The 144,179-nt window shown below is 33.5% G+C and overlaps 6 protein-coding genes and 1 pseudogene across 7 annotated transcripts; 2 read left to right on the top strand and 5 right to left on the bottom strand.

The window, feature by feature from the left end:
- Window positions 1-19,278: 19,278 nt before the first annotated feature.
- On the bottom strand, window positions 19,279-27,041 carry LOC132546821 (calmodulin-A-like). The gene is made up of 7 exons (XM_060210537.1): window positions 27,006-27,041; window positions 22,321-22,366; window positions 21,564-21,707; window positions 20,624-20,733; window positions 20,161-20,251; window positions 19,782-19,838; window positions 19,279-19,358 (listed from the first exon to the last, which is right to left on the bottom strand). Exons 1-7 carry the CDS (start codon window positions 27,039-27,041, stop codon window positions 19,279-19,281), a joined length of 564 nt encoding a protein of 187 aa, XP_060066520.1.
- Window positions 27,042-57,574: 30,533 nt separating this feature from the next.
- LOC132546845 (integrator complex subunit 8-like) lies at window positions 57,575-88,978 on the bottom strand. Of its 2 annotated transcripts, XM_060210572.1 has the most exons (26): window positions 88,754-88,978; window positions 87,096-87,260; window positions 80,511-80,616; window positions 79,404-79,613; window positions 78,437-78,497; window positions 77,863-78,036; window positions 77,295-77,387; window positions 76,655-76,807; window positions 76,042-76,139; window positions 75,031-75,163; window positions 74,528-74,592; window positions 74,053-74,246; window positions 72,234-72,260; window positions 67,854-68,101; window positions 67,446-67,653; window positions 66,852-66,961; window positions 65,437-65,521; window positions 64,858-64,991; window positions 64,200-64,259; window positions 63,590-63,651; window positions 62,689-62,807; window positions 61,999-62,102; window positions 61,741-61,791; window positions 60,860-60,998; window positions 60,290-60,333; window positions 57,575-59,947 (listed from the first exon to the last, which is right to left on the bottom strand). In XM_060210572.1, the coding sequence occupies exons 1-26, from the start codon at window positions 88,875-88,877 to the stop codon at window positions 59,831-59,833; spliced, it is 3,084 nt and encodes a 1,027-aa protein (XP_060066555.1). In that variant the 5' UTR covers window positions 88,878-88,978; the 3' UTR covers window positions 57,575-59,830. The 2 variants fall into 2 exon arrangements, with proteins under 2 accessions (XP_060066555.1, XP_060066556.1); XM_060210573.1 differs by lacking the exon at window positions 72,234-72,260.
- A 1,729-nt stretch (window positions 88,979-90,707) lies between these two features.
- LOC132546849 (uncharacterized) lies at window positions 90,708-96,736 on the top strand. Its single transcript, XM_060210575.1, has 7 exons — window positions 90,708-90,773; window positions 91,077-91,208; window positions 91,450-91,663; window positions 92,718-92,907; window positions 93,787-93,835; window positions 94,060-94,262; window positions 94,823-96,736. Exons 1-7 carry the CDS (start codon window positions 90,708-90,710, stop codon window positions 95,130-95,132), a joined length of 1,164 nt encoding a protein of 387 aa, XP_060066558.1. The 3' UTR covers window positions 95,133-96,736.
- A 4,207-nt stretch (window positions 96,737-100,943) lies between these two features.
- On the bottom strand, window positions 100,944-101,622 carry LOC132546782 (uncharacterized; annotated as a pseudogene).
- A 5,761-nt stretch (window positions 101,623-107,383) lies between these two features.
- On the bottom strand, window positions 107,384-108,874 carry LOC132546820 (uncharacterized). Its single transcript, XM_060210536.1, has one exon. It carries the CDS (start codon window positions 108,872-108,874, stop codon window positions 107,384-107,386), a length of 1,491 nt encoding a protein of 496 aa, XP_060066519.1.
- Window positions 108,875-112,013: 3,139 nt separating this feature from the next.
- Window positions 112,014-118,458, top strand: LOC132546866 (monomeric sarcosine oxidase-like). The gene is made up of 9 exons (XM_060210593.1): window positions 112,014-112,110; window positions 113,962-114,031; window positions 114,232-114,288; window positions 114,807-114,938; window positions 115,204-115,417; window positions 116,236-116,402; window positions 116,677-116,863; window positions 117,520-117,653; window positions 118,275-118,458. The coding sequence occupies exons 1-9, from the start codon at window positions 112,014-112,016 to the stop codon at window positions 118,456-118,458; spliced, it is 1,242 nt and encodes a 413-aa protein (XP_060066576.1).
- Window positions 118,459-124,469: 6,011 nt separating this feature from the next.
- Window positions 124,470-142,057, bottom strand: LOC132546819 (uncharacterized). The gene is made up of 3 exons (XM_060210535.1): window positions 141,634-142,057; window positions 129,210-130,026; window positions 124,470-125,848 (listed from the first exon to the last, which is right to left on the bottom strand). Exons 1-3 carry the CDS (start codon window positions 142,055-142,057, stop codon window positions 125,065-125,067), a joined length of 2,025 nt encoding a protein of 674 aa, XP_060066518.1. The 3' UTR covers window positions 124,470-125,064.
- Between the last annotated feature and the right edge of the window lie 2,122 nt (window positions 142,058-144,179).

The raw sequence follows: 144,179 nt of genomic DNA, 5'->3' as shown, positions 1-144,179 counted from the left end.
AGCCATTCTGAAACCCAAACTTTCCTTAGAATTGGAATTTTTACAAATTTTATCTAAAATTGACAAAGTAAAACAATCTAGATCATAGAATGCTTAGAAATCAATTGAATTTGAGACAAAACACTTTCACTTAAATTTCTTCTGTTTGAAGTTTTATTATCATATAAGTTTTACATTAACAGATACATTTACTGCCGACTACAGCAAATATAGAATTACCTTTCATGTTACACGTAATTCAAACAATATCCATGGTAAATACATGTGTTCCGTACCAAATGAACTCACTGAATTGTATACTGTTTTGATAATCAAGATACATCGGTGGTCAGGATACTTTATCATATAGAAGTAAACACGACAACGACAATGTTTAATCAGTCTTCTCATTACATGTACCACAATGGCTAATTAAACCAAGGGAAGTAACTCTTGTAATAAAATCAGATTGAGCATTCAGTACGTACCTGTCTACCAGGTGGTGTTAATGAGGTCTCTCGTGTTATTATTTACATATTTGGGGTTCATTTTAATTGTGTATAAAAATGTCGTAATTTTTTTTCAATACTTAGAAGTACATTTCTATTGTTCTTGTGAATTGTCCATTAATAACTGTCTCATCACAGCCGGTATGTGAAAGATGAAGTTTATCTCCGACGTATTTTCTGTTTTAAAAACTTCTTGAATATGAGTATGATTCCGGTTTCTTGAAATTGTACAGCTAAAATATTTACCTTTCTTACATATTAGTTTTACTTTCCACATTATTTCCTTATACGGACATACCTCTAACATAACTGCTTTCGGAATATCTTATATTCTAAATCAAACTATTTTCTTGCATGTTTTAATGTTTTGTTTCTCTTTTCATCCTATATTATTTTCAGTGCATGAAAGGAATATGAATGTCTGTTAAGACACTGTCACAATGATGGTATGTATTTATTGAGAGGAGAGATATAAGTTGACATAAATTTGTGTCCACTCTTATACAATATGTTTAAACGTGTTAGAAAGCACTTAAGATAATAAAAATAAAGTTGAATATTTATTTAGCTATTTGTTGGCAGATTTACACAGACTAATTTTCCGGAATATGATATACATAGTAAAAAGACGACGTCCAGTAATTAGCCTCGTCCATGTTTACACAATACTGTGAAACAGCATCATCATTACTTTGTATCATATGAGTTTGGCAACTTCAAACAGAAATAAAAAAAATCTCTGGAAACAGAAATATGCCAATCCCATCTATTTCTATTTCATCGGAAGTTATCGAACCTTTTGTCAATGGTGGCGCTATTCAAAAAGGACAACTTCCTGTTACCTGCACAGGTGATAATCACACAGGTGAGATTGGGTTTAAGTTTGGAAACATGTGAGTAAGGTGTATTTCTGTAAGGAAAGAAATGTACAGATTGAAAATCGAAAGTTAGTGAATTTATTCCTATTTCACCATCACGGGCGAAGAACGTGATCATAAAAAAATACTGAACAGTAAAGTTAACGTTGTCCGAAAACACATGTTCAGCACAAGTGTACTATGTATTCTGTAGACATACATTGTTTTCTAGTGCAATTTCGATGACCAATAATGCGTCATAACCTACCCATATATCAGGATTTCTTGGTAATACAAAGTTGTGGTTGATCGTAGCAGTAGGCGGTAATCCTAGGTCGCGATCAGCGAGCGACTCGTGAGACAAGATCCCGACAGCGATGGTGAGAACCGGCTTTCTTCAGCTCACCTCAAGTCGCTTACAGCTCACGGGAACAAGATATGAGGTGGCTCAACTCATACGATGCAAAGTTAATTAGGATGCTTAGTTAATGATGATGCTCTGAGTAGAACTTGAATGAGGTAAATCACTCGAAACCTATCAGCACCATATTAATTTCAGAAACCAAGCATAGATCTGTTGAATGTCATTTAAGAAATATGCTAGGTTTAGCACAACCTCACATATGATTGATATTTTTGCATTTGAGTGATAAATCTTTTACCCAAAGGCAGGATCATTTGAAAGGTGCAGATTTTGAGAGTACAGCTCAACTTCTAGTATATATATATGCTAGTGGAGTTTTCCAATTAGTCGAGCGGTATAGTGTGTCCGTCTACAGACAACTAGTTCCAATTCTGCCGAGGATATTTTTTTTTAACTCCGTCAAACACAAAAGAAATACATTAAGTTCTTTGAAACATTTACAACAACAGGGTGTCATCTTTTTAACAATAACATATGACCCAATATTGAACCATCGTCAAATGCACAATGTATTGGACCATGTTAAATATAACCATTTTTTTTTTGTTTCAAATGTTTGGATTCAGGATCATTACCCTGTTGTGATGTTGCCCAACCTGAATAGATGTATGTGTCAATTTCTAATATCACAATTCAAATATAATTCTATCATTATATATTTACCTAATTAAGATGTTGTGAATTAATTCCAGAAAATGCACATCTGCCTTGAACACCATGTGATTATGGGAAAATACCCACATAATTTGTAATTACACAAATAAAAACTTGTTATTTGAAAGGAAAGATTGCTGGTCATGTTTATTTTTGAATTTTTTAGTATTTTTCTCTCTATTCCTTTGCAATCAGATATCCTTCATAAAACTTTGTTTCATTTATACATTAATTTTACAAAATTTTGAAATTAATTCTTTATTCATCTTTTTATGCAGATCTTGGATTTTGATAATATTTACCGATTGTTGAAGGAGAGAACATCTTGTTTGATACAGCATTTTGTGGTATAAATACTGAATAATGACGTTTGATGCAGATTTCCAGGACAAAGTTATAACTCAGATAAGCTATTGTACAGATAAATACAATTTGCCATTTCATCATAAATGAGGCAACAACGAGATGTTATTGACCCAAGCTCAAATCAAGGGCAACCGGGTTCAAACTCTGAGACAACGCACAGTCCCTCCGACACCACCACCCCTCCTATTGATAATGGACCTCCAAGGAATTACTACCCTCCCCAATCAGCAGGAGATAGCTCAACAGACACTATAGCAGCTATTACAGTAGCTCTACTTGCCGTTTTGATAATATTTAGTGTTTTGTTGATTTTCCGTGCCATAAGGAAACGACGACGTGCAATGAGAGGAACAGAAATAAACGCCATTCCTACTATTTCCACTGGAGTAATGGGTACAGGTAAGCTACAACAGTTATATATACTGAATAGTATTTATTTCATTTGTGCTATTCTTAGGTATTGGTCTTTATTTTAATTATTATTTAGTTTTCTTTTTTTTCATGTAGTTGTTATTTTTTTGACCAACTGAAATTTAGATAACTCTAACATGATTAGGGATTATCTCCCTTTTTTCTATTGTTTTTCTTTCCTACATGTATATTATACACTTTGCCAAGTTTGTGATTAGATATGATTGTTAATCACTTATACAGTATTTTTGAAGGATTTTTTCCAGTGAGTCCTCATCACACTTTGAAAAATGCGTAATATCTAGTCACAAAGAGATAGTGGTATATGAGTCCAGGGCTAAGATATTTGTATCCAAAAAATCACTGCCTATGGGAAAAAAAATGGTTTTCACCTAAGATATTGATAAGAATACAAAGTACAAAGTATTGTTTTTGTGTCAAAATTGAGCAATGCAAAAACTCTATAGTATATTACTTTGAAACTAAATCTAATTAATGTCCTTGACATTTTATAAAGTTCAAATAGTGTGACCCTTGTCCATCCATCTGTCATTCTGTTATCTCTCAACACTTATGTTAACTACAGTAGTAACCATATTCCTCCTTGTGGCTTTACCAGTTACTCCTAATTATATATATTTAATACTGTATAGAAAAAATAGGATTTCAAACACAAGGGTTTAGCATTAGTACTTTTATTCCTGATCTTCAAATGTTTAACCTTAATAACAATGTATTGATGATGTCAAAGGGGCCACAACATCATAATACATACAGTATTTAGTAACGGAAGTAAGTCTCATGTTAGGCTATGTAGTTTTGGTTTAATTTTACAAAGTATTACTCTTTTAATTTCCAAGCAATTGTCTCTATTTGCATTGTGTACAATATATAATATTTATATATACACAAGTATATTTTGCAATGTTTTTTCTATGCATGTTTCAGGAGTATCAGCGTATGGTAACGTCGCTGTATCAGGGCCGATCAGTTGGGAGTCGATAGATAATGGAGGCAACAACAGAGATGGAAGTGAAGTTCAGGGTGCCATGGCGATGGCATCACCTAGTCACTACGACAACGCTGGATTTACATAGCAGAAGTACATAACAGGTTAGTGAAAAAAATGTTTACACGACTTTCAAGTCAACGTAATATTACATAGTGTCTGTATTTAATACATTATAGTATATTTCAGAATTGAAAAAGATTTAAAAAATTGTCATGTTTATTTTTTTTATTGGAAATAAAAGATTTTCTGGCAGTATGCTTTTAAAATTCTCAGTCAGGTCAGAGAACTTAATATTCTTAACTTCTACATTGTACAATTTGTTTAATTGTTTTGAAAATAGAAACAATAGCAAATTAGTTTCAATGCAATAAACAAAGTATTTAGTACATAGATCCATTTTCTTTTTGTGGCCATTTCAGAAAAAGGTTTACCTCTAATTTGAGCTACTTATATCAGACCCCTAAGATGCCTTCCTAACTAAAGTAACAGTGATACAGTTGGATTAGTAGATATGCACAGCTCCTTGTACTATGGTAATCAGGGACTGTGAAAGAGTTAATGTCATTTTGTAGATGTGCAGTATATATTTTTTATTCTCTCCGAAAATTTTCGGGGGAGCATATAGTCACAGCCTTGTCCATCTGTCTGTCTTTCAGTAGGTCTTTTGTTGTCTGGAGCATAACTTTGTCCACAATTATGCAAGAATCATGAAACTTGGTATATACATTGGTCAGATTCAGGGCCCTCGACCCCTCAGTTACAGAGTTATTGCTTCTTGTGAAAATTTCTTGTTCAGAGCATAACATTGCTTGCATTTAAACTAGGGTAATGAAAACAAATTGATCATACTAAGACGATATGCAATGTACCAGATACAGGGCCCTTGACCCCTCAATTACAGAGGTATTGCCCTTTGTTAAAATGTTTTGTCTTGAGCATAATATTGTTTGCATTTAAGGTAGGATAATGAAGCTTGGTGTATACAATGATCATACAAAGAAAATGTGCAATGTACTGATGTTAGGGCCCGCAACCTCTTAATTACAGAATTCTTGCTCTTTGTTAAAATCACTTTGCCTGCATTTAAACTAGGATATTGAAATGTGATGTATACATCAGTCATACAGGAGCAAGGTGCTGTGGTGCAAAATCTGATCCCTTGTCTAATTTATTTATTGTTATAATTTTGTATTAACTTTGCATAAAATCTTCATAATGTGTCTGTAAATTGTGGATTTTATTTACGACAAAAATGATGCAAAATAAAAAGAATTGGCACGATTAGCCTTGAAAATAAAAGCGACAGTTTGATTTCAATCTTATTATTTATTTTTTCAGATAAATCTTTGTTACAGTCGACTCGACAGTCACCAGATCTGAAACTATATGTACATGTATGTGAAAATTCTGATGCATAGCCAAAGTTAAAAAGGACACTTTGTTAAGATTCTTAAAAATTAGATAGTTTTGTTAATTTATCAGCATTTTTATGCTTACTTATTATACTACCCAGGTAAAAACAATATCTTGAGTTCCTTTAATTGAAATGTAGAAGAAATTTTGTGGAATGTCACAGTTGATTAAATTGATGGTGACATACTGTATTTAGATTCTATGTTAATAAATTTAAATTCAAAATTTAAACACTTGAGAAATTGCCTGCTTGTACTGAAACTATTTGGTATCTGATTAATCAGTACTAGTTTGTAACAATTAAACCTGGTGCCTTTAAAACTCATGATGCCGTATGTAAAAACAAATAAAATTCTTGTTAAGATCATGTTTCTTTAATGTTGAAGGAAAACGTGACTTTAGAAAGAAAGTGTTATATTAACAGGAAAGCTGTTATTTTTCAGAATATAGATGATTGAAAATGCAAAATATTATTTCTTATCTAGCATGCAACATCTTTAGAGTAAGATGAAGAATTTATAATCTTTTTTAATGTGACCGGTGTGTTTGGACCAAGTTGTCTCCCATTACGTTGTGTCCATTCCAAAATCAGAGGCTATCCTCAAAACATTTGTAATTACCATGCTAAAATTCCAGTAAAATCACACGTTTTGTTCATTTCCTTACTTGCATAGTTTTGACTTTTGGTTACCTTGGTAACAGGTTTTAAGAACAAAAAGATTTTTGTCAAGGTCCTATGATATACAAGAATTGTCACAATTTTCAAAACATATGTGATCAGTATTTATTTTACTAAAAAAGAATAAGTGTAAGATCCCATTAGGAAGAAAAGGGGCCAATTGAACTATGCCCAATATTCTTCAGAATTTTAAAAAATCATGGAATATAACACTTCAGAATAATGGTGTCAATCTAAGCTATTGCTATTTGCTCAAATGTTTATTAATATTGCATATCATTGTTAATTGTATGTGTTGGTACGTTTGACCTTTGCATTATAAGCATCAATTTTTTACTTGAATTTTCCATTTTTTCCTGCCAAAGTGTTTGATAGATCTTGAAGTGCTACCCTATTAGTAATTGAGATGATAACATTTTTTAGCTTTCAAAGAGATATTCAGCACAAAATTTCATTGATGTTTTGGTATAAAAAAGAATATGAAACAAGGATCTACTAAGGTTCCTTCAGAAATGGTGCACATCTATTCATCATATAAACAAACAAGTGATATTCAGTTTGTGGAAACTCTCCATAGATCTAGATTGATTGACTTAGAAGCATTTAGCTCCTCTATTGTTTAGCCAAAACAGGTTTGATTTTATCAGCCAAATCGTGGGATGTATTTGTGTATATTTTTAGTTGACAAAAAATGAACCAAACAAAGAAATGTAATTCTGATCCAAGCAAAAGTTATTAGTGAAGGGTGTACACACCTGTGTATTTACCCACTATCTAGCATAAAGTCTTTGATCCAGTAACTGTGTTTGGAGGTAGGTAGTGGGAAGGGGGAATTTCCACCAATTATGTTTGTTAAAACTGACCTTATGAAAGATATTTCAATGCTGACAATAGTTTGAAAACTGATTTTACGAGAAAACGTTCTAAAAAGACAACAGACAGAAATCTGCCAACTTGTGCTGAATATCCTTTCAAAAAGAATTTGAAATGAAAACATTTACAGAAAGTGTGAAAAAAATTGTACAAAATATTGAACTGACCTGATTTAAGTGACATAGATTTTGATCTATGTTATCTTTCAGTGTGAAAGGTTTACATTTAAAGGCATATGGTTTCATTATAAGTGCTATAAATCATTGTGTGAAAGGTTTACATTTAAAGGCATATGGTTTCATTATAAGTTCTATAAATCATTGTGTGAAAGGTTTACATTTAAAGGCATATGGTTTCATTATAAGTGCTATAAATCATTATTTTAAATTGAATCTGTCTAGTCTGATGAGATGTGTCAATACACTGATCATAGTCCTGACAAATTGCCAATACCTGCCATATGTGTTCACCACATCCTGTACATGTACATAGTTTGGTATACCCTGGTTTTGATTCATTACCTATGAGATGTTTTAACTGATTAGGGGAAAAATTAATTGGTGCACAAAGAGATACATGAACTTGTTCATGTATTATATAGAAATAGATATAGAAGAAGCACATACACATAATTAGTTTAATAATGATATAGAACAGTATATACGCAGAGATGTACAGAGTTATATACAGATACATGTAAATATACATCTGGGTTAAGATTCAAAATTACTTACATAAAATAACCAATAAAGTAGGTATGCATACAGTACATTTACTTATATCTACTTACATCTAAGGTGAATGTATTTGTATCTTTTTTTGACAATTGTATGACATCCAATGTGTTAACAATATCATACAGGTATACATACAGGAAAATTAGATAATTTTCATATGTGCAGAGCATACATGTATGTTTACATATTTTCAGGTTTCTTTATAGAAATAACCCAGCGACATACATCTTTTAATTGAACAAGCTTGTATGTTACATGTATTTGTAAGTAATACAATTTCAGTACAATTTGATAATGAAAACATGTATGTGCTTGTAAGTATTACAATTTTAGTACAATTTCACAATAAAGAAGAAATTGTAGACTGAAATAATAATTTCTAATGAATATATATGTAAATAATACCTGTTGTTGCCTAAAAATTGAAAATATGTTTCTCAGGTTTGATGTACACAAATCTATCTCAATAAGGATTTTGTAGCCTGCACACAAGATAAAGGCATGGAAATGTTTCCATACAGGATAATTATTCAGTTTGTTCTAGAAGACGTGATTGAAGATAGTGATGTGTTTATTATTCTTTGAAATAATAGTTCTCTTGTTTCTATGGTAAGAAGCATACAAACTTACATATTTTACTGTAAAATCATTGAGGGAGGGTTTATTTTTCTCTTAATTCAGAAATTCATATATCCATGAATCATTTATAAACTAGTGAACATTTGGAACATTATGAATTGAATTGGATAATTAAGTACTATTATCCAACAAAATGGAGTGCCCACAAGATTTTTCCTGAAACCCACGAAATTAGAGTTCTTCGGAAGATTTTACAGTAAGCGTGTGTTGTATGATGACTTACATGTAAACTGTGTTTCTGTGCAAATAATTTGTTACTTATCTCGCTGATGATCTTATGCCATCAGGCAGTAACAAGATTTCCATACTCTTTTCAACCTTTCCTTAAATAACACTATTAATCTTGAAATTCTTAAGGGACTACAACATGAAAAAGGGTGAATGGAATGTTCAATGAGATAAGAAGCAGTTACTTTAAAGCCAGTTAATGAATTGAACTGCATAATATAGTTGTTTGTCCTTCTAAGATTTGTCAGTGATTCTGTATCATGTAGCTGTTTCATCCTTCTAGGATTTGTCAGTAATTCTGCATCATGTAGCTGTTTCATCCTTCTAGGATTTGTCAGTAATTCTGCATCATGTAGCTGTTTCATCCTTCTAGGATTTGTCAGTAATTCTGCATCATGTAGCTGTTTCATCCTTCTAGGATTTGTCAGTAATTCTGCATCATGTAGCTGTTTTCATCCTTCTAGGATTTGTCAGTAATTCTGCATCATGTAGATGTTTTCATCCTTCTAGGATTTGTCAGTAATTCTGCATCATGTAGCTGTTTCATCCTTCTAGGATTTGTCAGTAATTCTGCATCATGTAGCTGTTTCATCCTTCTAGGATTTGTCAGTAATTCTGCATCAAGTATCTGTTTCATCCTTCTAGGATTTGTCAGTAATTCTGCATCATGTAGCTGTTTCATCCTTCTAGGATTTGTCAGTAATTCTGCAACAAGTATCTGTTTCATCCTTCTAGGATTTGTCAGTAATTCTGCATCATGTAGCTGTTTCATCCTTCTATGATTTGTCAGTAATTCTGCATCATGTAGCTGTTTCATCCTTCTAGGATTTGTCAGTAATTCTGCATCATGTAGCTGTTTCATCCTTCTGGGATTTGTCTTTGATTCTGTATCATGTAGATGTTTTCATCCTTCTATGACTTGTCTTTGATACTGCATCATGTAGCTGTTTCATCCTTCTAGGACTCGTCATTGATTCTGCATCATGTAGCTGTTTCATCCTTCTAGGACTCGTCATTGATTCTGCATCATGTAGCTGTTTCATCCTTGGACTTTTCAGTGATGCTAAAGACCTAAAAATTGCAATATGGATTCCTTGAAAGATTTGAATAAAAAAAACAAAAGGATTCATAATTTGCAACATTGGAAGTAAGGATTTACATCTTATTTATTTTAATTTTTCTCTGCCTCTCCCCAACTATCTCATTCCATTGCACATATGTTTCTTTATACCAAATCTGATACCAAATCTGAAATATCTACATAGTGCTTGACTTTTAAAAAGTTATGTCCGGTTCTATTAAGTATAATTTTAAAGTGTTTCACTTAATTATTGCCATAGTAGATTTTTTAAATTGTTGTTTCATCTCTTCTAATAATTGGCAAAATGTGAATTGATGAGCAGAATTGTATATGATATATAAAAACACAGAAACAGATTTATCTGTATTGATGATCATCGATTGTGAAGTACATATTCGTTGACTGTAAAAGTAGTTTTCATCATTTTATCTTCTATTATGTAGAAAAAGATTGTGGTAGCAATTAACTTTAGAGGTACTATTATATTACCCATGTTGATGTCATTGTTGGTTATCTCTGGAAATCTAATCCTCTCGTATTGTGGTGAAATTTTCTTTTCCTTTCATGTGATTTCCTTTCATGTGATTTCCTCTCATGTGATTTCCTTTCATGTGATTTCCTCTCATGTGATTTCCTTTCCTGTAATTTCCTCTTGAATATGTTTCTCTGAATTTCATATAGATTTCTATCTGATAATGTCATATTTTCTTTCTTAATAACGATACATATTTATCTTCGTTTTATGTGGTACATTATTGTCTGATCTATGTGGGATATTGAATGTGATATGAATATAGTTGAAGTTGTTACAATATTGTTGATGCATTTTCAATACCAATGCACCTGTTAACTAATCTTATACTTTATGTATCATACTTGATCTATTTGATCTTTCCTTATGTATTTTCTTTTTTCCCATCTTCAATTTATTGCTCTTGTTTATTCATAGTTCTATCATTCTATCACTACGCTTCATCTTTTCTCTGCCTCTGATGTTCTTTAATGTCCTCCATGAAAAGTTACACAAAGATCAGAAAGTACTTAAGTGGTAAAATTTTGTATATCTTCTGAGATCCGGGAGAGAACATCCCAAATCAGGGGGAAAAAATCAGATTTCAATTCCTATGGTTCATTTAAGAGTGCAAACAAAAGATAAGTAGGTTTAAGAATAGGCAAGACCTCTTTCATGAAATTTTTTACAAATTTTCAATAAACAATGATATGTAACAGATAATGGGACTTGGACTTATTCAGCTGGATTTTGGTGATTTGAAGTTGGTTGGTGAAATGTTTCCCAGGAAATTTCTTGTCAGGTTATATGAATGCAGTAAATACTGCTAAGTTATGTATTTATTTGTTTATAGAAGTAAATAATAAACAACGCCATGAGATGGCTTATTCTACTTAAGCCTTTTAAACAGTGATTTTATTTCAGTTCAAGTAAAACTGTAAAAATGAAATCATAAATGTTATTAAATTTTAATGTTATTTCCTTGCCTTTCTCAGATTTTTGTTTAATTTTTGAAAAGAAATCTTTCTGTTAAATGACACAGGCTGATCACAAGACATTTGGTATACATGTAGCAGAATGAGATATATGTATCTTGAAATGAACAACTAACACCGCTGACTTAATTTGATGGATTTTGCTTGTATGATCGTTCTATGGTTTATCTTATTTACCAATAGCATGTATGTACTGATCGTATGTGAAGAATGAGGTGTACAATGTATATATATTTTTTTCTTAATTAAGACCAGTCAACGTTATCAATGCAGTTTGAGTGCTGTCAATCGATGGCACATATATATTCATTTATACTAAAACAAAATTCATCTATGATAAACTATGCATACTCTGTACATATTTGTTATAACGGATTGTTTTTCTGTGTTATTTTTATTAAATATTTCAAAGAATGAAACTAAAGAAGTGATTATGATTGAGAATGATTGTTAATTTGAAAAAATAAACACTTTTGTATGTTGACACCTATAAAGCTATTCATAGATTGTATTGGACAGTTATTTTTATGGACAAATTGCATGTTAATTTGTAAATATACAATATGTAAATATAGTTGTTATATATTATGTAGTAAAGTTATTATATAGTCTAACACTAACTTTGTATGACATTGTTGTAGCACTGATTATATCAATATTCTTAATGTTATAGACTAAGTGATAATTATGTTTCACAGTGTTCTGAACAGTATAACAAAAACAGACGTTTAATGGACAAATCTTTATGCCATCGTTAAGTTACAAGGAACAAAACATTTTTGAAAATTTCTTCAGGACACATGCTGTATTATGGAACTTGGTGTCTGTGGTGTTTCGATTGAAAGTTGTTGCCTGCCTGTATGTTTTATTAACTGTAAGACAGTCTACTCATGTTCAGTTATTGTGAACTGTTTACCTAGGTGTTGATATTAAGGTGATTATCAGTTGTTTCAAAGGAGAAATATGTTCAAATTAACTGGAAAATATGTTTGTCACGCTTAATATATTTCCATCTAATTAATGATTAAATGGTATTCCAACTTTGATTCCTATAAATTATGTGTTTACTATTGCCGATGTGTGGTTGCGAGATTTCCATTGTGGTTATCAGGTAATTTAGCGAATAGAGATGAGTGTTTAATTGGATAATGTATCGAGTAATATGTTTAGTGTTTGCACAATTACAACATGATAAGCCAGTGATACTATGACACATTTTGTACAGCACGAAAGTTTAAATGTTGTGAAAGAGTTTTACGTTACTGTAGAAGTTGCTATTTTGGAGAGGTTTTTATCTTTCTTATTTTCCAAACTCAAGAAAAAAAAATATGTTGAAAGTATGTTAAATAAAGTCAAAGGCCTTTTAATGTTTTTTTTTTCTCAAAAAATTCAAATATCGCAAAAAACAGTTTTTGCAGTGTGTGAACTTTGTGTTACTGAAGAATCCTTGAAGCCCTATTATACGCATCATTTTACGTGATTTAGAAAGTTTCTTCGAAAACCTCCACTGAGTGATATCTACTAGGAAACACTTGGTGGGTTTGTTGAAGTGGGTCCAACTGAAAATACAACTTGATATTGTATTAAGTTCAGAACACCGCCACGGAAGTGCAGCGCGCGTTTGTTGAAGTCACAATTAGAACATTAGTTTATAGTCTCTCTAGAGCTCACAGTATGTTCATATCCGTCTGGCAACAGTTGTAAATGGAGGCAATTTTTACATCGATATTATTTTTTTCTGTTCTATTTGTCGTGATATTTTGTACAGTTTAAAGAAAGAATGAACATTGACAAGAATGGAAAGAATCGATTGTCAGTTAGGAAATGTGGTATTTCTCTAATACACATTTATGGTACTGATATTTTTGTAATTATCACATGTGTTCCTATATACTAACCTGTTAAGTTTAATACTATTGAGTAAATGGACAGTTTTCATACGTGTATAGCAAGTATCAATAGACTTGTAATATGAGTTTGTGCAATGTATATTTTGAATCTCATTATCCTTGAGGATAAATCAGTGTAGAAATTGATAGCTCAGATGGCTCTATCAAACTTCTTTGATTGAAATTTTCAGACATTAAATAGAAATTGAAAAAAATTCCATTTGTGTGTTAAAAAATCCTTAATTTGACCCAATACACTGAGCTTGAACTTAAGAAAGTATGAAAATTTCAAATCAAAATATTGATAATTGATAAGCTACACATCAATGTTTTCAATCACTGATGCATTGATGTGTGCTTATATAAAATTAGTAGCTGGAAATAGAAATGTAACCTTACTGAGTATCAATATTTTCTATTAAAGCAATATTCTTACATAAATTAATCGAGTTGTGAAAATTATTTTTGTTATGAATATGTTTTGTTAAAAAGATCAAATGCACAGTTTTAATCGGATATAATTGAGCCCAGATATATGGCCGAATTATTCAGGGTTTGGAATGCACAGTTAGATTAGATAAGAACATTTTGAATGAAAGTGTATGTATTAGTACAATATGTTAATTATATTACTTTGTAGAAATGAATCAAAAATGGAAAATAAAAATAAAATAAAGTTGAATGTTGAAAAAACCTTATTATTTGCAAAAATGACCAATGACGTGATTTCTTTCATATTCCTGTTTGTTATCCATGAAAAACACCTTTGGTTGGGTTACCTTATAACTACATGAGTGCTTTAATAATGCTGAAATTACTCGTATAGGTAAGTCAGTGTCTGTGTCCGAATGGATCGGATTAAGCAGAATTGACATACTCTTAAACAAAGCAAGTAGCGAGATCACCTAGAATCTCAATTTAACCTTGTATGAAACTATGGCAAAATGCAAACAAACGAAAAATACGAGGAGACAACTGAAACAGTACAATGGAAATAGACATGGGTGTTTCGGAAGAGTCTTCTGGTTTATCGACGAAGGTCGCCATGTTAATCTTTGTCAATCCACGTAAAGAATGTCACATCATGGCGTATAAAGTCACATATGGACTCGGTTCCTTCTTGTCACAGGTAGCCGCATATAGACACAAATAGTAACACTTTAAAACAGGTAGTGACACAATAAGTCCCATGACACAGTCGCATATGGACAGAAATATTCCCACAATGATAAGGTATATAACGAGATAGTCACATATGAACACAATAAGTCCCAAGACAAAGGAAGTCGCTTATCACCACATGGACGCAATAAGCCCCATTATGAGAGGTATTCACATATTTGCTCAGTTATAAGTCAGTAATTAAAAGGTGCTATTCACTTGTGAGTCTTTTGAACAATCTTTCATTGTGACACAGGTAGTCAGACATTGACAAAATTAGTTTCAATATGACACATTAAGACACATATTGACACAATTGGTCTCACCTTAAAACTAGTAGTCAATGACACAATCCCATTATGACAAGATATTCACATATTAACACAATAAGTTCCATGACACAGTCGCATATTATTTATCTTATTTAGCCACACATGGACAAGATTAGCCCCACAATGACAATAATAGCCATATATTGAGGTAATTAGTCCCACTTTGAAAGGTGGCAAATATTAACAGAGTAAGTGCCATGATACACAGCCACATATCAACACTATTAGTTACATCAAGGCTTATTTAGCCTCACGTGGACAAAATTAGTCCCATGCAATGTCACCTATGGAAACGATTCATCCCAACGTAAAACAGATAGTCATACATTGGCACGTTTAGGACCACAATGACACCCCCATGTATGACCACAATTAGTCCCACAGTGACCCAGGTAATCACTAATTAACACAGGTAGTCACAAATGAAGTCAGTCCCATCGTGACACATAGTCACCTACTGACTCAACGGATAGTCACGAATAACTTCATGAGTCATACTATAGGTTATCACACAATTAGTCAAATAATGCCACCGTTAGTCAGTTAACTACAATAAGTCACACCATGACACATTGACATAATAAATTACATCATGACACATGGAGGCATATAATGAGACAACGGAGTACGCAATGACACATGTAGTCACTTAATTTATGACACCGTGACACAGGTGGTCACATATGAGCACAATTAGTCCCATAATGACACAGGAAGCAACAAGCGAACACAATCAATCACACCATATAACAGATATTCGCATATTAACGTTGCACTTATTTACATTAAGACAAGTTAATTACATATTAACATAGTTAGTTACACAATGATTAGTGGTTTCATATTGGCACGATTGGTCACACATTGATACATAAAGTCACGATTTGACACAGAACGTACCAACCCTAAAAGCTGCCAAATAAAGTCAAAATCGACCCGTCATTCACTGACACCAGTTGTTGAGCATTGACACAGGTAATCTTTAACATCCAGAAAATGTTTTGAGAGAGAAAAAAAAACTTCGTTAGAAATTAATAATCGAATTAGAAAAGAAGTAGAAGAGCGTTACAGGTTTGATGGGTTTTTCATTAATATGATGTGCATTGTTAATTGAGAGAAATTCCAGGGAGAAAATCGATGTACTAATGATGAACTGAGATAGCCACGAGTGTATTTCTCTGTATATTATTTACCAATCTTTTCCTTTATTTGCTATGTGTAATAGGATTTTATTAGTCATGACTTGTGGATTGAATATAAAGTATCTTCTCAGGGATGCAAGCAAATGTGCTACATTTCGGGAATAATGCCTGTTTTTCATGTTTCCTGACTGAAATTATATTGTATGTCATTGTATGATGGGCCTTAAATAACCTGCGTACACCTAGGTAGAACATATATCGATATTTTCTAATATCTGTTGCATGAAAGGCATTATAAGCAGAAATACAAATAACATAATATAATTATATATGTGCTTTAAAAGAGTATTTAAAAGAGGACTTTCATCTCCAGTAGAAAATAACAGCAATAACTGTTCTCATAAAGTAAAGGGTGCTTTCTTCGACGGTACAATTTTTCGTGGTTTCAATAAAAGCTAAATGAAAAAATGAATGGCATATTCATGGAATATCACAAAATGGATGTCCGTTTTCTTTACTAATCTTATAAATTCAGCAGTAACTGCATTGTTTTCGTGGATTTCTAAAAAAAATCATAAAAAGGCGCAGAAGCTTGATATTCGTTTCAGAAAAGAAGTGACGTTGACCCTTTTTTATATCACCTCAGTTGAATTTCTGGAAACCACTTACACTATTTCTTGTGATAAACCAAAAGGCACCGAAGCATATTTGGTTGAAAAGTTCGTGCGCAAAAATTTACCTTGATCAATGTGTTAAAAATCTGAAAACTAATAGTTATTTGAAAGGCCCAGAAACACGGTGTTTGGCTGACTGAGTTTTATCATGGAACCTGGCGAAGGTTGTGAAACGATTGACCGTTATTCAAGGTCAATGTTACAACATTGAAACAATTTCTTCTGACTTACAAAAAGCTCATGAGCATGGTATTTGGATATAAGGATGAAACCAACAGTTTGCAAAAAGAAATATGAAGCCATATTCAAGGTCACAGGGGTCAATTTTTCGAAACCTTGAAGCTTTGTCTACTGATTAACCAGAAGGCTCTGAAGCATGCGATTTAGCAAGTTGGTTACTGGGGTAAAGGTCGATAAAATTTGCGAAAAGAAATGATCTTGACCCACATTCAAGATCAAAGTTGATTGGAGGTGCCCTCTGTAAATGGTGTACGTCTTAATGTGATGCAGGCCCTTTGGCCTCTTGTTTAACATTGTACAGAAGACATTCGAGTGCATATCAATTTACAATACTTCAGAATAAGTTACAGTAGAGCCAAATTATGAAGTAGGCAGCATAATACAGCTGTTTCGTCCTTGTAAGGCCCGTCAGTGATGGTTAACTATACTCTCTCTAAAAAAAACTGACATGACTAGAGAAAACCAAATTTGATTGAAATCAAAATCTAAATGGAGAGGCACACTAGCAGCATGATTCCATAAGATATTTGTCTTATAATTACAGAGACCATCATGTTCACATGTATAAACTGAACCATGCTATCATTGTAATCAATTTAAATGTGGCATGCAGTTTGTACAAACGACACGGACTATAAAAGAATATGTCAGTATTTATCTGTTGTTTTTGTTGTCACCAATTTTTTTCGACCATTTTGACCATTTCTATCATGAAAATGTCTTGTGACTCAAATTGACATAGAACTAAGATACATTATACTCCCTTTAGTTTTTTTGTAACTCCGAGAAAGATTTTTCAAATTTCTGTAAATTCACATTTCCTATAAGGTAAACGTAATTTTTCTTTGAATTTTAGACCCTATATTGCTATATTCAGTTCGATGACGCTCATACAACAATTTCTTTTTGTGCAAACATTGGACATAACACGAACACGGGTAAAGTAGGTTTAAATAGTGTTTAATTGCATGAATAAAAATCCACATAGCATCAACAGCTTACCGCGTCGCACCAACTGAACGCAAATTAGAACTGTAGCTTAAATTTACTTTGAAATAGTTTTTGATAAAAACACTTTTACTTTTTTACTCTGTGGACCCGATAAGCTGTACATGCTTTGTTCAAATAGACTTGGACATATATTACACTTATCCCAAAGATTATAGTGATTGCATCCGACATGAAACTGTTAATCAACTATCATCTAGAAATATATTGAGACCTGACGAATATATCATTAGACTTTGTTAAGATACATTCTATGTTAAGAAAAACTAACTAATGACAGTTTTTAGATATTTAGCCATGCGTTTTCATGAAATATGACATTATACAATTTTGTATATTTATAGCGCTTAATAATATGGATGACTTATATAATGAAAGTTTCCAAAATGATAACAATAAACTATTTTATTTCAGCTTCAACTGTTAATATTACAATGCTACTGCTTGTAAACAAACTTTAACTGACAAGCCAGCAATTCAAGGATTCATTTTGTGATACTATATATGTGAGAAGAGTTTTGTCGTGAAAGATTTTGCATTACGGTATATAACAAAATTTATATTCACTTTCTTGTCCTGTGAAATCTCACAATTACTATACCAGATGTTTTTTGATGACTTAAAGTTTTGCTATTTTACAGAAAGCTTGAAGCAAAAGGCAAAGTTTATCTGAAGTCTTCAAATGGGCTTGCCTATTTCTCTATTCGTATGCTGATTTTATGTATCTATATTTAGCAGTTTTTTGAAAAATCAATAATACACAGTGAAATCATGTTTACGGTTCACTAAGATACTAAAAGTAAATTTAAAAGGCAACTATAATATGAGCTAAGAAAAAAAATTATAATCAATTATAACAAGTGTACTATACAAAACTGTTAGTAGCATACAACAAATATTAACAAAACAAGTCAAAAATTGGAGCAGAAAACAGATCAGTATGGAATGAAAACAAAGGATTTGCTCTTGTATATAATACACATACTGTCCAAGAAGTAGTCATTATTGATATAGCTAAATTTCTTGTGTTTGTTATACAACGGAATCACCGAAAATGTTCTCCGATTCAAAACCTGTTTCTCTTACACAAATTGTATTCTATAAAATATGCATACATCTAAAACAATCTAATTAACATGAATGATTTCCCCGAACCACAAAGACAGATAAACAGTGACAATACCTTCATTAAAGCTATTTTCCTAGATTAAAACAAATCATATGAGAGTATTGTATATCAAATACAAATTGTGCTTAACTGTTACCAAAGATAGTCCCAATCTCGGTTAAATGGATGGAGTTGTTATATTAAATATGCTGGTGATGTCCTCATTTTCCTTTTATCGATTTCCGAGGTTCAACCGCCTTTGTCGACATATAGGTATACGATAAGTATGGTTTTGATATAGTCTTCACTTTACATGTTGTTATGAATTTGATATGAAATATTGTCTTCCTTGAAGATTAAGCACTTGTTTCATCAGAGGAATTTTTTTGTCCTTTTTTGTTATCGTCTCCGTCCTCACACATACAGGCGATAAACTCTGTAGACACAAAATTCAAAACATCAGATGCCCAATTGTTAAACTAAAGATCGCTTTATTGTTATATATACGTTTGAAAATTTAGTTATAAAAACAAGACTACATCAAACATGCTGAATCACTTCTCTAATTGCATGTTACAATATCAAACCTTTTTCATCAGTCAAGAGATTCTCAAGATAATCTTATCACATGTATTCCTTGTTATTTTATGAATATATACATGTAATATCGTTTAGCGTTTCACTTCTGTGTTATGAAACCTTTTGTGACGCCAGGTTTAGATAATGAGATGTTGTCTTATAATCTCAAATTACACTGTGAATAAAGCTTGACGCCGAAATGTAAGTTTTTGACAAAATGTGCCTTACTCATCGGTCGTGCGATAAAAAAAAATTCTAGTTCATTTTTCTTTCTGTTTACCTTCGAAATCGATCCTTCCATCACCGTCAATATCTACCTCTGCTATCATCTCATCAACTACAATTCAAGGACGATAATAATTTAATAAGGGTGAACTACATATTTTATATATAAATCACATTGGCGTTGTTCTTGAAGACATATCAAAAACATGTGGGCTTGTGAACTCATTCTACCACCGATTCTTTACCTTTTATTTCCTGGATATTAAGCCAGGAGAAAATATTTCGGGAATATTCAGTCTATAATTACTGTTGAAATAAATCTTAACGGTAATAAAATTCTTTTATCCCGACCTTGTAAACAATGGGTGCTTGGCCCTAAATATAAATGTCCAGATGACTCATGGTATACCAGTTATTTAGTATGGTTGACCTACTTTCGTCCTCCGTGAGATCTTCGCCCATACATTGTAGGACAGCTCGAAGGTCTGAGGCACTGATGTAGCCGCACCCTGTTTTGTCGAATACCTGTACAAGACAGAATTGGCATTCTTTTTACTTTTAATAGTCACTCAACATTACTCGTTTTTGCGTTTGAAATTATAACGTTTTTATTGTGGAATATTTGATAATTGTGTTCTTGGACATTTGTTTTTCTCTCTACCAAATTTGATATTCATTTTCAAGATTTCACGATTTTATACCCTACGCAAATACAGTTGTTTGATGCAGTATGCTAATAATGTGACGGTTCTGTATCTTATTACAAATTTTGATTGAAAGGTGCGTTTCTCTTGTGTATTTTTGTACAGTCACCTAGCTATCATAACTATTAATATGGAAAATATCAATTGTCTGTGAATGTTGCCCTGATATTTCATATATTGACCATAGTCTTACCCTGAATGCTTGACGTAACTCTTCCTCCTCGTCCTCCTCTGACTGTTCACTGATACCACCCATGTTGGCCATCACTTGGACGAATTCCTCGAAGCTGAATGTTCCATCACCTACGATAAATAAACGATAAAGGTCTGTGTTCACAATTTTACGTTTCTACCACACACAAAAACACACTAATTTGTATACTGGACAGATGTTTGACGTTTCTATTGCTTCGAGAGATTGATGATGATTGAGACTGTAGGTAGGCCGTGGTCTACAAGCAATATGAATGTGTTATTCACTGGAGGAGTGTCTTTTGTTCAGTTCTCTAGTAAAGCATGACATCGAGCAACCGTCTGTATTCAAAAAAATAACTTTAGAATTGAGAAGCTGTTTACATACAGATTCAGATTACGATTCGTATGTGTCGAAACATTCCATCATCACAAATACGCATTACTAAAGTATATTAGGGGATATCAAGTTTTATTCATGCCTGTTACTTTTTTATTTTGGGGTTTAAGGGTAAAATTGAAGCAAAATGGGTGTATTTGTTCGCCGAAGTCTTCAAGAGGCCTATACTTTTACATGCACCTATTAATCGGGATTTCATTTCATCCTCGAAAATTGCGGAACACGGAAGCCCTCGAAAATCAAACCCTTACAGTAAGCGCTTCACTTTTGGTGAAATACTCTTAGTCTTCGTAAATTGATATTAATGCCATTGATAAGAACATCATATATGTATTGGGGTTTTGCTGTTTGAGACCAAGTTGATATTGGAGGAATAAAAACATGAAATGTTATATTACTGACAGTATATATAAATAGGAATAAAATAATCAAAACAGAGGAATTTCGGTGATGCCTTGTTGTAGCCGTAGCCTAGTCAGTATAGCAGACTTAATGAAAAAATACTGGAATTTCATTTTCACAACTTAAAACAGTTACCAACCGTCTATATCGATTTCCTTTAGCATCATGTTTAGCTCATCGGTGTTTGGGTATTGACCAAGATTCCGCATCACCGTCCCCAACTCGTCAGTTGTTATCGACCCATCACCATCTTTGTCAAACAGCCGAAATGCCTCTTTGAGATCTTATTAAACAGAAATAATACAGCATATACATATGTTTCAACGGCAATCTGATGGAAATAGAAATATTGATATGTAAAATTAATAGCAATTAAAACAAGAATAAACAATACTAAAAAGATAAATAATATTCTGACACTAATAAAGATCATTGTCTAATTTATGTCTAATACTATAATACGAAATATCAACATTTGTTGATTTCTGACTTTTACAAACAATCAATTCACATTGGGTCTTCGTGCATATTTCGTTTTGGTCAGAGTTGTTTATCTTCGAAATCCAAATATCATTCCTTCATTATATCACAGCTAAACTTTTATAATATCTTCACTTTCAGTCTAAACAATTTGAATTAGTTATATCATTGAACGAAATTGATGTTTCTGAAAACGTCACACCAAATATATCAACCAATGATTTCTAGCTAAACTGATGTTGATAACTATGGACGATTAATGCAAACACGCTCAACATTGTATTGATATCTGCTAATTGACAGTTTGCTATGATTGCATATTCACGGGAAATGTGAAAAGGACCGATAATGTGATTTTTAACATTAACAATCAAGCAAATTTACAATACAATTTGGATTGTGATGTCAAATCTTACCTTGCACCTGATTGGATGAATACCTCTGTAGGATGCTTTCATTTTCCTACACAAACAATAAAAGTTCGTTAGTCATGTTAGATTAAGCTATCTATACTTAGAAATCGATACAAAATATCACATGAATGGAATTTTAAAAGAACCATTTCTTCCCCTGTCGACTATATCAATAACAAGAGAATATCAACAGAATCATAATCCAAACTCACAATCAACCAAACTAAAGCAAAGTAGACTCCTGGAAATATAAAAAAAAAATAGTCAGACCAAGTGTTTCGGAAGAGCCAACGTAACTTGCTTCATCAACGACACTCGCCGTCTAAATCTTTGCCAATGGTTAAATTTACTCTATAACAATAATCACGTGAACATGATAAAGGTGATATATGTGCAATATCATGTAAATGAAAATTTCAAAAACAATTGGTCAAGGTATACTGGAATTTTTGTTAAAACATTTTCAAAGACTGTATTCCGGTATTAAATAGTATTTCGTTGTAACACAGGACAAATGATGTTGAAAAATCAGAGCAAAACACGCTTTCTGAGACGATCTTTAAACAGGTCTCAATCTCGTGAACCTAGAGAGGAAACATCAATATCTTTATATAACTGACATTAATGATGACCTTTCTAAAAGAGAACTGGGTCAGTGGCAAGGAAGTCAGAAAACATATGTACACGTTTATATGGATTGTGACCCTTTAAGGAACAAATTGACATTTCGTAAAGGTTAGGTGATGTAGATGTAAATATATTTGGTAGGCGCTGGGCCGATTTCATCTTGAATGCAATGAGGTATTGTAATAACTATTTTAGAATCACCTTCGAGTTAAAGGATATAAATTATTCATATACAGCGTTATGCCGCTAAATGTTTTCCCACGATGCTGATGAAGAATCAGTTTCACAGTTGTTTCGCAAAATATTCGATAGTACATAATTCTGTTTACATTATTTTAGAATAATAAATCCACTATATTGTCGGTGTTTCTTGTCCTCTGTCCAGTTTTCACTTGTTCTATGATACCAGTTTGTCACATGTTCTAATCACTTTTTATTTTCATTCACGACGATGGGCATACTATGTGTTTAACACATACTTCCATCTAACATTCATCATTGCTGATCAGTTCCAATTATCTTAATTTTTCTTTATAAAATCTGTGTTGTCTGACGATATCGCCTGAAAAACATTTTCGATTTGATGCAGTAACTCTTCCTCTTCATGAATATTTTAAAGTTCCTTGATATCAATTACCTGTCATCATTGAAAGTGATCTAATTCCATTACTTTTATCAGATGTCCTCATCAGAAATAGACATAAAACGTGTTTGAACGATCTCAGATAATTTGTTAATGTTCCAACCTAGCTTTTGCTTACATGCAAACACGACAAGATGAAATCTTGTAGCTAATGTTTTATTTTTGTAGGGTTCCTAGAAAACAATTCGATTGTAGCGTGAAGAATTGGTTTAATAGCTATCTTTAGACCTCACATGCCAAACTGACATGTTACAGCTAGTATGTATTTATAGTTCTTTTAGAATCAGTCAATAATGCATATTCTGAAATTTACCGACACTTAAATTGGATTCTTGGAATAATGCACCGTCTCCATATAAAGATAAATCTAACCCCATCCCTTTTCCATATATTCCATATTTTAGAATCCAACAATCAGTGATGAGTCGTCTAAATAAAATCCATTTGTAGGTATGAAATAATAGAATGCTGAAGCTGTATTGAAGGTAATAAAACGCAATGTTCACCTGTGATTTATCTTATAAACAATGAACGAAAAAAAAAAGAGAAGAAAATAAGCATTACATATGATGCAATTTTCAAAACAGCATACCATGTTACAGATTTTGTTCGAGTCAGAATGCGAACATTCTTGTTCATGTATTTATTGTACTTGTACATCTTATAGATTTATACATACATGAGGCAAAGCACCAATGAAAATCAAATGTAATGAAAACTCATTAGGGGCCGCGATAGATCAATTGGTAAGAGCGGTTGTATTTTTCCGCGAGCTGAGAAACAGAGCTGCCTATTCTAACGTGGGTGTGCGTCCATGGGAAAGACACTAGACGGCATGCGACGGGCTTCCCGTATGTTGATCATTGAGGTTGCCACTAATTCCTTCAGAGATGACGCCCACCTCAAAATTACCCTGGCAGTACGATAACAAACAATATAAAGAAAAAAATATTGATCAGACATCACTGATGTCATAGAGCTTCGTAAATGAAAGAACATTCACATTGCTTTACAGATTTCGACCAGAGGACTGCGAATGATGGAAATCTCGAAATTACACCTTTAAATTATCATACCAAATCGCGGTGTCGCGGAAATGACCTATTATACGAAAATCGTTTGTGGAAATATCGGAGAAAGTATGTGCTAATTTTCTATTTAGGAACACTTAGCTATAGTGTATGGAAATGAAAGCTGGCAAATTTGAGTTGTATCAACAACATTTACTCAAAAGATTGCATGGCTAGGGTATAACTTATTTCAACTAGTATAGCATTTTGAAGCTAGACTGTATAGTCGCAAAAATGATAGGATAATATAGATATCCTGATGGTTGCTTATGTAATCGAGCATCCAGTATCCTATCTGAAATCTGTCCCACAGATTGGAACTGTCCTTCGTCTTCAATAAAAAGAAGTTTACACCTCTTTATTGTACAGTGTAATAAGAAAGTCGTGTTGCTGTCTACGGAGTTAAGTATATTTTTACAAAAGAAGTTCTTCTGTGCATACTTACTAAAAAAACCTATATATGATTTGACATTTGCATGTGAAATGTAATCAAACACAAGATATGTTATAGTAGCGATGTCATGAACATGTCTGTATCAATCAATAGTTATGTAACATATCATCAGTTTTGGCTTCAGGCAAATAAGATCAATTTGTCAAGGTGTAAGATAATATCTAAATGCATATTTTTACGAAATCGATACAGTTCTATATCAAGAAATATAACGGTGTTGGTAAACTAAAACCCGAAAAAAAAAAAAAAACAAAAAACAAAAAAAAAAAAAAAAAAAATGGAAAGTCTGTGAGCCTATTTCGGTGTCCTTGGTGGTGATCTATTTATGTCCAGCGTCCAGATTTCATAAAGAGGACATGTAATCGATTTCAATATGTCTTAAAGGAGAAAATGAAGCTTCTATTTGTGTCATATATATTTTGTTGCTAAGCAATGAAAATCCAGAAATACTTACTTCCTACAACAAGCTCGCAGTTTGTTTTGATACTAGACATACGTTTGTTCCGAGAAAGTATATATGCTAGTGTTACAATCATTACAGATGGGATCAAAGAAAAAGCCCTGTACTGGAGTTATCTTTATCTTGGAGTGATTTAAGTTATCTTTCTCTTTCTTTCCTGTATTTCATTTGAATACTGGGCTTCAATACAAAGCATCTACGTCCGGTTCAGGGAAGTCTTTAACGAGAACTCAAGCGATGCTGAAGATATGCAATCCCATCGTAAAGAGCAAATATGTGTACCTGATGGTGGGAAGCATTTCTTTCTACCATTATTACGTAAGTGGAGAAAAGGGGAGTTTACAATCGGCTAGTTGTGGCTGGAAATAATTTAGAATTGAGAAAAGGCTGAACAATATCGATGTAAAGAAGATATACACCACATGAGGTTTGTTTATTGTCAGTATACTGTGCACCTTAAATCTACGGCTACAAAATACGGTTACTAAGAATTAAGAGTCAGCCACATTTATCTCGAAATTTCCCTGAAATTTATCAGTTATGACAGACACTGCATATCTATTTTCATCAAAGCATGACATTACCATAGCTTAACTACACCAAACAAAATCTCAGTCCCTTTCAAATAAATGTTTTTAAGACCATACAAAAGAATATTCATTAAATCAATTTTCGTTTTTTACTTGAAAAATATTTACACACCTGATCTTCAAGTTTCTGTTATTTTATTTTTGTTATTTAGTGATAACAACACTTTTTGTTTTCCCATTCTGCTTACTAAGTTTTGCTCAGTCGCCTCCAAGGTGTTTCAAAATTTAGGCTCTCAACATCACTTTCGAATCCTATAAAAAGCCGTGTTTTGCATTAAATTCTTTGTTTGATTCTGCTGTATCTAATTCCAAATATGTATTGAAAGATGTCTTATGTACTCTCCTTTTTCAAAGTATAAATGTATATGCAAATTAGAATGACAAAATGTGAAGAACATTAACAGGGGAGAAGTTCCCATTGCCAGAATTAGTCCTAACATATAATTCTTCCGATAAAAATCACGTGACATCATGAGGAAAAACACATCAAAATGTTTATTACATAAACCCATGCTGCATTTAATGTATTAACAATTATACATACTTAGCCTTGCGACTATTTTTCCTTAAAAATGAACTACGTATTCATCGTCAAGAGAGAAATTTAAAAGGAACAAATGTAACATCGCAGAGATAAAACATACATCTGGATGTTCTGTTTGATAAGTGCAATAACGCACAAGTATCTATTTAATTTGCTTAAATTGTTTAAGTCGCGCTTTGCTTTGATATAAGCACGAAAATGTATCATAGAAAAAAGTTGCCAGTATCTAAAATTATTATCTCATTTCGGCACTAAATAAAATAGAAATATTACTATTGATAACACAAAGTAAGTACATACCCTCTCGAGTGTAAGTTGTTTCATAAGGCGTTCCATCTTGTTAAATTCATGAATTTAAACTATATACAATATTCCTTAAAAACAGGTTGATGCTGAATGGAGGACCCGGATGTTGATATAAAGTTGGATTCGGTAGTTACATGTGAGTGTTGATGGTGCACTGGAACATCTCTTACTAACGAGATGGTGGTAGTGTACAGCATAGCTAACACATGACTACATCGTTCTCCCAACTCGATAATTGTCCAATAAGGCCTCAATACCGTCAACACTGGTTCTCTGTATACACAATGTGTGATGGAAGGTTTAGATCGAATGTATCGATCTGCAGGTGAAAAGAATATACTGGCATTTTCTTTGATACTTTGCTACAATCCAATCTAATGGTCTGCAGCGTTTACACAACATACAAAACACCAAATTACTTTTTCTTAAAGGAAACATTCAACAAGTTGGATCTTCCTGTTTTTTATTATATACGTCTGTGGTGAATGTTATTCGCCTGCGGGTCTGGCTTTAATCAATGTGAAACTTCTTTCATGAGGTGATCAATTACAGTAATTTGAAGAAATACAGCTCAGTGATTTGGAGAACTACAGCCTATGGGCGTAATGTCAGATGGCACAAAATTGGTCACCAATCATGTCAATATTTTCTTAATTATGTTTACTTGTGGTTATAAAGTAAATAACTTGTAACTTGTTGAATTATTTCAGACTAATGAGATTTATGTTTGTTGTTTCAGGGCCGAGGTATTGATTTTCTATGATTTGATTGTTATCGATTTGTTGAGAGGCGATTGCACCCGATGGTCTTCCGCTAAATACAACACATTGTCTAGAAACGTTAAGGAATATTCTCCGTGTAGCTAGTATCTTAAGTATCTAATTACATCTACAGCATCTAAACTACTCTTACAGGAAATTAAAGAAAGATGAAAAACAGAAAAAAAAACCACACAAAACAAAAAAACAGTCCAAAACGATGTCTGTAGTATTTTCGTAGCTTTAACAAGTGATTTTTTTACTACCACCTTCATTGAAAGCAGCCCTGGTCACATATTCATTCCTTAAAATCATTTCAGTCTCGTATTCTTCACACTTAAGTCCTCCAAGATAGATTATTTCAAAACTTTTTTCAACAAAACAATTACTTTGTGTAATAGCAAAATACATTGTAAACTCAGAAAGAAAATTAAATTCTGAATGTTACGAGTCACCCATAGTACAACAATCATGATAACACCACCATTGCAATATCATCATAATTCAAACTCATATTCCATAAAACTATGGCAAAATATGAACAAAAGAAAAATGTACACGGAGACTCCTGAATAAGTACAAGGAGAATAAGACGGGAAGAGTAAGTGTCTTCTGCTTCATTCACGACACCCACCATTTAAATCTTGGTCAATCACACTAAGTAATGCCACGTTCTTAAATAAGAGCAATGTATACAACAACGGAACCAACAGACAAACTAACGAGCTTCAAATACGTCCAGCTTCATGTCACACAAAGAAATAGAATATTTCTAAATGAGATATCAATGGCTACCATAATTTTCATCAACGTGCACCTTTGGAACGCAGTGATACGCGTTTGTCTGTCAGTTGACAACTTCTAGCATGAAAATTGTGGTACTTGGAACATGACCTTGAATATCTAATCAACTGTGACATTTAAATGCCATAGGTCGGAAATGAAGGGATATTGCTTTCTAGAAATGGTGAATTCACAACAGGGAAACTGAAATCATCACATTTATCATACAACTTGTTGTAAAGCTGTTCATGTTGGTTTCGTTGTAGGAAAAAATCGAGATAAGCAGCTGATGTAGAAGAGTCTGTCGTATCTTTGATTTCCAGTTCTGGTGGATATATACGATGGACGTAGTCAATAAATTTCTTGTTATTTAAAGACAAGACGTCATTAATATATCTGAGGGTGAAATTAAACGACTTGACAAGGTCTTTGTGACCTGATTTGATAAGCTCTTCAGTAAATTTAGCCTCGTATGGAAACAAAAACAGGCAGCCAACAGAGGGGCGCAGTTGGTTCCGCGAGGAATGCCAATAGCCTGTTGGAAGATCTTACCACCAAACGCGATGAAGATGTAGGTAATATTGTGGTATTAAATTGGGAGGTCACTTATGACTTTACAAGTTAATCAGCCTCGATATTAATCACTAACTCGTAAATCAGACCCGTAGGCGTCAAGAGGCGTATTGTAAATTTCTGGTACCATTCAATTCGCTTTTAAAATCGGAAAATGTAAAAAAAAAAAAAAAAAAGAAGTGCCATGTTCCCTTTAAGCCTTTTAAATGCTTATTTCTCTCTCCTAACCACCCTTATTTCGGGAGCTAAGTTCTGGGTACATGTACTTAATTTTTCATCAAGTACATCTGCAAGTAGATCGCAAATAGTGTATATGTTGCCCCATTGTTTGGTAGTGTGCTGCGACTTACCTAAAGATCTCTTTTCTCTTTCTTATATTTTTTTTCTTCAAAACTTCATGTTTAGCCTTGGTTTAGCATTGGTTCCGTCCCCAAGCCGCGGACCAAGATATGGCATACACAAGGCCACGTCAGTACCCCTTTTCAGCAAAATATGATCGGGGAAGGTGCTATGTGACAACGCTATAACATTTCAGTATGATATCACTATAAAAGCATCGGTCCGTGAACATTTGAAGACACCGTCTTCATATGACAAAGGAAGCTGAGAAGAGGTAAAACTCAAAACACTGATCGAACAAAAACGTTACACATCAATGTGATACTTAATTAGTTCCCATTTAATAAAACCATCTTTGCTTGACTGTAGTTATATCGAGAGTTAAATTCAAAACTTAACATATTGAATTCGATTTGTGATTGATTCTTTTCCCCACATGTTTAAAAAGGACCAGTCAGTTAATAGTATATAATACCGGTTTCCAGAAACACAGAAATATTCGTAATTTAGGTTGCATTTTTATAGGGTAAATGAAAGTGTGTTACTGCAAGGAATTAATGCTGTAAAGCGTATTGACGTTGAAATTGTTGTATTGTTCTCTTGATGAACAATACGTCAATCACTGCAAACCCTAACCAATAAAATATGTTTTGGAGTAGTGGGCATTAATACAGACAACAAAACAATGTACTCGTTTACCGCACTATATCATCATCCCATTTCTTTTCGCTTAGTTCGTTTAGAGCTAGAAAAGAAGATAAAAGTGATTCAACTAAATTCTAATATCGGCTACATACATTTGTTATCCTTTGCGGTAAATCCATCTTGTTAGGTGTGTAGCGTGTTGGAAGAGACCAGGGATCATTTCAGTGCATGCTATAAGTATTATTCTGAATGGAACAACACGTCTTGCTTTTGCTTGTGTATATTTTGTATCATTAGTGATTAAATTGTAAATATTACTAATTGCACATAAAATTTGAAGTGAAGTGGTTCATAGGACCTAGCCAGGTAATGATCTGCATTATACAACTGTTCCATCCTTCTTTCTCATTAGTGAGGCTAGGAGTGTGAACTATCAACTAGTCTTGTATATCGCTTTCATCAATAAATTAAGTATTCCCGAATGGTACGTAATTCTGTATAGGGTATCGTGGCTATATCATCTCAAATTCAAACAAGTTTATACGGTTTAAAACAATCAGATTTTCCGTGTCTTTATAATGTTCTGTAATGTTATAATGTATCTTCTCATTCAGCAATCATTTACCAACCTGATACACAAACGAAATTTGAAGCAGTAAAATACTTCAAATGTGAAAATGTTACATAACTCCACGACATCCCTCATTGCAAACAATAAACATCAACAAACTATAGGTAAAGGGCGACAACTCTGTATTGATTGAGCATCAATCTATCTAATGAAAAAAGTAATCCAGTACTATTTGACGTTGCCGGGTAACAGTTACGGTTTCCATTCGGCTTGTTGCAAAATGATTTGCAATTGAACAACATTTTTTTAGGAAATTTTATTGTAGACTTAAACAATATTATGGAGGTAATGTGCTATGAGAAGAATGTATTTCCAAATTAGACAGGACAGTATATGTCATACTGTCCCGTTACTGTCACACATTTACAAAAATCCAGATAAATTAATTTGTGTTACTGACGCTCAAATAAAGGAATGTTCAAGGAGTTCATGGATCTACATGTACAACATTCACTGACAAATTTTCAAATAGTTTCATCGAGATTGATTGTGATTTATGATACTGTTGTCGGCACTTTGTTGTTTTCTATTTGCTATGCTCTCTCTCTCCCTGCCTCCCTCTCTCTCTTTCTCTCCCTCTCTCTGTCTCTCTCTCTGTGTCTCTCTCTGTCTCTGTCTCTGTCTCTCTCTCTCTCTCTCTCTCTCTCTCTCTCTCTCTCTCTCTGTCTCTCTCTCTCTGTCTCTGTCTCTCTCTCTCTCTCTCTCTCTCTCTCTCTCTGTCTCTGTCTCTCTGTCTCTCTCTCTCTCTCTCTCTCTCTCTCTCTCTCTCTCTCTCTCTCTCTCTCTCTCTCTCTCTCTCTCTCTCTCTCTCTCTCTCTCTCTCTTTTCTCTCTCTCTCTCTCTCTCTCTCTCTCTCTCTCTCTCTCTCTCTCTCTCTCTCTCTCTCTCTCTCTCTCTCTCTCTCTCTCTCTCTCTCTCCCCCCCCTCTCTCTCTATCAATAAGTTGCGTAAATTGTCCTATCGATTTATTGCTTGTATTTATGATGTATTTTGAAGAAAAATACTGTGATAAGTTGTGAATACTTATGTCCAATTATTTTGTAACTATTCATTTGGAATTAAATATGTGTAAATCAAACGGATGTTTTAAAACCATTATAACGTTTTATTCGAAACTAGATCTATAATGATTTTCTTCAACTGTCCCAGAAATCTACCTATGTTAGCCAAACAAATACCTGTCACGATCGCCATTTTCTCGACGTTACGTTATATATGTCTATATAAACCAGTCTGAATCACCAAACCCTGGCATTCGTAAAAAGGGTCCCTGGATCATACAGCATATTGACTGTTTGCAATTTACGATAGTTGATTAAAAAATAATAAACGTGTTAAAAGATTGGCAATTATGTAATTGCATATTTCCTGTAGATCCCCAGGAGTGTACATAAATTCAGCAGACCGTAACGGACATGCTATGGCCACATTCATAAAAGCGACTAGGAAAGGGTATAAGTAGAACACTAATTTCGGGAGCTTTGCTCACGTGACAGCCCACGCTTGCCAGCAAAGTCACACTTGACTTCTTCAGGAAGACGTGTTCTAATCTCGCTTTTGTATTCTACATATACAAAAGGAAAAAAACTTAAACGCGGTATTTCAAATCTATTCACTTCAAAGCACACTAATTTAAGAATACCAACGAAATCAGACATTGAATTAATGTCGGGTATTACATTTTGTAAATTGTGAAATTAAATTTCGGTCCTCACCTCCGTTTAAATAATCTTATTTAATATTTTTACCTGATGCCCTTTGTGTATCACGGTATAGGTAACGTATATTGAACGTTTGTAAAACAGATCCGCTACACCAGTACCCAATAGCTTCAAAAACTCACCGTATTTCAGTTTTTTCTTAAAAATATTGCTAAGTAAAGTAACCAAATGGTTATTATAAACAAAAAATACCTCAAGGTAGGTTTGGTTTTATTAGTTGCATTGAATTTTAAGTGAAACAGCACCATGTATGCAAATGAGTGTTTACCAACACAGACGGCTTTACAGAACATATATAAGAAATACACAAAAGGGTGGATGGTGGGGTTTGTCACTTCCCAAAAGGAAGCCATCAAACGTTAGATACAGTAACGCCAAGTAATGAATTAAACTGCACCTTACAACAGTTTCGCCCTTATTCCTCTCATCAGTGATATTAAGGGACTAAAATTCTGAATGCCAAGAGGCGACTAAGGCAAATCCAATCTGCTCGAAAGACAATGGACGTTTCTCCATTGTGTTAAACTGTCAGTGTACATTCTATTAGTAATAACTTTAACAGACAAACAGGATTCAATTTTCTTTTTTGAAAGAAGCATTGACATTTCAAACTTTACAATTAATAAGTCTAGTATCAATAACGTAACGGTAGCACAGTGATAAGATCCCTGCTCTCAGATGCAAAGCTCTTGGATCGAATACTCATATCATATCTTGAGGGAGATTACATGGTGTTTTTCTATTTTCTATTTTGTTTCGAAAGGAAACATTTAAATATGAAACAATTATATTGTTGGTTGTTTCAGATGTGAAATGATGTGTAAAATATCAATCTAATAATTTTTACATCGTCTCCAATCCCAAAAACGTCTGTGTATCTCTCTCTGCCTCTCTCTCTCTGCCTCTACTCTCCCCTTCTTGTTTTCTGTTTTCTCTCTTTCCTTCTCTCCTCCCCCTCTATCTTGTTTTTTTTTCTCTCTCTCTCTCTCTCTGTCTCTCTCTGTGTCTCCCTGTCTCTCTGTCTCTCTGTCTCTCTCTGTCTGTCTCTCTGTCTCTCTCTCTCTCTCTCTCTCTCTCTCTCTCTCTCTCTCTCGGTCTTCCTTGTGTTAGATTTAAACGTTGTTTGTTAAGAACACATTGTTGAGTCACTGATGAAGTTAAGTCTTCCACATGGATCAATATGTACTATTCACTAAGCTAAGCAATATTAATTAATCATATCACACGTTTCTAACTAAATAAAGTGTGGAAATTTGCTTTGATTTTACTTGTTATCATATACAACATTTATCCGACATTTATCCATTAAATTCATCTTGTCATAATATGGACAACGATGTTACGTCATGAATTGAAAATAGCGTAACAAAATGGCTACCTATGCTTGGTTTTGTCATCAACACATTTCATTTCAAAATAATGTTACGTTATAAAGGCATCCTAACTGTTTTCATTTCATATAAGAAGCTTTTCTCGAAATCGTATTCATTACTCCACAAGACATAAAAACTTCCAAGACTCGTTTGATTTAATCTCGTATAAAATAAACGCATGATCACGTATATTTTATTATTATCATCGAAGAAGCGGACAATGCTACTATCATCTAATATTTCATTATGGCTCAAAGCAAAATATTTCCTCTAGTCGTGTATGGTACTGGTTCAAGCTTTATGGTGAACTGGTGTTACTTTTAAACATGGCCTTTATTGTATTTGAAACGATATTGTGTTCATTATTCCATATCAAACTACGTTTTTGGTTATTGTAAGTAAATTGTAATAAATTTTCCTTTCCCGATCCTGTCATTCAATGTCTGTCACCATTAAACCTAGAATTGTGACACCCGAGGGACAGCATTGTGTATTGGTTGTCTATCATTGACTTTATAACAGTAGTACAAATCGTTACTTACCGTCATGATGCCTGTTTAAGTCTCGGATGTTTGATTTTTTAACTCTTCTTCCAGTTTGATCAGCACCTGTGTATGCAGTCCTGAAAACAAATATTCCACATAGTACTTCTAAAGAATATTTCAGTAATTATGTCCTCAAGTGTTTACTCTTTGTGTTGTATACATTTAATTATGTAGAATCATACTTCAATAAATATGCTTTATATGTTGCCATATACTGGTAACCAGAATATATCTAAACCTGGATACTTAATATACACCGTTTTCACCTATCCTTCCTCCGTTTCCAGCTTGTCTATTAAACACGAATATATCAATTCATACCATAGCTATAAATCTATGAATAGGTATGCCCTGTATGAGTTATATTCATTGGGACAGGAAGAAGTATTGATTTTTACATCTCCGAGTCTAGTCAAGCGTGCATACATTAATAATGAAAAGTAAATATTGCATGATTGTAGACGTTGTAAATATGTATTTCCTTTAGTCATTAACGGCCAAAACTCTCATTGAATATTAAAGGGACAGCCATCTTCGTTATTTTACGCTCGATTGCATTTTCTAATGGAAATCATTATTTTGGCCATGATTTCAATATACCTGTCAAGTCTTTTTCTCTCTTTCTACAAAGTCGGACATCAAATTTCGTCTCAAATGTCGTTTATATGAATTATTAATAATAAGCTGACTTTATTCAATAAATCTGTCCATTGACTCCAGTCTTGTTTAGTGAAAAAACTTTGGTAGCACTTTTCTGCAAAATGTAAGTCGCATTACCGTAGTACATTTCTTTGAGATAATTACTGCGACTAATCGGCTATTTTGTAACTTTTGCCTTGTTGAGATAATTATCCCAGATATTGACCAAATAATTCGACTTGGCTTGTCTTGATTATTGTCTTTACAAGTACCCATAATTTGTGGAAAGATCGAATAACATGTACAAAATAACCCGATAAGACGTAATCATTTTCTCACCATTATATATAACGTACGACAGAATTCGCTGTATAGGAGTTAATTCCCTTATGTCAGACCATAAAACAAGTCTGGCTGTTGTCGATAATTAGTGTTTATACTTCATACGCCTTCGTATCTTTTGTACGACATATCAATATCAAAATATTTCGGTAAAAATAATCCTTGTACAATGGTCTACTATACACTTTAAAGTTAAACAATGAATGCATGTACCAATATAAGTTCAGTCAAAATAAATACCAACAGAAGATATAGATGTCTCTATACCTTGGTGTCACATACAAAATAGGCTAAAGTTATGAATTATCAATATGAAAATTATTTAATTTGCATAAATTTAATTCATACCATATAAAGACATCAATAATGTAAATGTACAACAGACAGAACTATTTTTGCTAGATGTTCGTCAGGTTCTCATCTAGTGCATCTGGTGTGTAGAGTTTTTTTTTTATGTTGGTTCGCATATCAATTACTTATTTATCTATTTGTTTATTCATTAATGCATTTGCTTAATTTTCTTGATCTTGTTTCGGTATTTTCACTCAAAACTTGGCTAAAGTACATTTTAAAACACAAATTAGTTCTCAGATTTTTAACCTAAAAAAACAAACAAAAACACCAAAACAAAAAACAACAAATTCAAAAATTACATCCTAATACAACAGGGGGTGGGTGGGTGTTGGGCACTCATTTAACACAAATGATCTTAATTTAATTAAATTCTTGCCTTATCTCTGATACTGTCTATAGTTCTATAGAGTATACTTGATAATGTCATCCTTTCCCATACAGATATGCCTAAATCATTCGTTTCTCTTTATTCTGTTATCATGTAGTACATTTTGATACGCGTATGAACTTTCCCCACGGTTACTTCTAACCAGAATTGGTTGAAATGCTTCATCCAGACAGAAGGAGGGTTTAAAGTACTTCCTATCATTGCCCCCTTTTTGATTTTTGCTCTTTTGCCTCTATTGTACAAAACGGCAGTAGAGTCGTTTCTTCAATCGTGACAGTCCTGACAAATTCTTCGGTATTTCGAACCAAATAATTGATTCCATACTTCGGTGAAATGGTAAATATTGTACGTAGAATCAATTGCAATGTGCTAATGACCTCTAATTTCTAATCTATGATAATATGATGTTGCTCGACAGCGACTGTTTTGTCTCTGGAACTATCACATATTCTCTCGAAACATTGCAATAAGTGTTGACCTGCTCTTTGATACATGTTTTGTTACGTTGAATTAAACACGGGACAAAACTGATATTGATTTTAAGTTATGTTCGCCTACGTGCAAAATATCAATTTTCCAACCACTCAAACAACACAGTCAAGTTGTCCCTGGGGATCGCTCTTGGTTTTGTATCATTGGCATGAGTAATGTAATTTCTCTCCACGAAGTAATGAAATAGATCTATCAAAAACAGATGTCTGATTAATATAGAAAATCCCACTGAAACGTTCTCACGTTCAGGAAATGATTTTCATTGGAAGAAAAAAAAAAAAAAAAAAAACAAATCAAACAACGTCTTAATGAATACAAAAGAAAGAAAACAGACAAAATTGGTTAACCATCCTAGTTGACTTAATTTATCCAGTTTGCACTGTATTGTAAATAGATATATATTATTGTAGATAGAGGTACTGAAATATCACATACTTTCCTGGGGCTCAGTTTATATAGTTTTACAATGGCTAAATATAACTCATAGTTATTCTAACAATTCAAGGACACGCGATTTAATTGATTATGAGTACTTACGAAATAAAGGGAAATAAATTCCTTGAGAATATTAATCATTTTACAGTAGGTGAAAAATTGCCTTTGGCACCGTGAAGAGATTATGATACCACTGTTAAAAAACATCTCGTCACAATGACACATAAACCCTTCACTGTTTTATTGAAACTTGGAATACATCAACAAATGCATTGAACGAGATTATGTTATTCTATACTGTCTACCCATAGTATAAAGAATTCATAAAGAATGTGAAAATTTGAGAAAAAGTCAAAACTGTGTTCAGAATCGATATTTCAAAAAATGGAGAAAAGTAGTTAAGCAAACAATACAATATAATACACTTCCCAAGTGTTTATTGTAAAATAAAAAACAAACTACGGAAAACTAAAGTTACTATAGTTCAGGGATTTTTGCCATCAAATTAAGACCAATATGGACACTTTTAGTTGCGTTTTTGAGCTCTATTTCAAGCATTCCGTCTTGGAACGCGAGAATGTGAAATGCTGAATATGATTACTTAATACCTCTAACACTTTTAACAGTAGAGGAAAACATCAGGGTTTACACACGATTCAATACAACCCGCATTAACTCCCTTAACAAAGCATTATAACTCTCCGACACTAAAATCTACAACATTGTTGGTATGTTACCGAGGGAACTTGGTTCTAATTGATTAGATTTCAGAAAAGGCTGCTACTGGCTGTCGGCAAACAGTCGAGCTAATGAAGATTAACAGGACTAATTTGTAAGACAAATAAATGGCGTTTGGTTTATTGCAGCTTGCAAATGATGTTCCACTCGTAACATCAGCAGAATAGCATTTTATCATCTAGATTCTTTTTGATATTTCAAATGCATCGTCCAAAATTGAAGGTTACTGAACATCTGCTAGAGAATTGTGTAAAATACAAGCTTTGTTAACTTTTGGAAGTAAGCATATTGGTTAAAACAAACATTCATTTTCATGGTAACCAGGCTTTTCCAAGACCTTTCTCTGTTGAGAGAGTCATATTACGCTAAGCAAAGATAAACTTGTTTGCCAAGCTTGTATAAGCCTGTTTGAACAGCCTGACGTAGTAAGCCAGTTTGTGCACACAGACAGATTTCCCCTGAAGCCTGCAAGTTCTGAAAGGTTAGCTTAGGAAGCACAGAGAACGTGTCAAGTTTAGAGAATTATGTTCACACCGACTGTTTCGGGCAATAAAGAGAGCTAGTTTGGTAGTGTTACGTGATATAGGACATACATAGATACAGTGAATTAACGGTAATAGTACATTCTTGTCTATACAGTATAAATATAGGTTTATCGCGGCGGTTGGTCTGATTTCTCATTCTGTTACCTATTTGTAACCTACATTACTATTTTAAGTGAGTGTGTATATCAAATATTGTGTAAAGAATTTCGTTCATAAGTGCTGGTTGTTGTGATTTGCGTCCTCAAAATAGCTGTCAATTCAAAACAACATCAGTTGGGTCTATCGTGACGCTTTCATGGTTTTTTTTTTTTTTTATATATATATATAAATTTCGGATTATCAAAAGCTAGGCAGATGTAAAGTGTAAAGTTTATACTGAATAAATCAATATCAGTATTCACCTATAAACGTTTTTACTGTTAAACAGACATGGGTGAGGACATGCATTATTTGCAGTTTGTGGACGAAAAACCAATGGTCTTACGGCGATGTGGAAAAATATTTGTATGGTAAAGCAATCGTAACTAAGCGAATTATGTACATATAGATACACGTGCATTATAATTTAAAGCTGAATGTACCAAACATCTACTTTCGACTTAACAGAAAAAAACATGGCGCTGTTATAAAACCACCGACTTATGTTATCAATTTCACTGTAGAAGTAAAATATCGATAATTAGGATCGTTATGTAAAGTCCTAAGTGACCACGTGAGGTGAAGTCATATTGGGATTTGTTTATGTGTGTAATTAAAACAAGGCTTTTGTTACTGGGGCTCTGGTTTACGTTTTGACCTCTAGAATTAACTCCATGTTGCACATAATTTGCTTTGGCACCACTATACTTGATATTTTTAGAAACAAGAAGAAATGTCGTTCCTAAAACATCTCAATGAAATTGCACTGATAATTTTCAGACAATCATATATGCAAGTAATTGGTTTTATTTTTACAATTCAGTTTCAGGTTTGGAAAATAATTTTTCAGAATGAAACAGCATACTTCGTGTTCTTGACATTCAGTTTCAAACAACGTTATAACACTTTCCTTATCGCCATATATAATGTTACTAGATTAATGATGTTTTACTTGATGTAGCCTAATTAATCTTTTCATTTTCTTTACGTTGATAAGGGAAATAGTAATTTACTAGATTTAATACCGTTTCAGAAACTCCTTAATGAAAATATTAATTTAAACGTGTAATCCTTGTAATTCTACTCGTAAAATATTTGGGTGAATCAAGTAAACCATACATCAGCTTATTGTTATAACTTAGCCTTTGTTCCGTGTTGCATAATGGATGATGGATCCTGTCAGTCACTCGGTATACCTATCCACAGTAATTATCTATCAAATTAAATATGCATTACTGTAAATGATGCTAAAATATTGGAAAGTTTAGCACGTAATTACGAGATGATGAGTCACATTTAACATAATTACGAGATAATGATGCAGAACCTGTTCGAAAACTCGGTTAACAGCCAAACTCCAAAACCGGTACGAGAACATAATTTAGATAATGTTCGATTTCCACTTGACAATACTTGTTCCATAAAAAAAATCTTCATTTTCTTTTCGAAAGAATTAAGTAAAAACTTTTGACATTTTAGTAAAAATTAAATTTAGATATATAGGTATAACTACCTAAACAGTAACCTAATCCTATTATACCCTGGTATTCCTACCATCATATCTTCTTGATGTCGTTTAAGTCCCTTGTCAGTTTATGACCGTTCGTTAGCATAGGGTTGTCTTGGATAGAATGCGTATCTATGAGATTACTCTAGAGTATCGTGTATGTCTTATCGACGAGTCCTGTCAAACAATAAACTACTTAAACAGAATGTTCCACCTGACAGGATGTAATCTTATTTTGAAGATGTGTTTACGACAGTTACTGTGACCCGATTTCTAAATATACACACAGGATCTACAATGAGGATGTGTTTGTTTTTTTTTTATCCTAGACCGGGTTAGTCCTTCTTCTTAAAATTGACGGGAGACTAATGACGAATGTCACGTGGTGACAGAGACAATAATGACTGATGTCACGTGTGATGATGTATCACAATGGTGAATGAAAGTGTCCATTTCCTGTCTTTTCTATCGATTCTGAGATAAAGTTCTGCTCATGATTATTGGTGGTATATCAAATCACTTTTTCTATGTAAGCTCTATAGTTCCACAGTAATCATAAACTACATCTCTTCGATTTTTTACGGTTTCGTATATTTTATGTTTTCATGTGAAAATACCAACATAATCATCATCCGAACTCAAATTCAATAACACTGAGGCAAAATATATATATATATAAAAAAAGATTTACACGGAGACTTGAAAAAAGTATAAGGAGAATAAAACGAGACGTTCCGGAAGAGTAAGCGTCTGCTGATTCACCGACGACATCCGCCAGGTAAATCTAAGTTAAGAATTAACTGTATAACATGGCATTTATAGTTATGGCAGAAAACAACGGATGACAAGTAAAATTAACACATTACGGTCTGTCATCCAAATGTTATAGAAATAATCATCGGAAAACAAAACGTTATATCTTTACGATAACGGAAAAAAAAAATTGCCAGTTTTTTTCTAATCCCCCTTGTTGGCCCGGATAGAAGCGCGCGAGGGATATTAAAGTGGCAGAAAACCGGAGTATCCTAGGAAAAACAAAGTGGTCGAGCAGGTGACCCCCTTTTTTACGTCCTTTCATCCTTACATAAAACTCTCACTAAAAAAAGACTAACCCAAGATAAAACCTATTAAGGTTACCACACACTAGGCTTGACTAAGTTGGAATCTTTCATTCGTCTATATGGGGAAGACAGGTTTCCTCTAATATCCGGTTTTCTTTTATAAACGCAGGGGCGTTAATCATTGTATGACGTAACTGACATGTTAAAGTGACGTTATACTGTCATATGTCATTTATAGTCCTTGATGTTTTGTGATCCTATCGTCTTCACTCTAAGACAAGACAAGGAGTATCTACAGATAAAAGAGGATACACGTATTAGCGTCACATGACCTCATAATCTCTCTCACTCAATTTTGTTCCCATGATAATCGTGAATAACAAAATGGGCCACGCTAATAGTTCGTCGGGTATTTGTGTTTGCGGAATTAACAATTCTGTATATTGTAATGAATTTGTCTACCGACCATTTTACATCAATAAATAGTGTTTATATGGAACATTGACTCGTTTGTGTAATAGAACACCATAAAAGCTTCTATAATTAACTTCGAGCACGTGACTCTCGCGTTACTTCTCGGACTTAAATCGTTTTACGTATTTAAAAAATACATACTGTAAAATCGTTCATTTTCGTGAAGGCTTTGTTTTCGTTCAATTCATACGTACTCATAATCCTTATTCGTGAAATCAAGTGTCGAACAAAAATGTACTTTTTAACCACGAATTTTGAGCCCCTCAAAATATGTAATTATACAGTATTAACAGTTTATACATCCACGTAAGTTCAATTGCTTTTTCATTTGATATTTGAGTCAATCTTATCTATGTGATTAACAATAAGTCATCATCATAATCCTACATAATTCAACCTTGTAATATTAGTTTACACATATTTTATCGCTTAAACATTCATGTTATCATTAATAAAAATAAAAATTCCTTTGTTTTTGTAAATCTATCATTTATAACCCATGTCTTAATTCTGAACATTGGATTATATTATCAAGAGAATGAAACTTTAATAATGGAATTTATGAACTAAAAAAGAAAAGAAAAAACACACTCAGAAAAGAAATAAAATGCAGGAACTATATGTATATAGCTGTATTCACACTATAGAAATCAACACAACAGAATACCATTGTATATTTGTAATATAGTTGGCACACGTGCTAATTTTTCCCCTCGAGTTTGTTTTTCTTTATTGTAATAATGAAATCGTTCTTTTGCCCAATTGTTGCACAGAGATATAGGTCATATAGCCCCAAGAGTCCAGATATATAGGTCATATAGCCCCAAGAGTCCAGATATATAAAAAGAAAAAGATAGCAACACGTGACTGGACACACGTGACAATTTACTGAGTTTATTCACAGCAGGAGGCACTCGCTAAAATTCTGTGACCCTTTGGTGGCAGGAAGACACTGAATGAGAACATGAAATTTATTTGCCAGTCCAATACGAATGAAAAAGGACACAGAAAGGTAAATTCCCCTTCAACACGCAACGCATCAGCAACCCCAGCGAGCTGAAGTTGTTCAAAAAAGTACATGGAAACACCTTTCACCTAAGAATTATCAGTATCTATATATAAGTCAGGATTATTTATAAATAGAAGTAGAAATCGTGTGATAGATTAAAACTCCGAAAATATACAAAGTAAAAATTGGTCAGGCCAAAATCTGACTGAGGTTATGAAATGTTTATTTAGAAAGCAATATTAGCCAATAACGAGAGAAAATGTTTCGGTTGCAATGATGAAAGCAGTAGTGTCGGAATGATGCATCCTTCAAAGCGTTCATACACAATGAGAAAACTCTCTTTTGATCTCCCAAGAGGAATTCGGATGTTTTAAAGGAACGAGGGGGTGGGATCAAACTAAGGTCACTATTTTTATATCATCTTAACACAATTCTGTATACATTGTATTTGTAGTGAAATGCCGTTACATGTAGAACTACCGTCGTGTAATGTTGTTATCAAATCGCAAAGGATTCAGGAGAATTCTTAGATGGGTTTCATTACCTTAAAAATGAAATGCACTTTGGTTATTTTTACAAAATATTTTGTTTATAGATAGTAGTGGTAAATGCAAATCTAAGAAAACATCTCAAAATGGCGACCAAAAATTCCTAGTTAATTTCTATTCATACTAGCAGCTATCTTAATGAGCATATTAATTTGAAACGAATATATTTGCCTTGTTCATTTACAAACTGAAATATTGTAAAATCAGAAGTTTACATGAAGCTCAATTTTCGTGGTTTTCCAAAAGAATGCTTTTTCGCGGAGGTTTAATTTTGTTGATAAATTTAGCTCACTAAATCCGCTTACACCAAATTTTAACGGTTTGTAGACACACGAATTAAAGAAAATGAAAGCAACACGGCAATTAATTTATTCACAGTATATGTGTTGTATGGATTTTAGCATTGACCGGGAAAAGGAGCACCAGAAGTATTGATGTCCGGGAGAGTCCAACAAAAGACCCCTGGAACATCCCTACTGAATGTACAAGATAATACATCCGTTTGGCTACACTGTTGTGGCACCACAAAAGCTCATGTGCCAATATTCTTGCACTTATCAGAAATAAAGAAAAACTACGGTGCAAACTTCTTCTGTACCCATTCTAAGAGCACACATAGAATGTATCTATTGTGTGCTTAGGAACTTGTCTTTCACTTGTTTCTGATAGGGCCACTCAGGTCACAGTCTGGTGCCTATTGAATAATTGTCAAAATTGTATGTCACTGCCTCAGACCGAACAGCAATATCCGTAACTCAGTTAAACTTGCAAAGATGTAGCTATTTCTCAAGATCATTTAAAGCTCTGATTGTCCTTAAAAACACTTTCATATAGTATTGTGTACTGTTTGCAGTGCTTTTAAAAATGTGTTTGTTTTCAAAGCGAAACTATTCCAGATTCACTTTTGTTGATGTGATGGACTTTATATGTGTTTATCAACTTATGGCGTAATATAACAACAATAAGAAAATGCCAAAATGAGAACATAATCATAAAAACCTGGTTTTTTTGCTGAAATGTAATGACCCTTGTGTCTGAGTGCTAACCGCCGTACTGGTATTGTATTATCTTGTGTCTGAGTGCTAACCACCGTACTGGTATTGTATTATTTTGTGTCTGAGTGCTAACCACCGTACTGGTATTGTATTATCTTGTGTCTGAGTGCTAACCACCGTATTGGTATTGTATTATCTTGTGTCTGAGTGCTAACCACTGTACTGGTATTGTATTATCTTGTGTCTGAGTGCTAACCACTGTACTGGTATTGTATTATCTTGTGTCTGAGTGCTATGTATTATCTTGTGTCTGAGTGCTAACCACCGTACTGGTATTGTATTATCTTGTGTCTGAGTGCTAACCACCCTACTGGTATTGTATTATCTTGTGTCTGAGTGCTAACCGCCCTACTGGTATTGTATTATCTTGTGTCTGAGTGCTAACCACTTACTGGTATTGTATTATCTTGTGTCTGAGTGCTAACCACTTACTGGTATTGTATTATCTTGTGTCTGAGTGCTAACCACTTACTGGTATTGTATTATCTTGTGTCTGAGTGCTAACCACCGTACTGGTATTGTATTATCTTGTGTTGGAGTGCTAATCACTGTACTGGTATTGTATTATCTTGTGTCTGAGTGCTAACCGCCCTACTGGTATTGTATTATCTTGTGTCTGAGTGCTAACCGCCCTACTGGTATTGTATTATCTTGTGTCTGAGTGCTAACCACCGTACTGGTATTGTATTATCTTGTGTCTGAGTGCTAACCACTTACTGGTATTGTATTATCTTGTGTCTGAGTGCTAACCGCCGTACTAGTATTGTATTATCTTGTGTCTGAGTGCTAACCGCCCTACTGGTATTGTATTATCTTGTGTCTGAGTGCTAACCGCCCTACTGGTATTGTATTATCTTGTGTCTGAGTGCTGACCGCCGTACTGGTATTGTATTATCTTGTGTCTGAGTGCTAACCACCGTACTGGTATTGTATTATCTTGTGTCTGAGTGCTAACCGCCCTACTGGTATTGTATTATCTTGTGTCTGAGTGCTAACCGCCCTACTGGTATTGTATTATCTTGTGTCACAGTGCTAACCGCCCTACTGGTATTGTATTATCTTGTGTCTGAGTGCTAACCACCGTACTGGTATTGTATTATCTTGTGTCTGAGTGCTAACCACTTACTGGTATTGTATTATCTTGTGTCTGAGTGCTAACCACCGTACTGGTATTGTATTATCTTGTGTTGGAGTGCTAACCACTGTACTGGTATTGTATTATCTTGTGTTGGAGTGCTAACCACCGTACTGGTATTGTATTATCTTGTGTCCGAGTGCTAACCACTGTAGTGGTATTGCATTATATTGTGTTGGAGTGCTAACCACCGTACTGGTATTGTATTATCTTGTGTCTGAGTGCTAACCACCGTACTGGTATTGTATTATCTTGTGTCCGAGTGCTAACCACCGTACTGGTATTGTATTATCTTGTGTCACAGTGCTAACCACCGTACTGGTATTGTATTATCTTGTGTCTGAGTGTTAACCACCGTTCTGTTATTGGATTATAAAGACATCTAAACAGGATGCGTCTCCGTGTGAAAAAATATTGCTGTAATTTGCCCGACTACGAATGTGTGTGGTTGCAATATAAAACTCAGCTTGACTGTCGTGGTAGTGGTAAATCTCTCTAAGCGAGGAAGAAAGTGTTCATAATACACCAGCGGCTATTTATTTATAAGGATCAATGAAAGTGTGACAAGTATCGGGGCGCTACTACCACGAGGAAGGCTTGGAGAGCGGCTATCGGTGTTACGATACTTCGAGATTCTCCTTCATTGTTACACAATATCTCAAAGATAAAGGTTTTTATCCAGTAACGTGCGGTATATGACGATGTAGTCTTGTTCATAATAAAGCATGGGATGGTGTAGTTGTTGGTACATTAACAGACTGGCGTAGAGGTTCCTGGATCGATCTGTGGAATCTGTGGTAAAAGCCAAATTAATATGACAGAGTTGAGTGTCACTGTTTGAAGTGCTCTAAATTTGCGAAATCCATTCCGTATGAATCTATACGTTTTGTGTATGCAAAAATATTACAACACAGCCACCAACAACATAAAAAGCAATGTTTATCGAGATGCGAGATATACTGAAACGTTCACACCAGTCTAGTATTCTATACAAACATTCCATGTCCTCTAATATCAGCTTACTAACACATCGCTACTTGATAAAAAGTAAAATCCTATTTTATCAGAGCTTGATTTTAAGGATGCCATGTATGATATAGTGTATAAAACCGCGTTACTATTACTCTTCCTTTTAATGGTTAATCTAATTAAAACACAATACTCTGTTGTTATTGGTATAGACAACTTTTAGGGAACTCATTACAAAACCGCTATCCCATATCTCGACTTCGAACATCTGTAATCACTTCTCTCTTGAACTAGCCTCAACATGAGAACGAAATAATGTATATAATAAAAACGAACAACAATAAGTATTTCTTTATTATTTCTACTGGTGTCCTTGGTGACAATTTTGGTTTATGTGTTTGAGAAATGATGGAAGATCTTAAATAAAGTATTATGAATATAAAGCCGCATTGCAAGATTTTTTATAAACTTTATATACATTTGAGTTCATTTGCAAAAAGTTAAAACCAACGAAAATTGTTAAAATCTTTGCGTATACATGTACAATAGAGTTGTATGTTGTTATCATACGGGAGCATAGCTTTAAAACTTATTACTATGGTATCAATTCAAACACAATTTTGAAAAAAGGAATTCAGATACGCTAACAAGTTGTGATGTTTGGCGCTTATCGAAGCATCATCAATACCATAAGAGAAACAACGGTTCTTTGAACGTGAATTAAAAGGAAATCATAGCTCCCTAGGGCCATTTTAGGTTATCTTGAAGGTGATATTTGGCAGTTGTTTGATTTGGGTCACTGTAAATATCAATTTTCATCAAAGATTGTTCTCCTATTTTCTGTCGATAGCCACATGTAAAACACAAACCAGTCATAAATTAAACGAGATTTGATATGTAGAGTGTACTGACGGTATAGGTTACAAACTAAATACTTGTATATCTTTTTTTTTAAATCGTCTTTTAAATTCGCAATATTATGAAATCTTTTGAAACACCACTGATTTACAAAAAATGTCTTATACGATACCAGACTACACATTGTATCAATTCGAACATAAGACCACTGAGGAAGTAGGAACAATCAATGCAAAAAGGATTGGAACAAGCAGTGGAACGAGTGTAAAGGACTTTTCTGCTTCATTGATGCCGTGTACAATGTACACCTAGCACCAAAATAATGTCACACCCTCAAAGTAAGAAACACGTTAATACAAATTAACAAAAGGATTATTACTCCTAGTGATAGCATAAAATCCAGAAATTCAAATCGTGTATTGTTTGACATTCAACAGTCGATATCCATCACGAAATCGTAATATTCAAAGCAAGCCATATCACGTCGAATCCACTGCGACTTGTAAATTATAGATGGAGGAGCAAGAATACTTCATTCTATACAGCAAGATATCACTTCTATTTTACATAAATGGTTATATGGTAGCACAGCTATCACACAATACATAGAAATGTCGATATCACGCTCAGCTGACTTTTTAAAAACAAATACAGTACAGATATAGAGCTAAAGCAAATCAGCTCTAAAACTCAGCCTATTTGACATAAGAAATTCATTCCTCACTGGCTGATTTTACAGACTTTCGCTGGTGAAAACATTCATCGACTCAGACATAAATATATTACTATATACAAAGCAAGTCTGTAGTACACGTTTCACGTTTGTTTATAACGGTATATAACGTCCATAACAAGGAAAATAAATCCTTGTGGCTCTTTTACATTACTTTGTATCATTTTGTCAAGAGATGTTGAACAACAACACATATATTTCATTAAGAATATGTAATAAACACGATCAGAAATTAGATTTCCTAATACCGTAGTAGTCCCATTATTAAACATTAAAACAATGACATGCGTGTTATAGTGGACATAATAAAATTAAACATCTAATATGGACATGAATATGTAAGCATTGTTAAGTAAATAACAAACTTACAAACCATTAAATTATAAAAGTTATTTATGTGTTTTACAAAGGTCATCTACTTACCTCAACGTGAGATACCTAAGTCCTAACAGACAGTCTGAAACACCCTGGTGTTAGAGAGTCGATTATTTCTAGGAGATCTTGAAATAGACAACTGCTCCCAAGAATCAATTTCTGACAAACCCAACAATTTGATGAACAGCCCACGACGTAGGAATACAAACTTGATAAATGATCTTAATTGACGATAAATTGATCCCCCGCTACCTGTTTCAACATCCAATTAATACGACGTGTAGTCCGCTATTTGACGGTCCTCTGCTCTCGAGAGCTCCCGATAGAAAAGTCCCGCGCTTCAACGAACACAACCAGCTTCATCAACCAGACGAGAATTAGCTGTACACGCTACAAACACTGGTGTGAGGTCCTCGATCGATGTAACCACTTCACCAGATGGTTGGATATGGTGTGGCTTGCTCACTTGAGACCTTCGACAGTTAATACCCTGCTAGTATTATTTCTGTGAACTGTATGAGATTATTGGTGAACTTTTATGAATCTACAAACAAACGCAATTCATTTGTTTATTCAGGATCGGCAGGTACATATTGTGTGCTGTTACATGGATTATTCTCTAAATCTTCTACGACTAAATCTATATATCGTATAGTCAAATCAAAAGAATAAAGATAATTAATTCAAGAAAGATCACAAGGCAATGATTGAATTCATTTCATTGGTTTTTTGAATCCGAGTAAATCCCCCCACGATTGTATACTAATGCAAACTTAACAGAATAACGTAGAATATCTACACACACCGATACCTCCTTCCAAATTGATTCCTATTTAAGATAAATAAATGAAAAGAGAAGCCGTAATTCACCTGGTAATGTTGTTGGAAAGATCTAAATACTTTCAGATCAGTAATACAAACAGACGTTCACTGCGGAATTTTTGCCCACGCACGGGAACCGTTGTTTATGTGTATATGCATTTGTGAACAGACCAGCCGTATCCCCAGAGATTTAATCCACGTTAGATAAAACCGTCTATATATGTAGACTGTCGAAAGGTCAGATAAAGTATGACCCCTGTTTAGGTCACATGAATAATTAGGTTTGCTAGACAACAACGACATTTCTCGGATTTGTTAGGGAAATTTGAACAGATTATGTGTATAGTACAAATAGGCATTTAATATTTGCAAACACACTACAAAGCTTTAATAAATGATGTTTTGAGCAAATATATGATTGGATCAACGTACAGTTCCACAAATATATAGATAAAGCGAGTCAACAAGAGGTACAAGATTTAAAATCTAATTTTAAAACGCCAGAGTATATATATATATGTGAGATATTTATCTAAATTTTACCATTTAGTTAGATACGTAATCAAGAATAAATGTTAAATCTAAAGAAAAAAAAAGGCAAAAACAAAACAAAACACAAAGCAAACAAGAAAATACCTAAATCGTCATAAAATTGCCATTCAAACTCGAAACAGATTAATATAAAGTTATTTAAGACCAAAAGAAAGATCCACAGGGAGGCCTGATCAGACCATGTGTTCCAGAGGGGTAAGCGTCTTGTGCTTTATCGACGATACCTGCCAGAATATATTGCAATATGTGAACGCCGTAAGTTGGGGATTTGGGGACAGAAACACAAATGGAAAGAGAAGGTGTAACAAAAAGAAAGAAAAATGTACTAATGATTTCGTCGGATATTTTCAACTGCTGTTTTTCAATTGCCGGCTCAGGCAATGGCATTCAGGTCCTGATCGGTCGCCTAATACAGTTAGATATTGAAGATTGTATATAAAGATGCACAAGCCAATGGCGAATTATTATACTAATTTAGAGAAAGATACAGTAGAGGCAATCAATTAATTTATCTACATCACACAGCTGGTACGCCCTTCTAAGACTCGTCAGTAATGCTAAGGGTCTATCTATTTTAAACTATGAGACATGTGAGAAAAGGCAATGGCAATCGAAAGACATATTAAAATTTAGATGGGAAGACACACTGGCCTCAAAATTTGATAATTTAATAATGTATAAACTAAACCGTGACATTATTTTTAGGATTTAAATTGTGAATGTAGGATACAGAAAAACCCGGGGACTAAAAATCACACCAGCAACGTCGACCACCTGAAACCTCTGATATATACAAACGACACACAAGTGAATAGTCCCTTTAATACTAATTTAGATATTATGTACATCAGAGTCAAATCATGAATAAATCTTCATCATTAATCAAAATGATCGGCAGGTCATTGTCTATGTCTACACAGTATGACGTTTATAATGTCGATTTTCAAACCACTTCAATAATCCACTACTGAATATTGTTCATCAAGAATTTATAACACTTGATTCGATTTAAATCAAACAACCTTGTAAATGATGTGATCAGCTTTACAATAGCAACTGATCTGTATTACTAGATAACAGGAATACTTACATAACACATACACATTACTGTCAATATCTTTAAGTTCTTAGGAACAAATTTTCAGTTTGCTCTTCTGGTGAGTTATTAATCTTGGTTATTTGTTCTCGTTTCTCTCTGTGTAATTACTGCTCTGTCAAGTACACCCAGGTTCACTGTTCTTCTATTATACACCAACCCATGCAATACAAGCACGCGCTCGTTCAGTGTGACGTGTCTCTTCCCAATTGACGTCATCCCCTGATACAATGTATACACGAGTGTGTACAAATAGTCATTTGCAGTGACTGTTTATATTTGAAGTTTCCAGCACAAATTTTGTTTGGGAAACCCAGGAACGGAAAATTAATTTTCTATGTAAACTTGTCAATCAATTGCATAAGGAAAAGTTCTATTTTCATGTAATATGGCGTCCATGGCAGTGCATTGTCAACGTCTGAAGCTAACATTTTTTCAATATTTTTGATTGAGAAATGAGAGAAAAATGCTCTTTCATCTGTGGTGAGGGATGAGTTATTTCGTCCTGGAGGTCACAAAATGAACTGAAACCCGCGGCAAAACCTTGAGTTTTATGACATTTTGTGACCTTTCGGATGAAATAGAAAGAGTCTTGTTATAATAGACAATGGACATGGTGAGGTTCCAGAGCCGTTTTGGTCAGTGCAATATACAAACTAGCTAGATCATGAGATTCAAACTTTGGTGAGTTACTGATTTTGGTTTATTTAATAAACGGTCACCGTCATGCGGTTTGAAATTTGTACACAGTACTTGTATGCTCGTATCATAGAGATGATAAACGCTAGTATTATCAGTTAAGGTTGTGTGGTGATGTTCACACATGATAAACAACTCCAGGAACACTTTAAAAAAGCATCCCTTTTAGAATAACACGACCTTGATAATGTTACCATAACGGATCCCATCCAGTCTATCAGTGTGGTGAAAAACAAACAGTTCAAAAAACAAGAGGACGAAGCATAAACAGTGGCCCTGTCTCAGGTGAGAAATCAACAGGTGGGGAAAAAGACAGAATACTGAAAGGTTTCCCCGTCATTTCCCCATCAGAAAGTTAAATTAATGTATATACGCCATTTTTAGCGGATCACCGTGTGACAAGGCCTATTGTGATGTCATAAAATTGATAAATGGTTAATAAAATGACGTCATATAGAGGTTAATTACGTTACAGTGTTAACAATGGAGACAACTGATTTCTACATTTATCTATTTCCTTTCCATTTTTATCATTTTTCTTCTGTTGTTGATGGATATGATCTTCAACTTTAAAACAGAAGGGGTAACGACAATCAAATATTGCATCTGAAGTGAGGCTGACTTTAAGACTATGCTGGCCACGAAAAAAAAACATGGTTCGCTAAAAATAATAACTCTTCGGGATCACTGGAAGCCTTGTCAGGTAAAGACTTTTCCATCCTAACCTCAAATCCCAACATAGATAGAAATCTTTATCATTATGAAGCTCTTGTCGTGGTAACAACTTTGAACAACTTAGGAAATTAAGCAGGAAAAAAGTTCCGTCTAAAAAAATAAAAATAAATAAATAAATAAGACGAGTTTTAAAAAATCTTATTTGAAATGAAAAGAAATTTAAGATACTTTTTACCACATCAATAAGAAAAGTTAGGTTTTAAAATGTTTGAAATAAAATGGTTGTCCATATTATGTCAGCGCAGTAGATTTCTGACTGATACAGCCAATGAAAATCGCCCTACGGTATATTACACCAGTGACATGTGCAAGATGAAATACACGGGCGAATTCACTGAATTGGAAACGAGTAAATTTTAAAAACACTGTTACCACCAACACAATTTTCACCACCATAAATAGAATGATAAGATTCATACAGGCCCATAGATAGAATAAGTCTGTACATTTTCTATACTAAACTTCCGTCCGGAAACCGACAAATTTTATACATAACAATGAAATAAAATGCTTTACATTAACGCAGTAATCGATTACGCGCTGCATTGCTCAGGCAGGTACACTGAAACAATTCACTAATTAAGTTTACATTGTGTCACACGGTAATCGATTTCAGCAAAGGAAACTGACAGCCCAGCTGTTGCAAATATAGGTTAAACTAGTATTTATTATTTACCTATAGCATTGTTAGTTTTATTGCTGATAGAACGGTTACAATTAGTTTATTATTTATAAAGTTTCGTCATTTCTATTTATCGCTGATTTACTCTGTCATGTTTTTTAAAATTTTAGATTAAAAATTACATTCACGTGATTGACAAAAGAGAGATTTTAGACTGAATAAATTGGGTTACTTTTTCTTTCCTTTCTTGTGTTGACCTCTGCGTGACCAGGATGTTGATTTTAACCTGTTTTATATGTATCCTGAGAAAAACATAAGTCACAATGATTTATAAACTTAATCCGAATACACCAGTCACAAAACGCAACCCACATTGATTGTTACTGCATATAACTGTAATTTGAAATTGATCTTTAGGAAATATGACAAAACTGCAGATGACTGGCTTTGTTTGTATGTCTGTTTATCTCAATATCAGACACAACCTGCTGACAATTATGAATAAAAGCAAAAATGCAGAAAATCAATTTTACAAGGAAAGACATATGAGAAGCAGCTAAATATATATACATATATATATATATGATTAAATTATAACAAGGCTTTATCTTATTTCAAAGTTATCAATATATTTATAGAATCCCGGCTGTGACATAAATACCGTATTTAATTTCAATGATTATCAACCTTTTTAAATGGTCGTAGACAATGCCTTCAGAATCAGATTCCAGACGAATGGTATTCATAAATCTTTGTCAAGTAAACAAATACCAATCAATACATTAATTGTCCTTTAGAGTTACGGTAGATATTCTTTAGAGAGAGGTAAATATAGTTTAGAGTGCAGTAGATATTCTTTAGAGTGCGGTAGATATTCTTTAGAGAGAGGTAAATATAGTTTAGAGTGCGGTAGATATTCTTTAGAGAGAGGTAAATATAGTTTAGAGTGCGGTAGATATTCTTTAGAGAGAGGTAAATATTGTTTAGAGAGCGGTAGATATTCTTTGGAGAGAGGTAAATATTGTTTAGAATGCGGTAGATATTCTTTAGAGAGAGGTAAATATTGTTAAGAGAGCGGTAGATATTCTTTAGAGAGAGGTAAATATTGTTTAGAGAGAGGTAAATATTGTTTAGAGAGCGGTAGATATTCTTTGGAGAGAGGTAAATATTGTTTAGAGAGCGGTAGATATTCTTTAGAGTGCGGTAGATATTCTTTAGAGTGCGGTAGATATTCTTTAGAGAGAGGTAAATATTGTTTAGAGAGCGGTAGATATTCTTTAGAGTGCGGTAGATATTCTTTAGAGAGCGGTAGATATTCTTTAGAGTGCGGTAGATATTCTTTAGAGAGAGGTAAATATTCTTTAGAGTGCGGTTGATATTCTTTAAAATGCGGTAGATATTCTTTAGAGTGCTGTAAATATTCGTAAGGGTGCGGTATTTTTCCTTAAGAGTGCAACAGAAATGATTTAGTGTTCGGTATTTGTCCTATAGAGTGCGCTAGATATTTTCAGGGTGCGGTAAATGTTCTTTATGGTTTCGGTAAATGTATCACAAGAACAAATGGTCTTTACGTATTGTTTTACGCTACCTAAAAGACTTGTTTAGAAATCATCACATGCTTCCCTTATCTAGGGTGAAAATTATTTCAAGTTTTAAATTAGTGACAAAAATGAGCGAAATAGTTTTATATATGAAAAGCAAACAAAACAAAAAGCAAAGCATGCGACTGTAGACATTTAAAACTCGCATTTGCTAGAATTCTGGTCTTTGGAAACTTTGAAGATTAGAAAAATGCAATGCACCATTACTTCGTCAGATTGGACTAAGGACAAGTGGATAGCACCTTTTAATACAAATTTGAACTAGATGATATAGAAGCACGTCTGTAAACTGCATTATACAACTGTTTCGGTTTTCTAGGACAAGTGATAAGGACTTAATCTGATAAATCCTAGGAAATGACCGAGGAAAGTAAAATCAACAAAGAAAATATCAACACGTTAACAGAATAACAACACAAACTCACATTCAATAAAATTAGGGTAAATTGTGAACACAAGAAAGATTTACACGGAAATTCCTGAAAAGTACAAGGAGAATAAGACCAGATGTTCATCAAAGTAAAAGACACTCCCACAAGTAAATCTTGGTCATTCCAAGAAAATAGAGTCAAGTTCCCATATCAGAACACGGTAAACCAAAAACAGAAAAACCAGGCATTCTAAAGCACTTCTAACATCGAACAGAGGAACAGAATATTTTGTACTGAGATCACCATGACGACCGTAAAACTTCTCCGTCATTTAGACGAAATAAATATCAAAACTCACAGGGAACGTTATTTTAAAACAATGAGCACATTTGAACCTCTTTTCTGTATCCGCTGTTGCTGTGTATTTGATTGATTTCGCAAGCTATCATGGAAAAAACTTTTACTTCAAAATGCTGACGTCACAATTCTTCCACAATGACATTGAAAACACATTGCTTATTTTTTTGCACCTGATACTCTTACTGGCAATCACGAAGTGTGTAATCAAATAAAGGGAAACAATTGGAGATGAGATAAGTACATTTACATCGCTAGAGGCGATAACTATAACGAGAAATCACTATCAATCACTACACATTACGACTTGACCTGATCTCACCTTCAATCAATCCCGTAATAGGAGTTTAAGCAACCTTCAAAAACTCACACTGTTTTATTTTTCTTTTGTTAGAAAATTTAAGAAAATGATATAATGATTGCGTTAATAGTTTCACTCGGAAAAAGTATTTTTACAAATCAAGGTATTGAAAATACATATATTTGTAAGTCTAAATACGAGATATAATCCATGACATATATGCCGCCCGGGTTGTATAATTTCTGGCTGTTCTGCACCTTTTAAAAATGCATTCTAATGGCCTTTTAAAACTACTGTTAGGATCAAAATATCTCTCCTGTGGTCAGTTTTGACAGCCAGAATTTGTGTTATGCTCCTAGCCAATGTTAAGTATAACACATCAGGGAATTCGGAACTGAAGGATCACTGTGTACATTTTATATAGAGTATTGGTTCAATATACAGGTATGTATGCTATTCACTAAAATTTCTGCCGATGTTGTAATTCTATTACGCCATATTACGCTTATTTTTTATGTTGATTTATAATAATATTTTAAAAATTATGACACAAAAATAGTGTTTTAGATTTTAGTGAAAATAGGATTCATCTCACAAATTGAAAATCTCACTTTTATCAGAGACCTAGACCATATTACTGTGTCTTCCGAAATCTTTTGTTTATAGATTTTGATAAATTATACAAAGCTTGTATATTCAGTGAGGAAACCTAAGCTACGTGGCATAACTCATCACCACAGAAACATGGACGGCGATGAACTGTATCAGACAGTACAAATCTTAGGCTAAGATGAAATTTACTGAGAATGAATCACAAGAATGGTGTAGTTTAATTATCTCTCCGGAATAAGTGCTCCTAATCCCTTTGTACATTTTTAAAGGGTTACATTTGTTTTGATTTTGCCGTTACATCGATTATTGAGATACAAGTACTTTTGTTGTTTTGGGAAACATGTACAAATGCAGGCATACTTTCGCTTTTAAGAAGTCTTGTTCCTTCAGAATGCATTGGCGAATCTGTTACACGGCGCCTGTCAAAGTTACAATCAATCGATCAATCAATCAATCAGTCAGTCAGTCAACCAATCAATCAATCAATCAGCCAGCCAGCCAGTCAGCCAGCCAACCAATCAATCAATCAATTAATCAATCAATCAATCAAGCAATTATTTTCCATTTGCGTAGATAGATATTACAATGAAACATATCGCCACACAAGTTGTTTGAACTTAAAGCATTCTTTCGTGGTTTAAGAGACCGGAAGTGTGAATATTCAGAAGCGGCGTCAAACTATGCAAATCTGCCAAAACGTGTGTATAAAGTGGCCACTTACCCTAACAATCATTTTTGTTGAACACTACTTCTTTATTTCCATGATTCAAGGCTTCGTTACTGATTTCAAAGTTGAGAAATGTTGAGAGAAAGTCTTATCTCTTTTCCGTAAAAACAAACACTGAATTCGAAGGTTAACATATGCTTGCTTATGGCATGGCGTGGCGCCCGTCGTCTGTCAATTTTTTATTTCATTTTTATGATTTGGAGATAAATCGTTTAAAAACCACTTTTGATGATGGTTTTAAATTGGTGGTGTTGTAGTGATTTTTTAGGATGATGTGCTGGTTCATACATTTACTAAATCTCGTAGGTCAATACATGTCTGTCAATTCTCTCCACATTATGTAAAAAAAAATAATATGTGAAACTTAAGTTATTATTATTACTGAATAGATTTTGACCAAATTTGGTCGGAAGCATCCTCGAGGAAAGAGAAACCAACTTACTATAAACAATGGTCTAAAGTATTGTTGGGAGAAAGGGTATCAATCCTGTAAAAACTGCAGGTCTCCTATGACGGAGGGGTGGGGCCCAATATAAGAAAGACAGTAAATTCTTTAAAATCATACTCCTATGTGGGTCTTGGCATGCTTAGGAGGGAGGGGGCTAGTTGGGGGAAATGTTTGTTCTTGAAAATCCTTCTTCCTTATAAGGATATTGTCAAAGTTTGGCCTGAAGCAATTTTTTACCAATAGTGAATCTGACTTCTATTTGACCACAAAACCGGGACCTAGTATGGATATTATTTGAGAAATTATTTGTCATATTTAAAATTCTTTGTTAAATGACTGAATAGCTGAACTACCCAGGTGAGCAATACAGGCCCATTGGGCCTCTTGTATCATAGCAAATAATTTGTGATAAGCAACATTGATGAACATGACAAAGACGTTTGAAACAAATGTTTATTTTCTATTGTGAAAAATATACAAAATAATATACATACACAAACACCATTCACATTTTCAATATTTGATTTTCCTTCCAAGAAAATATCAAAAATAACAAATGATGATTCTTTTAAACTTAACAATCGGCTCCCTACTGGTAATAATGTGATGATTATCACAACCTGTACACAGTAAAGTATGAACACTATTTAGTATGATGTTGTACAAATTAATGTATATATGATACCTAGTAATATCTAGAGAAAAAAAGGAAGAAAAAGGATATTCTGAATTTTGAATTGTTGTTTTAGCAAGAGACATTGCAGTTCAAGATATTCGATACTCCAGAGGTTACAATCACTTTCCCTCCCTGTACCCTGGATACTCCAGGGGTTAAGATCACTTCCCCTCTCTGTACCCTCAATACTCCAGGGTTTACAATCACTATTGTTCTCCGCCCACCTAGATACTCGAGAGATTACAATCACTTTCCCTCTCTGTACCCTCCAAACTCCAGGTTTTACAATCACTTTCGCTCTCTGACCCTCTGTATTAACCATAATTGAAATAATTATGATAACTGATTCATTTTTACTTTACTATCATGGTATTTTCATTTCTAGTGTTATAAATGTGCTCAATGTACAACATATTCAACACACAGAAGATAGACATTTTACTCCCACAAAACCGTGACAAAATATTTCCAGAAATCTAAGATTTTTGAATAAATCTACAGTATGACTGAAATAGAGCTTAGGAAAATAAATATTACATGTACAACAGCACTTTGCAAATATGTTCCATTTGCACCAGAAAACAATAATTGTATATAAAAAACAAAAAGGCCTTCACCTGTTGGTTGGAGTCAGCAGTTTCAATAATTTTAGTTACAGCACGATAACTGACAAGTATTTGTTATGTATATGGTATGAAGCAAGACATTGCGTACAACAGATAAAATGTCCATAAAACCTAGAAATTACAATATTTCTCACACAGTACTCATGATCAGACTGGAGTGTTGTTGATACGAACATGGATTAGTGACTGACACAAGCAAGCTGTGGCAATTATAATATTGACAAAAACAAACAAAAAAACCCTGGGATTTGGTATTTTGACATAAGCAAACCATATGATTTGGGAGTGAACAAACCCTACAAAACTACAAAACAAAAGCAAAAAGAAAAAAAAATTGATAAAATTTAATGAATTGTGTTTTCACAAGTGTTACCTGAATTATACAATGTTTGATAACAGAACTTGAAAATTATTGCAGGAGTTATAGTAAAAAACATCTTTTTTTTCCCCCGAAAAAAAAAAAAAAAAATGGAACAAAGCGATTCAAATCCTTTTGTTATGGTTTATGTTGTAAACCCCATGATGTAACTGTACATCAACATTCATACTTTTAAGTCTTTTAATACTTACACTCCACGAATCTCATTTAAAATGTTGATGCTGATAAAAATGTAGACTCTGTTCTCGTCCTACATCATTGTGAGACAATAACTTATTTTGATTATTGAGTTTGGATGTTGGTAGGTTTGGTAAGTGATTGACAATACTAAAATATGTTTGAAGTCAACTATTAGAGAATTGTGAATACAAATTGAAACTTAATATTATCCAAACTTACATGTTAAATGTCACCTGTAAAATTTTGACAGAAATGGTACAGAGCCTCCTAACTTGAGTTGAATAAGAATAAGTGTTAAAAATACACCAGGCCATAAATTCACCACTTTTGATGAATAAAGAACATATAGCATTACAGAAGAATAGGCAAAGACCAATCAGAGGCCTGTTCATTTATACAGAAAAACTGGTTCTTCTTTTTTCACACATAACTATCCCAGAATAAATGCTGGCGAGCCTGCAGATGCAAATGCAGGCAATGCATCAGAGGAACAGTGTTAAACATAGAGGTTTATCAAGTGTTACAGACAGCCGGAAAGACATTGCATCAGAGGAACAGTGTTAAACGTAAAGGTTTATCAAGTGTTACAGACAGCCGGAAGGACATTGCAGACAATCAATGCTGTCACTTTACAAGAAAATCAATCATTTGGAGAGCTCTGTATAGGTTAGAAATATCAATAAATTTCTTCTTTGAATTGGCAGACAGCAAATATGAATATTGATATAAGTAAACTGTTTCTTATATATAGAGTTCGGACATCCGCTTCCTAAAATGTATTGTTTTTGTCTTTAAATCAGAAGAGCTGGTAGTGTGTATGGTGAATATTAGTGTCTCTAGCCAAGACATACATCAGAGGTATTGTTTGGCTAGGGAGCGAAGGAACTTCCGTTTCCTCATCTGTACAGCTCTCTGTACAATATCCTCGGGGTTGTTACTGTTCAGGTCAATCTGGCTGAGTGCCTTCATCTAAAATATAGAAAGGACCACTTAAAATGAGGGGAAAGAAAACTTACTGCAATGAACATTCTAACATCTAAAAAAATAAACATTTTCACACTCAAAGAATTTAAGTTTCTATTTCTCAGATTTCACCGCTGTTCTATATCCATGACTTTTGAAAGAATTTTAAGTAAATCTATTGAACTATCATAATTCACCACACCATGTGTCTATGAAATATATTTTCTGAACTGCCACGAGAATTGAGCCCAATGAGAATATATGATTCTACAATATCTCATCAATATTGAAATGATGAAATGAAAATTCTTGATTAATAATTGAAGATGATTTTGTTACTCTACTTACTGCTGCCTGTCTTTTCTCCACCTCTCCCCTTCTTGTGTGCAGATCTTGACTGAGTTAAGGTTAAAAGGTCATTGAAATGCTTATCTGAAGGTCGTAGAAAGGTCACATTATTTCACAAGAGATAAAATATTTGGATAGTTCTATTTCCTCATCTGAAAAATATCTAAAATATGAATAAAAATATTCTCAGAATAAGATATCAACTTTGTGACAGGCAGACATGGGTACCAATACAACACATAAAATGATGACAGTAAAAATAGCAGTTACAGCAACATCCAACAAGTCAAGAGCAATGTTCATCATATCTCACTAGTGGTAGATTGAGATACTGATTTTAAAAGATTTTAAAATTTTCTTGGGGTAGGTGACATTCAAAATAGCAAGAGTGATAAAATACATGGAGAGTTTCTTTAAGAAAATTTAGTTGCTAAGTATAAGAACGGGATTGGGGATGTAGTCCAGAAGTCTGTTTGTTGGTTGATCTACTAAGGTGACAAGATTGCATTTTTTTCAAAATTTTTTTAGAACAAAAGTCGGTTTGTATTACAAATATCAATGTAAGGATACGGACAAGGAATTCCAGTATGCTGACGTCCCAGACACATGGATAGTAGGAGTCCATCGCATCGTAAACATTCTTCTCCTGAAGGCCCTTAAAGGCCGTAGTGTAGTCAACCTCATCTAAGAACTGACACAGCACCGCAACCTATAAAATACACACAATACACTTCAGGGTGTATGGTACATTATGTAAACTTGTTTAGAGACAGTATTAACAATGCCTTGTCAGAGGTATTCAGTTAACAAAAGGTCTTTTACTAATTACATGTGTGACTTGCCTAAAAATAAGACATGTAAAAAAGTTGTGGAGCATGCATGATTCAAATAGTGGGCAAGAAAAAGTCAAGGAGATGGAAAACCTGTAACCAAGCAACAGATTTACCATGAATGGAGAAATATGTGTCAGTCCTAAGTAACTTAAATCAAATATGCATTTAATGAAATATTTTGTGTAACAGAAAGGCTAACTTTGAGGTTAAAATTTACTCTGGGGATTTGTAAATGTTGCAAATGAAAATATAGAAATTATCATGATTAGAGAACACAAGGAAATGCCTACAAGACATGAATGTACCCACTCCTATGCATTAAGTATCGTTTGATGAATTTGCAAAAAATTGTCACATGTGACATTTGACCCCTTAACCCTGACCAATGACAATCTTAATATGATTAGGTAGGCATAGAACTTGATGTTATGGGGTAAATACAAACCAAATCTATAGGGACATTCTCAAGATAACATAGCTTAGAAATTGGATGGGATGGGACAGACATGGGTAACATCACATGGCCCATCATAACAACGAAGGGGCTTTGAAAGCTGAGAGCTGCTAATCTACAGGAGATTATGACTTTTGATCAGTCAGATTGGACATGAACATTACCTGGGTATGACACTGAAGGTAAGAACAGCACTTGACCATCCTCCTGTATACCTTTAATTCAAGAAAAAAACTTCTCATTTAAACATACATCGTAACAAATTTATCATAAATATCCATCAAGATAAAATACACATTAACAGAGTTGATAAGGGGAGGTAAGCTCGTGTTCCTATCAAAACTATTCATTTTAGAAAAATGAATTGGCATCACAATACAAGGAGAGATAACTCTGTATTTCTCTATAACTTGTAATGATACCTGGTCATCGTAGATACTTTTGGGTACAGCACTGGAGAAGAAGTCAGAGGCTACCACTCCAGCCTCCATATAGTACTTCATAGCAGGAGAGAACTGGTTGTTAGCTGGAACAAAGTAAAAAAAAACCATCTAGTATATTTTATCCATTATGTTTTGCTAGGTTAAACTCCCAGACAATAGTCAAGGTCATTTTGTAGCAGGGTCCCCTTCAAGTAAGTGGTAGAAACCTCACTGAACAACATACTGAAGGCCTCATGCACGCCATCTAGATCAATTGGTGCCATGAGTCTTGTGCAAGGTCCATTTCTCAGCTTCCTCAGAAACATGAACTGTCACAGATGGCATGCATTGATCCACATACCTTGCCACATACTGTCCTACCAAATGAGCTATCATGGCCCATTTAACTACTTTAAGTCCAGTTTAAGCATCTAATCTTTTTATTATAGACCTCTTCTTCCTTAATGATAACTTAGATGTTTACAAGTTGAACATGTATATCTTCATATGGTAGCAAAAAGAAAACTATACAATATGCTCTGACACAGCTTAGAAATTTGAAACATTCCCCCCCACCCAAAAATAACCAAATCAGATGCTTGCCTTATGCTATCAGCACATTAGTACAATGTACCAATGAAATTGACTCAAAATTTATAACAATTAGAATCAGTAGTCTACTGTACGTACCGAAGTGTATGTCTGCCTGTGTACGGAGCCAGGAAGGTTGAGCAGGGTTGACTCTTAGGACATGCTGCATCAGCACTGATAGGGCCTCTTCTACAGCGTCACCGTTCACCAACGATGAACTGATTCATGAAAAAAGATTAATTCAAAGCCTGACTTTTTAAACATTTTGTTTCCTAAAATAATGACATAAGATTTATCTAATTATAGTCCCCCCCCTCTCCACCCCATTTTTACAGTTGTGTGGCCATCAAATCCGAACTGCAACAAATCCATTTTGTCAGTAAATCACTTTTCCATCAGTTCTAACAGGCAATTATCTCCAATTCCTGACAATTTTTCACAATTTTACAGTACTATAATGTTAATGAATTAATGTTTTAGTTGAGGAGGAAAGAATACAATGGAACAGCCCACTAATGGGTAACAATGAACCTATGTTGATACCATTCTTTTCCTGTCACCATTTGGGATAAAACCAAACTTTCGTAAAATTTTAGCTACAAGAATATATGTGTGACAGGGTGAGGGTATGGAGGAAGAGATAAGAAGGCCGAGTGGTCCCCACACACAGTGCTCGGCACAATGACAGACAAGTCTAAAGATACAGCAGGATGAACAAAGTGGTTGTGAAAATATCTCACACATCAGGCTGCGAAAACAACACACAGCAGTCAAAGCTAACCAGTTCTTGGTTGGGCCACTTCTGAGGTGGAACGACCTACTAATGATGGGACTGACCAGTATTAATTATTTCAATGTATTTAAGGTAAGTATTATAAAGTGTATATATGTTAGGAATCAACCCAATAATCCAAAAAGAATTTCTTTTACCAATTTATGGGTCTTTACTGGTACTAATTGTTCAAAATGAAAACGTGACATATGTTATTCATCAACTTACTTGCTAAGTGTAGTAGGCCATAGGGCTATGTAGTCACTGGAAATTTCACAGGATATATCATCCTGTAACAAAAACATCTTTTTTCTGGAAAAGTCAAATTAAATGAAAAAAAAAAAAAAAAAAAGGATGAAAAAAAGAAAATCTAAAAAAAAAGACAAAAAAAACTGAACAAAAAATATATTAATATTTAAAACAATGTCAGAAATTGTTTGCTGTTAAGCACATATGAATACATGCACCAATATCTTGTTCCCAAATCTGAGGACATCTTCAACTATGGAAATGGAGAGTGATCAAACTTGATACTGAAGGATATGATAACAATAGAAACCATCACCTGTAACTTAAGTTGAACATTTCTAGTTTCAATATACGTATATCCTTAATTTGTCAAAGTTTCTGCACCCGATATTATGTTTGTTCTGGTATTGATGAAATCTTTTGATATAGACAATATTTCTTTAAAAAATTGTGAACTAATATTCAGTTATTCAATAAGAAGTATAAACTAGACTTACATCGAGGAAAGGCCTACCTATAAGCTATCATACAAGTTATTTTGATGTGGGACCCTAAAACTCCCCAAAAAGTAACCAACATCATGACTTACCCTCAAAATATTGTAGTACTTGGTAATCACAGATATCAGTACAGACAGAATGCTTGTTTCCTGTGGAGAAATACAAGATTATCATCTGTAATCATGATTATAATGTTGCTAATTCTGGCATCATTAACATTAATATTTCTCTGTCAGAAACAGCATGTTTTACAAACAATGTCAAATTATTTCTAAAAGAGTTTTACATATCAACAAAATTGAGGACTTGCAATGATTTTATCAATGTTTGAAATGTGGCGAAAACCCTTCAACATAATTCCATTTCTAAATATCCAATAGCCATGAAAGACGGCTTACTGCACAAACATTAATTCTTGTGAGTTTTTATTTTCACTCATTATGTGGGCTTTCTTTCTCCTAAAGTCCAAATGTCCACCAATTAATAAACTTGACATAATTTTTCAGACATCAGAGGATTTCACAGGTCCTATTTATCAACAAAGTTAAGTGCCAGAAAAATGATTAATTGTTTGAAAAGTCGAGAAATTTGAGTCCCATGAAAATATGATTCACAGTATTTATGAGAGCACCACCTATAACTTTGTCATTTTCATGTTTGCAAATATGCATTTGATTTAATAGTACAAGGTATATTTTAAATTTTATCCTAATGAACCTGAAAAATCATCACAAATTTTTGCTGCACCTTGACTTTTTTGAGGAACTCTATGAAGGCGTCCTTTGTAACACAGGCATAATTAGGCTCTCTATGAATAGCACTGTTCCTTGCGGCACTGTTCCCTCGGTTTTGTTGGGTACTTGTTGTAAATATATGTCTCACTGCAACAGATATAGACCATTTCTCATTTTACCGAGATGGCAAACAATCATGGAAACAGTACTTGGTTAGACTGATATAAAAGATAAAATGGAGACATTCTCATGGCATATTTCTTTTTTGGGTAATGTCAAATGCATATAAACAATGAGGAATCTTCAGTCAATCAAAGTTCTGTTATATCATAATACAAATGGGTCTGCAATAAATGTTTGATTAGCCTTATCATACTGCTGATAACAGGGTAGCTAAGTAATGAATATCAAGTCCGCCTAAACCTATTATCTCATTGAAACATTCTCAGAACCAATTCAAATACAGGTATCTGTACAATTTAGGCCAAACAAAACAAAATATCTTGATTATGTATGTCAAGTAAATCTAATATGTAATGAATGCTTACCATTCTATTTAACACAGGAATTGGACACTTTAAACTGTACTTACGAGCTTCCCACAAATCTCGGCCTGGCTTTCTGGCATTCTTAATGGAAGGTAGTTCTTTACATACACAGGAAAACAGACGACACAGCTGGAAACAGTCATTTAAAACCAATATCAGACATTTTAAGATCAAACAGATGTTCTTATAATTTTCAAAATTGAGTACATTTTACATTCAAGTCCTGTCATTGACAAATGTACTGTATCAGTATTTTGCAAAAGTTATACATTTTGAATAATATTAAAAGGAAACAAGTTCCTATCTTTTGCTTGAGAATAGTGAGCGATCCACTTTAAAAACTAATGATTTTACAGAAAAAGACATGACCATGACCAACCTGAATCTGATTCAGATGTCGTACTTGTTGTTATGATAACTATAGTGTAAATATATATCTGTTCTGAGATTTCTGACAATGACTTGGAACAGGTTGTGATGGGATATGACATGAATCAACAGATGGATAGTGGTAACAATCTGAGAACTCAATATGGCCAATGCCAGAGGACTGAGAACTCAATATGACTAATGCCAGAGGACTGAGAACTCAATATGACTAATGCCAGATGACTGAGAACTCAATATGACTAATGCCAGAGGACTGAGAATTAAATATGACTAATGCCAGAGGACTGAGAACTCAATATGACTAATGCCAGATGACTGAGAACTCAATATGACTAATGCCAGAGGATTGAGAACTCAATATGACTAATGTCAGAGGATTAAGAACTCAATATGACCAATGACAGAGGACTGAGAACTCAATATGACCAATGACAGAAGATTGAGAACTCAATATGACCAATGACAGAAGATTGAGAACTCAATATGACCAATGACAGAAGATTGAGAACTCAATATGACCAATGACAGAAGATTGAGAACTCAATATGACTAATGCCAGAGGACTGAGAACTCAATATGACCAATGACAGAAGATTGAGAACTCAACATGACCAATGTCAGGGGATTAAGAACTCAATATGACCAATGTCAGAGGACTGAGAACTCAATTTGACCACTGCCTGAGTACTGACCTCAATATGACCACTGCCTGAGTACTGACATCAATGTGCCCACTGCCTGAGTACTGAGCTCAATATGACCACTGCCTGAGTACTGACCTCAATGTGACCACTGCCTGAGTACTGACCTCAATGTGACCACTGCCTGAGTACTGACATCAATGTGCCCACTGCCTGAGTACTGAGCTCAATTTGACCACTGCCTGAGTACTGACCTCAATGTGACCACTGCCTGAGTACTGACCTCAATTTGACCACTGCCTGAGTACTGACCTCAATGTGACCACTGCCTGAGTACTGACATCAATGTGCCCACTGCCTGAGTACTGAGCCCAATATGACCACTGCCTGAGTTCTGATCTAAATTTGACAACTGCCTGAGTACTGACCTCAATGTGACCACTGCCTGAGTTGTCCATGTTGGCTAAGTAATTCCAGTCCCTGATGTTCATTAGGAAGGCAGCACAGTGCTCCAGCACTAAGCGACTTGGTTGTACATCTGTAAAGTATGAATAGATCTAATGCAAAATATAATAAATATTGTGTCTCCACATCCTCTGTACATTATGCTCTGTCCATCTAATAAAACATCTCAATAATAGTGATCAATGCCATAACTATTAGTTATGCCATTCATCCTCTCTTCATGTTTTCACTTTCACTATATATACTGTAAACTCTCAGTGGATAATACAAACAAAAGATTTCCAACGAACAAAATCAAAGCTGCAATTTCTCAAAGATCCTGTTCCATAAAATTATTCAAAAACATAATCATATTAAGTATTAACCCATTTGTCAATATCCCGAACAGAGTTTTCTTTAGTGATTGGTAGTTTCAGCTTTTTAAACACTTTGCATAATTTGGAGTGAATGACTGAAAGTTCAAACTCAAATTTATTTTCACAAGCATAATTTGGAATAATTCAAAGAGGTTTCAAGGATATTCACTTTTGATTGCACAGCCTGAAATTTGCCCTTACCTTGGCCAAGTCGTACACAGGTGATACAAGTCTTGGTTTTCTTGACCAGATCTTGTAGTGAGGTTTGGTCTGCTAGAGTCTCAGACAGGAAGTATTGTTGAAGATCAGCCAGCAGGATGTGCCATCGCACATGCTTGGACAGTGTATAGGACATTTCTGCTACCACATTGTCGGCCACATACAGCAGCTGTCGTGCTCGCTCATAAATCTGAAAGTGATGGGAACATTAGTGTGTTAAAACATCGACCTTTATCTATATGCAGTAAACCTGCATAAAAAGGTCAGTATAAATATGTACTGTAGTTTAAAAGTTTTGCTTAAACCAATGTCGAAACTGTATGGCGTGAAAATGTGCTGACAAATTTGAAGGAAAGTTGCTGTTTTATTTCCTCCAGCGACAAGACCTACCCTGACATCCATGCAGTGATTGGCCTTGCCAATAAGGAGATAAACATATGCCTGGTCTTCACTTTGCTGGAGGTTCATAATGATGTGGTGCATGTCTCGAGGCACCTTCCACTTCTCATTTAGAGACATGATGTATGCAGGCGATCGGTTATACTTCTGACAGAGTTCCGCTATGAGGCGTCGCATCACATCTGGGTCATACATATACATCAACTGGTGTTCCGCATTACCTAAGTTTACCGACGTATCTACAAAGATGGTGCCAGACAAACAAACAATATAAATACATGTTTTACAATATATATTAAATTCATAATACAACAAGAAATGGTTTGCCACACTAAGTCCTACAGCTATTTTTCAATGTTCTAAATAGGCACTAATATTAGAGCTCTATATCTACTCATAGGTATGTTTGTTTGCAGGGTTCATTGCCCTGTCAACAGCAAGGGTTATTTCGAGACTGAGTGTTCTTGTAGCTGTTGGGTGTTTCATTGAACGTACTGCAGGAGGCATGCCGCAAGCCAACCATGCATTGAATTTTAGCTTCCAGTGAGTCTTTTCATCAGATTGTCTCCAAAATACAAAATTTAAACTAATACAGTGAACAGATTAAGTATTGAGCATAGTGCTTATGGTTTCAATGTTTCGTTAAACAATGTTATCTAGTCATTTAAAAATAAATGGTAGTAAAATATATATAAAATATTCTGATAATAGTACCGTTGTGTGCTCTAAATCGCTTAGATTTAATACATACAATTCCTTACCCACTGTTATGATAAATACATCATTCTTGTTAAGTTAGATCTTGTACATAATTGATACAGAGGTTCCAACACCATGTAGACTATATCATATACATGTACGGGATTGAGAAGTGAAGAAAAAAGTGCTGTTGTGTGAAAGTGAAATATGTATCCAACATTCTACATTTGTTTAATTACATTATTTATTTTCCGTGATGCAGCTTTCATTTTGATTGTCAGGTTTTGTCCTCCAATAGGCTATGATTACTTATCAAAATTTTGTTTTATATTCATCCCTAAGATGTAATTTGGGTCAACGTTGTAGTATCTACATTAAGATCTTTGTGTCTCTATCATATACACTGGAGAACTACATCTCTGCATGGGGAATAAAAACCTGCCAATAACAGATAGATAACAGGGGAAGTAACTCTGTGTAAAACTGTATACACAGAATTAATGGCATTTATTAGGTCCACATTCACTAGCTAACAATCAAGGAGGCAATTATCACTCAGATGTGTAGGCAAAGATCTAGAAACCAAAGTTTTATACAAAATAAATATGGATAGAAGCTAAAAGTTGTTCTTCATAATTTTGACTACCATATTATATTGAATATGGTATGTCTGCCTGCAAAACTCTTGTCATTTATAACCACCGTAAATGCAATTATAACAAGAGGGTCCAATGCTTATATTATATTTCTATGTACACATATTACACTGAAATAAGTAATTTATCACCAAAATCATTATCCATCGAAGGAAAGACATTTTGATTGTATACCATTGCTGTTTCTATGCTGATAATAATGATGTAAAAAGAGTGACCAGTTGGACGTCATTTATGGTACTATAAATTAAAACTTCTCTCTGGTAAGTTAATATAGTAGCACTGTCACACGTATGTAAATGTATTCTGATGAATATTCATTAAGCAACTGCAAATCAAAAAGCAGATCTAGAAGACAGTAGTCCCCAACACTGCCACCACTTGAAGCTGCTTGAAGAAAATTAACAGCACTAAATTTCCTACTGAAGTATACTGTTAATGGCAGGTAAAAACTGGACTTTCGGAAGCAGGCTTAAAATGTTGGTCATGATTTTAATGTCAGTTCCGTACTGCTGCTGTAAAAATATTCAAAATTCAATGGCTCCGATCTAGATTTACACCTGTGTCATCTCTGCACATTGGAGTATGGTCATCACAATGAGGATTCCTTACACACAATCTTGATACAATCTGGAAATGGTTTCAGAAATTTCCATCTTGATAAATCTTTGATAAAGACAAAGAGCACCAAGGCAGCTCTGAGTTTAAATTTATCATCTTTATACAGCATGGGTGTCAGTGTCTTTATAATCATGAAAATATCAGCAAATTCCAAGGGATTTGGTTTTTTTTCAAAAGGACATCAACAGAATGTCAAATCTTATAATGACATACTCCATAGGTGCAGAAATGATATACTTAGATCTTTGATTTCAAAGATTTCTAAAAACTATATATAGCTAGAGCCTTCTACTTTGACAAACTGAACACTTTCTAAGTAGTTTTTTAATTTATCATGAATCCACTACTTGAACAAACAGCCCATCTTTTAACAGACAGAACATATTCTAAATAGTCATCTTTTTATCTGTCAATATGACCACAGGATCACTATTCAGACAAACAGAAAATACTAAATCCTTCTCTGATTAATTAACAAGGAAACATTGATTATAATGAAATAGAAGCATCACCAATCAAGCCCTCAACCAGGGTTCCATGAAGCTTGTCATTATAGCTATTGTATATACCAGCAGAATGACAGAAATGTATTATTACAAGAAAAAAAATTGCATTCATGTTATATACATGTAGTAGATGTGTTTCCATTTCATATATAAACAAACTTAAAGAAACAAATCAGAGTACATTGGTTTATCTTTTCCTTTTCTGCATTTTTTCCAGCATTTGGTCATACTTTATTAACACTAAAATTTAGCATTAAATATAACCTAAGTACATCAAACATTTACTGCAGAGTCTTTTAAAAGTGTTTTAAATGTAGCTCAGATCTGACATGAACATTTTCAGTGAGGTTGATTTATTACCACTATACCCCAATTCCATTAGAAAATTGTACTCTAATACTCGAAAGGAACAATTTATGTCAACAACTCAATTATGCTCAACTTCATCACATCAACTTTTGCGAACTCAACTTCATCATACCAACTCCTGTATACCCATCTTCATTACGTCAACTCCTGTATACTCAACTTCATCATACCAACTCCTGTATACTCAACTTCATCATACCAACTCATGTATACTCAACTTCCCCACACTAACTCCTGTATACTCAACTTCATCATACCAACTCCTGTATACTCAACTTCCTTACATCAACTCCTGTATACTCAACTTCATCATACCAACTCCTGTATACTCAACTTCATCATACCAACTCCTGTATACTCAACTTCATCATACCAACTCCTGTATACTCAATTTCATCATACCAACTCCTGTATACTCAACTTCATCATACCAACTCCTGTATACTCAACTTCATCATACCAACTCCTGTATACTCAACTTCATCATACCAACTCCTGTATACTCAACTTCATCATACCAAATCATGTATACTCAACTTCATCATACCAACTCCTGTATACTCAACTTCATCATACCAACTCCTGTATACTCAACTTCATCATACCAACTCATGTATAAAAACTTCCCCACACCAACTCCTGTATACTCAACTTCATCATACCAACTCCTGTATACTCAACTTCATCACATCAACTCCTGTATACTCAACTTCATCACATCAACTCCTGTATACTCAACTTCATCATACCAACTCCTGTATACTCAACTTCCTCTCGACAACTCCTGTATACTCAACTTCATCATACCAACTCCTGTATACTCAACTTCCTCTCGACAACTCCTGTATACTCAACTTCATCATACCAACTCCTGTATACTCAACTTCCTCTCGACAACTCCTGTATACTCAACTTCATCATACCAACTCCTGTATACTCAACTTCCTCTCGACAACTCCTGTATACTCAACATCTTCAAAACATGTAAAACCTGAATACTTCACTTCCTCAACACACTAAACTGATTATTGGTTAGCTACAAGGTAATCACATCATAAATATATTTCAATCAGTCAAACCTTCCACTTCCCTACCTTTTTATGTTTAATCAATATCAAAAAGACTTTTTTAAACATACTCTCTGCAATGTAACATTCTATTTTTAACTCTTGTTTTTAAATGGTGAAAATATCACATACCTAATATGGATACAAACTAAAAACAAATCTCATATGTGTAGTGGTTCATCTCATCTTAAATGAGATATTGCAGTTTTGACAACAAATAGAAAAATTTGTGTATGACAAAATAAACCTGTTATGTATATGCTATTTATAATTATGCTTGTAAGTAAGACAAGTTATTACAATAATAATTATCCGATTAAATATGGAATCCCTGTAATATTAGTGACAATGACACTGTGATGTGATTTCCACGTCATGCTAATATTCCAGTTAGGAGGGTTAAGGCTGTTAGCGACTAGGACAGCATGTTGAACGTAACAATGGCACACTTACCGGTCCCCTCTGACAAGAAAGAAACACCTGCATAGGCACAAAGTGTTAAGAACAGTTAGAATCTGAGGTCCTGTTTGTGCTTAATTGGCACATGATTACTAAAGGTTACTGTGGGGATCAAGATTAACACAAAATTGTACAACATCAGAAAAATAAAACCTGTTTGTTTAACAGTAATAACTAATGAAATGAAATAGTAGAATGTCTGAAATATATTTGCATTTCTGTACAAATAAGAAATAATATACAGTGTACATAATGATGAAATAGTTCATGACTGCTATATGTAATATATACTTATGAATAAGTTATGATTGATGAAAAATAAAAATTCATTTTCTTTTGCATCAAACAATTAATTGAAATAAGGATTAAAGTATTATAATTATCATAATTGAATTGTATTATTTAGCATGTTAATTACAAAAATGAATTCATTTTAGAAAATAATTTCCTTTTCCGAAAAAATTCTTTTCAAAGGCTTCTCCAACACTTTAAGAATCCACCATATTGGTTTTAAGACAATGAATATGATCACCATCACGACTAACCCACATATCCGATGACAGATTTTATCATAATTTATATCAAGTCGATTGAAAACCAACATAGAACAATTAAAGAATTAGGGTATTTAAATATCATTATGGAAGACTGGAAGGCAATTTTTCCTGATAGTTTTTTTAGATCATGAAAAATATGCTTCACATAAAAAAAATCATCAATTTAAATTGCCTTCCATTCCGATTGTTTAATCATGTCCTAGGTCTGTATTCATATGTGAAACCATTTATTTACTATTCAGTATTATCTCATTAGTCTCAGCAATGTTGATTCAACTTTCTAAAATCCAATATACATTTTTTTTTGTGCACAGACAGGTCTTGGAGCTTAAAAATGAACTTGACCTTAAATCTATTGAAAATCACTGAAATACATAATTACAATAATGATCACCAAAGGAAGAACTTCCTCTTCAAACCTGAGCATTATTTTTAAAATCAGAAATGTATCCTGAATACAGATCTAGGGTGCAACATTTAAACTTTTAAGTAAATGTAAAAACAAATTCCCATCACCTCATTTAATCTTTAGTAAAATCAGATATTTTTGTGGAATTTAAACTTCATGATCTATTTTTTATTATTATTTTCAAATTTCTGTTTAATTGGCTCTTAAATTTGTGGATAAAAAGAACTATCAAAATCCACTAAATTCTAATAATAATGTTATCTACCATGAAAATAAAACCTCCACAAAAATTCATTATTTACAGTAAAGTCTAACAACAAACTATGATCAAACATTATATATCAAAATCAATGAGTAACACATCCATACTGATACTATAGAAATACTAATATTTTTTATTAGTGAACATATTTTGATACCCTTGCAGATAAAACTGCATCTTATGTGCTAAATGAAGGTTTTAAGTATATCTACTGAGAATGAAAGAGCTGGTGTGTGAAATTCTTACTCTGTTTAAACCATAAATGTTAACAAAGAATCACACTAAGCTCAAATTATTTAGAATTTAAGAAAAAGAGAGTGGAATTTAATGATTGATATTATATATATTGATATGTTTTCCAACATAAAATCATTGCACTTCACTGCCATGGCCTGAATACTTTATAAAATATCTCACTAATTCTTGCAGTGACAAGTTTGGTTTGATTTTATACATGTTTAAGTCCATTTAATTGCCATGCATATTTAATGGGAAAGAAAACATGTCCAATACCCCAACCAATAATAAAAAATCTTAAAAAACATCAACGTTTCAGTGACAGCTCAAATGTTTCTGCTGACTTACCTCGACTTCCCGGATAACTAGAACAGGTGGTTGTGACATCATCGTCAATCATTTGACTGTAACCATTGCTGTTGTCTTCATCGGCCAATAGAGCCATCTCCGACAACTCTTGTTTAGTGAAGTTGTCTGATAAAGGTGCAGTCATTACCATTGTGTTGAACTTTGACCCTGCAGGTGACAGATCCATAAGATGCCTACAAAATACAACAGAAAGTGTGTGAGTGAGAATTAATGTCCTGGAAAATACAAGAGTGTGTGAGAGAGAATTTAATTCATGGAAAATACAAGAGTGTGTGCGAGAGAATTTAATTCATGGAAAATACAACAGAGGTGAGGTGGGGGAAAGGAGAGGATATTCTATATCTGTATTATATGAAGAAGTAGGAAATAAATCCAATTTATTTACTGAAGAGTCAGATACATAAAAGCTCAGCATAGACCCAATCAATATTGTTCTGTAATAAATGTTTATTACCAGATAAAGCACTTGAGATTATTCTTCTGTGCATAGGAAGCACCCATCAAGGCCTTGGTTATCACCTGTGAAAAGGAAAACAATAACTTTGAACCCAAACATCTCAAAAAAACCTTCTTTGAATTTTTTAAATAATGATTACAATATTCCTATCATACCTTTATTGAAAACATCTAAATCTTTTAACTTGGAATCAATATTTGAAAGTAATCTTCCATGACTTTGGACAAATTATTAAAACATAAATTTTTTCAGCAGTGATATTGATTTAATGTTATTCACAGTTAGCCTTTGAAGTGACAAAACCTAGATTGTGTCCATATTTACATAGTATGACATTTATCTTCTGTAAGAATTTCTAAATAGTGTAATAGTTGTTTGTCTGCCAAAAAGAAACATTTATTAGGTTTACAAACCAGAATCCAAGAGTACTGAACATTATTGAACCATTAACTTTTAGCTAGACTTTGTTTCTATCTTCAAATAAGTAAAATGTGTCCCACCATAAGTAGAAAATCGACCGTGTTTTCCTCGGCTTCCTCCAGAACATCAGCCAGTAGAGAGACGAGAGCTTTTCCCTCCATTACACCCCGCACCACATTACAAATCCCAACCTGGACATAAAGGCCGTTGAAGCTGAGGATATAAAGATAAGGAATCTAAAACATTAAATTTTACAAAATTTATTTCATAAACTTGTTAAATGTTTCACAATTTTCTTCAATTAGAGTTAAGTATTTGCTCTGCAACAGGACATTAAAAAGAGTTAGTGTAATCAATATTCTAACAGGCTAAATTTGGTGAATGGTCAAAACCAGAATATCTAATTTCAGCCAGGTGATATATTTCCTATTTAGAGCAGAACTAAAAAAATCATGAAATTATTCCTCAATTTTAATTTGGTTGTTCAAAATTAGCAATGCAATTTTAAATCAAACAAGCAAAAAATTGTACACTGGCTAAAATACCTTGATGTACAGTAGATTAGTAAAAAAGGAATTTTTTCACTAAAATCCTTTTGGTGGTTGATCTGCTTTAACTACAGAAGGCAAAAATGATAACATCTATTTACTACAACAAATATTTCTCAGTTTAAAAACCAGCTGGTGAATTGTAAAATACCATGACAGAAAGAAATCAAAATACTGTAAGATCTTAAATTTCAGTGGAGCACAAATTTTGGATTTAAATGAAAAAAAAACTGGGGAGAATTAGGTTTCATTTGTTATCAAGATCCTTTTAAATAACCTAATATTGAAAATTCACATCATTTTCACATTCAGTCTCCATATTCATGGCCATATTCAAGGATAAAAAATATGTACAAATCAAGGTAAATAAAAAAAAAATAGACAATTTTACAGTGTATGAGCATTTTTACCTGTACAAATTTCAATTTTGAAGAAGTGTTCTGTATAAAAATACAACTATAAATTGAATACTACCTATATTATATTTTTTTTTCTTTACTTATTTTTGTGGCTGAAGATCTGAAAACTAAGACTGAATTGTACCTGTCACCCTTGTCTGCGATGTCTGCCTCCACATCACTGCGATAAGATGTGCTTAGTTCTTGTTTCATGTTGTCTGCCAGAAGTACCTCCACTATGTCCTGTAAGAAATTGAATACTGTAAGTTATATCATACTAACTAAATATTAAGAAAAAATGGTTAAGGCTGTAATGGTTTTTCATTCACATGTTTTGAATATTCAGAGTCCTAGAAAAAATAATGGCTATATATTTTGATGAAATCTGGAAAGGGATTAAAGTTTCCTTAATATAATTAACATTTCAGCTTATAAATTTTTCACAATTTTATCAAATTCTTGAAAAATCTCTAAAAAATTAAAGCTTTTGAAATAAAAGAAATAGTGCTTTTTTATATTTCACCTTTACTGCATACGCTTCAATTTTAATTTTAGTTTCTAGTATATGACAATTTTGTATTTTGTTACTTCAACTAATAACAAAACGGAAGATACCAGAACCAAAACATCTTTACAGCAGAATAGTAATGGTCATTGAAAGAAAAATTTCAGATTTGTAGCATTCTTCATTTAATGTTTTTCAAGTTTTTTCTGGTGGAACACATATTTCCATCATGCCAGACTTTTTTTTCGCTTACTGTGTATTGGTTTTTCTTGCTATTTTCGGCCTGTTCATACAGACTGTCTGGCTTAACTTCCTGGTTTTCTGTCACACTTCTGAGACTGTGACACCCTGTCATGTAACCTCTTAGTCTTGTCTCGTCTATATTACAGTAAACTGGTGATGTTAACTGTAATTATAGGAGAAAATTAGCATAAACAATGAAATTTACACCTGGGGATTTACAATCTGGGGAAGATTTAAATTAAATATGAGGAAGCCATTTGCATGCATAAATCTCAACCATGTGTATGAAATTGTGATATATTTCTTAAATAGATATTGAAAAATAAATCAAAATATGCAAAGGTATATTGGCTATGAAAATAATTCCTGTTTGTACAGTTTTCCTGCTGAAATCCTAACAAACCCCTTTTTTCAAATATAACAACATTTACAGTAAGTAATTGTTTCATGTCAAGATAAAACATCTTTAAATGAAATAAGACTTCAAATGACTGATTTTACTTAATATATTTGCAAAATGATAAATAACAGAAAGTCAGACACGTCTTCATACACAAAAAACAAATTATAACAGATATGGCTAAACGTATGTAAATGCTGTTTTTCATTTTATTATATCATTAGTTTTGATTAAGTACCAGTTTACTTACATGGTCAAATAATTCTGTACATCTCTTGAACATAACATATGCATGACTATAACCCTTTTCATAAAAGTAGAAGTTCCCTATATCATAAAATATCTGCAACAAACAAAATGAAGACATTGTCATATTTCATTAACAATTCATCAATAAAAAATACCTGAAAAATAATTGAACATTCCAATTATCAAGAAAATAATCAGTTTTTCCATTCAAAACCTGTTAATCCAAAGTTGTATTGACAGAATTGTATAAAATAGTTGGTTTACAAAACACAAATTTTCCATTAAAAAAAAAAAGAAAAAAAAAAACAGTAATTCTTAAATTTCAACCAAAGCACTTCACATATTATTTTCAATATTGCTAGAAAATACTCTTTTTGAAACTGAAATCCTGAAATTCTGAAGAAAAAAAAAACAAAATTGTTTTCATTGTTTTTTCTTATTTTCTCAAAGTCCTTTACTTGTAAGTAATAAAATATGATCAAAAGAAAATATCAAATACCTCCACTCTTCTGCTGCAAACAGGAGACTGAAATATCTAATAAACTACTACTAACAGCAGAGAAACCCACCTGACAATTATACTCGTCTGGCGTGATGGAGAGAGATGTGTCCCAGTCATACTGCGGCTCGTCTGTGTGTTCATCAGGAATTCGGAAGCTATTGGCTGTTGGCATCTTGATGGTCTTTCCACAGTGGACACACTTTTCTAGGTTAGCCACTGACGTAGCTGTCCTCTCTTTTAGCTACAATAGAAAGTAGTTAGAGAGTCTCGCCATACATAATACTTTTTAACATACACATTCTTCACTGTATTCTTTTCCTTTATAACATTAATCTAATTCTGAAATGTTTTTGATGTTGTTGAAAAAGAAACTAGCTAAAGATATTAATACAAGAGATTCTAACACCTACATAAGTAACATCTTGATCTTAAATTCACATCAAAGGTAAAATGATTAAGTGACAATATACAGCTGTGACTGTATGAATTACATATGATTATGTAAATGTGTGATTTGTCTGTTCTCTGTTCTAATTGAAGTTTTATTTTGTGTGACTAACTTTAAGCCAAATTAAAGCACACAAATATGTCCATCCCCTCCTTCTATAGATATGCTATAATGAGGCTTTAATGATACTTACTGTCCTAATCAGGTTTTCATTGGCTGCTGCTAAAGCCATTGTAGGATCAGGCTGACCTTGTCTGTAAAGTAGGAAAACAGGTGGATATTATCATCAAATTATAAGTCCCACCTTGATCCCATGGTATCAAATGGGAATGTAATATTAACTGTAATTGTCTTCTAAAATTCTGAATTTGATTGCAGAAAAAAAACACATGTAAAAGTGGAAAATTAGCAAAGCTTCTTGGATTGAAATTCAACATTGATATTTCATGAAATTTTAACGACAAGTTTATATACAATTTTGTGTCATCTTTGGTTATTTTCGTATCTATGTTTGATTTTCAATAAACATTTCAGCCAGTTTCATAACGGTATCCTTAACATTATACAAGACTCATCAGACCTCGAGAGAGTTATCTACTAGTCATAGAAAAAGACATTATAGATATTATAAACATTATTGTATAATGTATCACAGACATGTCAATTCTCATGTAAGCAAATTCATTTGAGAGACGACAATAAACTTTGTTCAAACAGTGCTGTTTCTAGGGGCTCTGTGGAGCTGAATATGGGCCCCATTCCCAACTGGATTTATTTGAGTCATTATATGGCCAAATTCTCAAAATATTACCATATTTTCAGGATTGTAAGCCAAAACATTTTTTCCCGTGGGTCAGGCATGAAGATTATACATTAGTGTGGTAATTTACTCTTTAAAAATTTAAGTGCACCAGGGGTCATTCTATGTGAGAAAGTAGCGGTAACTGGGGAAAACCCATCTGGTTGTGCGGGTGGCCCCAATACCTTATCAGGTTCATTCCGGGAATCGAACCCCAGATGCCCAGGTGAAAGCTGTTACACTTGTACCAAACGACCACTCAAGATGATATAAAACGACAGTTTTCCAAATGAGTAGAAGCCCTGTTAAGTAATATAAACACTTGCTTTGGAAGCTGTATTAGGAAGGGGAGATAACTTACACTTGTAGAAACGACCTGACAGGACGTGCAGGAAAACTGTCCTTGACAACGGCAAGAAGACACCAGCGATAATAGAGCTGTAGTGCAAAAACTGCCTGATCAGAAATCTCCTCATACTCCATCACAGACCCACTGACTGTGTCCACATCCTGGTGTAGTGTGATCTTCAACAACTCATTCAGAAGTGCATGCAGCATCACCAGGGGCACGCTTTGTAAGGAAAAAAATATTACCAAAAATATAGGATACAATATTGAACTTCTCTTCAATGATAGGATTTACGTTAGAGAATATTTGCACTAATTAAGGTAGTTAATAAATTATCTTTTATTTTTCTAGCATTATTGCCCTGTCAACAGCCAGGGTTATTTTGAAATAGGTTTCCTTGTAGTAGCTGGTGGCTAACTAAATGATTGGACATGACCATATTAACACAGATTATTTTATTTCTCAGCTTCATAAGAAACACAAACTGCCATGGCTATGGGTAGAGAGTGTTGAACCACACACATCAGGCGTTTTACTAAGCAGTCTCAGACCTCCGTCCAATGCTCTTGTAACAGAGCTATCACAGCTTCCTTTAATTCATTCAAACTATCACAATTGTATAATTTCATATATTAGTTAGAAATGTCAAATTGTGACTATCATACTGTTTATATATAATTTTAGATATATTTTTGCAAATTTCTGTACCTCTTAAACCGTTTCAAAATTTACTTTTTTTAATGCCAATGTACAGGGTCATTGGGTAATTAAGAACAATAATTTGATTGGTATTTACTCAAATTATTTTACTGGCATCATATCTAGTTATTGATTGGTTTGTTGAAACTGTTTTGTCTCCACAACTCCTCCCATGTCCAGGTATCATATCCTGGACAATTGCATTGTTCTGACGACGTGGGCAGACAACCTGCATTCCCCTCTTAGTGGGATGAAACCGTTTGTAGCAGTGGTCATTTCATTATGCTAGTTTTAGAAGATGGCTCCCAGGTCTAACAGTGCCTTATTCTAACTCTAGCATTTGAAATAATTAAATTTAATAATTTAGTTATCAAATATTTTTTCCACTTAAAATATTCTGTCCTCTGTGAACTGACAAACCTTTTCAGGAGCAATGTGAGATTCCAGTTGAGGTAGGCTGTAACTTTCAGTGCTAACAACTTGAGAGCTGTGACCTTCTTCAATTCTTTTATTTGTGGTTTTGTTTCTGAAATAGAGTATCAAAATCATAAAGCCTAGAATAACATCAATAATATGATAAACAGACAGTAACATGTAATACATTGTGGATAATGCATGAGTTTCCATTTATATGAGATTTATAAAAACTCATTGCAAATTTTTTACTTTATTTCACCAGAGGCTTGTTAAAATGAAAAATTCTGAGAGTTGCATTTTATTCCTTAATCTCAAATGCAAAACATGTAAGAATATCAAATTTGATGCAATTTGTTAGCTGATGTTATTGACATTAATGAGGAAAAATAAATGTTGTAAAAACTACAATTTTCGGCATGATTTTAAATTGATTCCAGATTTTAGATGGATTCCAAACATTACTCAGACCTCTAATGTGTTTCAATATTCAAACTAACAGCAGAATTCTATCAACAACAATTCAAAGAAAGGTAAAAATAAAAGGATTTTCAAAATAAAAAATGCTGTGTTTATCAACCAATATGCACAAAGGGTTAACACATTTCCTCAAACTCGAGTTTCTGGACGGGCTTATTAAAAGTATTGTGTATCCAATAAGATGCTTTTTGTTATAATTCAAGAAGCTAATTGTCCTAATTGTCCTGTAGATGCCCTGTTCGAGCAAAATCAATTGACACTACTATTAAATAAATACCAACTTGTTGCAATTCAACTACCCTTAGCTTGTCCCTATTCTTAAATGCCCTATATAAGAAAGTATCAAAAACAATCAACATCACGATGTTACTCTACATCTGGATCTATAAAATTATATAATTTGTATCTAACAATATTGATCTCATAATGCTTGCTTAATTCTCTTAGGAAGTGTATATTTCATTTCAACTTATCTTTTATCAATAACAGCTACCAGGTACTTAATGGTGAATTACATACACAGCAAAACTTCATACTAACATCGTGTAAAATTCTATCAAAAGAAGATGAAAGAAAACAAGATACTTTGAACAATTCTAAATTTCAGGTTGCATGTATTAGTTTGATGCTATTAACAGCTGTTTACTACACTTATATAGGAACTCTCCTGTTTCTTCAGCCTATGGTCTATACCAACTTAACTACTTAAATCCAGTTAACAACTGCATACATTTCTTGTTATGAATAGAACCACATGGTATATGAATGGTAAATGTTTGTCATGGGAAACGATTACAGGGTGATCACCAGGAGAGAAAAATGTCCATTATACTAGACTCAATAAATCACGATTGTGAATAAATACAATGAATAAATTTGTCTGTTGAATTTTAACTGTTCATATTGTATAGTATATTTATACACATTCAGTTAGGGAAATGGTCCCTAGATTTACAGATCATCAAAGATGTCTCTAGATCAATGTATAACATTATGTAGGTATATTTGCAGAGGACAAACACATTTTATTCCCTTTCATTTATCATTTTTTGAGGGATTACTCAAAAGAAAGGAGATTCAAATTCCTCTAGGTCTAAGTTCTTTATATTGTTATACTGTTTTCTAGCTCAATTCTAATCAACATTTTCTATCACATGTATGAGAGAAATTTCCTCTTCCACTAAATGTGGAATGTGTTGGGACACCCTGAGACCAAATACATTCTTTGTTACCTGTTCCACTAACCCTTTATCTTTTTTGCCTATACCCTAGCGTTTTCCTAGGTAACTTGCAAGGAAGAAATGAAGGACTACTAGGTATAAGTAACACATATAGCACATTTTTTCTTTGCTTTTTAAACTTTCACCTACTAATCTATCCTACACGTAATTGCTTCAGACATGTAACAGGAAACACCTGTAATTATTTTTACCTTAGAGTCCATAATTACTTCATCTCATTACACAAATCACATATTTTGGTCCTTTCTATCTTCAGACATTTTATTAATCAAGCCATTTAATGTACTCATACAGTGATTTTGGGATTCTTTTATTTGAGTCATGGACTCATGATTTTCTTGTGGATCTTGCTTAAATTTTTATATTCCACAACATTTCTTAGTATTGGGACATCACAATTTCAGAATTGATGTTCTAAACTCACCCCACCCCCCCCCCCAAAAAAAAAAAAAAAATTACTACCTACAGTGAAATTGAATCTAGGTAGAAAATGAAGTACTGTTTGTATTGCTAAACTTGTGTCTGTAATTTTTTTACACATAATGCTGAATGTTATGGACGCATCTGATCATACAAGATAAATATGGTAACTGATCAATCCCTTTTAACCACCTTCAAGGTTGTTGTAAAATATAATACCCTTTATTGTCTCCAGATTTGTTGTGGACTGTTTTTTGATCAGCACAAAAATCATAACACAAAGCCATACAAGTGTTCAATAACAGTGATATAAATAGCATGTGCCTATGTCAGACAGCAAGCAATCCTTGAGACCTGAACTAGAACCAAAAGGTTAAATTAGCACTGACAGATCTGATAACATTTGTGACCGACCAGACACAGAGGTATATATGCTGACCTCCCTCAAAACAACACTTTGGTACTCATGAAGTGTTATACAACAAAAGACTTGATGAGAATCTACTGGTAGGAATTCTTCATTATAACAAATGTTTTTAAAAATTCTGATGATCATCATAATTTCTGTAGGATTTGATTACTGTTGTTTTAACAATAATTAATTTAAAGTCCTTAGAAATTATTTATAGAACAAAATATTCAATGTCTATTGACATCACTATTTAACAGATTGTAACAAATTTATCAAGTGTGAAGGCTCATCATTATTTACTTAACAATGGCAAAGTGGGTCTCTAGACTAGGTTTTCAACTTAAACACAAATTTTTTTCAAGGCAAAGGATGAAAATCCTTTCTACAACAGGAAGCACTACATATGTGAACTTTGGCGATGAAATTTGAATTTTGTTTGCAATTGCAATCAAATGATATAATTTTTTGTCCTTAACCAAGTCAATAAAGATTCCCTGATTACAAAGTTTTCTAGCCAGGACTTTCAATTCATGAATTCAATTCAATTTTATTCTGTAAGTAACTTATTGGATACATAAGATTTTTTACAAATGTTATATAACAAAGGAAACATTCAACGGTCATGCCTATACCATCATCATCAGCTTGTTGAAAACATATATTTAACAAAGGATATTACATAATATGCATTCAAGAATAGTTGTGCATATATCACCATAGTCAACTAATGTATACATCAACAACAACAAATACAGTGTTATTAATGTAACAAGAAATGACTACAATATATATTGGACATAATCTTATAATTTACACACTGACTAGTTAATATAGATATGAGGTAAGATAAGTATTATCTCAATTATGGTCGTACTTTATTGGCCTCAAATATATATTTAGCTAGTTTATGAAGATCATTTATATCATCGACAATTAGCAATTGTATATGATTATAGATTCACCAATAAAATGGTGTTAAATATTTCATTCTAAATTTTGTTAATTCCTTCATATAAAAGAAAAATGATATTCATCTTCTGTGTCTAAATTACAACTCAGGCAAAGGATTTTGGTATATTATTATATCTGACAATTTTTCTGTTCTATCTGTTTTAATGGCCAAATTATGTGCAAAGAGCAAAGTTTCGATAATCAAATTTTATATCTTATAGGAATGAACTTTGCCAAATAATATTGCAGAGTAAAATTATTTGTAATATGCTTATATAGAGTACATTTAGATGAGGACTCCAGTAATCCTCTCAGGTGTTGCTGACTTTGGTCAGAAACTCTTTGCTTGATCAAATATGAAATACTTTTATAATCATAAGCTTAGTGATTTGTCCATACATCTCCGAAGCTGAGAGAAAAAATACAATGTTTAACATGATTTACCCAGTTAAAACAATTACCTATATTACTACTACTTCAAAAGGAATATGCAGTGTATAAAATACAGTGTTTTTATTATATTAGTTTTAACCAGTATTTGATAAATCTATACTTTCTTATGCATTGTAATGGGTATCAACCTAATTCAAAATAAATCATTGCATTACATATGGACCTCTTAACTTTTAAAATTTTGTAACAAATCTTTTCTTTATTAATACACTTTGAATAACCCCAAACTTCACATGCATAATGCAATATACTGCAAACATATGTATCAAATGAATGCAACAAGGTTTTGCAATTTTAAGTTAGAACAATGTGATGAAAGTGCAAACATAGCTTTACGTTCCTGGTCAGACAACTGTTGTTGTATCTGATGGAATTTATCATTGTATTTAAGTTTCACACCCAGGTAAAAAAAACCATCAACAACTTCTACTTTTTTCTCTATCATGTATACGACCTCCATTTCTACAGGCAACAATTTTTGTTTTCTATGTATTAACAAGAGTGGTGATTATAGACATGTGACAGAAATACAGGGGTGGTGACTATAGACAGGTAATAGGAATGCCAGAGGTTAATATAGACTGGTGATAGGAATACAGGAATTGTGACTATTGACAGGTACTAGGAATACAGGGTGATAATTATAGACAGGTGATAGGTATATATGAGTAAGAATACATGGGTGGTGACTATAGACAGGTGATAAGTATACACGAGTTACTAAGCATGTAAACAGTTGATGGGAGTACAGGGATAGTCAGGTTAGTCAGGTAGTGGAAATGTGAAGGTGGTCATTACAGACAGGTGATGGGAATGCAGGAGTGGTCACTAAACATGTGATGAACATGCACAGGTGGTCACTAAAGACAGGTAATTAAGGGTGATCACTGTAGACAGGTAAAGGGATGCAGAGGTTGTCACTATAGAGTGATGATGGGAACACAGGAAGAGTCAAAATAGACAGGAGAATGGGAATACAAGGTTGGTTACTTCAGATAGGTGATAGGAATGCAAGGGTGGTCACTATGGACAGGTAAAAGAAATACACAGGTGGCCACTATAGAAAAGTAATTAAGGTTGACAATTTTATAATTGTTAACAAACGATAGGAATACATGTAGAGGTAAGAACAACAGACAGATAATGGGAACACAGGGGTGATCACTCAACAGTTGATAGGAACATAGATGTCCATTACCAACAGGTGATTGTAACGCAGGGGTGGTCACTACAGTCAGGTGATTGTAATGCAGCCGCGATCACTACAGATAGGTGATGGAAATGCAATGGTGGTCACTACAGATAAGCGATTTGAAGACAGGAGTGGTCACAATAGACAGGAAAACAGGAACGTATGGGTGATCAATATAGGTAGATGATCGGAAGACAAGGGTGATAACTATAGACAGGTGATGGGAATATAAGGATGGTCCCTATTGATAGGTGTTTGGAAAACAATGGTGATCACCATAGACAGGAGCATTGGGGTGGCTACTATAGACAGGTAATGATTCACTTGTTGAGTTCTGAAAATATTTCAAAATAGTGATCATCTGATTTGAAGATTTCATCTAAATTCTATTTCAACATGTACATATAAGTAAACCTTGATGTTCCTGAATAAATCTCCTTCCCTATATATATAGAGGTTCTACAGTCTATACCAGATATTGATCTTGACTATAAAGTGGTCGGTGAGGTGTAACACTGTATTGTAGGTACTGGGAAAGATATCTGTCAATGTTGACTTAAGCTGGTCAAACAATTATAAACAGCCAATACTGATTAATTACACACCTAACACAATACCAAATATTAAGTGATATGTTTACCCACTGTCTTTCACACAGATAAAATCTTAAAACACAAAATGTGGTCTGAGGTATTCCCCACTCCAGTTTATCAATTTTTCTCTAAAATAATAACCTGGCACTCTTCACCCCTCAACAATCATCAATCGTTTTAAGTAAGTATGTTTGAAATATCTGATTCAGTATGTTGACATATAAACACTTGCAAAAGGAAGATATCTATAGCTATTAGAATCACATAAATGTCCATAAAATGTTTTTGATCCTAGGTATGCCAATGCTTTGATACTGAATACCTGGTGTTGACTCAAATGATGTTCCCTATGATTATAGTCGATTGGAATGGGGCAATGGGTGGTTACACCAAAGGGTATCAGAGAAATTGTAAATACTCCCTCAAAACAACTTTATTGGACACAAAGGTTTTACAAAGGGCAATAACTCTGTACTGAAGGGTCATGGGCCCTGACTTTGCTACACTGCGTCTTGATTTGTATGACTGATGTATACATCACATTTCAATTTCCCATTTTAAATGTAGGCTCTGGACCAAAAATCTTAACAAATGGAAATAACACTGTAATTAAGAGGTTGCAGACCTTAACATTAATAGGCAAAATTATGCTCTGGACAATAAAGGGACAGGCTGTCTCGATTTTCCCTTGCCCCATCCATTAATGTTGAAAAGGACTGTGAGGTATGGTTGATATAGACAGGTAGTACATTGTCTAGTTTTTCTGTTTAAATATGGTTTGTACTTTGACAATTGTTGGTGAAGAGGGGTGGGAGGGATGGTTGAACATATAGAAAGGTAATAAACTACCTGGTTCCTCTGTCTTGATTTGGTCTGGCCCCTGTCCATTGCTGGTTGGGATGGATGGCAGTGGTGAAGGTGCCTCCCTGGGTATAATCTGTTGTACATTGTTGGTGGCCTGATGTGCCTCTGCCTGCTGTAGAAACTGGATAATCAGTTGGACAGGTGTAGGATCTGAATGATAGAATAATGAAGTCACCTATTAATAAATCTGGCATGTGTCATTTCTTCTTGAAAATTACTGCTTTAAGGTGACCTAAACTTCATTTTTATGTATGTTTCAGATGATTACAGAACAACCTTTTGTGTCATGAAGTCTTAAACATCATCTCTATATAACAAAACTATTAGTATATTTACACACTACAAAATACATCAACCATTCCTCCTGCTTACTGAATAACCATCTAATTAGCTATTTGTTAAATCAATCTCAGTTTCTTTTACTGTGCATTTTCAACCGAAACATGCAAATACCTTGATTAGTTTTGTAATGTAAAGAATGTAGCCATGCTGACAAAAAACTTTCTTAATTTGACTACCAAATGGTATGTGTGTAAAAGTAACAAGACAGTAAACAAATTTAAATCACAGCAAATGACCTCTGACCTTTACTTAAAGGTTCCACAGGTATACACAAGTACACTGATATATAAATTCTATGAAGACAGGTTATGTTTAAATAACATGTAAGTCCTACATTTAACTTAGATTTACAGCTTCAATAACATGGTTCATCTGATAAGATGACCTACTAATTAATGAATGGCTTAAAACAAAAGAGTTTTAATTATATCTTCAGTTTGATCTCGTTAGTGATGCTTCAGTGACTGTGATACACATGCGACACATGTGTCTCACTACACATGTGAATTACTTGTGAAACCTGATATATATATTTATGGTCACTGCAGGTACTTCCCTTGGTAGATAGATGTATATCATTTAAATGTACAGAACAATTGTGTTTTAGACCCTGACTGGTGTCAGATTATCTTTCAAAATTTGGAATCTTTTGTAACACAGTGTAACACTAACAAGTACTTGATAATTATATTAATTATCTAGACCTGCTAAATTGTTCAGGGTTGTAAATATAAAAGATTCAATGACAAACTGAATCATAAATAACTAATATAAGTAAATTATGTCTATTGCATGTTTAGGACTGAAGTAAATTCAAGTCAAACCTGGCTTTAAAGTGTTGATAATTTCAGTATTACCATACTGCAGACCCAATATCAACACACAGGGCATTTTGGTTATTGATATTGTTTTAGAAATATTTATATATCTGACCTCTGTGACCTTAAATGTAAGTCAAGGTCCCTTATTTCAGCAAACTTGAAAGTCTTTCATCCTCGCATACAACATGCCCAATATCAGCATGCTGTAGACCTTTTGGTTACTGATACATAGATTGTTTGAAGATTTCAAAACATTTGACTCTTGCGACCTTTAATGTGGGTCAAGACCATTTATTTGAACAATCTTGGTAATTTTTTTATCCCAATAGGATACATACTCAATATCAGTTCTCTCTGCTTTTTGGTTGTTGAGAAGTAGTCAAAAGAAACAGAAAAGTTGAGGCCAGATGGGCCATGGATACACTATGCCACAGCCAAAGCTCACTTTGAGAAAAAGAGATTAAAATCTCAAAGCCATACCTGGGTTTTCTAGCTGTAGATGATTTTCCAGCAGTTTATCATTCAGCAGAAATTCAAACCAGGAAATGACTGGTAGAGTAGTGGGTCCTGGTCCAAAATTTCCTCTTGGCAAAGCTTCTGTCATTGTGTTGGTTTATTGTTGATGACAAGGCGTCTTTATTGATATCACATAACAATATCATTAATACAAATCAAGCAAAATTGATAATTGGTACTTCATAGTAAAATCCAAATTATCAAAAGGTGAAGAAATTCAACATCCTCATAGACAACAACTAATAGGCTTTTCCATATAACTCCAGTATTAGTCGGACCATCTTCATAATTTAAATCTGCAAAAAAAAATAAAAAAACATGGATCATAATATAAAGCAAAATGTAATATAGTATAGAAATATAGAAACTGTGAATATTAAACCAAATATTTTTTTACGATTACAGATCTAAAATGTGACATTAGATAATTTTGGAATAGATTGTAATATATAGAATCAACAAACACTACATATGGGTTCTACTAGCCAAGTTTTAAACTTGTTTTCCAATTTAAGTATGTGAAATATTATTGTGTTTTGAATAAAATTGTTTAAGCTGTAAACCACTGAAGTTCATCTCGTCTCAGACATTAGTGTTAAAAGCTTACAACTATACAATATCTAAGAACTTGATATTACCTCCCTTGATCTAACAACATGCTTTAAAATCATACTTAATTCTTGTACAACTGGTCACAATAAATAGAAACAATATACATCTGACTGGGACTTTTACTTATTTCACATTCAAAATTAAAATAATATCAGGATAAAAGAAACAACACTTCGTGAGCACAAATGTTTCACAGATAATATAGACTGTTCATAACATCAATATATCCAAAATTTTACTTATTTCCACACATCATCACATGTGTGTGTTGCTATGATTGTCATTGGGCAAGGCACATTACTCTAGCTATTATCTCTTGATGTCATTGACGGGTCTCCCATGTGTTGTTCAGTGAGGTGATCACCTAGCACAAAAGTGACACCTAAAACTTAATATTTATGGTGTTTATAAATATCATCCAACAATCAGTTTTGAAAGAAATAATTTCAGTTAATTATCTAAATAGTTACTGATTACTGTGATATATTCAATTAAAAGTAATTGCAGTATGATTGAATATTGTTCATTAACATCCAAAGTTAGTTTCAACTGTCACTTTTAAGTGCATGCATTTTACCCCCCACCCCCCCCCCCCCCAAAAAAAAACAAAAAAATAAAAATGTTTTTCATAAGGTATAAACTGAGATATATATATAATACACAAATATGTCTCTGGTTAGCTTGATTGCTATTATATTTCGTTACAATTAATTCCGTGTTCCTCATTACTCCCGAATAAGGTTACAAACCTCCATCCACAAATTCATGAAATACAGGATTTTTATTCCCAGTTTTTAAGCACTCTCCTAACTGAAGACATTGTTAATGTTAGGGGTACACTATAAAGGTGGGACACTGTATGAATTTTACTAGAGAACTGAGATTAAGAATTACGTCGAACAGAAAGCACAGGTAGAGTATAAAGGTACTGAATAATTGCTTGAAATTGCCACACTACATTAAGCTTAATCCAGTCAAAAATACAGGAATCATATAGAATGAGGGGACCCCCATTCGTCAACTCTGGAGCCTACTCAACAAATGAACGATCAACTCGCACCAAAAGAAACATGACTTGATAGACAAGCTCTTTCACATTTCAGCATGCTATAGGCATTCTAATTGGTAAACACAGTAAATGTCTTGTAAATTTCGGAACTATAACAGCAGTTACAATGCAAAGTTATCTGAACTACCAGGCGAGTTCTTACTTACCGACTCGCTGTCGCTGTTTGGCATGCACCGGTGGTTCCGGAAGTAATCCTCAGTTTGACGCATGCGCCCAAATAGGTAATTCCCAAACAATATGGCTGACACCAAGACCGGAAGCAGTTGTTCCAAGTCAAACATTTCTGAATTTCTTAAAATAGAGGTATCAGAGCTATTCATCGACTTACATTTCGTGGCATTTATTTGTATTCTACCATATCCTCAACTTGTAACTTTCAGCGTTCAATGAAGGTCCATTTGACCATCAAAATTGAATTCAATTGAAACCAGTTCCTTCTATTTTCCTGTTTCCAAATAATTTCAGAATGTGTGGTCCATCTTACTTTTTTGCCGAAATAAACCCATATATTCCCGTTCTTGTGATAGTCTTTGACATCAGAATTAGTCTTCAAATTTGGATTCTTTTTGTACAAACATGATAAGGTTTTTCTTTATGTATTTCCAGTATTCAAGATGTATGATATGCGATGGATTTTATGGATCCAACTTCGGTCAGCCTGTGTGTAGTACCTGTCATCTCTTCCTATTTACATCAGACATCAACTCAGAAGATGGAGAACCGGAAATTTATAATGAGGTGAACAAAATCTAAATTAAATTTTTCAGTTACATAGCTTGTACCTTTCTTTACAGATCATCACATCCAAGTTATTTTTAAATGTTTTAATTTTGCTGTTTTGTTGTTAATAGAATTTTATTCAATTGATGTTGGAAAGTTAACATAATCTGTTTGTTAACATAAACTGAATATCTGGCCTAATTTATATGATATGAACATATGCATGTTCAATCTTTTGATTTTAATTTTCTATTATCAGAAGGCTGATTCAGATGCTGACTCGGGGAATGAGGAACCAGGAGCTGCATTTGACTTCTACACAAATGGAAGTCAGGATGCTCAGGAGACAAGGAGGGTGAAATCTGGTGTCACCCATAAAATGGACAAACTTGCAGAACGTATATCTTCACTTACAATGCCTAGAGAAAAAGACCTTGTGCCAGAAGGTTTAGTGGATTCTATGCCCCCAGAAGGTCTCTTACATAAATTATAATAAATCAATATTTTACACATCAATAACCTGAGAGAAATTCTTAAGTGTAAATACCCTAGATTATCTTTCTAAAGAGTTCATTTTGATAATTACCCAAAAAAGTGTGAAAATGGATCATATTCATTCTTATGATAAATGTCTTTGAGTTCCAATTCAAACAAATTACTTGCATGCATTTTGAAATCAGTTTGCAAAAATAAATGTTAATAATTGCAGAATGATAATTCTCCTAATTCCTTCAAATTTGAATTAGCGAAATTGTTCATAAAGCAGGTCTTATTGAGAAATTTTCATCCATTATCCATTAAAGGTAATGCAAAATTTCATAAAAGTCACTATCTGTTTTAAAAACATTAAAACATCTCTTTGAAAAATTATCACTTAAAGATGATAAGAAAAATCATTCAGTCTTATTTATAGTTTGTTGAGTTGAAGTGTTAATGTTTGTCAAAGTGGACATAGGGCAAAGAGGAATCTAAACATAAAAGCTACATGTAGATTGAATAAATCACCCCCAAGTCCATCAAAAAAATATGTTATTAATGTAAGAGTATCAGAGGGAGATCTATATATATATATAAACAAAACATTAACATGGCAGCTAAAAATCCAAATCACAATCGCTAACATTTTCAAGCCTTGCAGCCATCTTCGGGTGATTGTATTGATGCCATAGGTACATTACATAGTAACTTACATTATGATGTTAGAGGTTGTGATTAGGATTTTTAGTTGTCACGTTAATGTTTTGTTTTTATATGTATGATACATAAAGCATTTCTCTTATTTCAATTATATATACAGTGTATGTAGATATATATTATATATGAGTGTGTGGTAATGATTTTATTGATCAAGGAAATCCACATGTATAACTTTTAACACTCTGCAAGTAGTATATGTGAAAATGGGACTGCAAAATCAGTTGTCAGTGTATTGATAAACCTTTTAAATATTCATATACATCATATAATTTTCCAAGATCAGTGAATTCCCTTTGACTTACGTATTTTTTCATTATTTTGGTTTTTCAGTGCTTTTAGTGGTATTTAAATACCTTGATGATATTTCACTGTGGACAGCCGGACGTGTATGTTCAAGGTGGAGACAGATCTTGGAAGGTGAAACTACTGACTCTCAGTGGAAAGAGTTTTGTAAACTGCGATGGCCATTATTTTACCCACAGTACAGAGTAAAGACATGGAAAACAATTTACACAAAGCTGTAAGTGTTTTATACAAGCTGAAAAGTTAACTAAGATAATAACAGAATTTTACAAAGGTCTGTTCTGTAGACAGGGATATCTTGGCCCGATATAAAATGATGATAAAACTAAATTGTCAGAAGTACCATAGCATAAGCTAGCTGTCTTTTCCAACCGCATACAAGATAGAGTAATCTTATTCCCGAGCTAAAGCAAAAACAGAATCACTTTGTGAAGTATTTTAGAAATTGTATTCACATTGAGATTACATTCAAATTTATTTATGATGTAATGTACAGTGTTATGATTTTTGGGTGATTAATTCACAATTAATTATGAGATTATAAAGGTCTTTGGGTCAAAACTGTCTTCTTTGGCTTTGTTTTTTCTGTTCACTATTGTCTATAATTTAAATACCTTGTCAATAGAAAAAGGATTTGATAGTTTATCATAATGATAAATGTTTATATGATATTTGATATATATACAAATGTGTGACCATAATAGCTCAATTGTAGAGAGTTAGCCTATATAACCCCAGGGAAAGACCCAAGATGAATGGTTTGGTGCTCCCTACATGTTTTTTGTTTCTTAGGGAGCTGAGAAAAAAACCAGTTTCAGCTGTCATTTTACCTTATTTGCTCTGGATTGCATGTGACAGGCCTTCTGTATGTTGCTCACTGAGGCAATTCACCAACGAGACTCAACCTCAAAATGACTGGCTGTTGACAGGGCAATAAACCAACAAACATTGACTACAGAGACATTTCATCTGATGAATATGATGTTTTTATATGTTATCAATACAATTACATACTGGATAAATGCATCTGGTAACTCTCAAAGGATTCATTCTCTGTGATTTTTTAAAATCTTTGTTCTTTTCCATTTGTTTTCAGATTAGAGAGCTCTCCCTGTAAATATTGTTTAGAGAGCATGATGTTACAGGTAACCCAATTATCTCCCTTGTATTGATATTCAATAAAATTTGGAAACGTTTTAAAGATTAATTTTTTGTTTTTAATTTCCAATGGATAATATATATTCTAGTCATAATCATGATTACTATACCATATACAATGTAGACATATTGAAAGAACTCAGGAGAAACAATACTAAATGAAAGAACTATATTACCTGGTCAAATTTACACTCTCCATTATGCCTTTCAGAGTACACCTCCAATAGAGGAGAACTCGTGGCGACATCGTCGACTGAGGAGTGAGCTAAAGACTCTAAAGTCAGACCCTCCGGAGGGGATTAAAGCTACTCCTCTAGATCGGCACTGCTGTCACTGGCAAGCCTCCATCACTGGTCCCCAAGGAAGTCCATATGAGGGAGGACTATTTCTCTTATACTTACAGATACCACAAAGGTAAATATTGTGTGATTTTCCACTTTTACAATTCAAATTTCAGATGATTGGGCTTGACTTTTTCAGTTTACCTGCCCATAAGTTGTATTTAAGGGGATGTAACTTGTCATTTATTACAATATATAAGATACCAGTTCGTGTTGCAGTGAATGTGTGATAGATATGTACTAAGCATTGTTTGTATCCATTTGCCCACCCAAAGGAGAAAGCTTATATAGGCTTTAACCTGTTACCAAATACCTATTAAAGTTTTTGATGGTAAAATGAAGAGAAATGTATTTACTAAAGTTGTCTATAACAGCATTTATCAGTTGTATACAAATATTTACCGTGCAATGTAAGCATGCTAGTTCCAAAGTTTATTTAGATGGATTTGGAATAGACACCTTTCAAATGTAAATGATATATGATGTTAATGTATTTGTGCAAAAAAAAATACCTTTGATTTCTGCTGAATCCTTGCTTCTTTTTTTACAGAGTTAGTTTTTTCATGTTGCAATGATTGTGACATGTATTCTTCATTTGATGTTATGTCACATGATTGAATTGTTATATTACAGTTATCCGATGAGACCTCCAAAAGTACGATTTATTACAAAGATATTTCATCCGAATATTAGTCGCCATGGTGATGTAGGGTTGGACTCAATACATCATAATTGGAGTTTAGCACTGACAATATCAAAAGTATTGATAAGTATCCAATCGTTACTAACAGATCCCTACTGTCATGTTTGTATGGAGCCAACAGTGGGTCAACTATATGCGGGAAACAGGAAAGAATTCAACCGGATAGCGCGATTATGGACATGGAAATACGCTATGCATGATTTCCTCATGCCCATGAACATTGATCTGAATGGCATATAGGAATAAACCTATGCCTTAGATATAGACTTGTAATATCTTCGGTCCAGAAGCAACTTCCAGCTGTAGAGAAGAGTAGGTACTTTAAAGGGATGTTCCTTTAAAGTAAAACAAAAAATTCCAACATTTGGAATCCAATAGGTGATTTTTATACACTAAATCAGGATGCTGTGTTTTGTGTCAATGAAACTTTCATCTGTGAAGGATGTGAAAGACAATCTTCGATAGAAATACCAGTACCTTAAGTATCAGAAACCAGAATCAACAATTTTCTTCTTTCAAGGAGTAAAGACCAAACACCGGTGATATGTATAGCTTCTGTTGTGATGCATTTATACGTAGATTTACAGATTCCAGATATCCATGTTCTTTTACCACCTGTAAATCATTTAGGTCCATTTTTTTTATATGTCCTTTTTATACAAACAGCTTTTAATTTCAAGTACAACATATGTTTATGAATAACCATATAGATATTGCACATTGCCAAAACACTAGCTGCCCTTTGTCACTAAACACATGGAGTCATATTAACAACCAACTAGGATCATTACCAAAGTAGTTAATTATGCAGGCCCAAGCCCCCAGGGACCTGAGGGGTGGGGCCAAAAGCAGTCAAATTGACTCAAATTTCAAGAATTGCCCTCTCAACACCCAGATATGGTAGAATAAAATACTCTTCATGGATGGAAGGGTCATAAGATGCTTTACTAAATCCATGAATTTCATTGACCTAAGATTTTCACATTTTCCCCTGGGGTGCGGAATGAATTTTTCCAATTTTTTTTAGGAAAATTGAATTTTTCAGAATAAAGTTATTTATTTTAAATTGGAAATAACTTGGTAAGAACTTCTTTTTTGAAACACTTGAAAGCTACTTATACTTTAACCTTTCTTAAAATATTGCCTACCTGAGGTGACCTTAAAGGCCGCTAGGCATCTTGTTTATGCTTAATGCACATATAAGATAAATGAAGTACATCCCTCTAAAAATAAATTACATAATTGTTTCATTGCATTACCTTTTATGTTCAAATAAGAAAATCAGAACAATAGAATGGACTATTCCATTATAACTTCAGAGGGATTGATGGGGCAGGTTTCCCAAGTACACATACCAGTATCTATGATCAAAGGGATGTTAGGGTCTAGATTTCTTATAGTGGTATATTTACCATTGTATGGCCAATGGAATGCATGTAATGTGAACAATTTTAGGTATCCTCTTCTAAAAGAGTTGACATTCATATTGCCTGTGAATGCCATCTGAAAGCAGTTCGATATTTAGATATTCTTAATTCTAGCTTTTATTAGAGCTTTTGATCATGTTATTCTTCTTCAACAGATTAGTGCATTTACGGATTGGCTGATAAACAATACACATTTTATACTATCAAAAACATTATCAAGGAATTTTAACTTGTAAATATAATCCAGCACATCTTTTTGTGCAAAAAGTGTTTAAGATGTCACTATAACTGAAATATTACTACAAAGATTTGTAGATTTAAATACTTTGTGGGGAAATTCTCTGCCATCTTGTTTTTAATTGATTAAAGTGTTACTGCAACTGAAATTTTAATGTTTCAGAAACAATGTGCAATATTTTGTTGACTCTCTTCTTCGAATTATGATAACGTTCGAAAATTTCGAAAGTTTATCTCATTCTATAAAAGAAACACTTCTTAAAGACAAAAGATTTATTTCTTGTTTGTAATATTGTTGATGTAAGTTGAGTGTATAAGGTAGTCATTAAGTTGGAGAGTCTGGGCCTGGTGTTTCAGAGCTTTGTTTAATAACTTAGTTAACTCAAATCTTTGCCTAATTCTTACCACTAGTTGTACAGAATGTTTGCCCTCCATCTTTTCATTATTATATTTTTTCATATCATTTGTAAAATTAAGGAGATGGAGATGTGAATTTTAGTGCCAAGACTTTCAATAGCATGTATCTTGAATGATTTCCATGAATTTAGTTCTAGTCTATGAAATATAACTAGATTAATAAGCAGTAATGAATAAGATACATGTATATATTTTCATTTACCTCATGATATTGACATACATGTACATAAGTTATCTATACAGTTTTATAACACAGACACTTGATTAGGTCTAGCTTTCCAGTAGCCAAGATGCTCGAGGAAGAGGTTTCCTTAATGTTCATGTAAAAGACCATACAGATATTTCCTCAGGTGTACCATGCAAATAAATGACAATTGCAGGTAAGTTTAAGGTAGTTAACATGGCAGTCTGCTGGTTCTTATTGAGAGAAAATCTGTTTCGGTTGGGATGCAGTGTCAGTGGAATAGATGGAAATGTTTTGAAAGTGAAAATACTAAAGTTATTGCATGGCTACACTCACTTATAAATTACATTCATTAGAGGTTGGGACTGTATTTCCCTGTGGAACAATTATTTGGTCTTGTGTCTTCTGGTGTTTCAGTCATTTGGCATAACTCACTAGTATCACAAAATACTGGAATTTTGATTGTCTGTTAAACAAAGAAAAACAAAATGCTGCAGGATAGATTTGAATACATGATCAGTGTCTTAAAAAATGTACTGTATTTTGGCTTAGGACAGAAAGAAAAAGTAGTCTACTGAAGGCTTGCTACTGCTGTCTTTATGTTTTGCCAAAGTAAAGCTTAAGGACATTGACAATGTATTTTCTATATCTAATAGATGCCAACCAAAATTGAATATCACAGATGTCAGATATCTGTCATTAGTATTTATTAGACCTTTTCATTGTTATGTATATCTCTAAGTATTCAGGTATGAGTCAAATAATAAACAAAACTTACAGTTAGGTGATGTTATGATATTTAATGCTGTGTGATGGGATTTAAATTTCTGACATGGATTTTAAGATGATAACATCAAAAAAAGAAGATAAGTAAAATCCGACATGGATCTGTTCCTGGAACAGGGTTATCTCAATCTGAGTACAAGAGTTTAGCTGGTCAGCATGAAGTGTTGACCAGCCAAACTCTTTCTTACAAGAAGGTTGAGATATCCATGTCTATGGAACAGACCCATATTGGAATACTTAAGAAATAACTTTTTGTTTGTTTTCAAACCATTCCCATACAAAAGCAATCAAGAATTTTTCTCACTTCTCCATGCTAATATACATTTAAAGTTTCAAATTTCAGTGTGTCTGTAGTATTTTGTCAGCGTGGCAGTGTCTTAATGTGACTGTAGCAAATCATTTTACACATTACAAATTTATTATGCAAAATTTGACCAGATGTGTAAACATTAGCATATTTTCTAATCTTGATGTGTACTGATGAACTTTTTAAAAAAAATTGATATGTAATTTCCCTTGCTTGGAAAATTTTCCTTGCTTGAAATGGTTTCTTCATCTGAAAAATGATACCACAGCTTATTTCTGCCATTCTAGTGAAAGATAGTTCTTTTAAGTAATATATACAATTTCTTATGAACTGCTGTAAATTATTACTGTTATATGAACACCTCATCAGTCAATGCTGGCTTTTTAACAACCATCACTGTTTCATTTTGTACCTGTAAATTGGAAAAAAAAAGACTGCAGGAGATTTGTCATTCAGTTAGTTGTGAGATTTTTTTTCCATTTTAATTTTGAAAATGGTGTAAAATAGGAGGCCTTCTTTACAATAATATGCCAAACTGAATTGTAGGTTTAGAGGTAAATTTGGTTTGTAAATCATTTTGTATTACTTACAAAATATGTAATAAATTATTGATAGATGAAAAGAGAGCTTGTGTCATGTGTATTTGTAGCAGTATTTGTGTGTTTAAATTTCGAGCTCACAGTTAAGTCATATTGTTATTGCTAACAATATTTAATGATTTATTGTGAATTTGGTTATTATAAAAATTAAGAAAATTCATGAAAAACCTTATGAAAATATTTCACCAGTACAAACATTTGCATTCTTTTTACTGTAACTTTTCTTCTGAAATAAGACTTGAATCTGCTGAAAAGAATATAAAGTGTGTTGTGTTGAAATAATGTGCAATTTCATACATACTACTTTTAAACTACAGGTTCTGAATCATATTCACCTCTCCCTCTCTTTCCAACTTTACTTCTAAGAAGTAAAAATGTCACATTTCAACATATCTTGCAGATTTTATGCTGGACATATTTCACATTTAAGATTACGTTAAGAATGCACTGCAGGATCAAACACATGACTGGATAGTATTCAACGATCTTTTCGTCTTGCATGTTTTAAGTTCAAACTCAAGTTTCAAAAACAACTTCTTATCGCGCAGTTATGGTTAATACCTAAATAATCATGTTTAAGTCTCTGATAACTCCAGCATGGTCTTTGAACAAAACAATTTATGTAGCCCTGTGTCAAGGAGACCCAGTGCTGCAACATGTCCAGTGACAAAGTGCAGTGGTAGATTTAAAAGTAGATAATGATTTAGATTAAAGAGATAAAATTCTTCCTTGGCCTTGTAATTTTATCCTGTAGCAGAGCAACAGAATCCAATTAGATGTATGTGACAGAATATTGCTTCTTTCATAAATATTATGTTTTGTTACCTAGCTTTTTCTGCTTTGTCAATGCACCAGAATTCTCTTATTCCTATGGAACACCTGGTCGTATTCCTCTTGCACTGTTTAAGGGTCTCTGTGTAAGTCTTTCTTTTTGTTCACACTTAAACCTCGTTTCATTTATTTTGAGTTTGAATTAAGACTCGGTATTCATCAGTATAAGCTTGTTTTGTTAGGGTTAAGATTATTAATTTCATGTTTCCAAGTTCAAGTGACAAAAAACTGAAAATGCATCAAAACTTTGAATTGTTCTGGTAAGTTCAGGGTCAATACTAGAAATACAATTAGTAAACAAGTGGTTCTGTTTTTGGCTGAGGGATGACATGGTACGTTTCTGTTAGGTTGATAAAGTTGACTTAATCAGAATGTTCTATCTACCCTGATTGTCACCTATATTTGTTTTATGACAATATAATCTGGTACATTTATAGGAGTCATATCCATTGTATGTTATCTAATGCAGTTTTTATATTTTTTCTCAATCCTAATACAATACATATTGTTGTTTCTCTTTATATAATGTTAGTGTTTCACATAAAGGTAGTGCAATACTAGCATAGTTATAAACCGTTTTGCTTCATTGCGGCAAAAATTAATGAAATCATCAACTTAAATGTTGAGATTTAAGTGCTATATACTTGATTATACATGTATATCTTGTTTTGTCTTGTTCTTGAACTCAATTCACATCTGTCAAGAACCAGTTTTAGAAGTATGATAAAGATATATTACAGTGTTTTGGGAGTTGATAATAATAATAAATAAAACAGGATTAGTCTGAATCAAGTATTGGCCATTCTCAAAATCATCAGATCACAGATCTATGTATATGTATATGTAGATAACTTATATCTATGTAGGTCTCTGCTCAGATAAATGCTGACTGTAGACTAATATTTAAACTAGATCAAGTATTAAATTTAACCAGATAAACAAAACTAAGTAAATAACTGGATCTGGACAAGATAGATCCATATTTTCATTCAATGGATAAAAAATAACATTTAAGAAAAAAAAAACGTTTACAAAAGAAAAAACGAAAAAAAAACAAATGTAAATTTGAATTGCTTTATTATCATATTGTGTATATCCTAAAAAGCAAGCTGAACATGAATGTATGCTGAGTGTTCACAATAAATATTTGGAGACAAATAAATCATACACGAGAAGCTTAACAAGACATTTTCGGACTGATGTGAAATGTGCGGCGATAAAATAAAGTGTCAATGTATTTTGCTAAATGTAAATTTATGGGGCTCCTAATACATCTGATAATACAGTATCATGTCTATTGAATTCAGGCAGAAACACAATCAAAATTAGTCCTTGTAATATTGCAGTAGCTGTATTATCCACTCTGTCGAATCTGTCTCCAGCTCCGTCCACAACACATTCCCTACACTAACGCCAATAGCTCCCTGCTCACGATTGTTTCTGTGTAAAGTCCTAACGAACTGTCCGGAACCATTGATTAATTCCACCGTATACGTTTTGTAATCTGCAATTGCTAAGTTCCCAAAAGAGTCATATGAAATTGAATTGGGACCAAATAAATGTGTTGGTGCTGGCTCCTTGTCTTGAATCCCTTCTCCTCGATATTGAAACTTCACGTCAAGTGTTTTATCAAACACTATGATGTGACTTCTCCAGCTACTAATATTATCAGTATCACTGCCAGTGGGTTCTCCATTTACAACAGCTATGTTGCCAGTTAGCGGACATTGGGCGATGGAAGCAGGCGACACTACCCCTGAAGCATCTCGTGTAGATTGATGTAGTGTCACGCCATTTCCATCGTAAACTGTCACTTTACACTCCGACCCTACAACAACGTTGCCTTCCTTCGTCACACACAGATAGAAAGGTTCATCATCAGTATTAAACCTTTTAACAGGCACATCTGACGTTGTAGGAACTTCATATACTGCCTTTTCATTTAAACAACAAAACCAGAGATGTTTAGTATGAAGTGCTATACTGATATCGGCTATGTTGGTTTGATGACTCACCCTCCGTTCCACGGATCCTTTGTTATCCACAAGGACAACCGTCCGGGACTGACTGTCCGATATCCACGCATGTCCATCTTCAGTTGGATGGATGGACGTAATGTTACTTGAGTAGTTGAACTGTGAAATCACAGTTGGATTGTCCAGAAATTCAAACGGATTCCTTGTTCCCGACATGTCCTTCTGTGCGAATCGATTTTTACCAGCTTAATACTCACAGCACAGCGCACTAGACCGACTCACTTACTACTTTCATTCATCCAGACTGCCTCTCTGTACAACATCAAATGTGGCGATCAATACTTTTGTCTCGTTATGTAATTTTGTTAAAGTCGACGTGTGTAAATTACCCGCCATTTTACAACCTTGTCAAGGTAATATCAGCTGTAAATTTACATGATAAAAATGGCAAGAGATAACGAGATTGTTTACTCTAGAATACCTGTACATGTATCTATTGTGTAGCTTAAAATGTGCTGATATATATTCACGAACACAGTCTCTACTCCGGCTAATAACTGTGCCGGTGTGCTACATGTATGCACGAACACATTAAAAACGTGTTAAGAAAATCACCCATTCGTTTCGCTTTATTCTTGTTGTGTAATGAAAATCTTTTTAACAATATTTCCGGCCACATTAGTTCCCTTAGTTTGTGTAACATAAGATCGACATGAACACACTACCCACTTATGGGTTTGTACATTGTTTTCTGTTATCAGTAAAACCATTTATTGTCCTTGTCGACAAGTATTTTAAGGTAGTTTGCTGTCATTTATTAGTACTTTAAAATGTGTCCTTTTAGATGTTGTATTACTTTGTGTTAAGGTATCTTTATATATAAATATACAGATGTATATATCACGACTTACAATGTAACTACAAGAACTGTTATGATAAGTCGTATGGTTATCCCCGTTGCAGTAATTCACATGCTTAACTGTATACTGCAAGGTGTCATTTTTGATACATACTACTGTTACACTTAAGTCACGTGATTTATAATAAACTAATTACTGATTTAGTAAGTCACGTCAGTTGCTGTAAACTAATTACTGTCTTAACCTAGTCACGTGGTTTGCTGTAGATGATTACTGTTATACTAAGTCATGTGATTTGCTGTAGAGTAATTACCGTTATTGTAAGTCACGTGATTTACTGTAAAAAATTTACTGTTAATAAAACCACGTGGTTTACTGTAAACAAATTACTCTTATACTCAGTCACGTAATTTGCTGTAAAATATTTACTGTTACATTAAGTCACGTCGTTTACTGTAAACAAATTACTCTTATACCCAGTCACGTGATTTGCTGCAAACTAAGGGACGTCATGTGATTACTGTGAACAAAAAGTCGCATAATTTACTGTGGCCTAATTAAACTACATCACATGATTTAATGTAAACTGATGTATTACACTGTACCACGTGATTTTATGGTACAGTAGACTAAAATAGACTAATTACAGAACGTCCATTTACTGTAGATTAACTACTGTAGCTCACGTCGTTTACTGTGATTATTACTGTTACACGAAGTCAAGGGCTTGACTGTAAGATTCACTATTTTGTAAATATTGTTATTGTATTGATAGATCACTTTATTAACAGTAAACTTTCCGTTTCTTGTTTTATAATTTAACTGTAAATAAATCATTGATATAAATTATCGACACAGTTCTCACTAAATCACTGGCTTATTAGCTTTTCCAGAAACCTATCTTTGATCAATAGCGATCGCTATTCGAAAACATAACCTCATGTAAATCGTACATGGAAAAAAAACACACAATAAAAATGTAAGTGTGGAAGGGACTTTATTTAAAACTCAAATTTGACTTAACAGGGACAAGGAGAATAAGAACACGTTGGGTATTCACTCATATACATATTACTCATGCTCAAACACAAATTTTGTGTTAACCTCAAATAACTCATTGATAAATCTGATTTCTGATGTATAAACATGATTTCGTGAATATGGGCCCAGGTGTTCCTCCGAAGAAGCGTCCTCTGATTCATCGATGACATCGTAATTATATCATTAATGAAATAGTTTTTCATTTTACTTTGCCTTCCTTCAAAAATATAAATCTTGGATACTTTTTTTAAACATTTTCTTCAGGTAGGTAATGTCTTTAAAATAGAAGTTTTTATTATCAACAAATAGAAGATTTCAGTGTGACGTCTCGATGACAACAATGTCACACTTATCACACTTATGACAGTATTGTCATCGCAAGTGGTACAATGCAATACAATGTATCTATTTTGTTTTAAGGGGAAAGTATCTAATGCATAGTGGAATAATGAAATACATTGTGTCTGTTTTGCTTTAAGGGGAAAGTATTTTAAGCGATATAAGACTGAAAGTGTCAAAGAGTTAAGTAACATAAGGAAACTAATGGCATAGCTCAGGAAAAAGGATGCGTTAGTTAAACACCAGAATTTGTTTTGTACTCTCGTTCTGACCAGTATATGTTATAATATATAATTGGTTATAGTGAATAGTGGCGTGTAAAAATGATCGATTCAAAATGATCATTATCTTCACCAAAATTCCATAAAACTAGGGCAAAAATCTGACCGAAAGAAAAATTTAAACAAAGACCCCTAAAAATTTTAAAGGGAATTAAGATTAGGTGTTTTGGAAGATTAATGCATTACCAGCAATCTTTCCTGTAGCGTGCTGCGCATGCGCAAGCCTGAGTCGATTGTTTCCCTGTACTGTTACTATAGATTATATAGAGAGAAAATCTTTAAAATTGAATAAAGCATTTTTTCGTTTAAATGACAGTATTTTTCCCGTATACATTTGGATGATAATTTTATAAACTTTAATATGGTATTTGAAAAAAAAAACAAAAACAAAAACAAAAAATAAGTTTTGAGGAATTGGTGCCTTTCTTGAAAGTTCAAAAATTTATTTACTATGAATAAAGAAGGATTTCCACTAGAAATTCGCCATATCACCGAATTCAAAATTAGATTAAAATATTTCCCAAAATTTGTGAACATTTTTCCCCTATAGGTTAATTTCTCAATCTATCCAGGATTCCGACACTAATTTTTTTTTAAAAATAAGTGTTTGGGAATCGGTGCCTTTTTTAAGATATATGTACATAGGTGTAGATTCAGAAGCCTCATTTTACGCTGATGTGACGTCATGGGACCAGTGTTATCGGGTCTCTGTACACTGTATTGACTTACATATCAGTATATACTCAAGTGTAAATATGGCGTAATTTCAATATTTTATATTTGATAATTAGAATTATATACTAGTTAATTTGTTTAGTTTGTTTTAGTTCAGCACTTTGACAGTGTACACCCATTATTAAACACACTGCCTAAAACATACATTAAAATGAATATGTACGCGGGACAGGTGCAAGTTAAAACTAAGATAGTAATCACAATTTACCATAATTAATTAATATAATGTGTACATGAAATTGAATATTATTGTATCACTGTAAATTTAACATCAATCAATATGAACTGGACAAGGAGATGTATATAGGCATTGCCTGTTATCTCATCCTTTTGTGTAAGAACATCAAACACAATCAAATGTGTTGAATTAAATTGAAAACTAGCAAAGCACAACCGATTCAGTTTTTTTGCATCGATGATTTAAACAAGATTAGACGTGCATATATCTTTAGTTTGCATTACGTTAATTTCTAAACAAGTTAATGATATATGAAGGAATGATTGATAACAGGAAGAAGAAAAAACTCTTCGCAATACTCTTTAAGTCCTCATATAAACATGTTACGTTATCATTAACGAGAGGATTATAACGGTACCTGTATCTAAAAAATTCTACCGTTACAAAACACATAACCTTATATAAACAACTATGGGAACAGACGGTCACCTACCATTAAAAAAAATACAAAACTATATATATATTCTTTACAATAATGAAAGTTTCCATTCTGTCAAAGTTCAGAACTATGCAATGTAAGTAACGTCCTGTGTCTTTATCATTGACAGATATGTGTATGCTCCGCGGGACCCCATATCGATTCGCACGCTTCACATCTGAGTCATTTGCAGTGTAAAATCAATATTGTCTGTATTTTTTCTGTTTATATTAATACTGAAAAATAAAACGTGGAGGGTCCTATTAATCCTGTTGTTCCTAAAATCTACGTTTTCTCTGTCCTATTAATCCTGTTGTTCCTAAAATCTATGTTTTCTCTGTCCTATTGGTCCTGCTGTTCCTAAAATCTACGTTTTCTCTGTCCTATTAATCCTGTTGTTCCTAAAATCTATGTTTCTCTGTCCTACTTGTCCTGCTGTTCCTAAAATCTATGTTTTCTGTGTCCTATTAATCCTGTTGTATCTAAAATCTATGTTTCTCTGTCCTACTAGTCCTGCTGTTCCTAAAATCTATGTTTTCTCTGTCCTTCTAGTCCTGCTGTTCCTAAAATCTATGTTTTCTCTGTCCTATTAATCCTGTTGTATCTAAAATCTATGTTTCTCTGTCCTACTAGTCCTGCTGTTCCTAAAATCTATGTTTTCTCTGTCCTTCTAGTCCTGCTATTCCTAAAATCTATGTTTTCTCTGTCCTATTAATCCTGTTGTATCTAAAATCTATGTTTCTCTGTCCTACTAGTCCTGCTGTTCCTAAAATCTATGTTTTCTCTGTCCTTCTAGTCCTGCTATTCCTAAAATCTATGTTTTCTCTGTCCTACTAGTCTACATGCTTTCTAGATGTAATCAAACTGATATTATACATATCAATTGCATTGCATAATTGAAATCCGTTATCACGTGTAAACATTTTCTTTGTTGTATCTAACACTCATTTTGTATTAATAGGCACTCTTCACTTGTATGTCCTTCGTACATTCTAAGGAAGGATGCGAATTATGTGCGCAAGGTTTATACTTCATCTGTTTTTGTACTATTACCTGTGAAAATGTAATAACTTTCCTGGCTCCTTGCGATAGAAAGAGATGGTATATCAATGGTTTTCACTAATTGTATCATCAGAAACCATGTATTGGTATTTTTAAGCATATCGACGATAAGAGTTTTATTGTTTAGGTTGTGCAAGGCATTTGCACCACAGTTCCTCGTGGACAATAATGTGATTCGTTCTATCGCAAAAATAACAACTCGAGTAGTTTAATTTAAGCTAAATTGTATCTTGGGAAAACCAGGAAACACTTTTGCTTCTTGGACCCACGAGGTTCTGTTTTGTCCGGATGGTATAATTCAATCATCCATACTGTTAGCCTTTAATATACCAAAGAAGTTTGTCTATAATGTTAATGGTATAAGCTGCCATCTACATATTTTCACAACCGATCAACAGATTCTTTACGCATTTGATCCAACTAACTCTGTCTACAATGTCAACCAACTCTTTGTTGGGATAGTGGAAAAATTGTTCCATCATGTTGCTTTTTTCAACTATCGAGCATTCTTATCAACCGAAATGTGCAAAAATAAAATAAATTAATCACTTGTTGGTTTGCAGTCAGTATAATACTTCCTTCCCATGATTTGTATTTGTGCTAAAATATCCTATATCCATGGACGAAATAAGGATAAGATATTATCGGTTACTATGAAATGACGGCCACTGTTCATTCAAGACCGTTCTTACCCTCATGTATTTAATAGAGTCGATTACCTCTTTGGATCCGATTAAGAAATAACATGAACATTCAGTTGGTGTAGTACTTGATCCTCAATATCTCGCGTTTGCCTGTTTCCGAGAGCAATAACGACCACAAAACGTTGTCAGGCTGCATGCCTATGTTTCCTTGCCATAACCCCTTCGCTGTGTGAATTCTTCTTATGTATGCGCCAGTCCCACTCATCAGCTCTATTGTGTTCCTTTTGTAGTCTGCCACGACCAAGTTACCCTTGTAGTCATACGCAAGGGATCCTGGTGCGAACGAAATTTCTTTGGAATCTGAAATATCCTCACCTCTGTAGACAAATCGGATATTTAAGTCTTGGTCAAAAACTATCACGTGACTTTTGGACTCGCTTTCATAATTCCCGTGCTCAGTTTCTTCATTCCCAACAGCGATGTTCCCAGTAACTGGACATTGCGCTATTTTCCAGGGTCTGACAATAGATGCTTGTGTTGTGTTTGACGTACTAAGCAAAATGGCTCCCGCTGCCGTGTAAAGCAATATTCTGTCTTTTGTGCCAACGAGAACACAATTTTGTGGAGTAACACACAGCCGACGCGGTTTGTCCCCAGTTTCGAACCTTGTGATTGGTGACTCTGCTGATGCAAGAGGTAGTTCGTGGATGGTATTCTTCTCCGAACTTGTAAACCAGATATGACCAGTCTTGGGAGCTACACACATGCTCCCTATTTCAACAGATAACTTCCGCACGGTGTTTCCAGTATTGTCAACAAGGGCAACACTGTTCTTGCTGGGGACCCACGCATGTTCCTCCAATGTTGGGTTAACTGATAAGACTTCATCATCATATCTGAATCTAGATAATATTTTGGGTTTCTTCATCAGTTTGTGCATTGCATCACATATTCCCAAAGCTTGTTGTAGCAGCCCAGTAACATTTTCCAGTGGAAAAACATCGACCTTCTCCATTACCGGAAGTTCAGGTATCACTTGCTGACCCAGGTCTGGTAACGTGTCAGAAGCATCGAATATCTCCACTTCAGTCCCATTTTGTAGGGTTTGTTTATACTCACTACACTTATCTACAAGATTGCGATGCATGTTGTTTAGTTGATCCTTGAACTCAAGAAGTAGTTTTGCGTTCATATTTTCCATTTTGTCACAAAGAGAGACAAATTGCCCGGTTAAAGTGTCTATCTCCTCTTTGCACTTGTTCGCTTGTGTTTTCATTTTCTTCCCAAGCTCCTTAAACAGTGTGCTGTTTTCTTCTAGCTTCAAATCGATTGACTGTATTTTCAGTTTCAGTTTTCGTAAATCTCCGCTTTCCACGTTGTTTATAAATGTTCTGATTTCTTTCATCTTTTCTTTAGCAACTTCAGAGATGTCCAGCAGATCGTGTTGTTTGCAATATTGCTCAGAAATACCACATTTTGAACAAATTAGAGTCCTACATGTCGCACAATAGTAAACGACATCTTTTTGGTTGTGTTGTATACATTTGGTACTTCCCTTAACTCGGACTGGTTTCTGTGCGGTGGAGTCCCTGGAAGCCATGGTGCAGCCTGGCGAGTTTCCTAGTCAGAGAATAACACTTTAATACCGAAAGTAGATCTGTTATGGCCGTCTCAATGTAAAAACCTGGAATTTCCGGAAGTACCTCACGTGATCGTTGCATGGGAGTATCCTTATGTATATAATGCACATGATATACAGTAGTATAGTTATCTTAACTACCACATAAACCCATCTATATGATTGCACCACATGTAGTTAAAAGCAAAACTGGGATGTTACTTTTGTTATAGATAACAAATTATAAATATACATGTGACGTGGTAACATAAATATATGTTGTACTTGTGTGTCAACACATGTGCTTGTATTGTTATTTACAGACGGGTAACAGTTATTGGGTATGTAAGCCAAGCGTGACGTGCTGACAACTCCTCCTGTGTGTATCATTAAGTAGATTTATACATTGTGTATAATACAGATTGATTTAAACATATTTTATTGCACATAATTATCAAGTAAATTGGACACAAATTTACAACTCACATAAAACCCTTTCCAAACATATTAATACACATGCATCTGTTCCTTCTCCATGCAAGCGAAACTGGTGATACACTGTCCACATGTCAATCTTCATCACTTCTGGTGTTCTTTATACTTTCTCCTTGTCACCCATTGCTTTCTGGAATATCCGTTTCCACGGCTAACACAGTGAAGGAGCAGGTACATGGTTCACACATACAAATGCATTTCCATTATATCAATTTTAGACGTTAACATCGCATTTCTTTCATAAAGATATCAGTGATATCATTTACAAATATTAATAGTATAGATTATAGGACTTCAAAAGTGTGAGGAAGAGTGGCATAGAGAAATTCAAAGACGTATTTGCTAATTAAAGTACCCGTGTTACCAAGAGATATCAAGCACGGAATATGTATGTCTATTTTGTGTATAACCCTATGTACATTTGTTGATTTTTAACCACTGAACATATCTTTTTCCTGCGGCGTCACTGTGAAAATGAAAAAATTAAACACGATGAAAAAATTTTCAAAAAGAAAAATTAAAAACTGGTTGATGATTGTAACACATCCGTAATGATATATTATCCTGTGACACACATATATCTTACTCAAAGGTACAAAAATCTTTTACAAATGACAATTCCAGAAACTCAAACATAAGGGATCGCCTCTAGTAGTTTGCATTGAACGCTGTGTTCGGTAAAGGGTATTGTGCAAGAAAGTGAAGGATATTAAGACACCAGAAACCTTTGTATATGATGTCACCTGAGAAAGCAACCAATATCTGCAGCTGACCATGTACATATATCTAAGTTATATGATGAAAACGATTCTTATAGTTATACAAGAATTAATATATTAAATTGTAGCCAAAATGTTAATAGCGTTTCCAAATAACAGACTAATGTAATTTGATAGCATGTATTCAAAAAATAAGTGATGCATAGTTTAGTTTTAGGAAACAATTTGTCTACCACTAATGATATATGTTTGACAATAAAAGTAATTAATAAGAAAGAAAAGATACTGTTGGTTTTAGATTACAAAAAGGCGTTTAATTTTGTTAATAGATAAAATGTGTGGCACAAGATTGCTAATGAAGTAGTAGAAGATAACATATTCAATGGTATACATTCGTTGTACAATGTTGTAAATTGCTGTATTTAATTCAATGATTCAATGTCTGATTTTTACTTAGTAAATACAAGAACGGTTTGTTCCATTAAGAATTTATATCGCCTATTTAATTTTCTCTTTGTGTTAATGAGATACATTTGCTACAAATTACTGTCGTTCTACAGAACACCACACGTTAACCTATTCTTGCTAATAAATGCAGATTAGCAGAATATTGTTACAATACACTGATAAATGGAGTTCAACTGTATCAAAATAATGATTGTTTTCAGAAATAGTGGTAGACTAGGGGATTAATTATAATAAATAAATTAATTAATTAATTAATTTATCAATAATTACAGTTTTAGTTACTTTCAATGAGAAATTCAAAAGAAAAAAATTACAGGCCTTGGCACGACAAAGAGAGTAAGGAGGAGGAAAATGCCTAACCCACATTTGTAGCGTTGATATTTTTGACTGTAATCACTCGGATAGATAGCAGAGGAGTCCCCATCGCTTCTACAGCTGATCCTTGTGTATATTGAGATCCCTGATGTATGTACACCTCCTGAAGGGTAACGCTATACTGTTTCTTGTCTCCACTGTGTATTGCACACTTGATATTATTGTATATTGTATTTTCATTTCAACATATTGGTTGCTATATTCTGGAAAGAAACAGGACTTTTACATTGCGGAAGAATTGAATATCTGTTTCCCTATAGAAAAATTGTACAAAAGACATTACAGTGAATAGCAGCTTCGAATGCAAATTCATTTAGATTTAATGTACGGCGAAACAATGAATTGAAATGCATCATACAGCTGTTTTTTCCTTCTATGGCTCGACAGCGATGCTTAGGGCCTAAATGTTCAACCTAGAAGACGACCGAAGATTATCGTAATCCCGATGGGGAGGTGCACTAGCCCCATAATTTAGTAAATGACGTAAAATTCACATATTTGATCATTTTAGAAGAATATCTAATGACATAGTTACCACCTACAGTAAGCGATTAAATGACTTTTTAAGATGTCATAGTAATCTCATTGAGACGATTGTACGATATTAGTTTGCCCGTTTGTTCCGTTGTTGTATATATTGTTCACATTTTTTAGAACGTGACATGACTTACTTTGGTTGAGCAAGGTTTATATGGCGGGTGTTTGGATTATGATTACGTTGGTTTTTTTCTTGATGATTTACGATTGTGCTCTTGCGTTCTGGAAATGGTTTCATATAGGTTAAACAGAAAATACTGAACAACCGATCAGAGTATTTCGATGCTTTATATCATATTTGTTCTTTCCAGGAGTAACGAACACGCATGATAATAAATTTTCTTATCAACTGTATATCATCTATGTAAATACACAAATCATCAGTAACATCTGTCAAATACATTGTCAAGTAAATTTAAATATACAAATATTGACCAAGGTAGATAACATGAGGCCTCCCATCTATACGTCTTGGTAAGATAAATAGACTAGATGCATTGTATTCCGTCTCAGTCACTCAGCTAAACATGGAGACCGATAGACGGTTCTATTCCTATATCGTTGTTGGATGTGGAGGGGTTGGAAGTGCGGCGGTGTACTGGCTGTCACGTCGGGCCGGCTCAGGTAAGCAATCGAGGTATTTTAAGATAAGATGTATTTTTGATGTTAATGCTATACGTGCAATTCATAGTCACAATTTTTTTCGGTTAACATAAACGTATTTTTGATATTTTTGTATTATGACTTACTTTACTGTAGACGTGAAAAGTTACGAGTGGGGGTGGGGGGAGGGGGGGGGGGGGGGGGGGGGAGGAAGATACAGTGAATAAGCAAAGGCCATTCGATCGCTTAAATTTCACCCATTGATACAAATTTGTGACGTATTACATACATATAATCAAAGTCTTGAGGGTACTTAGAGATGTTGTGTATGATGTATAGAAATAAAGGAACAAAGCAAGTGGTTATCATAATATAACTTTATGAAGCTTTCCAGGATAATGTATTTTCTATATATGACAAGTATCATCATGACCAATGACTCGATAAACTTGCCTTTATGACAAAATTTGGACGAGAATTAAATTTCAAAAAGTGACCTTGAATTTTAACCTATGATGCATTTGCTTGTCTGAGGTATGTAGGTCTAAATGAACATACATATGGAATTAAAATGTTGAAAAATTGGTTGATTTAAGCGATCACACAAATTAACAGTGACTAGAGTATGTCCAAGTTGAACAAGTTCAGAGAATGATGATGTGTTATACCAATGCTAGGTGGGTTAAAGAATAGATCCTAAAGAGACATTTACAACATATTTTTTTTTTCTTTTAGTTGAAATTGGTTCCAAAATCAGAAGTCAGTTTACGTCAAGTCCTAAACTAAGATCTTAAGTGAGAAATGTCATGAACATTTCCACCTATTTTAAAATCAAGCAGCTATTGCTACGATTTCGGCAGTTAGTTAAACGCCACCAATGTGATGGCGGCCATCTTAAGTCCGTGTCGGAACCAAGGACTTAAACTATCTATATGTAAGTCTGTGGAAAGACTGGAGCAAAAGGCTGCTTCGTAGTGGTAGGTTTTGGCCAACAAACTGGGAGTTTTCTTTTTTTTCTTAAGATACAGTTATGTTTTATCGATTCTAAAAAAAAAGAAAAATAAATGAAGCAAGTCTGACAATATAAAGATTAACTTTCTTACCTCAACAAAACAGAAAGTTTACCCTTTATTAAGTATACTTGTCGAATTCCAAAAGCAGTTAACCTGCTTACTTGCTGATAATATCATATTAGATATGTATTGCACTGTTCAGAATATAATCATGTACCTAACGTTGTTCTGAAATGATCAGATAAATGAAAGTAATAACCTTTATTGATATATGGGATTATTTCATTTCCTCATATGGATTTTACATACATTTGATCAAGTTGGATTTTCCTCAGTCGCAACCTTCAACATTGACGAATCATAGAAATACGAAAAAGATATATATACATATACTGTTTAATTCATGGTTTGACTCTACTGTATCTAATTCTACATTTGTATTTAAAGATGCCATTCACTTGTGTCATTTGCGGACGCTAGTTCCTTCCTCATCGAACGTTTATATTTTATATAGATCGTTATTTAAGTAATTAAAAACACACAATATAGAAACTAGGGAATATAGGTGAATTGTAGCAAATATAACATAACGTTTCATAAATGACATATCAAGAAGCTTAAACTCGTTTTGATATCATATGAAACAACTGCACGTTTAAGACAACGTATGTTTTCGAAATATTTAACAGATCTTCTATAGTCTATAGGAGAGAAACGAAATTTATTTATATGTTCATGCTATGGCATTTCGTCTAAGTGCAGTAAGATAGAAGCATTCGAGTGGTGAGGATTTCTTACAATAATAAAAAAGGTAGTGTTATACCTTTTTAACATTAATACAATAATTTTTACTTGACAGATGTTTTAGGCCTAGAGCAGTTCGAACTCGGTCATAGTAATGGCGGATCTCAGGACCATTCCAGAATTATGTGAGAATTTGTCAATATTTTCCAATTGTTTAAACAATTTGGATTTGTTAATTCAAAAGCGAATTGATGAGTGTGATAGTGGTTTGTAGACCGATATATTGTGGAAATGTCAATCCAGCTATATTAAATGTAGAATGTAGAATTTTATCTACAGTTTTTTACACAACTGACAGTAATTTTGTTGTCATTCTTTCACCTAGACGTTTAGCCTACCACGACGATCGCTACACCAAGCTCACACCAGATACATTCAAAGCGTAAGTAAAGTTAAAAACTGTTCAGAAAAAAAATGTCAAGTGGGAAATCTTGGTATGTTTACGAAGTCAGAAAATTATTCTGATTTAAACACATTCGGTGCTGTTAGTGTGTGTCTGGGACTAAGCGTAAATAGTCAAATTAATACAGTTATAGTTTATCAACTCTTTATTAGAGTGTAGACGTAGTATGTAGGGTACCGACAAACCATAACGACTAAATATATTTCATTAGCAGATCTAGGGCAGAGGTTAATATTAAAAGTATTGTACCGAATCTCAAAGCATCGCACGAAATCAAACAAAAAAGTTTTACTTATAAATTTAGATTACTTAAAGAAATAATAAACAAGAAAGGATTCGAAATGAATAGAACTAAATATGAAAATTGCACTGAAAAATTATATTGATCTCCAGTATATTCCCTGTTAAGAATCTGCAATCATTATTAACAACTAAGATTTATTTTGTAGGTGCGATTAGTAAATTCTTTTTATTTGCAAAAACTTTTATCATTCAAGATGGCGAGAGGTTGAGGACGAATCGGGAATCAAATTAGTCCACATGACTGGCGGTGTTCAGTTTGCCAAACGAGACGAGATGGGCAAGGTCATCGACGAATATGCTAAAGCTATGGACACAAATAAAATCAAGTGAGAGGCATTTCAGTGGTGTAATATTAGTACATATTTTCATAATCAGGTTCCACTGGTGTGGTAAACTAAATGTCTGTGGTTCTTAATAATTTTCTTGTTTTTATTATTCTCATATATTTATGTCCATAACTTGTATTTATGACTTTTTCTTACATGGTCACAAAAAGGTAAGGCTAAATTGAAAGTAAGAAATAGATTTACTTACGTAGGTATTATGAACACTGTAACAATGCATTTCTACTGATTAAACAATTTAATTTAGGTATGACCGAATGAAGGGTTCGGCACTACGGAAACGCTTCCCCCAATTTGAAATAGATGATACTTATGAGGCAGTTTATCAACCAGAAGCGGGCCTGGTAGACGCAGCTATGGCTAACGCCGTTCACATTCAACTTGCCGAGGGGAGGGGAGCACGAGTCATAGATAACTGCCCTGTGAAAGGCGTGGAACGGGCAAAAGATGGGAAAATTACTGTAAGTATTCCATTCGTTATTTTTTAAAAAATTCATGCAAGCATCGTAGAAATAAGAATGCATTTCAAAGCTTGATGAATTGCTGAAACAAGACAGCTATATGGTGAATAATTGAATTTCATACTTAAAACTTTCTTAACTATTCCATCATGATTTCATTTTGAAAAACCAGAAAGAGTTTCGTGCATATTTCTCGTATTAGCTGAAACTAGTGAACCGATTATTTAGATGTCAGAATATATTACAACATTGAAGCATCTCATCACATCAACTATAGACATGATATGATAAAACTACCTATGTTGCAAATGATGTTTTCGTATGAGGCGACTAATGTGATCGTACGTCTCTAATTCGACTTATGTGATACTTTCATAACCACGGTGTTTTAACGTACCTCTTCAAATGGTTATATGGTTTATCGCCATTGCGATATTTAGAGTTCGAAAATCCTAATCTCGGTTTCGGAAACGATTTGATACTACCGCGGAAAGAAAATGCTTAAACATACCCCGCATTTAGGCAAATGAACTTGATATCATCATGCAATATCTGATAAGTATCATTTTGAAGAGTGATAATATACCTACAGGACATGTTGCATCAAAATATTTTTGTGTGTTAAGTAGGCGAATTATGCGAACAGTTAAGAACTTTCCAGCTGAGCACCAGCGGCTTCTGCTTTTCAAGGGGAAGGATTGGGAGTGGGGTGGTATCCGGGTGGTATCCGGGTGGTATCTATGATGATATTTCAATGATGTGACTATTGCAAGAATATCTAAGTTTGATGATGTTATGTCAAATTGTTCGTTATTTAGGTGTACACTACAAAGGGGGTTTTCCAGTGTCGCCGTCTGGTGGTGGCCCCCGGAGCATGGATCAATCATGTGCTTGGATCTGTAGGCGTTCACATTCCAATTTATGTCACTCAGGAACAAGTGACTTACTTTGCAACTCCAAACGTAAAAGATTTCACCAAAGAAAGGCAATATATCTTTTCGCAATTTTTACATATTTTGTTTTAAGAGAAAAAAAAATAGCTATGCCATATCAAGTTAAGCTTTTCTATCATAACAAGAATTACCTAATTCAGAAGAGACTAACATTTCATATTTTCATTTGTTGTTTTTCATAATGAAAATATTAATACTTAGGTGAAAGATAGGAAGTGTTTTCATATTCATCAGTTTTAATGTATTAATAAAGGTTGACAATTTGATATTAGTAGTTTACACTTCTGCTTAATTGTCAAATTTCAGATATCCGATTTGGATTTACCATTCACCGAAATACGACTTCTACGGACTACCCATACATGGTAACTCTGGTAGTAAGATTGGCATAGACGCTGGGGGGCCAGTAGTCACAGCCGACACACGAACCTTTGAACCAGACAAAATTAGGGAGGATGCCTGCATAGCACACCTACAGAAGACCATACCTAAGGTACATTTGTAGGCGAAATTTATAAACTCAGATGTGGTCAATTGTAACCGTCGTCAGTTTTAGTTGTTGATATTCTCATTAAAATGATGTATCGATATCCACTTTTTAATTGCTGCTGGTTTATTGGATTTATGACCCCGTTAATTATCAGAGTCATTTTGAGGAGTGCTCCTTGTAGTAAATGATAGTTACCTCACAGAAGAATATACGGAAGGTCCATCGCCTATCCACTTCAAATAAAACTACAAATAAATAATGTTTGCATATTTCTACCGTATTCATGAATAACTATGAAAAGTCACTTATGTACTAACTATCAAACCAATAAAAACTATACCGAAGACTTACAAGGGGACACCGGAAGATAACGAAGAATTAAAAAAAATAGTGTTACAGACGTATAAATTGATTCTGCATCATATTTTAATCAATTTATAATTTCATTTCAGTCAATGAAAATAATGGTACATTATCAAAGTAAGAACCGGGACAGTAGGTTTTAAGAGGAAACCACCAGTATCATACATACGCAATATCTTCATCAATGCACCATACCCAAATATGTACTAGACATTTTGTTTACGTCGTGACACATACTATTGAATATAATATTATTCATGTGTAATAACCTTAACTTGCGTTATTGTTCTTTCTAGTCTCTTGGTCCTCTGATGTATACAAAGACCTGTTTATACACAATGCCTCCGGATCGTCATTTTGTCATCGATACCTGTGCCAAGACAGGATGGGATGACGTCATAATCTGCTGTGGTGCAGGACATGTATATAAGTGAGACTAAAGATCTATCAATATTGCAAGATTTCAATTTCAAGATTTTTATGAATCAAAAGGCAATATATAAATTAGAAAGGAATAGTTTCGCGTAATGATGATATTCTGTGTTCCTCGTTTGATGTAACGTTAGATGATTATTAGACTGTCAGGGCAATTTAAATATTTAAAAAAAAAAATAAATATTAAGTATGATATTCGCACATTGGATTAACTAAAGATAATTTGAAACACATCCGTTCTGTATGAAGTAACCTAAGAAGTGAAGAGATATCCTTGGGCCTTTTTCGTCATCAGGAATGTATCATTAGATAATGAACAATTTTAATTTCCTGGATTTTAAAACCATTTGCTATAGAAACGAAACAGCTGTTTCGTGTTATTTTCTCAAATAGAAGTCACATATTGTACTTGTTGCTAAAGTCAAATGAAGGAACGTTATGTTTTGTTTCGTTTCATCTTGCACAGAAGCCTCTCATTATTACAATTTTGAAACTACGTTTCTATCGAACTCTGTGTAATTCAGCTCCCTTTGTAACTTGGTCGATGTGTGCAGTCATATATACCGAACGAATAACAAGAATACATTATGTGTTTCTATGACATCGTAAATTTCAGATTTGCAAGTCTGGTTGGAAAGATTCTGACAGAAATGGCTGTTGATGGGAGGACCCAGTATGATATATCTCGATTCAATCTGGACCGTGAGGCCTTGACCGACCCAAATTGGAACCCCGTTTTATTTATGGGGACTGGAGGGAAGGTTCCGACATCTGCCGCTAATAAGTCATCAAAGCTGTAGTCATTTTACTATAACTGGAACAATCAATGACATGACACAGTAAAAATAAGATTTATTCACTCAGATAATAAATTAATGAACGGCCATTAGTGTTTTCAGAGGTATTCTAACGTGTGTCGTATTAATAAAGCCCAAAAATATTACTAAGAGTCTTTTGTTCTAGTTACACATATTTACAATAATATATGTTATGATGATATCAATACATGTGTTGCAAGCATTTTCTAAAACATTCTCTAATTTATTCCAATAATCTACTTCATATTCTGGCCTATAGATACATCATGACAGTAACTGATGTAATATCGATCGCTATCATTTCTACATTATCGTTATCAGGGTCTAGCCTTCTTTTAATATGCATTGTATTTTTGTAGTAAATAATAACTCCAGGTCCTGTCCTATCATGTCTATGGATATTATGGGAGTATGGTTAAGTGTGATGTGTCAGGTATATCAGGAATAAGGCTAATTTCAGTTAGGCAGAACAAAGGAAGTACAAGTACATGTTACAAAGAGGTCATAGATTTAGGTCAGTATCATTACACAGGGTAAGTACAAGTATATGTAACATAGAGGTCATGGATTTAGGTCAATATCATTACACAGAGTAAGTACAAGTGTATGTTACAATGAGGTCATGGATTTAGGTCAATATCGTTACACAGAGCAAGTACAAGTGTATGTTACAATGAGGTCGTGGATTTAGGTCAATATCATTACACAGGGTAAGTACAAGTGTATGTTACATAGAGGTCATGGACTTAGGAAAATATCATTACACAGAGCAAGTACAAGTGTATGTTACATAGAGGTCATGGATTTAGGTCAGTATCATTACACAGAGTAAATACAAGTATATGTTACAATGAGGTCATAGATTTAAGTCAGTATCGTTACACAGAGCAAGTACAAGTGTATGTTACAAAGAGGTCATGGATTTAGGTCAGTATCGTTACACAGGGTAAGTACAAGTAAATGTTACAAAGAGGTCATGGTTTTAGGTCAGTATCGTTACACAGAGCAAGTACAAGTGTACATTATATTTGCAATGTATACATACATTAGATCAACGCATTGGTAACACGTCAGTGTTAACTGGATACTGGAAAAATAGCAGACTTGTAATTAAACAGACCTTTGGTAGGGTTTTGAAAACATAAAACGGTTCATTACTTTGAAGTAAAGACGCGAATCAACGTAGTCAAAGATAACAAGGCTTCTACAAGCTTAGCAAGCGTATTCGAGATCATGATTTGGATTTCTTTCATTTTGCATGTCTAGATGAAATAATCACTAATGACAAGGAAATGATATATTGGAGTAGGTAAATTAGAATATTCTGGTAAGATTTTCACATCGCATCTTATAGACCGGTTTCTGGTATTTCTAAGCATTAAAAGCAATTGTTTATGTAAACTTAATTAAAGAAAATTAAGTAAGCGTGTTATTTCATTACTATTTTTCCAAAAACAAAATTAGGACACCTTAGAATTGTAGAAATATATTTATCATTAGGTTAGTGTACACTGAGAGTTAAAACTTTCTCCAACATTGGCAATTGACAGTTGAATAATACATCAGTTTGGAGCAAAGTCTATATAGTTACAATACTACCAATGTTACATCTGACTAAATTACTGATCATACATGTGTCTTGTTACATTATGGCATGGGATTTGAATGAAACCTAAATAGTACGAATGATGGGACATACATGTATGTATATAAATTAAATTAAGATTTATGTAAAACAAAAAGACTACATGCAACAATAAATATTTACAACGTGTAAACACTGTATGCACAGAAGTGGAGTAGGACAATGACTCGTAATACTTTGTGCGCTTGTAATTATTCATTATTCAGTGAGACACTGTGTTTATACATCTGTTACCGGCATTGGTTGAAGTGAAACAACACAACTATTTTAATGAGTTTCGGAACCAGGCTTTCTTCACTCGATTATAACAGTCTGTAACCCTGCACCACTTATACTCACATACACAAGTGCAAACAAGGGACATAACTCTCACTAATCTTGCATTAACTATCAACGCTTTATCACTAAATCGGTTTAACATATTCCAGCAATATCACACCTTCGTGTGGCGGAGAGCCGATCGTAAGAACTAATTAAAACAATTCAGGATAGGCCCAACAAGACTGTTGAACGATTCAAAAGGGACACTCTCGAGTGATATCAAGAGGTAAATAAGAAATGGACTCTTAACAGTGAGCAAGACAAAACTCTCAGTGGAATCCTTCAAGGGTGGGATAAGGAATAGAAAACTGATCTGGCAATATATAAAAACCAGAAATATTCTACTGTCATAGTAAGTAGGTCCTGGGATTAAATATCTCAAATCATTCAAATCAATAGAATAGTAGATAACTGTTAAACTTCTATTTATAGATGAATGACTTACCAAGAAATACATGGTTATAGAAATATTTTAAGACAAGAAAAGAATACGACAAATGCATTTAGATGTAACCACTGTTGCCTGTATTGATAAATAACATATGGAGACATGCACTAAAATGCCAAGTATATAAGCTACTGCATAATCTGGCGTAAACAAAGGAAGGGGTCATAGCAAAAAGTAATATGGGAGGGGCGGATGATGGGTAAGCAAAAACAAAGCACACAGGCCCTGGTTTGATAACCGTCTTTCTTCTTTAACTTAAGGAAATTTCCCTAACTTAAATATGCCCAAATAACATTAGTCAAGGAAACTGACTTAAATTTAAGTTTTGTCTAAACTTCCGTAATGCTTTTTACGTTAAGTAAGACTGGAAATCATGAATACCACATACCAGAAATAATATATGGAGTCGTTCACCAAATCTTATCAGCATTATAGGACAATATATTATATAAATAATGTTAAAATCATGCAGTAGTATAAAAGCGAATGATAATTCTCTTTGTGGAAAATTACAAAACCATGAAAATAAAATAAAATGACAGATATATACCTATACTATCGGTATATCAATATAGGTATTTAGATACATATAAACCCTATCGGCTATAACAACAGCTGGGAAATCATTAGACAATAAAGAACATGATGTATATCGATGTTAGTATTTAAGTTTTAATGCAAAGATATCACTAATACCTGATATTTCCTGGCGATGGAGACCGGAAGTCGGTGTAATGTTGACCCGGGTTCCATTTCAACATTGAAAATCGAACCGGCTACCGTGAAAAATGGAACCTAACTGAAAGATTTTTTTACCATGCGTTGAAAATGGTCCCTCTTGAGAAGTGAAACCAGTGTCAGCATGTTAGTATGTATACGTCATGTGTCCAGAGTTAGTCCCGGGTGCCTCCCTGGCCCCTATGGTATGAACCCGGGAATCATCCCTAGCCCCTGGAGTCTTTGACCGAGGGTCGATATGTGGAACAGTTGAATTCTGATAAGAACACTACTATATAAACGCATGTGCATTTGTTAAGAAGGACGAACACGCACGAGACTTAAGAATTGACCCTGTGGTTATCGCAAGTCACTGTGGCAGTCTGCCCCGGATTCATCGCGTGGAAACATTTGACATTCCTACATTAAAACTACAAATATATTTGTTGGAAATAGAGAGATAAATACATATATGACTAAACAGTCGATATCCCTACCATATAACCACATATATAATTGAATGCTGAATTTGGAACCGAGGACATTTTTATAATATAGCAAAGAATGTGTGTCCTAATAAATATTTACACAAATCAATTAAGTTGATTAATATCATTTCAACAGCTTATCGGTTCTTCAAACAGTTGTTGTTTGTTTGCTGGTTTCATAGCCCTGTTAACAGCCAGTGTCATTTTGAGGTGGATCTTTTTGTAGTAACTGGTGGCTACCTCACTGAATAACAAACGGGAGGTCCGTCACATGGTGTCCAGAGTAATTAGAGTAAATTGTCTTATCAAAGAGCACTATCACAGGATAGACCAATTCATTTCTCAGTTTCCTGAGAAAACCACAACACAAACCGCCCGGAGTACGGAGCACTGAGGATCTGCACCCGTACAATGTAATTGACGAATTCCGGGGTGAGATCCAAGGAGTCAAAATAGAAACAAGGGGCCTAAAATATGACTAAACGTTAGTGATCGTGTAATCATTACATAAGTATGCAGATGCTTAGTGTGATTAATGAAGTGTTGTTTTCCGTCTACACATTATTTTTGTAGAGATCTAAACATTCACGCCTTTGATTCTGGTACTCGACTGCGGTTATTGTAAGGCTGTGAAATCCTCACAACTATATGTCATGGAAGGTCACATATTTAACTTCGCTTATGATTGCACTGTAGGCCAATGTTATAGGCCAAAACATATATCACCAAAGGTCACAGGTCATATTGGTAATAAATTCTTGTTAATATCAAAACCTATCTTAACATGTCTAAATCTTATAAACTCCATGAAAGGTGTGTCAAAATGAGACAATCGATTTGATATACCTGTAGATAAACATATCCAAGTGAAATGTGATTTATCAAAAGAGACATATTTTTTCACAGTAATTCAACACAGAGCAAATTACATGAAATATAATTATGCTCGTTTCATGTTTGTGACTTCTGATTCTTGATTTTTCGATTTATTGAAGAGGTAATAACCGAAATTTAGTTTCGATATCGATAAATATTGATTTCGAGTTTCGAGGTGAAACAATGAAGCGTCAACATTTCGTCGTCTGAAATCTAGTTTTTGGGGAAACAAATGCAAGGAAAAATGAATTACCATGTATTGACCAACCTTGATAAATATAAATAGTAATAAAGGCCACGATATATAGACAATGACTCATTAATATGTAAACGAATCCTATTTATGTAGATATAAAATGTCAGTCAACTATGCTTATGAATTAATGTCTATACACATTATCAGATAAAAAGGTTGGAATTAAAGTTAATGATCTAGTTGTCAAATGGATCTTCATAGTATGTAAGAATCCATTTCATACCAGGTTTTTAATTTATAAGCGTCGAAGATATCAATTTTTCAATTTTTGTTTCCATGTTTTTCTATTATTGTTGATGTATGTGTGTGTGTTTCTATTTGAAGTGATATCTATTCAGTTCTAAGCAGACATTAATCAAAGTGATTGAAAATTATTGGGATTCAGTCGTTCAGGAATTGAATAAACTGTTATCAAATGAAGTACATGTTGTCGGTTGAAGATTATCTCCCTTGAAGAGATCTTCACAACTTGCTGCATTTTGTAGGGGAAAACATAAGTGATGTGGCAATTTGAACTGCATATCCTATTTTTCCTAATCTTTTTATATGTTGAAGCCAGACCCATTATCTGTCATACTAAATATGATATAAATCTTGAATAATTTTCTTTTTAATTTGTATTTTGTTCTTCTGTTTGATCATCTTAATTCTTTGTTGACAAAGACAAGCGTATATAGTCACTGTCGGCGCTTTGTAAAAAACAAAACAACACAAAAAAAACAAAAACAAAAAAACCCAAAACCTAAAACCTCCAAAGCCCAGCCCCCCCCCCCCCCAAAAAAAAAAAAAACAAAAAAACAAAAACAAAAAAAACCCGCCTCCCCCACCTCAAAAAAAAAAAAAAAAAACAAAAACAAACAAACAAACAAACAGAAAACACTAAAAAAGAAAACAAAACATATGATAATAACGATACAATTGGTATAATTTTATTCATGGATTTAACTGCTAGTTCCTGATCTATCTAAAAGTCAACAAATCTATATCATACTACTGTATCATGTATATAGCCAACTTTGTGTTTCAATTTCAAAGCATTTGTCCCATTTAGTTCGTCATTATGCGGCATAATATTCCAAAACTTTTCATTTCGAAATTCCTCAGGAATTCATGAAAAATTTAGAGAATTTCAGAAATTTCTCGGTTATCAAACCCTGTCTGTGTTTATGAAGATATTGCTAAAGAAACGTTTTTACCTAGGAGTGTAACAAAAATTTGAATTCTGTCAACCATATCGGTTTAATCAGATACGTAAGAAAATGAACATAACACGGAATGGACAGCATTTCGGAGTTGCGGCCCTTTCAACAGAAGAAAAATATATCTACATTATCTTGAAAGTATACTTCAGATTACACAGTTCCTTTGCGTTTTTAATAACACATCTGCGCCTGGTTCCTTCTTAGCACTTCATAATTGTTCAAGAAAGGTGACACATTTCATCATAATCTTACTTTTAAGATATCACAATACAGTAAAAGACGTTTTAAGAACATATTAAACTGTCACAAAACTTAACACATAACGGAGTTATACTTGCCACTTTAACCGAGAAAATAGCACCTGTGGAAAACAGTAGATGGCAGCGTCTCTTTTTGAGAGAACAAAATAACTCTTTGACAATGACAACACAAAACTTAAACATGGAGATAGATATACTAGAGCTTGGTGGTGATTGGTTTGTATACAGAATGCTTCATCAAGAGGTCTATTTCGTTAAACGAAATCGGGTCATTTATGATAGCCGAGTTTCTTGTCAAATCACTTCAAAACTTCGTGACATTACCACGTCTGAGTGCCGTTGACCTTAATTGTGTCTCTGACGTAAATTTACCGTTCAGTTGTTGATTTTGATAGACGGTTCGAGTCTGTGTACAGAAACATTGTACCCAAGAATTTCCTTTCTCAGCGCTTCTTTGTCTTGACTATTTACCGTCATATTACCTCTGTCTGTAGTATTAGCTTTAGTCTGTCCATTAACACTATACAGTTTGGGACGTTTATACAGCTCGCGTTCCTCTATTATCCTCAGCTGATTTAAATCTGCACTGAGGATCTGACGTATTAACGCCTGTTTCTCACCAGTATGTTCAAGCCACTCGTCGTAAGAAACCGCGGTAAGCAAAAGCTGTTGTCTTTTCTCTTCAAGTTTCCGTTTCTGCGACATAAAATCTTGCATAGTACGCATTCGGTGTGACTTTGGGCCATGCTTTTTTCGCCTGCCCAACCACTCTTTATATGCCCGAATGTTGAAAGAAGAATCGGGTTGTGCTGCACTTCCAACTTCTGTACTTCCGATTGTAATGATGCCATGAAGTGGTCGGTTTCCGGTCACGTGACGTTTGGATTCAGGTGGATGTTTTTTGTTTTCTAACCAGTTATTGAAAGCCTCTTTATTTCCATCCTCATTTCCATCACTTTCATCGCTAGATGATGAATCCGGCTCTAATTTCCGTTCGATCACACTTTTCTTCTTCAGCCATGCACTATGTGAATCGCCATATTTATAAGCCGTCTGTTTGGGAACATTAATCTTTCTTGTTCCAGTTACGAGATGGATCTTCCGTTTTATCGAGTTAGGGTTCAAGTTTGTGTTGCTTCTGGGGAAAATCGTCAAGCATCTGTAATTTAACAAAAAGCAATGAAAGTAGTGAATGAATTGAACATGCATATAATGTATATTGAAAGCGCTGCTTCTTCATTAGCTAATTCATGTGTTCTCATACGTTTTTGTTATTTCTAAAAAAATATTTTTCATCTATTTTTTATTTGTTTATTCTAATTATCTATCAATTTCTCGATTTCCAATTTTTAGATGATATGAACAAACTTATTCTGAATTCGTAGATATGAACTACCTTCCTATGTCTATGTTACATGCATTTTATCTTATTCATCTAGCTGTCATACATTTCGAATCCTCGAATACATCGTTATTGAAAATGCCTAAATTACGAAGACGTCTCAACCGAAAAACCTTATGTATATACACACTACAGAAGATTTTGGAAGATAGATGTTAGTATACATTTACGGTCTCCTGAATAAACTCTTTGTCATTAGGATTTAGTATGGTATAAAAAGCTTTGATGATTTTGCATGTCCAACTTCCTTTATTACAGGTATGTCACTTTATCAAATTCTGTGGTAAACTTTTAGATATAAATAAATATATTATACGTGTAGTTATTTAGTATACAAGAAGGTTTTTTACCTTATATAAAGTATTATCTAATTTGTAGATCACAAGTCCCCTCGAACATTCCGTGTTATACAGTATAAGGTAATCATTTAGTGTATGATAAAAAATGAAAAAGCTTTGATTTGAAAGCTATTTTCTACCTGCTGGAACACAAATGTGATTCATTACAAAGAAAACGTTGGTTTTCAGTTTAATTTCATATACATTGAATATTTGGAATCAAATTATAATTCTATCAAATTAAATATTAGTCGGGTTTTAGACATTTTAGTTAGCGTCCATTAATACTTGTGTGATGAACGCGATATCTATACACAATGAACAGCATAATTGATTTCTATATCTTATAAGTGTCATGGATCAGAGTTACAGGAAATGAAAACAAAGACCACGTATTATACCGTATTTTAAATCGTTATTGATAACCTTATAACCTTGTCATTGTTCCCTTGTTCTGAGTTTTCTACCATGTATACATAACACCATATTGACCTCTTCAAAGGTCTATAATTGATGTATATGTGTGGTGCGCAAGTGCATTCAAATTAGTAGTGTCATACAGATGTGCATATATTTATGTCCTGAATGCAATGTAAATAATTGGACACATGCCATTTACAGGTACATCGCAAACACTACTCACACCGTATATGGGTATATGTAAACTTTCATATGAATATAATACAATCGATATATTTAAAGTTCACATGCTAAACCTTTTTACAATTCGTTATTGAATGTATTTAAACTTTATGATACATTTACTTAAACCAACACATCGGTCAAACTGTCGGCGGACCTCGGTATATTGTAAGATTTAATGATTGGCAGTAATTTTTTCAATCAATTAAATTTGTTTTGTTTTAAATTGATCGAAGTGCTTATCAAAACAGTTCACATTGCAAAGTCGTTTAGTTTCATTTTCAGATATATTGATGGCGTCTTGTCTTAGACAACAGGAAATGTATTGATCAAGTCTATAGTATAGCTCCACCAGAATCAGAAATCAAGGACACGATCAACCCTTCTACATCAGCCACCTATATCGATGCTTTCCGGTGACGAAACAAACATTGGTATAATATCACCAAGCTGTATTATAAGCGTGATGATTTCAATTTTACTATTGTGAGTTTTCCATTTCTGGATAGCAACATAGGTGTATCCCCAACCTATGGTGTACACATGCCGCAGTTGATTCGGTATCCAATCGGGGCACAATATCAAGAAGTCGTCAACTGACGGAGATACAGGTTTATGAAAAAATGATAGAGAAGTTTTTGCGGTCCCTAAAGTGATCTCATTGAGAAATATTCCGTTTCTTTGTGCGATATGATGCTGAAGGTGCTTGATGCTCGTTAGTTTGCCTTGTGGTTTCGTTATTGTATATCTTATTCTCATTTGAGAACGTGACATTACTTAATTAGATTGACCAAGATTTACAGAAAAAAAAGAAAGGAAATACCAACATGTCAACATAATCATAATTCATACTAAAATTCGGCAAAAACAGGGAAATATGAACAACAGAAAGATTTACACGAAGAATCCTGAAAATGTTCAATGAATTTAAGACCAGGTGTTCCGGAAGATTATAACTGACATCAATATATTTAAGTGACGAGAACCAATACGATGGTGTCATAAATTCATGGAGAAAACAATTGTAGAATTAGTGGCATTGTAATGTATTTCTCAAGTTAAGTATTCACAAATAGTGTAAAGGATGCAATCTAATTATGCCCGTCATCAAACTAAAAAAAATTAAAAAATCAATTTTTTAGGTAATTCAGATGATGCAAAAACCACTGAAATTTCTTAATCATGTAAATTTAATTTTGGTTTTGTTTATCCTAAATCATGTAGTCAATATCACGACGTCGTCGCAAGTTAAAAAATAATTGTCTCCTTTTGGACGCGAAGGTGTAGTTGTGATAGAAAAGCACTGGTGTTACAGCCTTGTTTTCACACAGAGATACATATCACAAAAATATCGCCACTTAAACATAGTTTTAACGTATATAGAATCCGAGGTCATGAAAAAGGATAATGATTGCCGATTAGGGCGATGTAATCTTAAATTTCGTGAGATATGTAGCTGTTTTACAAGGTCAAATATGAAAAAATTGTCATTAGTGTTTATAATCACGGGACATGAGTCACAAAACATACTTGTTCAGGACACGATATTTTGATGGGAACATAGTTTTCACACAGGAGGCAGGTCAGATCTAATCATGTAATGTATGGTATCATATAGTTGTCACGAATTGACCAGTTAGAAGAAAGATGGTGATGGTATATGCTTGTTACACTCATGTCACGTGGTTCGTAGATAGCAACTTGCATACCACGTTTAAATTCATTCGGAAAGTGGCACGGTTCAGAATCGATGTACGTTCTTTTGAAATCATCAGGTTCTAAAAATCAAATAGATTTAATCCTGTTACTAGCGTACTTCCCTATCTACAGTTTGACATTTCTTTCCATCCACCTAGATTTTCCTCAGTCGCTCCCATCGTTTCAAAGTTTAAAAACAGCTGTAAAATGTAGCTCATCTCTTTATCTGTTTGTTCTGTATCTAAATCTCAATTGGTTAAAAATGTGTTTTTCACTTATGTGACTTTCGTAAAATTGTAATAAAAAATTTGACGTTTATTCATTTTGACTGCTATATATCTTCATATATCTAAACAAAAGTAAGTGTAGCATTAGATATGTATATGCGACTGTTCACATCACTTTTCTATATGTATGCCAACTATACATTCAATTCTTACCGTTCGTTCGCTGAAAACCGCACATATTTGGGTGATTTCTTGTCAGTATTCAATGCAGTTTTTCTAGAATCTTCGGTGTTGTTTGTTGCATACTGTTCACTGTTGACCGACAAAGAAGATTTGTTTCTGTTTGTCAGGGACGGAGTTAAGCATCCTTCCGATCTCATACTTCCAGGAGTATGGCTTCTGATAATGTCATCGTCTGAACCGAATTTTAACACTCGTTTTGATCTCAGAATTGTTAGTTGTTTGCCAAACAATACATTCCCGCCATCCTCTGACTGGACGAGTTGTCTCTTCTCTTGCCCTTTTGTAAAGTTCTTTGCTCTTTCGAAATACATATCATGGTTGTTAGGTGCAAAGAAACCACTAGAGCTAGAGTGTTTACATTCACTGAGGTGTGAATTGGTTCCTGTGATGTTGATATGCTTGTCCAATGACTTAGTCTTCGACGCATCCCCGACTCCGGGAAAGCTGACGTGGACAGTAGTTGGCCTTCGCCAGGTATCGGAGGGTAAATTTGGAGGCCTACGAACTGGTTCACTTGGAATTCGTGGCGGCCTTGAAACCATCCTCTCAGAAGCCCGCGCATGCGCGGATTTGCCCCTGAGATTTAACTGCATCAGGCGCAGTTTCTTGCTACACAGAGTTGATCCTTGGGTTAGAGCTATTCTACTCGGAGAGGCTCCATGGACATCTTGAACATCCAAGGTCGCTCCTTTGGAGGCCAGTAATTCTAGGATGCACACACAGTCGGCACTGACCGCCGCGTGGACGGACGTCCTTCCGAAGCTTGTCTTCCAGTTAACGTCTGATCCTACAATAGACATGGGCAAGTTTACATAGATTCATTATTTCCAAAACAAATTACTGGCTTAAACCTAGTAAACCATCCTATGTTAGAAAAAATACAATTCTCATAGAAATATATCTTTACAATTTCAGGAAAATCCTAGATAGTATTGTCTCATTTTTTATTTTCATCAACAATTTCGATTTTTATACCCCTGGATCTAAAAATCTGGGTCATATTGTTGTCAACTTTAACCTTGTTCATAACTATCGCATTGTCAGACATAGGGCTGTTATATTTGGCATGTGTGTTCCTTGTAACAAGACATTTCCGGTGGTACCAACATTTCTGACCATGTGACATTGACTGTAACCTTTGACAACCTACAACTGAAATTTTAAAAAAAAATGTGCATGCAATTAGCACATGCCTTACAGGGTACAGTTTTAATGTCCTACTTCAAAATTTTGTTATAGCCGGGGCATAGTGTTTCATAACATATTTTGTTTCAACATGAATTCCTCTATACATTGCTGGTGAACGTAAATTTCCCGAAGTTTTCATTCATACACATAAACTTAACTTTCTTCGGATTTTATCAGATATATCAAAATTACGAGATTTATTGAATTATCTTTGAAGTTTCAAAATTCAGACCCTTAGTATCGCTGACGAGTCGTAGAAGGAAGAAGCAAACACACACACACACACACACACACACACACACCCTCACACACACACACACACACACACACACACACACACACACACATCGCGAACAAATATCCCACGAAAGATATAGACATCTACCAATCAGCCGACACATAGCAGGATGCAACGACGGCTTTTTCCAAATCTTCCCCCTGTATACTTTTTTATCTGAAACCAATCGAATACAAAAAGAAGCCAAGGAGTCAGAAATTATAAACATTTTAAAACCAGACTTGAATATTAATGTTTAACCGCATTGTAAAGTTTGCAAAATATAATTATGTCCCTTTTATATTATGACGTCATCAACAGATAACATGTTGTGACGCCACGCCATTATGTACAGTTACTATGCACCTGAAGATCTAATACAGTGAAAGCGCTAGTGCAAAATGTAACGTCTTTCTTCTTTTGTCAAAAATCATTTATATATATAAATATTCATACATGTATTTGATGCAGATTATTTCATTATTTGTCTATACTATACCTAATGTTAACTCTGCATTTGTGTGTCTTTTGTACAATTTTCATCATTAAAATCCTAGTATTCAGCTATTACACGGCTATGCCTTTTTATATCCATTTACAACTTATCTTAATGTCCTTACCCACAATGCTATAACTATCAAATTAATAAAAGGACAGATACAACAAAATTAAATTGAAATAAACATATCAAATAAGAACAGAAAATTATATAAAAATAGCTCCTAATTCAAAGTTTAAACTTTTTTTCTGAGCTTGAAAATTTTACAGAGGTTTACAATTTTGATGATTGCGATTGAAATTGACACACTTCATGCGTTCACATCTCATGTATGATAAACGTTTTACAGGCCGTTTACAAATTTGAATATTTCCTAATGCACTGAAGGTTTTCAAAGGCATGGTCCAAGTATACAGGTAAAGGTAATTTTTCGCGGTCTTTATAGACAGTAAGTCTCTAATGACAAGATGTGATTTTTCATTAAATATGTTAGTAATAAGGTGCATTTTACATTCGGTGACACAAAATTTCGAAAACAAACTTTCAAAGAACAGGTGTGACACCAAATGTTATCCAATAACAACTTCACTTTCTTCACTAAAGTTTTTGGCTTTCAATTAATTAGTCCGCAATTTCTATCTAAACGTTACTGCCATGTTACTTACCTTTTTAATCACCAACTATTGAAAATCCTGTGATGTGCTTTTTATGTAATTTTTCATGTAGAATACCATTAGAAATCCGCATGCTTTCAACACCTCGTGTGTTATGATCACTGGTGAAAGCTAGATTTCATTTTTCTCGTTACTAATAGGTACTTTTAAATTGATATGGGACATAAAGACTCATTGGATAGCAATCTAAAACACAATATAACCTATTCAAATAAATAAATCTGACAAACGAATTATTTTGAAATACAATGTATTGATTTTAGATAACGTTCAAGCATTGTTTTATCCAAGCTATATCAATTTCCTCATCTTGATGGTATTACAACAGGATATTGAAAATATCGCAACACAAATATGCTGTATTGAATTTCCTAGGTGCCCATGTACGTCGGAATGTGTTTCCGGAAGATTTTATGAAATCAATTTTTTCATTCAAATAATGGAAAACTTGTTATATCAAATGTTGGATGTAACAAAACTTCATAAATGTTTTAAAAATGAGAAGAAAGTGCCAAAATACGGAATCAAACACATTATCCTCCAATAACATAGAATGAAAAAGGCAAGTGTTTCATCTGTGGTGTCTCATGTCCAAAACATTGTGATAACATACCATTGCTTTTCAAATCATTGCTATAGTTCAAATATACATTTGATATGACAGATCTCATTTTACATAGACTTTTACATAAATCGTACAAAAGACACACACGTAAATAACATCATTTCATAATTTAGAGTGAGATACAGTAGAGTCGAACAATTAATTGAACTGCATCCTACAGCTGTTTCGTTCTTCTAGGACTCTTCATTGATCCTAAGGACCTAAAATAGCCTCGGGGCGACTAAGGGAAATCCAAAGAGATCAAATGAAAAATCAAAATCTAGATGGGGAGGTGCAGCAGCCCCATAATTAAATAAATTCCGTGCTTTTCATACATCAGATAATTTTAGAACAGCGTCATGTACATGTGTATTTTCTGAACCGTGCCACTATTGAGTGAATTAAGATGTGACAGCAGGTTACTGCAAATCTCGGGGACTTAAAGTTCACTAGCAGTGTCTAAAACGTTTTGTTTTTGACAGTGTTTTAGTACTAAATGTGCACGTTCAGGATAAAGATTAGCGATAAAATCATTAGATTCAATAACATTTCTCAACGTAACATTTTGGGAATTTTGAACAATCTTATGAAATTATACACTAACTTATTGCATAGTGCTGATAGGAACTAACCATATATACCAAAAATGACGCTAACTATATCTGCGGGCTAGGACACAACTAATATAACGAAATCGAGAACACACAAAGACAAAACTTGATCTCAAAAGTCCATGAAAACATGACGGCCATGAAATTAGTTCAGACTAGATCACAGTCTGCTGTGCATTGTGTTAAAGATCAACGAACAAAGTAAAGGAAACTAAAGATAAATTAACAAAGAAGAAAGGCAATGTCTTGTGTGTATCTGGGAGGGTACGCACTCGACAGAAACGTTTCGACAATAAACAATGAAATTTCATATTTAGAAAACACTTTGCAATCATAAACACCTAAAATGTATTTAGTAATCATGAAAATGCAAGAAGAAACGTATTCCATGGAAAAAATATTAAATTCATGTAATTTTTTCCAGTATGTACAATAATAACGTAACATGTAAATATATATCAACACCTACCTTACCATAGCTAGATTACCTCAAAACCAGGCCAATCTACCTCAAACGACTACCTAACATGAAATGATGATTATTTTCCGAGTCATTGAGTTTCAGTTATATAGGATAAATACGTAGTGTTTGTACAGTTTTCAGACAAACAATTGTTAAAAATTTCAATACAAATAATTGTGCAGGTCTCCAAAGCCAATACCTTGAGTGTATGTATATATATAGCATACCAGGTGATCTATGCATTTACCGGTAAATGTCAACTTATAAACGTAGATAACGATTTGGTATCCTCTTCTCAATATTGCAATATTAAGGTTTGAATGGAAAGTTAAAAGAGTCTTATTTCATTGCAATTCACATAGTGAATGGTAATACAATATCCCGATATACAAAGATTAAACTTCAATTCTTTGATAAGAAGAACTGTACCCATGCGACATGTGCGCGAGAAAGTTGGGATCAATACATGTTATTGAAATTTTAACAAAACATCGAATTATATTGTATGGTCTGTGTTGTACGTAGAATGACAGAGGTCGTGTAGATATTGCTTTGTGAGATCTACACAAGATATATGGATCCTCAAATTGATTTTCTTTTTTGTGGATAATTTTACTTCTAATAGGATTAATGTTTAATCAATGATATGCTCTTTCTACGCTTAAATTCATAATAATCTAAATGATCGTATGATATCCATGCTGGTAAAATGTAATCTGTCCAACCTTGACATGTAACAATTTATCTGAACAAGTCAATTTCATTTATCATCTCTCTTTTAAGTTATGGAACACTGTTTATCAAGATGATGCACATTTTGTCTAAATAGTTGATTCATTACTATTTTATCTTACTTTATCTTAATTATTTTAACTTTATCTTACTTCATTTAACTTCTTTATATTTAATACTTTAACCATATCTTATTTCCCTTAACATGTTTCATTTTCATAACTTTAGCTTTATCTTACATACTTCAACTTGCTTTATCTTTATTACTTTATCTTTATCTTAAAGTTCTAATTTGCTTTATCTTTTGACTTTATCTTACATTTCTAATTTGATTTATTTTTGTTACTTTATCTTTATCTTACATTTCCAATTTGATTTATCTTTATCACTTTATCTTACCTGTTTTAAATTACTTATTTTTATTCATTTAGATTTATCTTGCATGCTGAAACTTATTTTCCTTACTTTAGCTTTAAAAGGTTTTGCTTTAAATTGCTTTATCTTAATCACTTTCGTTACTACATATCTGTTTTGTTTAGCTTACTTACCTTTAATCTTTATATTTTTAAACGAATCTTCCGTTTACGTTTTTAACGCTTTCGCTTACTTCAACCGTAGAAATGCAGCTTACTAGATCTTTCTAGATTAAGCTTACTTAAATTTAACAACTTCAGTTTACTGAACCTGTGATCTTTATTTTTCAAAACATAATATTTAGTTTACTTTTTGATATCATTTCAACTTAAATCTTCCTCAGCTAACTTTGTCTTAGTTGACTTAAGTTAACTTTATCTTATTTCCCTCAGCTTACTTTGTCGTAGTTGACTTAAGTTAACTTTATCTTATTTCCCTCAGCTTACTTTGTCGTAGTTGACTTAAGCTAACTTTATCTATATTTTCTTCAGCTTAATTTGTCTTAGTTGACTTAAGTTAACTTTATCTTTATTTCCTTCACCTTACTTTGTCGTAGTTGACTTAAGTTAACTTTATCTTTATTTTCTTCAGCTTACTTTTTCGTAGTTGACTTAAGTTAACTTTATCTATATTTTCTTCAGCTTACTTTTTCGTAGTTGACTTAAGTTAACTTTATCTATATTTTCTTCAGCTTACTTTGTCGTAGTTGACTTAAGTTAACTTTATCTATATTTTCTTCAGCTTACTTTTTCGTAGTTGACTTTAGTTAACTTTACCTTTATTTTCTTCAGCTTACTTTGTCGTAGTTGACCTAAGTTTACTTTATCTTTATTTTCTTCAGCTTACTTTGTCGTAGTTGACTTAAGTTAACTTTATTTATATTTTCTTCAGCTTACTTTGTCGTAGTTGACTTAAGTTAATTTTATCTTTATTTCCCTCAGCTTACTTTGTCGTAGTTGACTTAAGTTTACTGTATCTTTATTTCCATCAGCTTACTTTGTCGTAGTTGACTTAAGTTAACTTTATCTTTATTTCCTTCAGCTTACTTTGTCGTAGTTGACTTAAGTTAACTTTACCTTTATTTTCTTCAGCTTACTTTGTCGTAGTTGACTTAAGTTAACTTTATCTTTATTTCCTTCAGCTTACTTTGTCGTAGTTGACTTAAGTTAACTTTACCTTTATTTTCTTCAGCTTACTTTGTCGTAGTTGACTCAAGTTAACTTTATCTATATTTTCTTCAGCTTACTTTGTCGTAGTTGACTTAAGTTAACTTTATCTATATTTTCTTCAGCTTACTTTGTCGTAGTTAACTTAAGTTAACTTTATCTTTATTTCCCTCAGCTTACTTTGTCGTAGTTGACTTAAGTTAACTTTATCTTTATTTCCCTCAGCTTACTTTGTCGTAGTTGACTTAAGTTAACTTTATCTTTATTTCCTTCAGCTTACTTTGTCGTAGTTGACTTAAGTTAACTTTACCTTTATTTTCTTCAGCTTACTTTGTCGTAGTTGACTTAAGTTAACTTTATCTTTATTTCCCTCAGCTTATTTTGTCGTAGTTGACTTAAGTTTACTGTATCTTTATTTCCCTCAGCTTACTTTGTCGTAGTTGACTTAAGTATTTCCCTCAGCTTACTTTGTCGTAGTTGACTTAAGTTTACTTTATCTTTATTTCCCTCAGCTTACTTTGTCGTAGTTGACTTAAGTTTACTTTATCTTTATTTCCCTCAGCTTACTTTGTCGTAGTTGACTTAAGTTAACTTTATCTTTATTTCCCTCAGCTTACTTTGTCGTAGTTGACTTAAGTTTACTTTATCTTTATTTCCCTCAGCTTACTTTGTCGTAGTTGACTTAAGTTAACTTTATTTATATTTTCTTCAGCTTACTTTGTCGTAGTTGACTTAAGTTTACTTTATCTTTATTTCCCTCAGCTTACTTTGTCGTAGTTGACTTAAGTTAACTTTATTTATATGTTCTTCTGATTACTTTATCTTATTTTGTTTGTTGATTTATTTTTATTTTCGTTAGCTTTTAACCCTTAATTACATTGTGTTAAATACTTCTGTTATTTGATATCTTTATTATTTCCTATCTATTTGCATTATCTTTAAGTACTAGAAACGGGGTAAACATTAGTTTCTTACATTTTCGAATTTTAATATTCAACAAATTCAGGATATATCCATAGCGTTTGAGGTTAGCAGGTAACTTTTGTATGATAACAGTTATGATTTTTACCATAATTTTCTCCATATCGAAATAAGCCCGACACCATCATGTTACACACAGATATAACCGATGTGCTCCATCCGGAATATTACAAAGCTATATTAAATACATTATAACTAATAAAGTAAAATTGATTAATGATTTACACATATAACTAGTGTTGTTAATTGTTTGGTGGGGTTTTTGCCTCGAGCCTCCTTGTAGTAATTAGTGATAACTCCACTGAATAGCATACGGAATGTCCGGCGCATTCCATCCATATCAGACACACTGACGAAAGCACTGACTGGTCCATTTCTTAGTTTCATGAACAAAAAAAAAAAAAAAAACACACACACACACACCTCGGACGTACACCAGAGGTCACGTAGGCTAACATGCTTACCAAAGATTGTACAAGTATATATCACTATTTAATACAAATCTAAAGTTAGATAGAGTCAAACAATGAATTTAATTGCATCATACAGCTGTTTCGTCCTTCTAGGACTCAGCAATGATGCTACATCATACAGCTGTTTCGTCCTTCTTTTCGTCCTTCTAGGACTCGTCAGTAATGCTACATCATACAGATGTCTCGTCTTTCAAGACTCGTCGGTGATGCTACTTCATACAGCTGTTTCGTCCTCCAAGGACTCGTCAGTGATACTACATCATACACTGGTCTTGTCCTTCAAGGACTCATCAGTGATGGTACATCATACATCTGTTTCGTCCTTCTAGGACTCGTCAGTGATGATACATCATACAGCTGTTTCGTCCTTCTAGGACTCATCAGTGATGGTACATCATACAGCTGTTTCGTCCTTCAAGACTCGTCGGTGATTCTAGAGCCTGAATGTTTAACCCAGCAGACGACTGAGGAAAACCAAGTGTGATCGAAAGAAATGGCATAGTTTAGATGGGGAGGTGTACATTTCCCATAATTCAATAAGTTTCGTAATGTTTATATATTTGATAAATATAAAAGAACGTCTTCGTGGACACCTGACGGCAATGTATTCTGGTATGTGTCACAAGTCCTAAATATATCGGCCATTTTTCCTATTCTTAATATTACTTTATATCCACTAGCTTTTTTCAAGAAATCAAATTAAATTGACGTCATATCTTTTGTCTCCGATATGACATCATATATTTTTTATTAGTTCAATTACAAGAACATATCACGATCATATTCACCACAGCTCGTTATGATCATCTGATTAACTAAGAAAATACATAAAGATTAGGATTAAAATGTATTACTATTAAATGAGATAATTTCGTGGTTTCTAAAAACAGAAGAAAAAAAAAACAGAAAACTTTTTTTTAGGAATGCTCAATAAATTAACTGGTTTTAAGATGGTGGGCATATGAGTGTGCTGATTATGATCAACCCCTCCTCCCTTCCCGCCCGTCCCCTGCTGTCCGCTAAAATTAATGATTTCTTTTAGTATTCAAACAAAAACTGTTTCAAATAACAAGTGGAACTTCTAATAAATGTAGAAAGTATCCAAGACATTATTTGATAAACTATTTCCTTTATTCATTGTGTTTGATGGGTTGACGGGGTATAGTGGATTTTATCATTGATGAATGTGGATTTCTTCTTCTTTTTAAAATCTTAGTGGTATTAATTGACAATAAAAATGAGTCTAAACTTGATAGATAATTGAAATTTTAAAGATGGTGCACATATTTTACACGTATTTAGTGACAACAATGATATAAAATTTCAATATAAATTATATGTGAAGATTTAAACCCATCAAACAGCACTACCAATGATCTAACAACGTTGGACTGTGATAGAAGCGTTCAATACATATATAAATATACAGTTTACTTTTGTCGACTCATCTGATAGTGAACAACGGCCATAAGTGGAAAGTAAACACTACTTGTACTAGGTATATAAAGACTGCAATGAGGTAGAGTTGTTTATGTAAACCCTATTAAATTTGTCGTGACGATGATAATAAAAAGTTCGTATTTTAGACATCCAATATACTATAGCCCGCAGCAGGTGATATAGATGGAAAATCGTCCCTATTTGCTAAAATGACATAATCGAACTTATGTACCACATTAGGACAAAATTGTCAGTGAGAAAATGGTTTTACTGACACCAAATGGGTTTCGGTGTTTATATATCCTGACAAAGGAAAATTGCCTCTAGTGGTTCATCCTTTGTACCCAATACTTGAGGAAAACCTTAAATGCGAAACACACATTATCCCGTATAGAGGATATACACAAACAGCAAAACACACATTCAAACAAATGAGAAATCTGTCTGTTCCATGTTCTCATCATCATATTTACCATATTATCTTCACCATATTGTCATCACCATATTTACCATATTGTCATCACCATATTTACCATATTCTCATCATCATATTTACCATATTCTCATCACCATATTTACCATGTTCTCATCACCATATTTACCATATTCCATCATCATATTTACCATATTCTCATCACCATATTTACCATATTCTCATCATCATTTGGAATCAAGTAATATCACGTCAGATACTTGTATACACTTGAATTAACTGGGTTTTTTTAATGTGTTTATAAGTTATCTTGATTTCCGAGCAAATAGAGCAACGGCTCACTGTTTTCCCCGTATTTGAACATTATGGTATTGTTGCATATTCATGTAATAAAAAATATGAAATATTAAACAAGAGTCATGTGTAACGACGAACCCCTAAAGTAGGACGCGACTTATTTTCTTTAATAGAAAGCATATGTAAGTATATTTATATAAGAAACTACAAGCATATTATCAGGAGATGCTTATTTTTGAGGTCGGCTAATTTCCGAGTTTTTAGGGTATATGTATTTAAGAAATCATGAGGATAAAAGGCACAATTGTCAAACATACAGTTATAGACACAGTTATATAAATATATATATATATATATGTGTGTGTGTGTGTGTGTGTGTGTGTGTGTGTGTGTGTGTGTGTGTGTGTGTGTGTGTGTGTGTGTGTGTGTGTGTGTGTGTGTGTGTGTGTGTGTGTGAGGGTGTGGCTGTGTGTGTGGGTGTGTGAGGGTGTGTTTGTGAGGGTGTGTGTGTTGGTGAGGGTGGATGTGTGTGTGTGTGTGTGCAACTGTAGAATGACAAACAACCGCACAAGGTCGCTTAAGTATTTTCGTGAAATATAAACCCAAATTACCAAAAGATCAAAAACTAAAAGAAATTCATCGAAGTACAAGATTTAAGTCATGCCATCCAAATAATTTTAAAGACTATTTATCAGCTAATAAAACGTTAACAAATGAATAAAGTAATTTTTGATGTATGTGAAACTTAAACTTTCATAATTTCTATAAGTATGCATTAGGAAATCGAATCGATTTAATTAAAGATCGTGTGAGATGGTGATAGTTTGTGGTATATGTAATTTCAATCTACAATACATATAATAAATTAACTATACTTGTGTATTGACCTCTCGTGTCCCGATAATGCACTTTCATACTAATCCCTACAGCTCGTTTTACAAACGATTAAACGTGCTCAACAATAGAACCTATACATGCCTTATCCAGTACTTTTATCGCTTTGAGTTATGATGAATCAATATTCCAATATTTATACATTTTGACAATTTGTATGCGCGCTATCCGATATTATATATACCGTTCTTTTTTACTGGATCAGCTGTGAACGTAGTGTTTATTTATTTACATACGCACTGACGGTATTGCCTTAATCTCAAATTCAAAGCAAATTCTGTGTAAGTAAAAAGACATACATGTCGGTGTCGTCTATGTTTAATCAGTTTTACGTGGAATAATTAACCTGCATTGCAGTTGCTAAGTTACACCGGAGTAACGGCTTCATTTGTTACAAAAGATATAGATCTCATTCAGTATAATTATTTCAGAAAATAAGCAGTCAGGTATCAGGTTTTATATACTCCTACATCCAATTCTGATTCTATCAGTCAGTCTAATAACAGTGTCAGTCATTATTCCCAGGTATTATGTTCCAATTAATTCATTGTGTGACCTAACCCCCATATAATGATATAACACTGTGACATTTGAAATATAAATTATAATTTTCTTGTAACCAAGCTAGATAGAGTTACTCCCCTTGTTGATTCCTCAAGTTTTTGTAAAAAGAAATTGTCTTTTCGTCTTTTCTATTGAGTAACCGTTCAACAAATTGAACAATATAACATTTTAAGTTTTCAAATACCACACTTTGAAAATTGTGCTTTATTAGTCAAATATACCGTTTAACATTATTATCTAATGGGTTTTTATTTTCTGTCAATTAATATGTACATCTAACGAAGAATAGTTAACAAAAACATAAAAAATTAATGCTCATAAATATTATAAGCACTTAATACACTAATCAAGTTCCGAAAAATGTAATTCATTTTGAAATAAAAAATCATAAAATATGAGCCTTGTGTGCTTATTTGATTATTTTCTTTAACTTGATTTAATTGACGGGCATTTCCTTAAGGAAACATTACTAGAATGTGCTTTATTGTTGTATTTGGGTTGTATCACCGAGCATAAAATCTATCCATTATTGCTCTGTAAGGATGCAATTGGCCTTCCACATGTTGTTCAGTGAGGTATCCACCACCTACTACAATGAAACATCGCCTCAAATAAGCGAATTTTTGGTAATCAATCCAGAATTCACATTTATATTTACTGTAGAAGTAATTCTGATATACTTACCAACAGATAAAAGCATGTTACACATTCTTATTTGTCCTCTATAACTAGCCATGAACAGGGCACAGCTAGCTCTGTCCACGTGATCGACAGCAGGCACGCCCCCTTGATTTAATTCACTGTACACGAGTTCTACATTGTCTTGTACGACAGCCTGGCACAGGGAATCCCATTCAGTTTCTAAAACCATTCTTAACACATATCCATCATCAACCGTCTTCTTGATTAGAAGACGTTTATTGTCTGGCAACATTTCTCCATCCGGGTATGCGAGTTTATAGATGTGCGCCGGAAATCCAGCCATTAATTCTAAATTACATTTCAAATCCGTCACTGTTATTCCGGAGAGTAATCGTCTAAGGGTACACACATTTTGCGACGGAAGAATGACGAACAACGTGAATGTGTTTTCTGTTAAAGTTGGCATGTTGAATCACAGACTCGATGAAGTTGACAGATAAATCCTTAACACTGCAGCATAATCCACTCAAATCCAAACAGGCAGGAGCTGAAATGAAAAATGTTATCTTTCAGTTAAATTATTAATGTATAATCCAGTTCTAGAGTGGCTATCAGCATGGTATTTCTCCTCTCCTCACAACTTAGTTCGTGGATCAAAGCGGGTCTTATCTAGTTCTTCAGTCACAATGGTAAGATTTTCGTCAAATACCATTGAATAAACATTATCCAGAGAAGGTGATAGGTGTCGTTCTAGTGGGAAATGAACGTAAGGTCACAGCCGAAAGGCTGTTGGTATTACCTAGGCATCATATACAGTATTACACATGACATAAATCAATAAAGTTTATATATCTCCCAGCACCTGTAAAGCCTAAAATACACATCTACCTGTGTATGTACTAAGGTAAGTTAATAGACAATCACATAACAGTGAGAACAATGCTTATATGTATTATAATATTTATGGTACGTATATATATATCAATAAAATAATGTTACATTTTTGTGATAATTGTATACAAGAAACAAAATGGCATTTATTCACTATTTAAACTTGGCGATAATTGTTATTAGGTACATATTGAAATACCAGTTTTCTTTGTTCGACTCGGCAGGGTAGTGAGATTGTTCACGGTTGTAGAAAGCTATATGTAAATATCGCTATTAATGGTTTGAGTATTGGAAAGGGCTTGACATTCACCAGGGACTATCAAACGTTGTCTAAACGTGAGACCCTATTAGCGATATACAATGAAGAAAATTTTCTTTAATATAAAACCGATCCATGAAAGTCACACCATCTTATCTCCCGATTGTTCCGGCAATTTAAATACTTGAAGGTAATTTATCAAAGTTATATAGAAGTTTGGTCGTACGGGTTTTATCTGTTTGTTGTAACATGTATGGAGGTATACTTGTTTGACATGAATATTGATTAGTAAACAAGGTCACGTGATAAGTGATCGCCTATTCTCTATAAAAGTAACACTATTGTACATGTATCTGTAGTCACAGATCATTACAGAATAGAGGATCTAGAAAGATCGTTTTATTGAAAGCATGAACAGCTTAACTTAAAATAAACTTTCCAGTCTTATCTATCAGTAATATTCAAGTTAATATCAAAACCTCGATTTATCTATATATCTACGAAATGTTATTTAAATGATGATATTATCAAATGTATGATAGACAAGTTTAAAACAATTAAGACATATTTTGAACATTCCAATGTGCAACTTATGCTGACAATACTTTAAGCACACGACTTTAGTCATGATTTCACTAATTTAACGATCATGTTATGTCGTTTGAATATTTTCCCTTCCAAACATACAGAATTGTTTATTATCATAATTTTCAAATTTATGTTTCCTGTATAAAAACTTGGCTATCGCAAAGTTACAACTGTCTTTTGTTTGAAACACAGCGATAAACAATGTCTGCATTTACTGTCGATCTTCTAAGTCAAACCAATTTTAAATACTATAATTATATATATTTAAAGGCTGTATAACTATATTTATCTGAACATTCTATAATCATATTTATTGAAAGACTCTGTTGTTATATTTTTAAAATTGATTAAAACTCTATAATCATATTTATTTCAAGATTCTATAATTTAGATCATTAAACAACTTGACGTTATATTCTGAGACAGTGTCAGTACAGCAATGCATATTACCGCTGTGACATTATACCGTACCATTGCAGTGTTGACGGTACAGAGTTATAATCATACTGTTTAAGTACAATTTAGACAGAAAATCGATGAGATAAAACATGGCTTACATTTAATTCTACAAAGTATACCTAATCTTTTACATAACTTAAGTCAATAAACATATTAATAATAGTTTTATACATACATCTGACCTCTTTATTTATTTATCATATGTAATCATTTCACCCTAATACACAAGGTCCTAGACAATTACGACCTCCTCATGCTCGATTACGTTGGTTGAATATATCAGGTTTATTTGGCAAATTTAAAAACAAATGTATTTTTCTTTTATTTCTAACAAAGAACACAATTTTGATGGAAAGTAGTAATGGATTTTCAGGATAAAATGGCACTTTGT

The sequence above is a fragment of the Ylistrum balloti genome, unplaced genomic scaffold (genome assembly GCF_031769215.1).
Source record: "Ylistrum balloti isolate Yb309-2 unplaced genomic scaffold, AGI_CSIRO_Ybal_v1 Utg369916, whole genome shotgun sequence".
Classification (NCBI taxonomy): Eukaryota; Metazoa; Mollusca; class Bivalvia; order Pectinida; family Pectinidae; genus Ylistrum; species Ylistrum balloti.
The sequence above is the reverse complement of the archived record's forward strand: the minus strand, read 5'-3'. Positions and strand labels throughout refer to the sequence as shown.

Excerpts from the sequence above, each read along its gene's own strand:
- LOC132546849 (XM_060210575.1), top strand. The coding sequence starts at position 90,708 with ATGGCTGACACCAAGACCGGAAGCAGTTGTTCCAAGTCAAACATTTCT. Across the intron at positions 92,908-93,786 it reads AAAACAATTTACACAAAGCT|ATTAGAGAGCTCTCCCTGTA; the intron begins GTAAGTGTTTTA and ends ATTTGTTTTCAG. Across the intron at positions 93,836-94,059 it reads TAGAGAGCATGATGTTACAG|AGTACACCTCCAATAGAGGA; the intron begins GTAACCCAATTA and ends TATGCCTTTCAG.
- LOC132546866 (XM_060210593.1), top strand. The coding sequence starts at position 112,014 with ATGGAGACCGATAGACGGTTCTATTCCTATATCGTTGTTGGATGTGGA. Across the intron at positions 112,111-113,961 it reads GTCACGTCGGGCCGGCTCAG|ATGTTTTAGGCCTAGAGCAG; the intron begins GTAAGCAATCGA and ends TTTACTTGACAG. Across the intron at positions 116,403-116,676 it reads AAAGATTTCACCAAAGAAAG|ATATCCGATTTGGATTTACC; the intron begins GCAATATATCTT and ends GTCAAATTTCAG.
- LOC132546819 (XM_060210535.1), bottom strand. The coding sequence starts at position 142,057 with ATGCCAACTTTAACAGAAAACACATTCACGTTGTTCGTCATTCTTCCG. Across the intron at positions 130,027-141,633 it reads TAACATGCTTTTATCTGTTG|GATCAGACGTTAACTGGAAG; the intron begins GTAAGTATATCA and ends TGTCTATTGTAG. Across the intron at positions 125,849-129,209 it reads CGGTTTTCAGCGAACGAACG|ATGCTTGACGATTTTCCCCA; the intron begins GTAAGAATTGAA and ends GTTAAATTACAG.
- LOC132546821 (XM_060210537.1), bottom strand. The coding sequence starts at position 27,041 with ATGGAACGCCTTATGAAACAACTTACACTCGAGAGG. Across the intron at positions 20,252-20,623 it reads AGTTACGTCAAGCATTCAGG|GTATTCGACAAAACAGGGTG; the intron begins GTAAGACTATGG and ends TGTCTTGTACAG. Across the intron at positions 19,839-20,160 it reads AGATCTCACGGAGGACGAAA|TTGATGAGATGATAGCAGAG; the intron begins GTAGGTCAACCA and ends CTTGAATTGTAG.
- LOC132546820 (XM_060210536.1), bottom strand. The coding sequence starts at position 108,874 with ATGGCTTCCAGGGACTCCACCGCACAGAAACCAGTCCGAGTTAAGGGA.
- LOC132546845 (XM_060210572.1), bottom strand. The coding sequence starts at position 88,877 with ATGACAGAAGCTTTGCCAAGAGGAAATTTTGGACCAGGACCCACTACT. Across the intron at positions 67,654-67,853 it reads ATCACTGCATGGATGTCAGG|ATTTATGAGCGAGCACGACA; the intron begins GTAGGTCTTGTC and ends CATCACTTTCAG. Across the intron at positions 65,522-66,851 it reads CAGGCAGTGGTCACATTGAG|CTGTGTCGTCTGTTTTCCTG; the intron begins GTCAGTACTCAG and ends GACTGTTTCCAG.